The sequence below is a fragment of the Amaranthus tricolor genome, chromosome 10, assembly GCF_026212465.1.
Source record: "Amaranthus tricolor cultivar Red isolate AtriRed21 chromosome 10, ASM2621246v1, whole genome shotgun sequence".
NCBI lineage: Eukaryota > Viridiplantae > Streptophyta > Magnoliopsida > Caryophyllales > Amaranthaceae > Amaranthus > Amaranthus tricolor.
This window is the reverse complement of record NC_080056.1, coordinates 15,294,587-15,438,765: the sequence shown is the minus strand read 5'-3', so window position 1 is coordinate 15,438,765 and position 144,179 is coordinate 15,294,587. Positions and strand designations below refer to the sequence as shown.

General features: G+C 34.1%; 4 protein-coding genes, 1 long non-coding RNA gene, 1 other non-coding gene and 2 pseudogenes across 11 annotated transcripts in view; 3 read left to right on the top strand and 5 right to left on the bottom strand.

Annotated features, from left to right (window-relative positions):
• LOC130825166 (SKP1-like protein 21) overlaps positions 1-10,661 on the bottom strand; it is a 14,042-nt gene extending 3,381 nt beyond the window's left edge. The window contains exons 1-7 of one of the 3 annotated variants that reach the window (XM_057690248.1): positions 10,408-10,661; positions 6,969-7,044; positions 5,830-6,123; positions 2,120-2,341; positions 1,780-1,971; positions 1,589-1,699; positions 784-862 (exon numbers count right to left, since the gene is read on the bottom strand). In XM_057690248.1, coding sequence (XP_057546231.1) covers positions 784-862; positions 1,589-1,699; positions 1,780-1,971; positions 2,120-2,341; positions 5,830-5,838 — 613 coding nt within the window. In that variant the 5' untranslated portion in view covers positions 5,839-6,123; positions 6,969-7,044; positions 10,408-10,661. The remainder of the gene's footprint in view (positions 1-783; positions 863-1,588; positions 1,700-1,779; positions 1,972-2,119; positions 2,342-5,829; positions 6,124-6,968; positions 7,045-10,407) is intronic. The other 2 variants (XM_057690247.1, XM_057690249.1) reach the window with 2 other exon arrangements.
• An 18,256-nt stretch (positions 10,662-28,917) lies between these two features.
• Positions 28,918-29,563, top strand: LOC130824889 (uncharacterized; annotated as a pseudogene).
• Positions 29,564-56,588: 27,025 nt separating this feature from the next.
• Positions 56,589-62,761, bottom strand: LOC130824888 (uncharacterized). The gene is made up of 7 exons (XM_057689908.1): positions 62,698-62,761; positions 61,374-61,625; positions 57,445-57,653; positions 57,247-57,304; positions 57,133-57,201; positions 56,833-57,042; positions 56,589-56,725 (listed from the first exon to the last, which is right to left on the bottom strand). Exons 1-7 carry the CDS (start codon positions 62,759-62,761, stop codon positions 56,589-56,591), a joined length of 999 nt encoding a protein of 332 aa, XP_057545891.1.
• An 8,305-nt stretch (positions 62,762-71,066) lies between these two features.
• LOC130825749 (uncharacterized) lies at positions 71,067-73,797 on the bottom strand. Its single transcript, XR_009046945.1, has 4 exons — positions 73,449-73,797; positions 73,160-73,325; positions 72,319-72,388; positions 71,067-71,896 (listed from the first exon to the last, which is right to left on the bottom strand). It is a non-coding gene; the product is annotated as an uncharacterized LOC130825749 (long non-coding RNA).
• A 3,266-nt stretch (positions 73,798-77,063) lies between these two features.
• Positions 77,064-109,021, top strand: LOC130824887 (short-chain dehydrogenase TIC 32, chloroplastic-like; annotated as a pseudogene).
• On the bottom strand, positions 78,724-78,839 carry LOC130826372 (U5 spliceosomal RNA). The gene has a single exon (XR_009047076.1). It is a non-coding gene; the product is annotated as a U5 spliceosomal RNA (small nuclear RNA).
• Positions 109,022-112,738: 3,717 nt separating the features above from the next.
• On the top strand, positions 112,739-122,178 carry LOC130825705 (short-chain dehydrogenase TIC 32, chloroplastic-like). Its single transcript, XM_057691069.1, has 8 exons — positions 112,739-113,097; positions 118,909-119,140; positions 119,385-119,464; positions 119,727-119,880; positions 120,620-120,698; positions 121,079-121,163; positions 121,288-121,334; positions 121,689-122,178. Exons 1-8 carry the CDS (start codon positions 112,992-112,994, stop codon positions 121,848-121,850), a joined length of 945 nt encoding a protein of 314 aa, XP_057547052.1. The 5' UTR covers positions 112,739-112,991; the 3' UTR covers positions 121,851-122,178.
• A 2,474-nt stretch (positions 122,179-124,652) lies between these two features.
• LOC130825373 (mitogen-activated protein kinase kinase kinase YODA-like) lies at positions 124,653-134,678 on the bottom strand. 4 transcript variants are annotated; one of them, XM_057690556.1, is made up of 13 exons: positions 134,259-134,678; positions 131,293-131,394; positions 130,476-131,198; positions 129,557-130,300; positions 129,373-129,460; positions 128,810-128,872; positions 128,404-128,564; positions 127,772-127,847; positions 127,561-127,620; positions 127,374-127,481; positions 126,327-126,563; positions 125,965-126,056; positions 124,653-125,835 (listed from the first exon to the last, which is right to left on the bottom strand). In XM_057690556.1, exons 3-13 carry the CDS (start codon positions 131,036-131,038, stop codon positions 125,334-125,336), a joined length of 2,694 nt encoding a protein of 897 aa, XP_057546539.1. In that variant the 5' UTR covers positions 131,039-131,198; positions 131,293-131,394; positions 134,259-134,678; the 3' UTR covers positions 124,653-125,333. The 4 variants fall into 4 exon arrangements, with proteins under 4 accessions (XP_057546539.1, XP_057546537.1, XP_057546538.1 ...); XM_057690554.1 differs by having other exon boundaries at positions 129,557-130,375; positions 134,259-134,665; XM_057690555.1 differs by lacking the exon at positions 131,293-131,394.
• Positions 134,679-144,179: the final 9,501 nt, after the last annotated feature.

Here is a 144,179-nt window from a genome sequence, read left to right as displayed (position 1 = left end):
ATCTAAGATGTTTGCTCACTAAATGGACACAACAATCAGTATTAATGAAATCAAATGAATTCAAATGATCTCAGCCCAATCCCCAAGATAATTCTAGAGCTCATACATCAAGTGAAAACCACAATCATATGATACAGATTACAGTGTCATAATATCGACACCAAGGACACAGTAGTCGAGTAGAATAAAAGGTACTTCGATATGAAGCATCATTTTAATACACATGCCTGGTTCACTTTTATATTTTGAGGTACTTGCACCATCACCCTAGTCCTTAAGAAACTGCCACAACTATTTAAGATCAATACGTAGGCTCCAAGGCCTAGGAAATACAACCAGAACACAGCAATGCCAAAGCCTTAATATCACCGATATGGGGTTATTGAATATTAGAAACCCCTCTTGACAATTTGGATAGTGCATCTAATGAAAAAAATGTGATGATAGGCAATCGCTTATATTGCACACATGCTTAACCATTAAAATTTCCAAACTTGACTTGTCAAACCTGTTGAGTTCCTTCAATGATAGTTTTGGTACATACAACACAAAAAACCATGGTAGGGTAAAACTAAAGTGGGACAAAAGAAAAATATGAGACACACCTGAAGATAGAGTTTTATAGTGTGTCAAAGTAATACACCAACGCTCCCCCTCCACCTCAACACTCACACATATAGATAACAATATATATTATGGCTCAGATTTTTAAGGCTTCTTACCGATTGATAGAGCCATGGAGCATGTCAAATAAGTACTAAAGAAACAAAAGTTCATAAGTACCTTTCTCTCCACCATTTATAAAGGACAAGAGATCATCAACAGATCGTTCATCAACGTGCTCTTCACCAACTTCTATATTCTGGAATACAAAAACAAAAAACATCAATACACAAATATCTTAACTAAAACTAATACAAAGATTTATTTAGTGCAAAATTCATTTTCAATGCCAATGCCAAAATGCAAGCAGATTCAACAAAAAAGTAGGTTCTAACTTCTAATCATCAATAAAATGGCAACACAGACACCCAATTTTTGGTATCAGTGTCAACTTCCATTTTGTCTTTCCTAAGTGTTGTTATAAACACCAATGGGAACTATTAGATACACCATGGATGCAAGCCATCTACAACTAACCCCCATAAGACTGGAATTCAGCTGGGCACAAGTAGATACATGAAATTCCAATTGCAAAACAAAAAATATATTCCACATTTAAGTAACAAATACAAATTATAATATATTCATCTAAATCTAAAGAGCACAAAAAACAATTGTCATACACATATAGCATCATCTCCATCATCCAAAAGAATTGGACTCTCCAAGGGATCAATTTGAATTGTGCATCAAGATAGACTACTTGAAATATACATCATATTGCCTTAAAAAAAACATAAGGTAGTTTGGTACCTCAATAGGCGGAAGCACAAAAGTTGCATCGAGGCAATGATATGTTAAGGTCACTCTATTGTGTTACTCATTATAAGTTTGTACATGAAGCGCCTACTTAACCTACCATATCAGCATCTCAAAAAACAATAACTGAAACTTGTGAAAAAATAAACGTAGCAATATCAAGCACCTTCTTTTGTTCTCGTTCTTTCAATTCCTTTCTCTTTCTAGCATATAACCGATTCAGTAGTCGAATGCGAGGATCATCTGTCACATTTTTTAAAGGCTCCAACTTCTCTTCCTGTCAGAATGAAAACCTTACGTGAACATGATTGGTGCCACATCATTTACACACCAATTTCGCTACCAACAAAAAATAACCTCTGTGAGATCATCAGGCAAATTGAATATCTCACGTATCTCCTCTGGAGTCTTTCCTTCAATTATTCGAGCTAGTGTACGGCTTGTCAGATCAACCAAGGGTTTTAACTGAAGGCTATCAGCAGCCGATGTTAACTCACACAACTTTTTAGTATCTAATCGGATAAACTTATCATCAAATGCCTTCCGCTCCTAGGCCAGACAAAGATGAGAATATGTTTAAGTAAAAACTTGAGTATGGAACCTTAGATGTTCTTCAATTATAACCACTAGTTAAATTAAATTTAATAAAAAAAAAAAACAAAGATAAGAAGAAATTATATTAAGCAATAAAACAAACCTTAATAGAATGACCAGGCACTTGATGAAATCGACAATAGTCCAGAATTAAACCCAGGGTAGCCGGATTAACCCGCTCTGGAAGTACTATAGCATTTAATTTAGAAGATCCCATGCTTTTATGAAGTATTTCTCGGCATATAATAGGACAAAACATTGCAACCTCCTCTTCTACTTGTTGAATTGAGCCATCAGCAGTTTGAAGCCAAACATAAGACTTCATCTGCAAAAAGGATAGTCAAAATAAACTCAAGAGCGCACAAAAGAGTCTAATAATGCACGACTTCCTTGCTAATTTCAAAGGAACAATTTAGTATAAGTAGGGCAAAATCGAAAAAAAGCAGGGTCGTTGATCCCTCAAGCTTCATCAAAGTTAGCTTTGACCGATGATTACATTGCAAAATATCAACTGCCTCGACACATTCTAAAGCTTTCAAGGTAAACCATCCTTCACCATAACAGGGGTTGTGCAGCCGCTTAATGATCGCAACAGCATCCAAGCACTAGCAGTATGCTTATGACCAAGTCCCGAACAATACTAGATCTTGTCCAGGCCAAAATTAAATGTAAATTTACAGCCAAAATTTTGTTTTAGCAACATTTTCTACTTCAATAAAGTCAAAACTTCATATCAATTTTGAATCAAAATCCACGTATCGAAGTAGAAAATTGAAACAAAGAAGAAGGCAGAATTGACCCCGACCCAAGCCAAAGCAATTGGCCTTACCCACAGCTAATAAACTGGTGAAAAACATGGAAGTCGAGCCAGAGTTATCCCCACACTAAGTCAGGCAAGAGCGGGCCAGGTCATCATCTCATTTGTATTGTCAGGTTTTTCTACTTTTCTACCTTAATATAAGTTTAAAATATTAGTTACTGTTAAGAAACATCACATTCGTTTGTCATTTGACAACGTAAATGGACTTGTCCCCCACATACAACTGGAACAATCAATAATCTACATGGATCCCACAATAATTCTCAGGATTTCCTAAAATGTAAACGCCGATTAATGATTCCACCTTCTTTAAATATTTTTAAAATCTCTCCAATTACTATAACCTCGTTTTTCTCAACTAATTCCTACTTCCCCACCTTTCTACACATTTTCAATTTCTAATTCTACATGTACCATAATTTGCAATTTTTAGTCAAAAGACGCTCCATATCCCGTAACTTTATTCACCCTTAATAATAGTACCAAACAGTCAAACACTATTGTGAAATGCAATACTAGATTAGGGAATAAGGAAAATTAATAAGCCACAAAGAGGATGTCTCCCATGAAAAATGAGGTTTTAACAAGTTCTTAGACTGTCATGTAATTCACCAACCAAAATTTTCAAACAAATTAGCTCTATTAATCAAATAGCCAAAAAGATTTCTACAATTTTATGCCTCAATCCTTTTTCAAACTTCGTACAAGCCTTGAGCACAAATGTTTTTCACTAATTTGTATCCTTACTACCACCAATAATAACATCATCCTGACCCAAAGTGTAGTGCAGCGACAAATATATAAATTATAACACTCCTAAGTTTCTGCTTTAAGCACATCCTTATCTTTTATAAAATCATTATGTTACCCTTTGAAAAGGAAACTCTAGATGCAACTGTATCCAAACAGTGTATAACTGCAATTTGTAAGAATTCTACACTAAAAAAGATCTACATAAAGCAACCAACATATTTCATCTACTTTAAATTTAATCTGCATCCGAAGGACCTAGAATTCCTCTCAATCAAGAGTAAATTCTTTGACTTACGTCCCAAGACACCAACTTTACTATAACCTGAACTCCAACTTCCCAGAAGAAGAGAAATGTCACCATCATACTTGATAGGTGTTTCTTATACTAGACGATATGCAAGCATAATCATAATCTAAAAGGACCATAAGAAAATTTTAAAACCCACCTAAAGACAAAATTTTAAGCTTTCTTAAATAAGCTTCCATGCACTATATCTGTGAAAAGTTTGAACAAGCCTTTAAAACCATCTTTCAGCATCATAACACTCTTCTTACACGCACTTCTTTTTGAGGAAACTCCCATACCCTCCATCCCTTTAGATCTTCAATTGCATCAAGAAGAATTCATATAATCGAACCTTGTTCTAGCTTACAACACAAAGCAACTAGCATATGTCACATATATATCGCTTGCCAAAAGTCAAAGCAAAGTATCACACAGCAACGGAGAAATCATTAGCTATTGTGCAAGCCTAATCATGATGCAGAGGGCTTCAATTTTTCATGAACGGATCCAAAAACATACAATCAAAACCAAATTAACGATAAACTATTTTAGTTCATGGTTCCAATTTTCACCATTCCCTCCAAAACTCAAGGGAAACATTTTGGTTAAATAGTTCATCAAATTGAACAGGGAACATAGTAGACATACCACATAAAGATTAATTCAAATGCTCAAACAAATAAGCAGAAGACTTTAGAGTATGGGTTTCCCAAAGCCCAAACAAAGAAAACTTATCAGCTTGGAATTTGAAAGACAAATGCATTTGCATCCGCAATTTTTCTCACCTCCAAACTTCTTATTCTATGGATGTTGCATGATTACAAAGTAGTTATACTTAAAAATAACTATAGGATATAGTGCAAAAATGCAGTAACGGTCGCGGTTGGGGTGACGGACACGGTAATACCATAAGGAAAGATGCAATTATCATATCACCAAATATGGCTAAAACATGATATATCGCTTGAAATGGCAGGCTTTTTAAACCTTTACTACGCAGGGTAATATTGATTCGGTAATTTGAAAACCTTCATATGTTATATATTCCAATGACACTAATACCCACCGACCAAGATGTGAAAATGTGAGTCGCGAAATCTTACCAATTCAAGCCAAGTACACACAAACACAAACCACGTCTTTTCTGTGAAAGATAATTGAACTAAGGGATTATTAATACAAAGATAAAATTATCCACTTAAAGAAATACTCCTAATAATCAAATATATTTGAATGATCAACATTAGCGAGACAAACCTAAGAATTCGGAACATCTCCATCTCTAAACCGACAGAATAAAGTACTTTGAGGTAGGTATTTAGAGAGAAATAAATTTGGGATATAACAAAAGAAAAAAGAGAAAAATGTAGTGTTCCAATAATCAAATATTCAATGGAGAATTTTAGTGGGAAACAAGGAAATTATTGTGTCATAGTGCAAAAATATATTAACGGTTGCGATCACAATAACGGGAGTAATGCGGTTATCATAAAGCTAAAGTTAGGTCGAAAGCATAAGATATCCCTCGAAGGGGCCCAAAACGCACCAGTTATATACTTTTACAACGCAAGAAATGTCAGTTAGTCTTTTCCGAAAACTTTTACAATGCGGAGAATGCAACACGATGTGGCATTATATTATGGAAACCACCATGTCAATAATAAGACCGCATGAAAAATTTGTCATTAAGTTTAAGTGACATGAAACATTAGGTGGGGTCTAACACTTAGGGATTTCATTTTCCATTAAATAGTGAACCCCACCAAAGGTTTTCTCTATATCAAACTTAATGGAAAATATGACCCCTTTGGTCAAATGTTAGTGGTTTAAAAGAATATGTGATATATATTGGTTGTGTAAAAAATTCTATTATACTAAGAAAGTTAAGACTTATTTCATTTAATATTTGAAATGCTTAATGAACTTCATTATAAATAATAAAACAAAAAAGTACCTGGAGCATTATGCATTTTGCAGTTTAACTTTCTCCAATCTTATCATATCTTTAAGGAACTCAAGTGAAGCAAATTAATCTCCTTCAATTGTGTGGTTGCATTTGCTAATTGATTCTCGACTCGACACTTTCTTATTTTATTGACCTACTATTGTAAAAGTACAATATATCCAAGAGAATCTAACTCAAGAATAAACATCAGATGGGCTTGTTTTTTTGAGATATGTTGAATAGCTTATTATAAGGAAAAATGAAGTTGAGAAAATGCTTAAGTGTCGATATGTCAACCTCCACCTGGGAAACATAGCTTTTATTACTAACCCTCTAAGGGAACAACATTGCAATATTAAAAAGATACACATAAAAAACCTTCAAGGGTCAAGCTTAAAAAATAGATAGATTTGGCCATATCCCTAATAGGGTGGAGTATCACTCGGCTTCGCAATGTAAGATGGAAGGCGAAGAACAAATAAAGCGATGCAAAAATCCACGTCATCACGATATCAAATGCCAATAGCATGTGAGTTATGGTCTAGCTATTTTAGCAACCTTATGTAAGGTCGGAGTTCTAATAAAATTATCTTCAACAGTATATATATACCAAAAAAAAGCATAGTAAAAGAAAGAAAGGGATTTATTCCTAGTAATTTCTAGATTAAGCAAGATTTTGAATTCATACTTTCTTAATATGTCCCCTTAAGCAAACAAATATTTAGCATCACTTATCATGACATTAATGCATAATATACAAATTATTAATTTTATGTTCTAGCTGAAGTTTAGTTTTACAAAAAAATAAAGATAGCTCTCTTTGACGTACATATGGTAAGTAAAGATGCCCTTTTAGCACCATGACAAAAGTATCAAGATCACAAACTGTCGTAGTCGTACTCCCTCCGTACCAAAATATATGAAATGAAGTTATTCCCAAAATAATTACAACAAACATTTTTTCTTATTTTTCGGCCTCAATCAATGCCATTTTTTCCTATCTAATTAAACAGTTTCACTATCTTAGCCATGTGCATTTTTCTAGTGTTACTCTTAAAGATGATATTATAAGTTTAAGTATCTCCAATGTATATTATTAAAAACCAATATATAAATGATGGAACTGAGAGACAAGCTATAAGGCATACCTCTGGTTTAACCACTGCCATTGAGCCTTCTAGCATTAGCTTATACCTCTATACGTTGCTTGATGAAGAAGCCAGCCTTTTATAATTGAGAGAGGGTTAATTGGAAAGATCACGATAATCCATAGTAATGGAATAAAATATTAATTAATGTAAATTGGTGAAATGATGATATAGTTGTCTAAAATTGTTCAAGATTTATCCATTATGTCAATCAATCTTGTACAAGAAAAGGACATGAACATTATACTTAATAGATTACTCTTGAAAGCACTACAAGCCGGACAAAAGGTTTCATATGTGCATGAACAGGTCTTTGGATGCTAAAAGATAATAACTGAGTGTATTAAGGCTTAACTATATGCATTTCATCTTATTGGCCCCTTTTGCCAACCCTTAATGACAATAATACTTAATTGGAGCTTCCAACCCTTGTTCCTTACACCAATAAGATCTATTAAATAAAGTTGGCATACAAATCTTACATTTCAAGTACTAAGATCACTTACCTAATCATTAAAAGTTCACAAAATTAATATTTCCTAAGATGTTGTGAATATTACATCCCATATCATACACAATGGCATTTATTTACAACCACTTTACAATCATTATCTCCAACAAAAAAGAAGATACATAAACTAATATTTTCATGTTGCATTTAGATTTTATACTAAACAAAGATTTAACGAGGTGATATACAAATACATTGTTCCAAGCTCATCATCAAGTTCTTATGCCTCATGCAAGCAACTATATATATTATATAACTAATGAGATGTGCCCAACATTTAATAAGATACGTTACACGTCAAGACTTGTAGCAAGATAACATAGATGGTGAAGACAATAAATATCCAAACATATAAATCGTTAAAATAATGGTGAAGGAAAAGTGACTACTCCCTACGTTCCTTTTTGTTTGTCCACTTTACTTTTTGCACGCATTTCAAAGCAAATTTTGAGCCTCGATATCTCTTAGTACGCATTATAAAAATAGTAAAAATTATATATTAAAATTCTTTGAATCAAGACGAAAATCTAACAAAATCCCACATGAATATATTTTATCTTCAATATAAACTTCAAAAATAAAATTTAAATTTCTCTCTCCTAAAATGGAAAAACTTAAAGTGGGCAAACAAAAAGGAACCGAGGGAGTATAAAAATATGTAACACCAAATATCAACAAACACATGGACAATTATCATATAACTCAATGTTATCGGATATTGATGATTGCATAAAAAATTCAACCCTGTATTCTTTTGCTAGCGTTTAATCTAAATTATATATTAATAATGAACATACACTCAAAATATAATTTGCATCTCGACTCCGTCAAGAAAACCAAATTGAGCACACGAACACCAATGCAATGCTCATATTATGTTCAGATTCACACTAATTTGGCTCTTATTTGAGTATTTTCACTTTAAAACTCCAAATTCACTCAAGTTCATAAGTTGATATGGGAAGCAATGATGGAAGCTTTGGATCTTAGAAATGTCTAGATCAACAAAACAAAATTTTCATTATTATTGTTACTAATAACAATATGTCAATTTCAAGTCCGACAAAGAGCAACCATGAATTTGGCACACAATCCATGATGCTACATCTTCATTTTACATATTTTTCACTTCAATTTTAATTCCTTATGTGACCTAATATTATTTTGTTCATTTTTTTGATAAATTGGTTTATACATTTCAAATTTTCACATTGTTTAGCACACTAATTTCTCATTTCATCTCGGTCTGAACTCCTGTTTCTACCAGCCCTCATTTCAACGTCGATCTGCTTCTCTCTTCTTTCACTCTATCTCTATTTCTCGGCGGCAATTTTCTCTCTCTAGATTTTATCCGCATGCTTATTTTTGCTTATCGTCTCTCACTGTCTTTTCAAAGGTATGTTTTTATCTTTTTTACTTATATATTGACTTACTTTACTTATTCATTATTAGAACTTTTTTGGTTTATTTTTTGTTTTGAGTTTTAGATGAGTTTACACCAAAGTCTGTTGATTTATTTATTTATTTTTAATTAGTTTGAGCTGCTTGATTGTGTGTCATTTGGTAAGTTGTTGGTCTCCATTGTTGTGCTGATGAAATGAAGTTATCTTTTGTATGTTGATGCTGTTAGAGGAAATGCTTTATCTTTAAAGATTCTAAAACAATGAATGAAAAAGATTGCAAAATAAAATAATTAACACACCAAGAATTCGAAGGTCGGAATATCCTAATATCATATTGATATTAGACTATAAAACCCCACCAAAAGAAATGAAGACAATTTATTGATTAGAGTTATTGATTACAATGTACTAATCCAACTCTAACTATGGAGAATGAAAATCTATAAATTTTACAAAGGAAAATTGAAAACCCCAAATTTCACCCCAAGAACCCTAATTTGTGGCTCTCTCTAACTAGATTAATCTCACTTTTTGAGGATTAGAAGATTATTACAAGTGTTTTTCTTACAATTATGTAGTAAGGGAGTATATATAAGAGTAAGGACAATTAAACAGAACCAAAGACTCTTGCCCGAAACAGAAACCAAAAACAGAATGCAACAAAAACCCGCACACTTGCTTGACTCAGACGATTCGACTCAGCTAGAGTCAACTCACTCGAGTGGGTCGAGCAGCCAGCAGCTTGGTCGAGTTCACTCCTTCGAGTGGGAACCAAAAACAGAATGCAACAAAAACCTGCACACTCTCTTGACTCAGACTAGTCGACTCAGCTAGAGTCAACTCGCTCGAGTGAGTCGAGCAGCCAGCAGCTTGGTTGAGTTCATATTTTGAAAATGTAATGTACTACACTTGATTTCAATGATTTAACTCATGATGATAATGATTTTTAATCACATTTGTTACATTCCTCAAGGTTTGAAGTGACAAAGAATAAAAACAAAGCAATTAGTAGCTAAGACATCTCATAACACTAATTTTTTATGACTTAGCCACATTACACAACTTGGGACAACAATTGAATAAGCTAACCATGGCCAATAAACATCAACAATGTACCCACAATTAACAAATTCTTCAACAACGACAATCAACCACCAAACCAACAACAATAATCATATCCATCACCATAAACATAATAAAATTAACATTTAACGACTATTAAAAATGACTAACAACCCTAGCTATTTTTAATTATCAATAGCACTATTATTAATTAACACATATCAAAAGCTTTTATAAAGCTGTCCAAATACTACAATATCACCAAAATACATAAAAGTTGTACATATGATCTTTATCTTCATCCCTAATATAAACCCTAACTTATTTAAGTTCAATTCACCCTTCTAACACTTACCCATAGCAATTTTTATTAAGATTTAATTATTATAAACTAAATTAACAATAGCATTCATAGATTAAATGTAATTAAATTCTAATTTACAATGGATAAGGAGTAGCTCACAAAGATGAGGAAGAGGGGAGAAGAAGGCGCGTAGGCAGGGGATCCTGGCGGCTGCTGGCGGCGTGGGACTAACTGCGGCAGCCGACGACTAACTGCGGCAGCCGACGGCTGGCTGCGTGTGGTCTGGCGGGTGCTGGTTGAATAGCTTATCTTGGTGAGAAAATGAGGTTAACGAAGAAGAAAGAGAGCAAGAGGGAGGTTGAGGAAATCAGATTCTTTTGAGGGTGAGGGAAAATGTGGGTATTTTGTTTCTGTTTGATAGTGAGGGAGATATATGAGGGAGAAAAATTAAAACCTTAACTATATTTTACTTGGTATTTCATCTCCAAGACCTAACAAAATTAATCATAACTCATAACTTTATTTTACTTTAATAAAATGTACATAATTTTTATTAAATAATAGCGTATAAGTGACCATTTGTCATTTGAATATTTTTATTGCTTATCAATGTTTGATATTGGCTTACATGGAAAATAAAGTTGATTAACATGTCATTTTTAGCCTCTTAAAAATTAATTCATCTAAGTAACTTATCTTTTTTAAAGACAAAATAAACACAATGGTTATGGCTTAAATTAAAATTAGGTAAATTATTAATTCAAATTTATTACATACCGTAAATTTACCTTCTTTATAAACTAAATAATTACTTACCGTTTATTTATCATATTTATAAGCTAAATAATTTGAATATCTTAATATAACATATACTAAAAAGAATATAAAATGCCAAATGTCTTCATTTTAAGACTATTGTTATTTGAATTTTTTTGATTGGTTATGAATGTTTAATATTGGCTTATAATTGCAATAATTGCTTAATAGTTATCATCCATACTCAAGACTACAACTATGAACATATCATTTGTTAATTCACAACCCTATCCGTAACAAAATATATAACATATACTAAAAATATACAAAATGCCAAATGTCTTTATTTTAAGACACTTGTTATTAGAATTTTTTTGTTTGGTTATGATTGTTTGATATTGGCTTATACATAACACATAATTGCATCAATTGCTTAATAGTTATGATCCATACTCAAGACTACAACTATGAACATGTCATTTGTTAAGTTACAACCCTATCCATAACAAAATCATAGATAATAATCGCAAAGATCGTACGCATAAGCATGTAAACTACATGTGCAATAATAATAATCAATTTGCATGACCATGAAAAATGCACCTGACCCAAGTCTACCCCATACTCTCATAATAGTTTAACTACAAAAAGGATCATTAAAGAAAACACAAAGAGTTAAAATAGGAACCACTGGATCTTGCTACCACTTTTAACACCCTGAATTTCCGACCTCTTATACAAAACCATAATCGCGTATGACAGAAGGAAATTCGTGTGTTATATTAAAATAAAACAAAACAAGATAATAATCTTTTGAAAAAAAAAGAAATGAGTGAAAAATTACGTCAACATCTCCCCCAAAAATAGAGTTGTGATGAAAATGGAAACATAACAAAATAAACAAAATAACCTAAGGCACCTTTAGTCTTAAGAATATCATACAACGGCAAAACGATTCGTTGTGGAGTTCTTTAATCATCAATTCAAAAATGGATCGTGGTTTCAGTGTTAGCGCTTGAGTTTTGAAAACAATAAAAAGACTTTGAATTCATGCAAACCATAAACTACGCAGCGAAATTATAATATTACAAATGAGGTCACAACGCCTCATACCAAAAGCTTAAAATTATATAATTACCATTAACCTAATCTAGTGTAAAATAAATTAACCTTAATAATTTATAATTTTATGAGATTAGTTATTATTAAGATATTATTAACTTATTTTAGTAATTAGAGACCGTGAACATAATTAAATAAATTATAGAAATTAATAAAATGACCTTAGAATCATTAAAAATAATAAATACAATATTCTGGTTGCTTTATTTATTTTACTTGAATGAGTTGAATTAAGTCTTTAAAAACATGTTAGTAAATTTCTTGAAATTGCATTGGATTTTAAGTAAGTTGTGGAAGATACTTTTTTATTCTTTGTAGTGATGCCCCAATATAGTACAAGTATACTCGGTGTTTTTGATTTTATGATTTTATGATTAATTTATCTCAAATAATAGTTTTATGACATGTTTGATAGACACTAGTGTTATATACTCATCCTATTTGCTAATACTATGCTTTTGTGTGTTTTTTTATGCTTTTTTTTTAGAGTAAAACCCCATGCCACCTCAAAGAAGAATTGTAGAGGAGAAGTCAGGATTGGACTTGCTTTGGAGTACAACTCCATTATCTTAATTAAGTTCTTAAGTTAGCTTTTATGAATTTGAGAAATATTTTTAGACATCTTAGAAAGATTTGAATTATTTAAAGTTGCATTGTAAGTTTGGACTCGTGAACTTTAGTTCAATTTTGTTGTAATTTTAATTTATTTTGAGATAGTTAAGACTTTCATTATTTTGCTTTAGTTTTGGTTTAATTATTTTACTTGGACATTGGTTTAAATTTTAAGTAACCCCTTAATTGTGCTTAAAAAAAATGAGCTTTCGTATGATTAATACTAAATTTCAGTTAGTCTTTACCTTTATAGTTTCGGTGCTGTTACAAAGACCCTCTCCTTAAACCAATTTAAGACTAGACTTATCCAAGACCCGACCAATTAGACAACGCAAAATCAAATTTAGGTTTGTTCTAAACTAGTTTCTGTATTTTTTGCACTCAATTTATACTTATATACAACTCATAGACCCATTTGTACTAGTGAAACCTTTGAAATGTAAAAAAATTTATGTATGAAAAATTAAATAGAGACTCATCAGACCTGGCGGGTCGAGTTTGTGCTTATAATTTTCATATCTTAAGGTTCCGAGTCCGGTTATGGGTCCACCAAAAATTTACTGGTCTAGGTTCGAGTCCAATTGGACCAAACCCAAACCCGGCCCATGACCATCACTACCGTTAAATCTTTTAGCATATACAAAAGATAATGTACACTTGATATCATCTATGATGCACTTGGTTGCGATACTTTTAGGTTTGGATTGTCTACAAAAAGCTCCATAATCCTTTCACGCTAGATTTGGTAAACTAGAGTAACAAAGGCAGCTCCAAAAATCTTCTTGATTAAGCATATTTCATGTTCTTTATAAGCTTACAAATCTATATAAAATTTCAAGGGCTTACTATATTTACCCAAGCAAAGACACAGTGCAAAACCTATTAATTACTCACAATCAAAGAAAGTTAGTGGATACGTCTAATGTTAGTAGTCATCACTCACATAGCCAAGACCTGATAATTTATCTTTTATTCTTAGAGCATGAAACATGAGCCAAATTTCTATAATACTACGATTAGAAATACGACTTTCAAATTCTTTAACCAATAAGGCCGGTATGAGGATTTTTTGGCTACTATACTGGATGTGAAGAGCTAAAATATTAGTGGTTTCGTTAATTTTCAAATTGTACAGAAATTGAAGAGTTTGAAGAAGATTCTTAAGCAAAAATTCAGAAAATCTATGTCTAAGAAGCGATTGAGATGGCAGACCATAAACTATTTGAGATTCATAATACTGTGCATCAGACCCCTAAAGATGTTCTTCTTTACAAGATTATTAATCAACGACGTTCTGACAATAGTACTAACCTCTTATATTTAGATGATAGGATTACTAGTGGTCGAAATAAGATAACTACGACTTCTAAAAATTTCATCTGTAGGATCATTTGTTCCAAGTTGCATAATTGGAAATGTTAAAAAATGACAGTGGTTGATGTTGATCCACCTTAAAGCATCTTTCAGCTTATTCTTCTCTACCAAGGAGACTATGGAAGCTATGTGGAGTATTCATGAAGATAAAGACCTCTTACCCTAATGCCTAGTGGATTCCCTCCCATATCTTGTTGTAATGTTATTTATAAGTTGGATTTAGTGCTTGGTAATTTCATTAGTCCCTCCCAAATAACATTCGTAGCTGGTAGAAGCATTCTTCATAATGTCTTATTGTGTCAAGATATCGTGAAGCATTATAGGTGGACCAATTGTTATCCTAGTTGTCTTCTCAAGATAGATCTTGGAAAGAATATGATAAAATGGATTGACATTTCCTTAAGGATCTATGTTGTGCGACAGCGGAAGCAAAGGCGATGAACAACAATGAAACAACAAGAAATTCAATGCAAACAACAAGAAAATGACACAAGAAATTAACGTGGTCCACTATCAACGTGATAGCTACGTCCACGGCACCGAGAACAAACAATTTCACTATGATCGCGAAAAATACAAGATGAATTACAATCACGCTCACAAATTACGATGACTCTCTTGTGATCTTTCTTTCAATTTGTGAATCATACCGCCCTATGCTAACAAGGAGATGTATCTATAATAGAACAACTTGAATGACGGTTTTAGGGCCTAAGTAACCACAAATAACCGATCACAAATCAAGGTAACCGTCCCAAAAAACGGTTCCCGTGAAAAGAAACTTCAATTGCGCGACCCGCGTAAAATTACTCGAGCCGCGAAGCTGGACCAGAGGCGACTCCACGCCCCGCGGAGATCATGCTGTCTTGCTCCGCGCCCCGCGGACTCCTTTCTGACCCACAATTCATCTTCTTTTAAATGGTGTTTGCCATGTTTGATTCACCATTATTAACAATCTCCACCTTGACGAAAACTCGTATTCAGCAAACGAACTCATCAATACATAGTGAACATATCTCAAGCCAAAACCCCGATGTAAAGCTCATGCATAAACCGTACATCCCGATAAGTCCTCAACTAGGAACTTATACCGACAAGTCTTCAACCAAGACCTATCACATACTTGCCACCAAGTATAACAACTCATAACGCTCCACCTGCATTACATGCCTCGGGCAAGCTCCACCTTAAGGCCAACATGCCTACAACAGGAGCTTCCCAACACCGCCCCTAAGGGCCTACTACATCACATAGTAATCAATATTTAGTAAGTCCAAGCAATGTTTAAACTTACTAAATGGAACAGACTTAGTAAAGAAATCAGCTGGGTTGTCAGCGGTCCCGATCTTCTTTACCTTTACTCTCTTGTCAGTACGCAAGAAATGATACCTGACGTCAATGTGCTTGGTCCGATCATGGTGTACTTGGTCTTTAGCTAAGCAAATGGCACTTAGACTATCACAATACACCGTAGCAAAATCCTGTGCAATACCCAGTTCACCTACAAGGCCTTTAAGCCATATAGACTCCTTAGCTGCAGAAGTTAAAGCCATGTACTCAGCTCAGTAGTAGACAACGTAACCGAAGACTGCAATGTAGACTTCCAACTCACCACAGAACCACCCAAAGTAAACACATATCCGGTCACCGACCTCCTAGTATCCACATCAGCTGCATAATCAGAATCACTATATCCAGTTACCAAACACTCCTTACCATTTCCATACACAAGACCAATATCAGCTGTTCCTCTCAAATAGCGAAAAATCCTTTTCACCCCCTGCCAGTGCTCTTTCCCAGGTCGAGCCATGAACCTACTCACAACACTGATAGCGTGCGCAATATCCGGCCTAGTGCAGACCATAGCATACATCAAACAGCCAACAACGTTGGCATAAGGAACTCTAGACATATACGCCAACTCTTCCTCAGTTTGAGGTGACATAGACAAAGACAGTTTGCAGCTCACAGATGTTGGTGTACTTATAGGCTTCGATTTCTCCATCCCAAAACGAGACAAAATCCTTTCGATGTAACTTTTCTGAGTCAAGAAAAGCTTACCTCTAGCCCGATCCCTATAGATCTCCATACCCAAAATCTTCTTAGCTGGACCCAAATCTTTCATGTCAAATTCCGAGTTAAGCAACTCTTTAAGCCTAGCAATGTCCGATTTATTCTTTGTGGCAACAAGCATGTCATCAACATATAATATCAAATAGATCATGGAATCGTCATCCAGCTTACTATGATACACACAGCAATCATACGAATTCCTATCAAAACCATGCGAAACCATAAAAGAATCAAACGTCTTGTACCACTGCCGAGGGGATTGCTTAAGTCCATACAACGACTTTAGCAATCTGCATGCATAGTGCTCTTTCCCTGGAATCTCAAATCCCTCGGGCTGCTTCATCAAAATCTCCTCCTCCAAATCGCCATGAAGGAAAGCCGTCTTAACATCCAGCTGCTCCAACTAAAGGTCATAATGTGCTACAATTGACAATAGCACACGAATAGAAGTATGTCGAACCACCGGTGAGAATATCTCCACAAATTCAACCCCTTCTACCTGACTGAACCCCTTTGCAACTAGCCTAGCCTTAAAACGAACTTTCTCAGATTCAGATGACCCTTCTTTCTTCTTGAAGATCCACTTACACCCTACAAGTTTTCTCCCCTCTAGTACTTTCACAAGTTCCCACACTCTGTTCTTGTAAAGAGATTGCATCTCTTCACCCATTGCAGCAAGCCATTGCGCAGACTCACTACAACTAATTGCTTGTTTATACGTGGCAGGTTTATATGACTCTACATCATCAGCTACACCCAATGCATAACCTGTCAAATTCTCAACAAAGCAATTCCTTCCTTCCATCTCTTCAATCAACCTAACAGGCTTCTTGATAACTCGTCTAGGTCTCTCAAGAATGGTGTCAGATTGACTAGATGACCCCTAATTAGACTGCTCCACCTCCTTCCCAGAGTTAGGAAAAGATGGGACAACCTCAGGTTCAGGAGTACTCGGCACTGGAACCTCAGCATCATCATCAATAAATTGCACTCGAGGTAAATCAGCAATGGATGACTGATGTACCTCAAGCACCCCATCTGTCTGTAGTATGTTCTCCCTTTCCTTCCCCACATTAGAAGACTCCGAGCTCTTCTTGGAACACATGGTGTTTTCATCAAAAGTGACATCCTTGCTAAGAATGACTCGACGCTCCGAAGGTGAATAGATCCTAAACCCCTTCACACCATCGCCGTACCCAACAAAACACCCCATCTTGGCTCGTGGATCGAGCTTACCCTCACTAACATGATAATAAGCAACACAACCAAAGATCTTCAAATTAGAGAAACTAGGCAACTTTCCACTCCAGATCTCAAACGAGATTTTGAAGTCAATTCCCGAATGAGGACCCCTATTGATGATATAACAAGCTGTCATCACAGCTTCACTCCAATACCTCCTCCTAAGCCCTGCATTAAAGAGCATGCATCGAAATCTCTCAAGCAGTGTCTGATTAACCCGCTCTGCAACACCGTTCTGCTGTGGTGTCATTCTGACGGTATGATGCCGACCAATACCCTCATCTGCACAGAACTGATTAAACTCCTCTTTGCAAAACTCTAGCCCATTGTCTGTTCGTAGCTTCTTGATCTTCCTACCCTGTCGATTCTCCACCAAAGCTTTCCATTTCTTAAAAGCTTTGAAGGCCTCATCCTTTGACTTAAGCAACCTAAGCCATGTATATCGGGATTTGTCATCTACAAATGACACAAAATAGCGGAAACCTTCCATACCTTCGACCCTAGATGGACCCCAGCAATCTGAATGGACATAATCGAGCACTTCATCAGTAATGTGAGCACCCTTGCTGAACTTTGACCTGTGTTTCTTTCCAAACACGCAGTGCTCACAAAATTCAAGGTTGGAAACCTTGATCCCGGATAGTAGACCCCTCTTAGACAAAAGCTGCATCCCCTTCTCCCCCATATGACCGAGCCTCATGTGCCAAATCTTGGTCATCTCCTGGTGAGATACTGATGCGCAAACCGCAGAACTAGACAGTGTGACACCCTCAAAGACATAGAGGGTGTTCCTCTTGATACCCTTAAGTACCAACTCCGAACCTCGATAAATGGACAACTCCCCATCTGAAAACGCTCCATTGTACCCCAAATCATCCAAGGCACCCAATGAAATCAGCTTCTTCCCCAAAGTAGGGACATGCCGCACCCTAGTCAATGTCAACTTTCGCCCATCACTAGTCCTCAATCTCATGGATCCAATACCCGTAACCTTACAAGGTGTGTTGTTACCTACAATAACATTACCCCCATTGCAAGGCTCATACGTGTCAAACCAATCTCGACGTGGACTCATATGGAACGAACACCCCGAATCTAGAACCCAATCACCAGAAAGATCCCCAGACTTAGCCGAACTCACTAATGCCAAGTCTTCCTCCGAATTGTAGTTCTCCTTCGGTTTTACTTCAACTACAGCAGCTTGGGACTTGCCCTTCCTCACCGGCCAATTAGCCCTGAAGTGACCCGGTTCTTTACAGTAATAACAGGTTTTCCCCGCAGTCTTTTCAGATCCCTCATTGCCGTTTTCAGCACCCGACCCAATATTGTTGCCCTTGTTAACCCCCTTCTTCTTTTTAGACTTCCTGGACTTAACAAACAACCCACTGCCACTATCCCCGTTATCACCTATAGCCTTTTGACGAAGTTCCCTAGTATGAAGTGCTGCCTTCACTTCTTCTAGGGTCAGGGAGTCTTTACCAACAACAAACGACTCCACAAAATTCTCATAGCTAGATAGTAGAGACACTAGTAAAATCAACGCAGCATCCTCATCATCTACTTTAACATCTAAGTTACGCAAATCTAGTAAAATAGAGTTAAGTTTTTCAAGATGTTCCCGTAAGGGAGTACCTAACTGCATTCGGAGGCTGAACAACTGCTGCTTCAGTAATAATTTGTTGGTCAGCGACTTAGTCATATACAATGACTCCAAATTCATCCAAAGTTCCGCCGCTGTAGCCTGATCAGCGACCTCCGTGATGATATGATCATCCAGACTTAGCAAAATGGTAGAATGATCCTTTTCCTCCATTACTGCTAATTGTGAGTCAGTTAATCCATCATTCGACCCCGCAGTGGTACTCCATAAAGCCAATGGACGCCAGATTTGCTGCTGTTTCAACTGAGCCTTCATCTTGATTTGCCATCGCCCGAAGCTATTTTTCCCGGTAAATTTCTCAATTCTTATTGTCGAATCTCCGGCCATTGTTTCACTCAAAAACTCTCCAAGGAATTAAAACCTAAGCTCTTGATGCCAATTGTTGTGCGACAACGGAAGCAAAGACGATGAACAACAATGAAACAACAAGAAATTCAATGCAAACAACAAGAAAATGACACAAGAAATTAACGTGGTTCACTATCAACGTGATAGCTACGTCCACCGGCACCGAGAACAAACAATTTCACTATGATCGCGAAGAATACAAGATGAATTACAATCACGCTCACAAATTACGATGGTTCTCTTGTGATCTCGCTTTCAATTTGTGAATCATACCGCCCTATGCTAACAAGGAGATGTATTTATAATAGAACAACTTGAAAGACGGTTTTAGGGCCTAAGTAACCACAAATAACCGATTACAAATCAAGGTAACTGTCCCAAAAAACGGTTCCCGTGAAAAGAAACTTCAATTGCGCGACCCGCGTAAAATTACGCAAGCCGCAAAGCTGGACCAGAGGCGACTCCACGCCCCGCGGAGTTCTCCGCGTCCCGCAGAGATCATGTTGTCTTGCTCCGCGCCCTGCGGACTCCTTTCTGACCCACAATTCATCTTCTTCTAAATGGTGTTTGCTATGTTTGAGTCACCATTATTAACAATCTATTTATTACTCTCAGCTTTCCCATTCGCTTTGTTAAAATTATTTACTCTAGCATTTCCTCTGCTCAGTTCTAACAGATGTTGTATGATTGCCCCACAGAGTTGATTTGTACTTCCAGAGGAGTCAGATTAGAAGACTATTGAATTATATAACATATCTTGGGGCTTTAACTATAAGCTTACTTTTTTGGTTGAATTAGTTCCTTAACATGGTACTAGAAGCTAGCGTGACAAGAGGTCATATATTCAAATCTCAATCACCCCTCCTTTAAAGTGGAATATTTAACATCAAGTATGAGGAGGAACTATAGTAATGTTGGTGTTGAATTTTAGTGGCATAATCGTGTCTACCAATAAACGTTTTCAATCTCATACGGTGATTAAGACTGATGCTTTAAATTGGTTAATGTAATATATATATTTGTTAGTTCTAAGCCCAACGTCTTATGCTTGTAGTGGGACCTTAAGAATCAGTTGAGTGTAAAATTTGTAGTCAACCTATTAGCCTTAGTTAAACACTTTATTTATATTTTGATGAATTATATACTATAAGGGTCCCCTGTCATTGATTTTGATTTTTGTAAGCATCCAACTCTCATCATAATGAATATAGTATTTCATGTTTGTTGAGTGATAATGACCTTTAAATCACTTATTGTTATCAAAAAAAAAATATCTAGTTGAGGTGGTTCTTTGGATAAAATATGGGTGATTTTTTTTTTCCTTCTTAAAAACACATGATTTGAGTATCAAAGGAGAAAAAAATTATTATTTGCAAGTCCTTTGAGTTTTGTATTTCGTTGAGATATGGTATATTATTCATACATAAGTCGGTAACTTTATATTAAAGTGGATAGTTAAAGAATAATCATCATAAACAAATTTGCGTGTTAAGGGCCTAAGGATTGATTCGAGGGAGCACTATTGAGTTAAGACCGATAATTTTGTCTTATTAAATACTTATATGGAGTGATGAATGTTTTAGTCGGATGACAATACGAAGAAGAGTCGTGACAGTTTTAACATGTTAGCTAGATAGAATGATATTTGAAATTAAAAAGGAATCAGTGATACTATAATTTGTTTTCTCATGGCCTTCTGGGCAGTTAAAAGACATAAGGATAAAATAATCTAATGATGAGGTGGAATGAGCGTCTTTGTACACATAAGATACAATTAAATGTTTTAAGTATTTTAGAGTATCTCATTGATCACCAATTTAATAGTCCTACATTGAAATGATAAGACTTAGATGAGATTCTAAATGAAGCTGACTTTACATGGGTTACTGTTTTAATAATGATTGATGTGATATAAATTAAGTTTGGAGAGTAACTAAAGGTAATGTGGTCCTAATAAAAGTCAAGAGGTGTTTTAAAATCTAAACATTGAAGAAACGACAATGAGTATGCGAATAGTTATAATTTGAGAGATGAATCGAGATAATGGATTATGTCTTAAATGATTATTATACAAAATCATTATTATGCGATAAATAGAGTTAAATAATATTAGCACTTGTGTTAAGAAGAGTTATAATTTGATGTTACTAAATCATTGGATCGTAATAAGCATTTGATGAAAAGTGTTTTGAAATTTTGACGTGTTTTAATACAAACGATTATTTTATAGTTGTTAGTTCTAAGTCTCGCATCTTAGGTCGAAGGGTGATTGAATCCCACTTGTTTGTGAAGGAATAATTGTAATGCATAATCTCAAGTGTTGGGTTATTTTGTTAGCTTTGTGTTGTTGTACTTTAGTATAGTGTTAGGATTGTTAATGTAACAGTCATATGGTTGCGATAACAGTGTTATAGTTAGTTAAAGGTAGTCTTGTGATGGAAATGTTATGGTGTAGATTGGATATTGGAAATTGTGGTGATGTAGGTGTGTTCATCAGTTATTTTTCATCTTGCATTTTTTATGTATACATAAAATGTCATCTTTGTTGATCATCACTATTATTATTACCCTATTAGTACCATTAGTACCATCGTTATACGTGTACATGATGCATTACTTTAGTCATATATTAGCTCGTGATCTTAATTGACATAAATTATATACTTTCAACATATCTAGTCGTATGGTAAGTAAATAGCTGAAAAGTGTTGGTGACCTTTGACATTGCCCTTTATGATTCTAAATCATCCTCATATTGTCGTAATTAGAATTTTATATTATGATGGATAAAGGATGTTATTATTGAATAATTACGATATGTGTATTAGTATCATGGCTGTGAACGCATAATTATTAACTATAGTAACTTGCTAAAATGTGGTATATATAATTGGATTATGTACTTGAAACATGTATTATGTTATGAGTTATTAATTTGAGTTGTTAATCTACTAATCAAATTAGGATGTATGATTTAATATGTTATAAAATGATTTGATCATATATGATTAATGAAAAGAGCATTTCATGTTAAGTAAAAGATTAGGATTATGTTATGATAAGTAAAGTTAGCGGTGAATCGATTTGGGAGTTGATAACCAACCAGTTTTGTAAGATTCATGTATCCTTAGGTCTAGGGTCTAATTGTAATACAAGTTAAGTGTCGAGCAACTTCGTGCACTTTACTTTTAGGACCTTGTTGTTTTGATATTTTATCCCCATTTATAGTTCTAATTATAATAGTTAAACCTTTCGTACATTACAAGATTATCACAAAGTACAACCTTAGGTGGTCACGTAGAAGTGAAAAAGTTGTTTGAAGAATTACATTAGATAACAGGACATTTCATGTTGTTACGAGCTCAAGTGATACAATTTTTATAAGCGACATGTGCTAGATCCTTTACTTTTGTAAACATTGAGGAGAGTTGTCTTACTAAGAGAACATATTGAGATCTAGATACTAAGGTGTGTTGTACTGAGATTCGAGATATTAAATAATTAGAGTTCCATGGTCTAACCACACTATCCCTGCCTATGTTTTGAGGTTAGTGAGTTACGGGGTCGTAACTAAGTTTTAAGGGGGGTAGAATGCGATAGAATTTCGCACGTTTACACACATTTTCTCCTGCGCTTTCACGCATTTTTGCGTCTATGATAACAACCTATTACAAACTTACATGCTTTTGATTGATTGTTTGAACCAATTTTTATGATATCAACATGCTTTTGATTGATTGTTTGAATTAATTGGTGTGATATTTACATGCTTTTCATTAGTTGTTTAAGCCAATTTAGATGATTATAAATACTCGAAATGAGATATGTATGAATATTCTGATAGATTGAGTATCCTTTTGTTAATAGTGTCAATAAAGTCACGATCCTTGAGTCAATTTTGGAGCTTAAAATAGTTAAAACACCTTCTTGAATTATTAGAAATACAAGTTTTCATGAATTGTACTCTTGTTACTCTAGTTTCGGGGACAAAACTCCTTTTAAGGGGGGTAGTCTGTAACACCCCGAGATTTTCTGATGTCATTAATTAATATTTTAATAATTTTTGGAGATTTTATAATTATGTTAAATTAATTTAGAAGTAGTTTTAATAAACTCCTTTCATATACGAATTTAAATATTTACATATATTTATATTAAAAATACAATTACAATTTCTAAATAAAGAGGTTCGAATAAAAATTATTATTTTATTAAAATGTGTGAGCATACGGAGGTGAGTTCTTAGTTAGGCCTCGCAAGAAGATGTATATAAATAAGTAAATAAGAATAATAAAAAGGATGGGCTAGGGTTTTAAGTGAGATAACCCTTCCCTCACCTTGCAAAACCCCACTGCCATCCCTTTCTCTTCTCTCTTTCTCTCACTCCCTCACTGTGAGCAAGAGCAGCCGGAAGCCACCCCATGAGCAGCCACAAGCACAGCTGCGCCTCTTCTCCTCCTCCAAAAGCAGTAACCGACTCCTCCCCGTTCTCCACAAGTAGCAGGCGGTAGCAACCGGCCTTGCTCCACCACCTGGCAGCAGCACCTGTTGCTTTGTGTGCCCCAAACAGCAGCAAGCTGCTGTGATGCACCCCCCCGAGCCCACGCAGCTTCCTCCACCACCTTTGTGCTCCACACCACCACAACCACCACCTACACCCTCACCCATTTATAGTTCCCCTTTGTGAGCCATCTCTTCTTTTCTCTAATTTATTTTCTAGCTTTGAATTGGAGTTTTATTAAGTGTATTGAGTTTGATGTTGGTTGTGTTAATTTCATTGAATCTTTTTGTGGGTAAGAATTTGTTTGATGAATTGAACATGTTTAGACTTAGGGTTTGAAGTTTGATTTAAAATTATGGGTGATGTGTTGGTTTTGTATTAGTTTCTTTGAATCTTAGTATCGGTACTAATTAAATATGTTATCTTTGAACACGAAATGACTAGGATTTGGATTTAGAAATGAAATCACTAATGATGTGTGTTTTATGCTACATTTTGGGTGGTGTGATGATTAATTAATAACCTTAAAAGTTGTTTTGAAACTTAGTCGATTGATTGTTGTTGTGATAATTAGTAATGGTGATGATTGTAGCTGATTTGAAAGTGATTTTGGTTGTTAAATTGGGAATAACAGTTGCTAATTGTTATGGTTCAATTGTTGCGAATTACAAGTACCCTTATTAGGTTGTTATGGAAGTCATAATGCATAATGTTAGTAAGCCAAGAGCATAATGTCAACTCATCGTCGATGGTTGCTAAAGTTACTTGTCGTGTTTTGATTATAATTCTTTCTAGCTGTGGAGAATGTGACAAATGATTTCGCGATTCGATAACTCTAAAATTTGCCTTATGGTTGTATAAGTGTTATATTAAAATTGTAAGGCTTAGATGTGATTAGTTATTTATGGGTAACACGAAACGATATACTCATAATTTGTTGATAAAAAGGAACGATTCACATATGCTTTTAGTTTTAAATTAATGGGAAGACTTATGTTGTGTTGAGTTAATTTTTGACTTGTATTGAATGAATTGTGTGTGTGCTAGAGTAATCGAAAACTCATGTTGAATGGGTGATAGTGGTTACTTGGGCATTTAGTTTGGTATGGCAAAATAGTTAAGGGAACATATTAGTTCTACTCATAACTTATATAGGTGCCTATTTCGTAAGAGGAAAGTAGAGCCTTAGTTGGGTGATTTTGTGACTTTTGATCGTGCAGTGACGCTTACAGGTACGTACACGTTGTAACGAACCCTTATATACAATTTTCTTTAAGACATTATTGTTTATTGTGATAATATGCATTGTATCGAAACTATGAGATACTACTGAATACACTTTATACGAAAAGCTATCGACTATGAAATCCTTGCACTTAGAATAGCTATAGAGAATGAGAGTGTTAGTAGGAGGCGGGCACCATCCCCTTATTTATCTAAGAATTGGATTATGCCTTACTTGGAGTTAGAATGACTCCTTTATAGGTGAATTTCATATTTTGTTGAGTGGCTCAGTGGGTTTTGGTGTGCTGCTATCCCAGGGTGCTCATTAATAGTCGAAAGTGGAAGTTATTCCCATCTGATAAAGTATTAGATTATGATTAGCTGGCGTGACTCAACTGGATTATGTCCGGTTGATTTAGTAGTCCCCTAGGTGAGGTCCGATGGGACCACCGTAAGGGGGGTATGAGCATGCTTGGGTCATTGGGCGCCGGGTGGCCGATACTGCCCCTTGACCGAGGTGTTACCATACGGGCCTTGCAAACCCCAATGTGGTGGCCTGGTTTAGTACCCTAGTGTGTTAGCTTTTCCCAAAGGTAGGACCCGAAAGGGTCAACTGGAGGGGGCATGAGCTCATACTTTGCCATGGACGCCGGGTGGCCGATAGCGCCCTTGGCCGTGTCACTATGCCAGGAAGCAGAGAAAAGATCCACTGATAGAAAGTTATTCAGTGATAAAAAGTTTATTCATTGATCGAAAGTTATTTAATGATAGAAGGTTCATTCTTTGGTAGAAAGCTTACATATTGACAGAACGTTTACTCATTGATAGAACATTTACTTATTGATAGAATAGCTTATGCTAGTGAGAAGTGTGCCTAAGTTAAGTTACCTCAAGGGTATTACAGACTATGATCACACTTACCTTAAGATAGACAAGCTCTATAAGGTCATGTGTTAGGTATTCTGTTAATGCCTTGGTCGAGTTGATACTATACGTGTTTTGCAAGAGTTTATGTTTGAAAAGAGGAGCATGAAGACCTGCATTCTACCCAAGAACACATGGTTCAGGTTCGAAAGCACGTAATGAAATTAAGAAGTATAAATGGCCGATAAACGGTTACTATATGTGCCTGCGTCTTATGAAATAATCTTATGTTGTTTCATAGTATAATGTTATCTAGTAGTTGGCCTTATTATATTTGATGCTAGTTATTGACATGTACGTGTTTGTGTTTATGTTTGATTGTTGATGACTTTCTATGATTGTCCTGCTATGAAACATTGGCCTTTGGTCTAATGTCGAGCAGCAAGAGGATTATAGACAGGCGTAGCAGGTATTGGAGCTTCTTTTGCATTGCATTGCATTGAGGGAGAGCGATGAGGGCGAAGCATAACCTGTGTCATACCGCCATCTTTCGATTTTGTAGCTCTTGTTATCTTTTGTAAACTTTGGTTGTATATGTTTTGTTATGAGGCCTTGTGTCCTCCCTTGTATATTTGTATTTCCGCTGCGTAGTTTATAACTCTGTATGGTTTTAAGAAGTTAAGTCTTTTTAAAACGCAAACGTCGACACTGGAACCACGATCCATGCTTGGCATGTATTTGAGAAGTCAGCGACGAATCATTCCGCCGTGGTGTGAGATTTTAAAGGCAATGATGCCTTAGATTAGTTTAATGTTTTTATTTTGTTAATTGCTCTATCACATGTTCAATTTTTAGAAGAGATGCTGCCAAAATTTCCACTCATCTTTTTAAAGTTAATATTTAACGTTTATCTAAATTCTTTTCCTTTTCTTTTATGTAGCACCCGAATTTCCTCCCGTCCTTTACGGTTTTGGTTTCTTTAAGGGGTCGGAAATTCAGGGGTGTTACAATAGTATTACAAACTAAATCTCAATGTTAAACTTTCTTCCATTAAGTTAAACAAAGTAATCACTCATGTTCTCAAATGTCTAATTTGAAGCAAACATATGGAGAAATAGCCTTAACTTAAAACCACACTTGGGATCTTGTCCCTTCTTTTGACTCTCAAAATCTCATTGGATGCAAGTGGGTCTTTAGAATTTAAAAAGATCATCGTCTTAAACTCATTCAATATAAAGGTAGACTTATAGTTAGAGGCTTCCACTCATGTGGAAGTCATAGTGAAATATGTAACTTTGTTATCAAATGTGTCACCGTTCACTTAATCCTCTTTATTTCCCAAACTAAAGAATGGTCTTGACACGATTAGATTTTATCATGCTATTTTGCAAGACATTTTGATAGATAATGTTTTTTCCACCTTAAACACCTTGATTTGAAACGTGCACCTTAACCATGGTACAATGAACTTCAACAACACCTTCTAAGCATGAAATTTAAATTCAATCTTTAACTCTTCTCTCTTTATTTTCCAAGATAAGGAAGTATTCTATGTTCTTATTTATGTTGATGATATTATCATCATTGAAGGCAATGATGATCGTTAAACATTTTATACATCACCAACCTCATCACTCGCTTATCTCTTAGGGATCTTGGTCCCCAACCTACTTTTGAGGTGTAGATGTTAATATTCGCTCAAAAGGTCTCTTTCTTATAAATAAAAACAATACATTTAGGACCTTCATGCCAAAGACAACATGGAAAACCCGAAACCAATAGCAACGCCCTCTCCAACCCAACAAGCTCCACAAGCATTCAAGGAAAACCCTTTAAAACCTAATATATCAAACCTTTACATGGAAGCCTTTACACTATGTTTGGATAGCAATTTAGGAAAGAAAAGAAAGAAAAGGAAGGAGAAGGGAGGGAAGAAAATGCAAGGGAAAAGAAATGAAAGGGAAAAAACTCTTGTTTGTCTAGGAGGGAAGAGAAGGAAAAGGAAAGGAAAGGAAAGGAAAGGAAAGGAAAATAAGAGTTTTCCCTTCAAATATATCCAACTTTGGAAAGATTGATACCTAACAAAAAATACATCCATTAAATCCCTTCAGATCCCTACCCTCCCATTTGTTTTTATCAAAATAAGGGATCCCTCATCCCTCCAAATCCCTCCCCTTCCTTTCCCTCCATTTCCTTCCATCCATACATACTCTTAATATCTTAGCCTCACGCGCCCAAAAATCTCCTTCACTATTAACAAGCTACCAAAATATATGCACTTTTTGCATCATAATCATCTTTAAATCCTTTATCGACTTCTCCGTCTTCTCAATGGCACTTTAAGAATGAGTGTCATCATGCGAACTCAACGATCTCCCCTCACATCTTCTCTAATGTCAATTAGGCTCGTCATCAGTATGATTACATCTCTTCTATTGCTTACATCAATCAACCTTGAAAGAATTCCCATAAGTTGGGCATCCTATAATTTAAAAACCTAACATATATCATTAATCGAAGCGGAGTACCGAGCTATAGCGGCAACAACAATAGAGCTTCTATAATCAAACAACATTCTTCAAGAATATTAGAATATAATAATATCATTTAGATATTATTTATTCTTATTATTTATTTTGTGTATATCTATATTTTTTAAATCTTGTTATTTATGTAATTAAAATATCTTGTAAATATTCTCAGTTTAAATCTTATGTATATCTTCCTATATATGATGAACGCAAGGCCCCAACAAAAGCAAGGCAAACATTCTTTCATGGTATCAAGAGATTAGATGTTTTTCCTCTCAAACCCTAGCTCCCTCTCTTCCACACTTTATTCCCATGGCACATCAATTTACTTAACTTTTGTCTTTTCTATTTTCTTGTTTTTTTTTTGAGAAATATCAATGGCTTCCTCCTCCAAATTTCACCCCACTGTAACAATTACTAATGTTAAGTCTCTTATTACCATTACTCTTGATCAAGATTCTCGTCAATATAATTCTTGGGTAACTCTCTTTAAAATTCATGCCCAAGTACATAATGTCATTAATCATATTATCCTCCGAAAGAAGAAAAATCAATTATATTAGCCTTGAAAACCAAAGCTAATGACCTGACGTTTGGATCCGTCTTGATGCCGTGGTCCTCCAACGGATACATAGCACTATTTCTTCCAATATCTTGAATTCAATTCTTATTGTTGGTGATACCGCCAAATGAGCATGGAACCAAATTGCTAACTTATTTTAAGATAATAAACATTCTAGAATCGTGCATCTTGAAAATCAATTCACTAGCACCATCGTTGAAGATTTTCTAAACACTCTAGCTTATTGCAATCGTCTCAAACATATAGCCGATCAAATGGCTAATGTTGATGCTCTTGTCAACAATACTAGACTAGTCATAAGAATGATCACTAGTTTAAGTAGTGGTTATCATCATTTTGTAACCCATATTCAACAACATGAACCTCTTCCTTCCTTTGAAATTGTTAGATCCAAACTAGCTCTTGAAGAAACCACCCTCAAATAAAGAAAAAAAATGTGAAAACGGAAACACCACCCTTATTACCCATACTCCTTCATTTCATGCTAGAGAAAACATATCTACTACTTCCCATCCAATAAAAATTTTTCACAAAACCAAAATCACCAAAATCACTCAAAACATAAGGGTGTGGTGGTCATGGTGATCAAATGGCCATGACCATGGTGGCCGGCAGCAACACCAAGGATACGGCGGGAGGCGTGGTGGTCATGGGGGCCCACAATAATATGGACAATAATGGGTTCATGGAAATACACTAGGGCCTTGAAAACAATGGAATTGGAGTAACTGACCGCCTTGGGTATCTCCTTCTAGCCCATATCCAACCTAACAAAACAATAAGTGGGTGATATCTCATAGTGGGCCACAAAATTTTGGTTCACCTCATAATAATGGACAAGACATAGTGGGATATCATCTACCAGAAGCATATATTTATGGACCAAGCCCAACCGACATCAATGTGGCTCTTAACACTCTAACCCTCAATCCACCAAATTGTTCTTAGTACATGAACATGGGTACGTCCTTTCAAGGTAATCTCGCATTGTATTTTAATTTGAGCAAGCCAAATGGTATAATCGTGGATAATGGTCATTCTATTCCTATTGTTTGTCTTGGCTCAACTACTTTATCCTGTCACGACCTTCCTTTTTACGCTAAGAAATGTTCCCTATGCTCCACAAATTAAAAAAAAGTTAATCTTTCTTAAAAAGTTTACTACGGATAACCAAGCCTCTATTTCTTTAGATCCTTTTGGTTTTTCTGTTAAGAATTTACAGACGGGGAGGGACCTCATGAGATGTAATAGCCAAGGGGAACTGTATTCTATCTCCAACATCAACACTCCATTAACTCAACCAAAATCTATTGTTGTAATATCTTCTTCTTTAAGGCATAATTGATTAGGACATCCCGACACTATTATTTTGGATTCTCTTAGAAAACGTAATTTCATTTTTGTAACAAAATTAAGGACGATTTGTTATACCTTCTTGTTCTTATGGCAAGCAAGTCTAATTACCCTTTTATCATGCAATAAATCTACTTTTTTTATTTTTGATATTCTTCATAGTGATGTATGGACTTCCCCTTACTTAGTACATTGAAAAATAAATACTAAGTCTTATATTTGGATAATTATTCAAAATTTTTATGGACTTTTCCTATTACAAATAAATCTCAAATATTCTCCATATTTAATCTTTTCTTGTCTTCATTAAAACACATTTTCATAAAGACAATCCCTATGAGTAAAAGGATTGGCTATAACAAACCTACGACCCTCAATAGGAAGGAAGAACCCTAAAATTAGAAAACTAGTTGAGGAAATTCAATGTATTGTAGGGCCCTGAAGAGTTGAGGGTGAGTCAAGCCGCTTTCAACCTCACTAAGGATGCAGATTATTTGGTGGGCTAATACCAAGGATGAGTAGTAAGAAGGGGAGTGAAGGACTTCTTGTACGAAAAGAGTTTAAGTAGGCCTTATGAGAAAAGTTTACCCACCCCATGTTCGCAAAGCAGTTTGCTTGTTTAGAGATAGGGAGTTTAACAGTAGATTAATATTACCTCAAATTCATAAAGTACCCAAAGTATTGTCTAGAAGATGTGCCGACGGAGGACAAAAAGATGCAACGATTCGAGCCGGGGTTTGTCATACGAGATAGGGAAACACATTGAAAATGACAGATATAATACCCTTGAAAGGATGTATAATAGGGTTTCCCAAGTGAGAACCTTCCTTAGTAAAGAGAAAGAAAGAGAGAAAACGGGGGCATGGGAGAAAAAGGAATGAGGTAAAGTTTCAAATTGTTGTTTCTCGGTCAAACTTCCGTCAAAGTGATAGGTTATATAAAGACGTACCCTTGAAAATTGGAAAAGTAGTTTTTTCCTTGTGACCTATATATATTAGACATGGAGGGCTTAGACGTAATTTGGGAATGGACTACTTAGGAAGTTATAAAGCTACTATTGAATATAAGGAGCAGAGAGTACGGTGAAAGGACCATTCGGAGAGGATGTGAGATATTTAAAAGTGCCCAAGTGGCGTGGATTGAACCCAGTGTCAACTTTGGCGTTACGAAAGTTGGTAAGGCAAAAGCGTCCTGTGTATTAGTGTCATATCAGCCAGGAGGAGAAGAAAGAACTAAACCCTGTTGATGTCGCTGTCGTGGATGAGTTCGTAGACATATTCCCTAAAGAAATTCCTTATGTGACACCTTAATGGGAGATCAATTTGACGATTGACTTGGTGTCAGGAACGAGACCAATTTCTAACGCCCCGTACCGCATGGCCCCAAAGGAGATGAAAGAACTAAAGTTTCATCTAGAAGAACTATTGGACAAAGGCTATATCCGATCAAGTGTTTCACTATGGGGCGTTTCGGTGTTTTTTGTAAGGAAGAAGGATGGTAGTTCGAGGCTATGTATTGACTATAGGGAGTTGAATAAGGTGACTGTCAAGAATATATACCCGTCGTCTCAAATTGACGTTCTATTCGACCAATTAAGGGGAGCTGGGATTACCATCACTTGAGAATTTCGGAGGGAGACATCCATAAAACGAATTTTAGGACACGATACAGACATTTCGAGTTCAGTGTGATGCCTTTTGGGATAACAAATGCCCCAACTGCTTTTATGTGTTTGATGAATCAAGTGTTTAGTGTTTTACTTGGATAAGTTTGTAGTGGTCTTTATAGATGAATATTGGTTTATTCCAAGGATCGGTCAGATCATTAGGGACATCTATGTTTGGTTCGACAAACTCTTCGAGAACACAAGTTGCATGAAAAGTTGTCGCAGTGTGAGTTCTGGTTGGAGAAAGTGTCGTTTTTGGAACGTTTTGTTTCTCAAGAGGGTGTTTCGGTAGATCTGACAAAAGTAGATGCGGTGTAAAGCTGGTCGTCACCAAAGAACGTCACAGAAGTGAGAAGTGTTGAGTTATGATTGATTTTGATGATAATAAACAAATGATGATTATCAAACTAATATGTGTGTTAAGCTGTGCATGAACAAGTTATAGGTTATGAATATGAAAGTTCCCAAGAACATCAATAACCTGAAGAGTTATTTTAAAGCATAAAACATAACAAATGAATAGTTTGTTTTTAAGAGATCGTACAGGAAAGATATCCGATCCGGAGTAGGATCGTTGATGATAGTACGTAAAGACTTGGTCAAGGAAGTTGTCATAATGTGTGATATCCCGGAAAAGCTAAAATCTGTTGAGGATGTTAAAGGGTAGACATGAGGTCTACTGTTCCCGACTAATAGTCTGCTATTTTCGTGTTGATAAGTCAGAGACAATGCAATGTTCCCAGAAATCAAGTCTAAAAGCTTAAAGTCACATTGAGAAATTCTGAAGAGAAGCTTCAGAGTCGAAGCCAATCACTAGAGACATGAAGATTCAAGTATGAGTGTACTCGGCTTCATGTAAGTACGATGAAACATAGAATATGTTAATGTACATGAAGGAACAAGAGTTTGTCCTGGAACAAGTCAGTTTAGGAATGAGTTAGTGTAGCAACATGTCAGTGTCCCTAACAGAACTAATATAAGTCAGTTTAGGAACACCCTAATGAATATATGGCTAACAGATCTACGTAAAATACAATAAGGTATAAAATGATAAAAATCAGTAATTTAATAATTTATTTATTATTAAAATGATTTTTTAAATACGAAGTTAAAAAGATAAAATTTGCTATAAATAGGCCACATTTTATTAAGAGGTTTTTATTTGAAATAATCAATTCCATTAAAAAACTGTCCCTTAAAAAGTGGAGTGAAAATAGGAGATTTTTACTTCATGTTAACAGGTTTTTGTTTGAAATAATCAACTCCTTTAGTAAAATAATTCCTTAAAAAATGGAGAGAAAATAGGAGAATTTTACTCCACTAGAGAAAACGCGTGTGACTTGTTTAATGGAGATATTTTAATTTTAGTTTGCTATTTTTCAGGAGAAAATATCTCATCTTTTTAATAGCTATTTTATCTAATTGTTTTATAAGAAAAAATATATCTCTTCAAATATGATTTTATTAAATATTTTTTTGGGATTAAAAGAATTTATATAAAAAAAAATTATATTTTACGGTGAAAAGATTTCTTTTAAAACAAAATTATGTTTTACGTAAATTAAAAAGTGGTTGTTGGAAAAGTAAAAGTCATAAACACCACCCTTAAATTTAGGAAGATGGGTGTTAAAGGGAATTAATTAACCGACATTATATTTCCACTTTCCTAAATATAAGGGTCATGGAAGTTATATAACTAATAGGAAGTAGTGGGAAGTTAACTTGCCGAAAATAGCTTTTCTCATCCCTATATAAAGACTTCCTTTAATCAATTAGAAAGAGAGTCTCCACAACTCCACCGTGGGGTATTCACTCCTCAAGAGTGTTTACTTCGTTAAAGGATGGGCTTCATAAATATTTAGTTTCACGTAATATTCTATATACATATTTGAAGTTTATTCCTAAAGTTCCTGTCATGTAACGGTATGTTCCATTTCACAAGTATATTAATATAATCTAAAGTTTCATTATACGTAAAGTTTTATGCTCATCCAACGATGAGTTTGTACTTCGAGAAAAGTGTAGAGAGTTTGAGTGAACTCTTGTAATTTGGAGAAGAGAGAGTTTGAGCGAACTCTTTTAATTTGGAGAAGAGGGATTTGAGTGAATCGACACAAGAAAGTTGAGAACTTAGAGTTAAGTTCAAGATGGCTGTGTCTCGTGATAGCTTGCTCGAAGCGAGAGACTGGGAACAAGGGGTTGTTCCTAGGGGCATTAAGTTTGAAGAGGAACTTAATAGGAGGCCAGTGACTCGTGATAACTTGAGTGAAGTTGAGAAAAGTGAGCTTCGTGAGAAACGAGAGAAAGAGAAAGAGAAAGAGAAAGAGAATTGTTGGCCTAGTTTTGTTTGTTTTATGTAATTATAACGAATTGCCTAAAACATAGTAAAGAATTTGAAATCCCGGGGGGTCGTGAATTTTCCTTCTATTTAGGCCTAGAAGGTTTCCACATAAAATATTGTGTTTCTTTCATTTATGCTTTACAAGTTCAAGTCTTTAATTCCGCAAAAGATTTGAATAACGCTATAACTAGCTCATACAACAATTCACCCCCCCTCCCCCTCTTTTAGTATCCATCCCAAAATAACAAGAACTTTCTTGGGTTTGGTTAGGTATTATCGTCGATTTGTTAAGGATTTTTCTCCTATTGCTCGACCTATGATTTCTTTGATGACGAAGGAGAAGAAATTTGAGTGGTCTGATGAGTCTGAACAAGCTTTCGTGACTTTAAAGAAATGGTTACTATGGCCCCTGTTCTTACTCTACCTGGCCCTAAGTTGGATTATTTGGTTTATAGCGATGCGTCAAAGAAGGGCTTGGGATGCGTGCTAATGGAAGATTTCAAGGTCATCACGTATGCTGTATGACAATTGGAAATGCATGAGATCAATTATTATAATCATGATTTGGAGTTGGTCTCTTCAAGTGTAAGATTTACACCGATCATCAGATTTTGAAATATCTCTATACCTAGAGTGACCTAAACATTTGGTAGCATTAGAGGTTGGAATTGATGACTCATTACGATCTCGAGTTCATCTACCATGAGGGGTGAGTCAATTTGGTTGTAGATGCTTTGCTCAGGAAATCTGGTCATTCATCGGTGGTTTTGAGAGGAATTGAGGAGTTAAAGCGGGATTTTTTCTAAGTTAAATTTGGAGGTCATTCGAAAAGGCGAGTTATAACATTGTCTGGGCGCCTTGGCTATACAACCCTCATTTTTTTTTTTCCGAAGAAATCCTGATTTCGCAGGATAAGGACCCTGAATTCGTGAAGTTAAAAGAGTAGGCTCGTGAGGGAAAAGCTGAGGGATTCGTTGTTCACGAGGATCGAGGTTTTAGGTTCAAGGGCCGGTGTTGTATGCCGATAGGGGAACCGACTTTGAAGGAGTGCATTTTTGATGTAGCTCATAATTCAGAGTTTTTTTCTTCGTCCTGGGGGAGATAAAATATATCAAGATCTCAAGCTTATGTTTTGGTGGTTGTGGACGATGAAGGATATCGCTGAGTAAGTTTAACGCTGTTTGACATGTTAAAAGGTTAAAAGTGAACACAAATGACTGAGTGGTTTAATTCAACATTTGGAGATTCCGATGTAGAATTGGGATGGTATATCAATGGACTTTGTTTTGGGGTTGCCTCAGACGAAGTCGAAAAATGATGCCTTGTGCGTAATAGTGAATCATTTGACAAAATCTGCACGTTTCATTCGCATTAACTACCGTTGGGAGATTGAACAATTGGCTTGTGTTTATGTTAAGTATGTTGTACGGTTCCACGGTGTGCCCCGTAAAATAATTTCTTACCGGGATACTCGTTATCTTTCACATTTCTAGATGACGTTACAGCAGGCTATAGGGACTACGTTGTTATATAGTACGTCGTTTCACCCGCAGACGAATTAGACAAACGGAGAGGAGAAATCAGATTTTAGAAGATATATCACGTGTTATTGCCATTGTAATAAGAGCAGCAATCTCGATACATAATTAACATATAATAATAATGTTTAATACAAACATATTGCGGAAGTCTCAAAATGCTGAATTGTTACAAACTTTAAATCATAAAAACTGAAACTGTTTAAAACAAAAGTAAAATATTACATCTAATAATAAATATTTTTTGCTCCAAATGAAAAAAATACATCAACATCAAGTCATCAATAAAGATGCAAAAAGCAGCTAAGTTCTCAATAAATAGTAATTGCTACGGCGCTGATTGGAACTTGAACTAAATCTTGCAAAATGCTGCCACCCATGATACGGATGACAGTTGATTGAATCGGTCAGTGCTTAACGCCGAGCATAACTTCCTATCCAGCTCAAAATATGGAAATTATACGCTACATTCACAAAATAATAATTTAAGTACAAACTTATAATTAATTGACACCATCGTATACTTTTACCATATTCTTTTTCTGTTACATACTTTTAAGTCATTAAGATACCATTCTCGATCCTGACAAAAGTACGTTACTGCCTGTAGAAATGCTAATAGATGATCGAATGCAACAAGGGGGGGTGAATTGTTGTGTATTATGTTTAAGATTTTTGCCTCTAATTTTTGTGGAAATATAATAAAATAAAACTTAAACTTAAAATGAAAATATCAAAGGAGACAAAGATTTTACGTGGAAACCTTCTTGGCCTAATAAGAAGGAAAAACCACGACCCCTCGGGATTTCAAAATTCTCACTATGTTTTAGGCAATCAATTACAATCACATAAAACAGTTTGCTTCACTTGAAGCTTCTCTATTCTAGGTCTACTTCTCTTTCTCTTCTCTTTCTCCTTCTCTTTCTCTTCTCACGCTTCTCTTGAAGCTTCTCTATTCCCCTAGACTTCTCTTAAGTCTAGTTACAATAAAACACACAAATACCCTTACAAGGCCAAATTCTCAAGAGGATAAAAATTAAATAATTGCTTTAAGAAAAATATAATAAATTAATTGGCATTAGATAGCTGAAAATATTTTTCTTAATTGATCTCCCTTTATGGACACTCTCGGATTCACATTCGGTTTAAGCATAGTTCATCCTATTTATAGTGGGAACAACCGGTAGTTACCTTAGACATACCTACCACTATCCTACACGTTCTCAAAAGAAAAAGATAGTGGAATGCCAAAAAAAAAAACGTCCGGCTATCATTTACTCAAAGAGGAAAACGGTTCCTTCAAGCTAAAAATAGCATAGGAGTTAAAACAAAAGATCCTATTTAAAAGGAGATCTCAATCTTTAAAAGAATAAGTCTTAGGCTATTTTTAGATAACCTAAAAATACTTTTGCCAACCAATTTATTAATTAATTAAGCAATTAGTTTAACTCTTAACCGTTACATCAACTTAAAAACAGAAAATAATTAATTCGCAATTTTCCAGTCGATGTTTTCTTCAGACCTGCGCCGTGGGAACAATGTACTGTCTCCATCTACAACTTCTGTCAGATTTTCAACTTTGGGAACAGTAGACCGTCTGTCTACCTTTAACATCCTAAGCGTTTATCTAACTTCTTGGATATTCTAAGACACGTACAACTTCCACAAACCAAGTCATAGGATTCATCAACGATTTCAACAAAATCGGATATTCACCTACAAAACAATCTCTAAAACATGTTTGTTTATTTAAAAGTGAAGTCATCATCAAAACCTAAGAGGCCAACACTGCCACTTATACAATTTGGTAATCTTAACACTTAAGTAAGTTCATTTGGTTAATACTATTAACCGTACCATGCATCATAGCATCAACACTAATCAAGTTTATCACTGATCAACAAGCACATCAATATGACACCTAATATATGTAAGGGTCTGGTTAGGTGAGGATTGTAGTCCTAAACCCTAACTTTGGTGGGAGTCGTCTTCCCTCCAATACAATTTATGCTCGAGCTATACAGGATAGGTAGCTAACCCCCTGTCTTACACCGCATTTTACGTGCCGGCCAACACGGGTGTCGGAGTTTTACATACCGGTCCATAATTCAACATTACCTTACTATCAGGGTAATTCAATCAATATTCATTCACACAAGTACATCACATTTTTATTACTGCAAGTTGAATTTGACTTTAACTTTGATCAACGTAGCTGATAACCTCTTTTATTTAATAAAATTCTTAATCATAACGTAAAATTAACCTTTATGTCTTTATACATTCATTATTATATTTTTACACATTAAATTTTATTTATAACTTTATTTTAAATAGTTCGCTAAATTCACACTAATAACTTAATATTCTATCAATAGTCTTCAAATTAATATTTTCCACAAGTAGCTGGTAAAATCTATTTTTCTTTAAATAAGTTCCTAAAATCAACATTTCCAACTTTACAATAAATAAAACTTTATTCTCTTAAAAAAAATCAAATATTTTAATTAAAATTCAAGTTAAAATTGCATCATTTGAATAAGTTTCCAAAATTCAACAAGTTTCCAAAATTCAACAAGTTTACCAAAAATAAATATTTCAAGTTTGAAAAAACAAGTAAACTTATTAGATTTGCAAAAACAACATTCTAGTTATAAAACAAATAAAACTTATATTCACAAAAATCAATATTTCTAGTTTTAAAACAAGTCAAACTTATAATTTTGACAAAAGTAAATATATTTAATTGTAAAACTTGTAATCTCACAAAATCCATATTTTACACATAGTTTGAGTAGCAAGTATACTAAAAATACTTTTACATCATCTTACATAAATTTTGGTCAAATAGTGAGCAAATAGAATATTTTGTACTAAATAGTGATTAAAAATTACTTTTATTATGAAATCTCATATATTCAAGAAAAACACTTTAATATTTAATAACTTATAAAAATTTCTCAAAAATATCTTTTTAAATTGTTATTTTATTATTATCACAATAATAGTTGTAATAATTTAAAATAGTAAATCAAACTCTCTCTTTTTTTATATATGATAGTGGTCGAATGGCCTATGAGTGTTTTGGGCCCTTTTCACATAAAAAGAATGACTTAATTTAATTTTTTTACTAAATTCTAGATTTAAATAATTAACATAACCACTTACAAAAATAAAAACTTTACGCAATAACTTAGAAATTTACTATAACCTAAAGAATAAACTTAATCTCAAAATAAAGTATAATAACAATTTTCTTAATATAACCATACTTAATAAAAAAAATAAGTTCATAAAATAACTTACTATCTTATAAACTAATTTGAAGGCTAACATAAACATATTAATAAATTTTTAACATAAAAATTCTTAAATATAATAACATTCCTAATGTAACACATAACTCATAAACATACTAACATTAGTTTATGACATGAATCATACTTAACATCACTAGAATATAATTAACATACCAAAAAAATATTTTTAGCATACACATACTTTGCATATTAGCATATTAGCATAATTTCATTAAACTAACTTCCTACTATAACATATTAGCATATTTCATACTTTGCATATTATAAAGTAAACATAACGTAACATTCCACAAAAAGAAGTAGGGTACGAAGTTATACCATACTAACACCAAGGATTAGTACTAAGTACTAATTAGGAAAATAATAAGAAATAAGATCCTCCAAGATAGATAATAATGCTCCAAAGATAATTAATCCAAACCTCCAAAATAATGATGATCTTCTAAGCTCCCAAAATAATTTAATCTAAACTCCAAAAATAATGATACATTAAGTACCCAAAGTAATAACCCAATAATGCTCCATAATGATGATGATTTAAGCTAAATAAAGAGTGTTCTAAGCTCCATGTTGTTGAATTTCTTCAACTAATAATAAAGGTATTAATGTAGTAAGATTTTAATGAAGAGAAAATATAAGAAAGAATGTTAGAAAGATTTGATGATGGTGGTGTAAGTAATCTCATTGCTAGGGGGGGGGGTTTATTTATAATGGGTTTGGGAAGCTTTGTAGTTCATTAGATTGTATGAAAAAGAGTGTTAGGAGTATAAAAGATGTGTAACTTGTGTAAGTGATTTAGAGTATGTAAGTGAATGTGTAAGAGTTTGGAGTGTGTAAGTGAATGTGTAAGAGTTGGAGTGTAGAAGAAGGTAAGCTTGTATAAGGAAATGGTGATAGCTTGTGTAAGTGATGAACATCATGGGTTACTATAGAAAGGATTTTGGTTCATTAAATTTTTGTTCTAGTTTGTATAAGTGAATATACTTTAAAATGATGGGTAAATTTGATCATGTAAATATGTAGTTTACTTAGAAAATTTTGCTTAAACTAAACTTAAAGTTAATAATAAAATATACGACTCATTTTTATGTATAAAATAATTAAATCAAAGTTACAAGATTAAAATAATAAGTAGTAATGTTAGTTTAAGGAAGAAAGTTAAAACGTAACGTTTTACAAAACCGTGAATATAATAATAAAATTTCACTTTTCGTACTATAAAATAATAAAATAATATTTTAGTGCTTATAAAAAGATTTTAAACAAAATAATATTTTAAATTTTAATATTTGAAAGAAATTAAAAAATAGGAAAAGGTTTAGGAATTAAAGATGGTTTGAAATGGATAATCAAAGGATTAGAGATTTGAATTGAAAATTCAAAATAATTAATCCGAAGTTTAAAATTAAGAATTTTCAGTTTGTTACAGCCATGGAGTGGCAAGGGTCGTGGGATGATAATTTAAATATCGTAGATTTTCCTTAGAACAATAGTTATCAGATGACAAATCAACTGGCTCCTTTTAAAGCGCTGTATGGGCGTCGTTACCATAGTCCGGTGTATTGGTATGATTTCACTGAAGGTGCTACTTTAGGACCAGATTTGTTACTCCAAATCACCGAACATGTGAAATTGATTAGGGATAGAATAAAAGAAACTTAAGACCGTCAAAAGTCTTATGCTGATTTGAAGCGCTGTCCAGAGAAGTTTGAAGTGGGGGATTGAGTGTTGTTAAGGGTCTCACTGATGCGTGGGTGATGTGCTCGTTTTTAGAGCACATTTATCTCCTCATTGTTGTGTCTAGTCTCCCGTTTTAGAATGCTTTTTACACACTTTACGCATGATTTTACCTTGCTCTTGTCTCCATGGTGTTTTGAGGTAATTTAAGGTTTTTTGGAGATTTCAAGGTATTTTACGTTGCGTACGAGACTTCGATGCTTTGATCGAAGATTAGACACGCATATGGAACCTTCTCCAAGCATCCCAAGTAACCCCCGAGATCCTCGCAAGGCTCAAAGACCTTCGGCATTTCAAAGATACATTCAGAGACGAAAATTAAGGCATTCAACAACCCATTCGGTCGAATGGATGCTAGCTCGGGCGAATGAAAGCCCCATTTGGTCGAATTGAGCTGGATTCGGGCGAATGGTTGATTGCTTCGAGCCAATAGACCTAAAACGTCAAGAAAACGTGCTCAGGCTTGCTGGAAACCCCGAATGGAGCCTCATTCAGTCGAATGGGTGCCCATTAAGGCGAATGGTCCTTCAATTCGGTCGAATGTACCCCCCAAACTTTGTATTTCTATTCCTTTACGAGCTGAACTTCGAGGGCTTTTAGGGATTTTTAACCCTTTTGTTCCTTAGCTTATAAATACCCCCTTGTATCTGAATAAATCCCATGCCTAGTTTGAGTGCCTTTGTGCCTCATTTTAGAACATCAACTCATTTAATGCTTTCTTTAGTTTTTTCCCTAGTATAGATTTGTAGTTCTTCATTTATGCTTTCATCTTCTTCCTTTATGTAAGTTTACATTCCCTTTATGCTTAAATGTCTGCCTTGTTTTCACTTATACTTTCCTCTATTGCTTTCCTAGTGTAGATTTATTGCTTTATTGTCTTTCAATTCCTTTAATGCTTTCTTTATTGTTTTCTTGCTTTCAATGCTTTCTTTATTCATTGCCTTTTTTTTTTATTATGTTAGAGTAGTTTCTTTAGGGGTTTTAGGTTAGAGAAACCCTAGTTTTGGTCTTGTCTTCAATGTTTAGGATTAGGTTTGAGGTTGATGATTGTTGTTGATAGATATTCGATTCGAATCTTGTTCTGCCACTCCTAGAGAGACATAGGGCGATTATAGGTCGTTCGTGTGGCTTATAGGGTCACCAACTTCCTCTCGATACCTAGAGTGTCTTGATTGATTATCGTTCGAACTCCCTTGACCTAGCTTATCTTTTGTTTCCATTAGACCATCCTAGGGTGGACGTAGTCTAGTCCCCGCTGGTCTTTCATTGTTGAGTTTCCCTTTTTTATTCTTGTTATTAGTTAAGTTCACCCACCAACCAACCTTCCATATAACCTTCCCACACCAAGTCTTTAGTCTAGCATCCCTTGTCCTTGTGGTTCGACCCCCGACTTACCATTACACTCGTTGTAGTAGTATTATGGTGATTATAAATATTGTTTGTACAACTTGGTTCTTAGTATTACGTGCTAGAAACTGGTTATCAAAATGGCGCCGTTGCCGAGGATAAGACGTTTGTTTAGATTTTGGTTTTGGTGTGCTTTGTGAATAACTTTTTTTTTTTGAAATTTTTGTTTTTCTTCATGGTTTGCTATTCCTTGCATTAATACGAGCATGGAGACTCTTTGTTAGATATGGGGATTCTCTCCCTCATGAGCATAATGTTGAACAATGGCAAATTTTCCTTGACCTTTGTGAGGGTTTAAATAGTGAGACTAAGGAAGTAGTGGATGATGTTTACTCAAGTGCACTCCTCGACCAAACCCGAATTCTGTGTCTAAATTTCTTTAGATGGTGGGCCAAGGACGACTTTAAGAAAGAATATCCAGCTTTCCCTCCTCTTATGGTTCCACTAGCATACCCTTTTATCGATTACACATATGGTGATACACCAATGGGGGATGAGTTGGAGAGAACGTGGAGTGTTAACCAATTGAAAAGGGTTTTTTAGGAGAGACTAGAGACCCATGACCACCTTGTGCACATGGCGTAAGACCATGACCTAGACTCCCCTTGCTCTGTTGCTTACTCCCCTCCATCTCTTGATGATCAACTTATGGGTGAGTTTTATGATGATATGTACAATTGGGAGGAGTTTACATTCCCCACACCCTTGCATCTTAACTCTTCCGTTCCTTGTGTGGATGCACCACCTATCGGTGAGGTTCTTGTTGAGGTGCCTTGTGCACTTCACCATGATGAACCCTCACATATGTGCATGATCATCTAGTTAGTGAACCCAATGACTTAGAGGTAGATATGCCCTCGATTGAGGAGTCTCAAGTCATACCCTTAGTGTGCCTTCTGTTGAGTCTCACCCTACACCTCTTAGTCCTTGTGAGATGCTTCCCATCACCCTCCATCACACTCAACTTGATGGTTATGATGCCTTGCCGCTTGCTTCCCTCCCCCTCCCTTTGTTCGCTCTATCTTTGGCTTTTCATCTCATTATGAAAAGTCGATCTTTGTTTTGTTTCTTCTTTTCTTCTTTCATCTCTCCCTCTTCCACTCCTCAACTTCTGCTGTTATGGGGAGTAAGTTTGACAAACTCCTCCGGAGTTTGACTCACTATATAGTGAGTCAGGTCTAGCTAAAGACCTTAAAGAAGTGCTTGTTGGGAGGCAACCCAATTGTAAATGTTAGTTTTTGTTTCATTTTTTTTCTCTTTCATTGCATTGCATTTTTGCTAGTTAGTGCTCACGTTTGGTTTGTAGTGTTGTTTTTTAGAACTTGTAGATTCAAACAACCATTAGCATTGACCCTCGACAAGGTTTGTTTGTGCTTGATTAGATGATGTTGACAGGGTCAATGCTAATGGTCCCGAGAGGGCGAGATAGAGGGGAAAGGAGGCTCGAAAGAGCAATGCATCAAAATTGAAGAACATAGCTTCATTCTGGCTTGGGGGAAGCAATCACCCTAGCCTCGCGCTTCTTGCCTCCACCTTTCTAAAGGAGCAGAGAGTTCTTTGCCCACTATGATGGTGGTGATGGTAGTGCTAGGAGTGAAAGCCCTCCTAGCCTAGGTATGACCTTCTTCCCTCTTTATTATTGACTAGTGTTTGTTTGTGTTGGGTATTGTGACAATCTTGTTGACCATTGGTTTAGACATTTCACCTTTTTCTTCTCTCCCCTTCTTTGCTAGGGTCTAGCAAAGGCTTGGCTTGGGGGAGAGTTGGTCAACACTATTGTCACCATTATCCATTTGTTTGTGCATTTAGTGTCATTTAGGTCTAGGTTAGTGCATATCATTTATTATTTTGTATATATTTTACATGTTCACCTTGCATTCTTGACATACTGTATATATTGCATATTCATGCTTTGTTTTTTTGTTTTCAATAAAAAATTTGAGTTCTGAAACTAGCATGCAAGCTTCTGGTGTGTACATATGTGGTCTTATGCATACTCGTATTTTCCTAGCCATGTGCCTGTTTTGGGACCAAGTAATTGACTTTTTTCCACCTGACTTAGGGGATCTGGGTTTTGCTTGATTGGTGGCTTCGATGACTACCTTTTGAGGCTCATTTCGACTAGCCTGTGAGGATTGAGCCTTTTTGGACTCCTTGCTAGTTCAATTCATTTTGAGTGCTAGTTAGGGGGTCTAAGTATTGTGTATGTTCTCCTCCAACATAGCTTGCTTTACATAGGGCCAGGGATGATAAAACTTTGTTAGATTTGAACTAAATAGCCAAATAGCCTACCATGGACGTAAATTGACTTTAGGTTGAGCCAAGTTCTTGTTTTTACCTTTTCTTTTGTAGCCACGCTATTTAAACTCCACATGAGCCAAATATTCCCTCTTTTGACCTAGAGGATAGCGTAGTGATGGTGGGGTTGGTGTGAGTTACATTGTGTTGTGGGCTTTTTGGTTAGTCCAGTGGTTGTTGGTTTATCATGACTCTATTCATTCCTTTGTTGCTCATATTATTTCTCCCTTTTCCTCTTGTGCTTCACATAGTGATTATCACATTTATATACATACACATTCATTGAGTGAGGAGACCTTCCTCTTGTTCTTCATATATATAATGGGTAATATTTGAGTGAGGAAATCTATACTTTTATTTGGGAGATGAGCTTGAAAACACAAATTGTGATGAAATTCAAAATTTTTCATGGTGTTTTATGATAGAGTTCATTTGTGCTTATTTGTGGTTTTTGGGTTGATATCATTATTGGATACGGTGTTTATTGGTTTTTTATGAGGTTTTTATGGTATCTTTAGTCTTGGGTCACTTGCTATCCTCTACTTTAGCGCCACATTCCCAAATGTATCACACCTTAAACCAAAGCCAACGTTACAACCCTTCATAAACCTATTCGAATTGGTCTGATCAGTTTGTTCTATGCTGGAGTGTAAATATGACACAATCCTCAAGATTCCCCTATTAGGTGTTTGATTCCCGACTCATTTTTAGTCGGATGATTATGAGCAAAACACGAACCATAATCAAACATACGAGCGTTATTGCACATTTCTCACATCTTTTGAGAAATAACCCGGGATGCGTAGACTTTTGACCTCTCTAGGTAGTGGGTGGCATGGCCAGTGTTGTAGCTAAACTAGCGATCTCGAGTCCGTGGAACTAGTTGTTTTTCTTGGTATTGCACTCTCATGAGACCATTGTACTTGCACACCCATGGTTAAGGAAGAGTATTGCACGTACACAGCTTGCGTTGTTCTGTCTTCCGCTCGCCTTGCATTGCATCGCATTTGATTCTTTTTTTTTCATAGTTTAAATGTTGCATATAGATTGCAGCCTTGCATTGCATGGCATTGGATTTGTGGGTTTCCTTCTAATAACCCTCACGAGACCTTACTCGTCCTCTATGGAAGACCTAGGGGTTTAAAAGGCTTTTCGTACGTGCTAAGTGCAACCGTGATTCCTACGAAAGTGAATCTTAGGTTTTATTGAATTTCGTAGTTTAGTTTTGCTTTTGCCCCGCGCTTTCATGTTGCCCTACAAGTTCTTTTGTTAGGGACTAGCACAGGTTTGGGTTGAGAGAGTTGATGTGCTCGTTTTTAGAGCACATTTATCTTCTCATTGTAGTGTCGAGTCTCGCGTTTTAGAATGCTTTTTATACACTTTACGCATGATTTTACCTTGCTCTTGTCTCCATGGTGTTTTGAGGTAATTTCAAGTATTTTCGGAGATTTCAAGGTATTTTACATTGCGTACGAGACTTCGATGCTTTGATCGAAGATTAGACACAAATATGGAACCTTCTCCAAGCACCCCAAGTCACCCCCGTGAGCCTCGTAAGGCTCAAAGACCTTCCGACATTTCAAAGATACATTCAGAGACGGAAATTAAGGCATTCAACAACCAATTCGGTTGAATGAAAGCCCCATTCGATCGAATGGAGTTGTATTCGGGTGAATGGTTGATTGCTTCGGGCGAATGGACCTAAAACTTCAAGGAAACGTGCTCAGACTTGCTGGAAACCCCGAATGGAGCCTCATTCGGTCGAATGGTCCTTCAATTCGGTTGAATGGACCCCCAGACTTCTTATTTCTATTCCATTGTGAGCTGAACTTCAAGGGCTTTTAGGACTTTTTAACCCTTTTGTTCCTTAGCTTATAAATACCCCCTTGTATCTGAATAAACCCCATGCCTAGTTTGAGTGCCTTTGTGCCTCATTTTAGAACATCAACTCCTTTAATGCTTTCTATAGTTTTTGCCCTAGTATTGATTTGTAGTTCTTCATTTATGCTTTCATCTTCTTCCTTTACGTAAGTTTACATTCTCTTTATGCTTAAATGTCTTCCTTGTTTTCATTTTATGCTTTCCTCTATTGCTTTCCTAGTGTAGATTTATTGGTTTATTTTCTTTCAATTCCTTTAATGCTTTCTTTATTGTTTTCTTGCTCTCGATGCTTTCTTTCTTCATTTCCTTTGTTTCTATTATGTTAGAGTAGTTTCTTTAGGGGTTTTAGGTTAGAGAAACCCTAGGTTTGGTCTTGTCTTCAATGTTTAGGATTAGGGTTGAGGTTGATGATTGTTGTTGATAGATATTCGATTCGAATCTTGTCCTGCCGCTCCTAGAAAGACATAGGGCGATTATAGGTCGTTCGTGTGGCTTATAGGGTCACCAACTTCCTCTTGATACCTAGAGTGTCTCGATTGATTATCGTTCGAACTCCCTTGACCTAGCTTATCTTTATTTCCAATAGTCCATCCTAGGGTGGACGTAGTCTAGTCCGGCTTGTCTTTCATTGTTGAGTTTCCCTTTTTTATTTTTGTTATTAGTTAAGTTCACCCGCCAACCAATCTTCCATATAACCTTCCCACACCAAGTCTTTAGTTTAGCATCCCTTGTCCTTGTGGTTCGACCCCCGACTTACCATTACACTCGTTGTAGTAGTGTTAGAGTGATTATAAATATTGTTTGTATAACTTGGTTCTTAGTATTAACGATGTGCTAGAAACCGGTTATCAGTGGGGTAGTTCGCTTTGATGCTCGAGGAAAGTTAAGCCATAGGTTGATTGGACCCTATGAGATTTTGGAACGTGTGGGTAAGATGGGTTATCAGTTAGCTCTTTCCAATTCATTGGAAAAAGTTCATGATGTTTTCCATGTCTCTCAGCTAAAGCGATATTTTACCGCGTCATCTCATGTTTTAGACTAAGAACCTTTAGAACTTGACGCAACTTTGTCTTATGTTGAACAACATGCTCGTATTTTAGATACTAAAGTCTGTAGTACTGAAAGAAAGGATATTACCATGGGTAAAGTTTTATGGGCAAATCATGAGCGTGAGGCGACTACATGGGAGACCGAAATCTCCATGCGTGAGATGTACCAACAACTGTTTCAGGTTAGTAAAGTTACGTGGATGTAACTTCCTTAAGAGGGTAGAAGGCGATAGGAATTTCTCGCGAACTAATAGATAAATCAATGTGTGTTGTCAGTTGACAGTGTGTTCAGTCTGTGTTGTGAATGGTTACTGTGTTGTCAATGCGTTTTATTATCAAAATTGTGAGGTACTTATGTCAATTACCTTATTCTGTGAAGTTTGTGCAAGTTATGAGGGCGTAACTTCTTTTAAGGGGGTAGTCTAAAAAATCCCGTTAAAATATTGATTAAATTTATGATTTAATAAATAATTAGTCGATTAAATAAATATTAGTACATACGTTTTAGTTATATTTTATTGTCATCATCGTTTATATGTTGTTGTGCGCGCGTTTCGTCGCGTAACAAGTTTATCGCGTAATGATTCAATTTCTTACAATTAACCGAGCAATTAATTAATTAAAATAAAAAAATAAAAAAAATTTATTAAACGCCAAAGTGGCCGGTTGTACTAGGTGAATGGAGGAGTCCATGTAACTCCTCTCTAAATGCATAGTTAATGGTAGTTAAGCTAGGCATTGATGTTGGGATTTACGGGCAATTACATTGACCTTTGAATGGTCATTTGAACACACAAAAATCAGAATTTTTTTCCTCATTCTTCATCTTGGCATTAAAAAATTTTGAGAAGAAATGGGAGGAAAAAAAGGGAAAAAAATTAAAGGTTGCTTTTGGGTGTTTGAGTTCTATTCCAAAGCCTTTAATCCTTAATTTGTAGGTCTTTATGAACTCCTAATTCTTTAAAAAAATTTAAATTTGTTAGAAGGAAATTTGTTCATGCCTTTATTTTATTTAGTTTTCACGAACCATAATTCTTTAACAAAATTTCAATTTCTTAGAAGAATATGTTCATACTTTTATTAATATGATATAATTTCTACAAATTCATATTCCTTTAATAAGATTTCAATTTGTTAGAAGGATTATGATTATGCTTTTATTTGTTGTAGATTTCATGAATTCACAATTCTTTAAAAAAATTTAAATTTGTTAGAAGAATTGTGTTTATACTTTTAATTGATATAGTTTTTATGAAATCATGATTCTTTAAAAAAATCTCAGTTTGTTAGAAGAATTATATGTATACTTTTATTTGATCTATTCATTATAATTCATAATTCTTTAGCAAAATTTCAATTTGTTAGAAGAATTATGCTCATGATTTTTAATTTATATATATAGGAAAAAGAATGGATAAGTGATGTGAATATGTTATTAAGAATGTTTATATTTTTATTTCAAGGTTGTGTATGGCGATGGAGTTTTTATATATATGTAAATATGCATATTTTTGTTTTGTGAAATTTGTTATAATTTTGGTTGATTTAACTATTTTGATTAAAGGGTGTTAACATGTGTTGTGGTGTTACGGTTTATGTGTTTCACCACAGCCCTTTGGGGTTTGAGTGCATATCATTCGTCGTTTCGCTCCCGATTAGATTAAAAGTCGTTTAAACGCCAAAATTAATTAAAAATGTTAAATGGGCGTTAATAATTATGAAATTTGATACTCAACGTAATTGATACCTTCCGGACGCAATGGCAAAGTCAGATTTTCTGTTTGAATTTTCTAAACCGTCCAAATAGGGTTATAAAGTTACGAGTTTTTTTTTTTTAATTAAGAAACATTGGGTTTTATGATTTAATCATTTAGTATTAGAAGTATAGTGATGCATTGATAGCATAGGGTGAATTGGATGTGTCAACACATACTATTATGTGATTTTTTGTATGTGTGTTTGTGTTTTAGACCTTGGTTCATAAAAGGTTGAGATTTTGTACATAAGATGATTGCTTTGTGTTGGATTGTCGTGCTACTAAGGTACACGCTTAGACTATACTTTTGTAATTGGTTATGTAAAGTGATGTTGTATTCATTATATGATGTGATGTTGTATATCACTTGAGGCTAGACACCTCAAATAATTAGAAAGGAGTTTAACATATAACTTGAGGATGAGTGTGTTGTTACCCTAATTGGGTTGGTATAAATTAGATTTGGTATCCTTATAGAGTTAGAATTATTATTGGTTCCCATGGCAGTTGTAGATCTTACGGTCACCATGAGGGTATGCATACTGGACGGATAATAGGACGGACAATGTCTTAGGTCGGAGGTTGCCTTGGGGTTAGCTCTCCCATGTGTATTCCTCCAAACTTTGGTAATATTCTGGTGACCTGAACTGGACGGACAACGACATGAGATGAGAATTAAAAAGTCAAATATGACATATAGACTTATTTGAGCCTTTGCATGCTAGGATGAACTCATTGCTTATATGTAACCTATATAATGCACTATATGAAGTCTCTGACATGTAATGGTTTATGTTCTTTGGAACGTGTGATGATGTTGTCATTCTACAACTAGCAGGTTGGTTGCAGGTAGGGTTGGAAGAGTGAGAATAGGACAATAGAACCTATAATTGAGCTATCTGATGCATTATAACTATTATTATATGTTAATGAACTTTAAATTGTTTTTCTATCGCAAGTACGTTTATCTTTAGTGTAACACCCCGTAATTATCGGGTTTAAAAATAATATAATATATAATAAAATAAAATATAACAATATAAAATAAATAAGTAATATTAAATTATATTATTTTACATAATTAATTATAAGTAACAAAGTAGGTTAACTTTAACGGTAACGAGTTTTATCGCATGACGTTTTGTTTTGATTGTGATAATAACACAATAATTACTCAATTAATTAGTTTATAATTAAAAAAAAAATATAGAGATGGGAATGTGAAGGGGGGCTGCCGGTTTGGGGTATGGGAGGAGTTTTTGTAACTCCTCTCATAATGGTGTAATTAGGAGTGTTAATTGGTCCTTGAACTCCTTATTAATCCTAAGCATCAATGGTCTTCCTCACATTCCTCACATTACCTCACACTTTCAAAAAAAAATTCAGAAATTTTCCTCTTTTGTGCTTGGTTTCGGCAGCCTTAATAAAAAAAAAAATTGTTCAATTCAATCTTCAAATCAAAGGGTAAGTAAGTTGAGTTGTTAATTATAAATTTTATTTATAAGAAATTCTAGTATGAGATTATATAATATTTCTTTCAATATGATGAAATCCTATGACTTATTAGGAGGATTGAGTATTTTACATAAGTTTTCTTTTATAATCCTTTGATAAAATTAATTTGTTAAAAGGATTAAATCATATCTCTGTTATGCACAATTTTTCCTTGTTTTATATTCTTTAACAAAGTTTAAATTTGTTATAAGAATAAAGTTTATTCAAAGGTTAAAAATGTATTTATTTTATGGCTTATATTTCTCTAGCAAGATGTTAGTTTGTTAGAAGAAATTTTAGGTATTGTAGGTAGCCATGAGTTATAAATCCTTTAACAAAATTTGATTTGTTTAAAGGATTTGTCCTTATATATGTGTTTGATTCAAAAATGATAATATATGATTCTCTACAAAATTTTAATTTGATAAGAGAATCAAGTATTTAATTTAATTGTCATGGGTTATGAAACTTTAATTGCTTTTGAAGGATCTTGTGGATGAATATATTTTAAATTGTTAGTTTTGTGTTTTTGATGATGGTTTGGATTGTTGATGGGATTTTATGTATTGTTACATGTGTGGAAATATCAAGTAGATGGTGGGATATGAGATTTGGTTTTATTTGTTTTATTTTAGTAAAAGGTAAATTTGGTTTTTGTTAGGTATATTTTGATATGAGGATTTAAAAAGGATTAAATAATTGAAATAGAAAAAAAATATATATATAAATATAATAAAAATAATTTAAGCAGCGGGAATTTTCGGACAGCAGCTGCTGCCTCGGTAGTGGCGCCCCGATCCGAGTATCGGGTGTGTTTCGTTGCGGTTTTATTTAACCGATGCGTTTTTAAAACTCGTAAAACGCTTAAAATAATTAAAAATAGTAATCGAATGCTAGAAATTATGAAATTTGGTACCCAAGATAATTGATGCGTTCCGGACGCAGCGGTGAAGTCGGATTTTTAATTTGAATTTTCTAAACTGTCCGATTTGGCCATAAAAGTTTCTGGTCAGAATGGAAATTTTGGAGCGATCATGAATTGGATGAAAACATTCGAAATTATCAAGTCTTTGTGATATTTTAGTAGTATGGAGTGGATTGTTTGTGTAAACCCGTTATTAAACGTGGTCGTTTTGTGTGTTTGTTAATTAGGACCTCGATTCATAAGAGGGTGAAATTCTTGTCGTGCTTAAACGTCGTTTGGATTTGCTGTGCTTAAAGGTACACGCTTAGACCATACTGTTTATATGGTTGTGCAAGTAATGTTGTTTTATTCCTAATCAAGGCATTGTAATCACATAAGGATTAGACACCTCAAATAATATGGAATGATTATGTGGAAATTGAGAATTTATGGATATGATACCCAATAGGGTTAACAAATAAATTGGAAATTATCAACTATTTTTCCCATGGCATTCAGGGATCTTTTATGGTCACCATGGGGGTATGCATACTTAACCTTTGGCGACCCGAACAGGACGGGCAACGTCTTAGGTAGGTGGTTGCCTTGGGATTAGCTCTCCTAAGTGTATTCCACCAAAACAAATTGGAAATATGACTTGTACGACCCACACATGTCGGGCAACGTTACAAGGTTGGAAATAATGAACAAAGATTACATAATAGAGCCTTTGCATGCTAGGGTAAACACAATGCTTGTACTCAACCTGTTTTAATATATGTATGATGTCTCTGACGTGTATTGGTTGTTCTTTGGAACCTTCAACGTGTTATCATACGACGTGCAGCAGGTTAATTGCAGGAGGGGGCTGGAGTGAGGATTCAGCTTAGAACCCGTATCTATCAAGTCTAGACTTACCTTGTAATGAGACTAGATAATCCAGTTTATGTAACTGAAGTTTATGATGTTTTTTTTTTCTTTTATCACGTTCAATTTAACTTTTGTCTAGAGGCCGGAGGGCTCTCGAGTTGTAAGTAAAGACTTCCGCTGGTTTATTTTATTTGTTTGGCACGGTTTTACCTTGTGGACCATGTTCCTTTACCGGTGGGACGTTGACGATCCGAGTAAAGATGGGTTTCTTGCGTCCGTGAATGAACCGGAATCATGTTTTCACATGATTTCTTTCCGGGTCATTTAAACCGGGCCGTTACATTTAGACATTAAATAATTTTGATGAGGCCAGAAGGTTCTCGTGTTATAAATTTTTGAGACTTCCGTTGAATAGTTATTATCGTTGTCCTTTATTTATTTTTTTTATCACTAGAACGTCGTTGGTCCTAGAATATGGTTTAACTTGAATGTCCGACGTGTAACCCGAAATTCATATTTACATGTGAATATCTTGTTCACTTTAACTCGGACTGTTACATAATTAGCTACGACTAAATGCATGTGGGAGAAAAAAATGATTTGCATGTGGCAAAATAATATAATTAGCATTAGGATCTCCCGTGGCAAAAAGAATTTATGCCACAATCATTATTTCCCGTGGCAACAATCTAGCCACGACCACTTGTGCCATGGTAGTCTTTAGCTTGAATTCTTGTGGAAGCGCAGCATAGCCACGAGAAATTTTTACTTGTGCGTTGTGCCACCATTGCAACTGTGGCACAAGTGATGATTTGTAGTAGTGAATAATCATTTATAAATATAAAATTCATTTCATATATATCAAAAGTATAAACTTGATGATTTATTATATCCAATCATGGTGATATACACTATAAAACGTTTGCAAGTCAACCTATAATGCTTTTGAACTACCGAAGATAACCAATCCCGAAACACATCATTGTTATAAATCTGATTTGAAAAGTAAGGGTCAACAAATAACAATTATGTCCCCAATTAAAACAAATTGATATGATGCCTATGATAAAACAACTAGTAATTATTTTTTCATATGTATATAAACATACATCAATTAAATAACGAACTATCAACTTAATCGACATTTACTTGATAGAACTCCATAACCAACTCCAAAAAAATAAAGTGCGAATCGGATTTGTTTCTGGAAAAACCAAACTAATTATACAGTGATGACAACTCAAGCCAGATTAATACTCTACTCGAACTTCAACCGGTATGAACTAGTGTGAACCCGATAACACGAGTAACCATTGTTAAATCGACCAAAATAAGACCCGATGTGACATGCAACCGAAAATTAAATGATTTAAAATCGGACCGAATCGAATAGATACCTCTAATTGTGATTTAGTTTAAGAACTAGATAGTGCCCGTGTGATGCATGGCTTAATTAAATTTTCCGACATATTTGTATCATTTAAGAAATTAAAAATTTTAAGAAATAAATTTTACATTGTAGTTATACATCATTTCAGTCTGAATAGTTGTATACATTACACACATTGTATGATTTGTATCACACTTTGCAATGTGCACGCAGATGATTGTGAAAATTTAGTTCATGACAAATAAATCACAACAAAAGACAAAAAATTTGATTATATATTTAATATAATTATATTTACACTTTGATTTGTTTATTTTGAATAAAAGAGTAAATGGTACATACATTGTAATACCCAGATTTAGTTTGAAAAACAATTGATAGACTACTCATATCAACAAGGTGCACCTTCTTTTCATGGGAGCCCATTTGCTAAGAACTCCACAGTTAAGCGCGCTTGGTGGGGAGAAATCTTAGGATGGGTGACCTCCTAGGAAGTTTTCTGGGGCGCGCACGAGTGAGGCCAAAGTGCGCTGGAAAGAGTTGTGTTGGTCTGTATGGCCAGTCTACATTCTCCATGAGTAGTCACCGGCGGTCCGAGGGGCCAGGGTGTTACATACATGAAGTATACAATACATGACTATGAGTATTTTTAATAAAAAAAAATTACCAGTTTTTGCTATCAAAAATAAATATTACAATAATTTGAATATAAAGTATTACAACTATTAATAACACACTTTAAAATCAAATTTAACATTAAAATATGTAAGGTAGCGTTTGGGAACCAATAATTGAATTGAAAACTTAGAATTCAATTTTGAATTTCTAACTTTTGAATTTCAATTTCAAATTTACTGTTTGGAAAATCTTAGAATTTATAAGTCCATAATTAAAAATCATAAATTTGTTTGGAATCATTGAGATTTTCAATTTCTAAGTTTCAAATTCTAACATTGTTTAGCAAAAATGAAGAATTACAATTCCTGAATTCAATAGTAACATTTAATCAAACATAATGGTTCAAAACCTTTTTTTGAAAAATATAGTCAATACTACTCTAAACACATCCAAATTGTCTATAAAAGCAAAAATAAAATCTGAAAAAAACTACTCAAGAGTTATGACATAGTAACACCCAATCTAATTTCTTATTTTCTGGTAGTCCCTTTAACATAACAAACTCTTCTGTCCTTCAAAAACAGCTTTGTTGCCTTCAAGACTTCATGTCGATCTAGTACGGCAACCTCTGAAACAACATCATAAACCTCTTTGGAATCGGGCTTAGGTGGAAGTTTGTTTGATTGTAGATAGTGTTAAACGAATCTATAAATCTAGAAATAGCATCCATGATAGAATCTTTCTTTGAACTCTTGATAGATGATGCAGAGTTTGCCTCAGATGCGCTGCAAGTTTCATTTTCTTTCTCTATAGCTGCCACAGATTCTTCATGTTGCTCAGCTTCTTGACTCGTAGCTCTATCCATGGCAAATAGTGTGCATATTTCATCCCAATGATCAATATTCTTATTTATATAAGCAGAAGCCACGGGATTTATCTATTTAAAAAAATTACTAGATAAATATTATAAAGATCAAAAATACAAGTTATTTGTACTTCTATTTATTTACTATAAAAAGTATCACAAGCACTGAAAATAATATAAAAACAAAAGGTCGAAAATAATACAAAAGGCAAAGACAAGACTGAAAATAAGGTGGAGAATTTTAATAGATGATTATATGAAATTGAAATTAATTAAGAACATTACTAGCAAATATTTAGATGAAGTCAACTTATGAGATTGTACCTACAATAGGCACTCCATTCCTCGTGGTCTTCAATTGGGATAACAAGCATTTTCTTATCATTATCCCACTTAAACATGGTGTAAGTGCGAATATCTGTGATAATTGAATGATGTTTCTTCCATACTTTGATTTGATTCTAAACATGTTCGGTGGTAGCCAATAAACCCAATTAGTTACTTAGGTTATCAGCAACAGCTTGATATGCTTGTGGTTTGAATTCTCCGTCGCCCTTATTTCCTTCACAGATTTGCTCAAATAAAGTGGAGATAAGTATAGCATCCATTTGTTGGTTCCAAGTAAGATAAGATCGTTTTGGTTGTTTTTGTGGTACCATTGGCTATTTTTCGGATCTCTTCATCATGAATGCTAAAAGTATGTCTCAGCAAAGGCAATCAACATTAACAAGCACGTCCTCAACAATATAAAGACAAATACAGAATATTCAGTGAAACGATTACATATGAACAATTACAAGTAGCAGTGCAAATAATGAGGCCATATGATTTTAAACAAGTCTTCATGTACCCAACAAAACAACCTACTTTAAAGACTTCCAATCTAGCTTAATATTTACAAGCATTTAAGACATTGAGGTCAAATATCTCCTAACTAAAATCTCAAGTAGCATGTGATCTTCGCTATTGATATTCTTCAAATATCTTTTGAGCAAGATTATCTCTAAACACTTTCCACTCATTACTTGATTGCGTACTAAAAATGTAATCATCTTCTACATCTTCTTTATCAATTGTCTCTATATTTAGTAAATCTTCATCTAACTCATTAATAAGACTTGTTTTATCCATAATTTCACCCTCAAAAAGTTATGAAGAATAAAACAAGCGTTAATAATTCTAATTTGAGTCTTTTTCTCAAAAAAACTTGGATCTCTAAGTATACTCCATCGCTTTTTCAATAACCCAAAAGCCCTTTCAATTGTGTTTCGAGCTGAAGAATGTTGTAAATTAAAAAGCTCTTTGTAATTTGTTGGAATGGTGCCTCTCCACAAATTCAAATGGTACCTCGTACCTCTATAAGGAGCTAGATAACCTTCAGCATTAGCAAATCTCAAATCCACAAGAAAATACTTATCTGCATTATATAATTATTATACATATATTAGCATTTCATTTTACATTTGGTGTAAATTATTTGGTTGTTGTTACACATATAAAGTCTTACTTCTAGGAATCTTCAAACCATTAGGCCTTTGGAGAGCATCACGTAGAACGCGTGGATCCAAAGCAGAACCTTCTCAACCAGGCAAATCGTAAGTAAAATGAAGATTTGAATCACATGCAGCTAAAACATTGGTGCTAATGTCCCCCTTTCTATCTCGATAGTGAGCTTGAACCTTAATAGGCACAGTCATTTTAATATGAGTCCCATCGAGAGCTCCAACAACACCTTAATATGGTTTATGCTAGTTAATACTATAAATTAAACCTCCTAAGAAAGTAAAGACATCGATTTATTTTTAAAACTATAACTTACCTCAAACCTATTCCACTTTGTATCCTTTATGTAATTACTCTGGTTATTACATTGTTTTATATAATACTTTCCAAGCTTGAGTAGTGCTTTAAGGAATACATGAAATTGTCGACTGATAGTCTCTCCAAAATGAGCAAAGGTTGCTTGTATTGTTCTATTTTTTAAATCATGTGCAAGAACATGAAGAAACATTGCAACAATTTCTTTCACTGTAACATATAGTCACTAAACCACCCTTGGATTGTAAAATATTGCACAATTTCTCAAAACAATGTTTGTCTAAACGTAATTGCTCCCTACATATTCTATCATATCCATCCAAATTGTTTGTCTATTCATATGTTCTTGTTGATTCCATGTTATTACTTTTACTCCATACCTCAAATCAAACCAAGCCACAACAAAAATCATTGTAATAGCCCTATTTTTTAAGTCTCTTTCGATCTTAGCTTAAACAGCTTTAAGTATGGATTAGTGATAGTAACCAATTTAGTTATTTATCTGAATGTACCAAATATAATACGGGTTTAAATTTTTTTAAAAAACTGTTAACTTTGTATATTACTAAGTCTTGTTTTGTTTATTGTTATATTATCATACTAAAGAAAAGTTTTCCAATATACTTAGTTTTATTAAAGTTTATTTGATTTACTAAAATAATATTAATTTCCTTCTAAACTTGGTTGATTTGATAAACACATCAATTTGGTTCTTATGATAAAACTTTATAGTATTTGCAAATAATTTCATAAACTATATTCTATGTGATTTAATCAAAGTAGTAATATTTGAATATAAAGAAAAAAAATTTATCTATTTAGAATATATTATGAAAAAAGGCTTTTATAATGATATTATAGTTCTTTGGTATTCCAAAACAAGTTTTGGTTATGGTTTTATATTATTTTCAAACAAAAGTATACTTTTTCCTAAAAACAAGTATTTCAGAATTTTTCTCAAAACTATTATCCTACTTATAAAATTATTTAAAAATAGTAAATGAGTATATTTTGACCTCGTCTTTTACCACTTCATCCCCATGCATGTTATTGAAGATACCAAACCATTAGATTGAGGTAGCTTAAGGTATAATGAAAGAAAATAGTGTAGATTTATACAAAGGTCAGGCTGAATGGCAGTTTAGCAGGGTCTGAAAGATACCCTAATTTACCTAAGCTATACCCTATGTAATTGAGTGCTACAACTTGAAAACTTCCTATAACACTCTAAGATTTCTATAGATACCTTATACGCCCTTATATCCCTCCAGAAATGAGAGATCCATCCCTATCTTTCTACCCCTTCATCTCAACAGTTTTTGGCAGCTTATATACCTTCAACAAATCATCCTTTTTCTTCCAAATTCTCTTAATAAGTGCCTCATATTTTTATATTATAATATGTTAGACATCCAAAGCTTTACATTGATATCTCACACGCACATATACAAGCTCTATAAGTCCCTCATCCTCAAGCAAACATTCACAATATGTTGTTCTATTTTTGGTCAGCTGTATACATGGACACAATTTGAAGTGTTTACCCATCTTTCTCTTCATGAATGTATAAATAAACCTTATAGTGATCTTATACACAAAATTCCTCACAATTTAGACCCAAGAATTGCATCAATTGGAGCATGAAATGTTATGTTTTGCCCTCAAAGATTTTGGACAACTAAGAGTAAGCTAATTTCAAACACCTTCTATTTTGTGGATTTTTGACCATCTTGTACTCATTTTAACACTATAGTTTGTTCTTAAGAAATATGGGTGTTGGAGTCGTGAGCAATTAGACACTTGAATCATTGGATTTGGAGTTTGGAGCTAGAAGTTATGAGCATTTTAGTAAGACATGCCGCAAATGGACTTATGATGGTGAGAGATTTTGACTTTAAGTTGAATGTGGAATTTTTAATTGGAGTTACAGATTAAGATAGAAAAAGTTTTATCATTTCCTAAACCAAAATCATCAACTTTTGTAAGGTTCTAGTATTATTATTTTGGGAGTTTGGATTATTACTCTTGAAACCTTGAAGATTATTCTTGGAGCTTATTTTCTCTTATTTTGGAGTTCTTATTTTTGATTATTTCTCTTGCATCCTTGGTGGCTCATGGTGCACACTTCTTAACCTTCTTACTATGTGACATTTACATTATATTTAGTTGAATATGTGAAAGATATGACAATATGTTAGATTGATTAAATTTTATCTTGCATGTTCACTTAAAGTAAGAATAACACATTTTTTTGTGTTAAAAGTAAAAAAATAAAGTGTTTACTATAAGTTTAAGTATATGCATGTAATAAATTGAAAACTTATGATATTTTTATATATATTAATGTTAGAATTGTTATTTATATGTTTATATTATAAGTTTTCAAGTATTGTGGTTAATATCCAAAATCGGTATTAAATTTATTTTTATTTAAATATATTATTGATGGATATATGTTTAATTATGTGTATTTTCACTTTATGTTCATGCATGTAAATGTTTTGAATTTCTATTATGTAAAAATGCATAAAAACGGTGTTTTGGGATGTTTTTGTGAAGTTCTTGTTGTGGATAAATTTGTGTGACCTTAGTAACTTTAGGAATATTTTTTATATGAACTCCAAAGTAGATAAAATTTTGAAAATCATTTAAGTTCACTTCCTTCAAGTTATTTCATTAAAATGGTTATTTATGAAATTTTAAGTAATGAAATATGTTCTACTATATAATAGGGGGTTATATATAATTTTAGTGGATAAAATAATTTATAAAATCATCTTATTACGTTTTCTACAAGTTTGGACCAGAATATTAACTTTTGGTATTTTTCTATGAATTTTCCTATGTGTTTTACTACTTACTGATAAAATGTAAAATGTTAAACTATAAAATAATTACTAAATGAAGTTATTTTGAGCTATAATTTTTATGAGACTCTTATATAGGCAGTAGGTTTATAATTTGATTATTGGAGAAGTTTATATGACCATCTATGGACCATTGTAAATTTTAAATAAAACGATAATTTTAAAAACAATAAAATATGAAACAAATACTAAATGGACTATTTTGGACTTAAAATTTTTATGAGAAACTCCCATATACAGTAGGTCATATAAGGACCCTTGGAAAAATTTTGCTTGGACCTTTGAAGACATTAATAATTTTATGTTGGTTTATCGGTAAATTGACCAAACAATTTAGTTAGAATCCATAGGCTTGTTTTTCTTTAACTTTATGGTCTAAAACTAACTTCATATAGCTTCTTGACCTCTAATATATCTTAGAATATTTTATTGGTTATTATGAATGTTTAATTAATTTACATGTTTAATTTATGGAAATTCCTTAATAAATATTATGAAATATTTTCCTTTAGTTTTATAAGTTTGTATAGTGTTGTAGATAAATTACATATCCTCTAGAACCTTGTTATAAATTATGAAATTTTATTTATTGATAATCTCTTAATTATTGAATTAGTAAATATGTTGACATTTCCCTAAAAGGACTAAGAGGATGTTGACTTGGAATTTAACTAGACTAGGGTCGACTTATAGCAATGTGAAATAGATAACACGGAGTTTTATTTGAACTTATGTGTACTTGGATGAATGACTCTGATAGTAAGGAAATGTCGAACCACGGACCGACATGTAATCCGGCGCCCGTGTTTCCCAGCACGTAGAAATGCGGGGTTAGACAGGGGGACTGAGAGAGTCCTATCAGCTCGAGCATAAAAATTGGTCGAATGACGGCTCTCATCGCAGTTAGAGTTTGGAATATGTTCCTCCTCTAGCCAAACCTTACATATATCAGAAAGTCATTATTATGTGTGTTGTGCAAATGTGATTATGGATCTAAGTAGATCCATTGGATGAACCTTATAGTTACCAAGTGTAGGTGACTGTAGTAAAGATATTTATTTACATTCATGTGATGAATGTGAAAAGTTGTTGAAAGTATTCGAGGACTGAAGATGAGAAATGAGAACCGAGGAACTTAAAATCAAGGATTGAAATGTACTTTGCATATCTTGTGAATATATTATGATTGTCATAGTATTACGTTGTTGAGGAGTTTGTACTTGCGTTAGGCGCTGATTCCGATTCAAACGGCTGTCATCCGTATCATGGATGACAGTATTTTTGCAGAAGGGTTTAGCTTCAAGATCGATCCAGGCTGAAATATTTATTTTCTTATCAAGGATTTAGCTGCACTTTATTTTACTTATTGGTGACTTTGTATTTATGCTTTTATTATGTTGAGAAAACAACATGTGTTATTCTCTCAATTGTAATATTTTAAACTTATGTTTTTAAACGATTTAAAATTTTAATGGATTTTAACAGTTTGAAATTTAAGACCTTCGCATTATTTATTGCAAACATAATTATCAGTGTGAATTATATACCGGAACCGCTGCGCTTGTTACAGTCATGAATAAACCTAACATTGTCATAAAAACTTTCTTATCTTTATTTACATTCTTACTTGCACGTTTTCTGGATTCTTGAATACTATGTTGATCAGGGATTTTTTGTCTTCTCACAAGAAAAAATATTTGTCACTTAGGAATAGGATACATAGTAGTATTTTGCAATTAATAAGTACTTACAAATTGTATAAATTATTATTAACATTAATAATCTTTGACACTTCTAGTAGAAGTATATGATTTAACTTTTAACCCCTTAATAATGTAAATAGAAGACGGACAAGATTCAATAATGAAGTGATGAAAAAATAAAGTTCATAAAATGACGAAACTTTCAAATTCGACATTACACAATTTATTTTTCAAAAAAAAAAAAACAAAACCCAAAAATCATTAAATACTACAAACACTCAATAATCATGATTGAAATTCTTAAATTACACTTAACAATGTTACATCAAATACAGACAAGATTAGACAAAAATGACAAAACAAAAATTCAACTTGTTTTAGATGAGATTGAACGGTGGGAGAAATTTCACTCAAATTCTTAGAAGCATCAAAATTCCAAGAAGTTAGTTTTCTGGAAATTTCTGTTTCTTTATTTATTGACCATAACAACATTGTTTAATTAGACTTTTCCGAATAACTCTAAAATCTAAACTGAAATTTAAGAATTTTATTCCAAAAATACCTCGAAAAATACTAAGTCAACAATGACGAAAAGAGTATAAAAACAGCAACAACTAATCGCCTACATTGGTGCTATCGTTACCGAGCTCGATAAAGAAATAGAAAGTAAAAGATGAAGCATACCTGAAAAGTAAGGATGAAAAGTTTTGGAGCAATGAACACCAACAACAATGGTGGATCGAGGCATATTGGATTGGAATTGGGAGAACACAACAATTAAAAAGAGAGTGAGAAAGTGAAAGATGAAAATAGGGTTTCTGAAAGTGGGAGATGCAGATTGGATTTGAAATGACAGGTCATGGGCCGTCATTTTACCATGGGCTATTTTAAAGAGTATTGGAATTAGATTGGAATTGGGCAAAATTTTAAAATTGAATTTTATGACCTCCCAAACAAGTAAACTGAGGCAATTCAGGATTTACAAATCAAATGTTCATTCCAAAACAAAGCATAAAGTTATTTTAAAAAGTTCAAACAAAAAATTAATTTGTTTATCATGTAAAGATAAGTGACTTACATAAAAATAGTCAATACATAAATCATATTAGAATTAAGCATTGCATTTAAGTAACCAATGGTATAAAATAAAACAATCCTATTAAAAATTATACTCCCTCCGTTCTTTTATGTTTTTTCACCTTACTATAACGGGTAGTTTCATATGTTTGTCCACTTTAGAATACTTTCCATTTTTGAAATTTTTTTTACCATTTTTACCCCTTAAAACCCCTCTTACCCCTTATTGTACCCAGTTTTATTGCTTTGGAATCTTAAAAATCTTTTAGGGCCTGTGTCACTCATTACTTCCCCTGATTACTTTCTCCTTCTCCCTCCCATTTTTGACGGTTCTCTCTCTCCTCAAACAACCATCTTCATGGTTCTTTACATTTCTCCCCCCCCCCCCCCCTTTTTCTTGATCATTTTTATTTCTATTTAACTGGACCAAAATACAAATCGTTTAATTCTCAATATTTTGAGGTTCGTTTTGTGATTTTTGGCAAAGTTTCGAAATTGCATACCCCTTGTTCCTCATCCGCCATTACCGTCTTCTTGAAGCTTTAATTTTTTGAGATGGAAAACGACGAATCTAAGAGTGATTCTTCAATTCCTTCATTTCTTTACGATGGTCTTTGTTAGTATGGTGAATTTTGTTCTTGTTCCTTTCATGGTCGTTCACATTCGTACTCAAATGAAATTTTGAGGTGGTCAAAAATAGATCTTGAAGCATATCACAAGTCTCTTGAAGATGATGCTAAATCTATGTATCATGAATCTCCACCTTCTTCTCCTTCTGTTGAAAGGGAACCTGATGCGTGTTCAAGGGTAGGAATTGTTGGGTGTAGTGCAAGGATGAAGATAAGACAATTATCTTGATTAAGGGAACACTCAAACACTCAGAAATCCAATGAACACACACACTGACTCACACAAACAACCAAGAAAGAGTTTCTTGTTTTTCTGATGATGGTGGACAGAGGCCTTTATCGTGCCTTATGACTGAAACAATGATAGGTACAATGCAAGGATTGTAAAGCCTTGATTGTAGGGTGCTTTTGAGAATCCAAATCACTCCGTAATTTGTCTCCTCTCCGGCCAAAGGTTGCTCCACAACCTTTGATGAAGTTTGCAAACAAACTTCAAAACTCAGAAAAATCCTTTTTCTGAAAAATACCTCAAGTGTATTGATATTCAAAAACAATCTTCAACGTGTCTTATTACAAAGAGAGCCCATGTATTTATAGGCTTTGAAATCTAAACTAGCCGTTACAAAGCAAACTAACTAATACACGTGGATAAATAAACAAACAGAATACAAAACAGAATGCTCAACACTTAGGCAAATTTCTGACTTTACAAGCTGGTGACTGGCCCTCCTTTAGCTTGTTCCACAGGTTTCTTGGTGCACCACTAGTGGTATTCTGGGCCCATGATGGCTTGGCCCATGTGATGAGATGCCATTCCACCCTTCTTCCCGGTCCAAGTACTTCCGGTCTGATCTCAGGCGGTTCACCAAGGTCAGCTGCTTGACAGATGGTTCTGTTCCCTTGCTATTAGTTTCTGTCTGTTCTGTTGGGGCCTGGTTGTTGTTCCTTGTGATGCTTTGGACTTCTTTGGCCTTTATACGTGTTCTTAGGCCCATCTTTGATTGCTGAGAAACATTCATGGAGGCTCCTTGTGTCCCATGTATGTTTGGCGTAGATGAACAGTTGGGAACATTGTCTTGTTCCTGATCCTCATTGTCATGGGCATTGTTCCTTGATGCATTTGCATCAACTCCTCCCTCTTGGAGAAGAATTGTCCCCAATTCTTGATCAGGTTCATGTAAAGTAAGATCTCCTATGTTAAAGATAGGAAAGACGTTGTACTCTGCAGGGAGTTGGATCTCAAAGGCATTGTTCCCAGTACTGTGTAGGGACCTATGGTTCTTGTTAATCCTCTGCTGATGTATAACAGTAGCTCTCTCAAAGATCCTTTGCATCTGCTTGTGTTCTTCCATCTTTTTTTCAGCATGTTGTCTAGCATTCCCATGTAGTCTGTAATGCAAGGAAAGAGTAATTAGTGATATAGGCATTGTAATACTCATTATATACATATATTCAACCCCTGTGTATATAATTTTGAAGTTTGGATCAGTATGATGTTTCCCCTTAATCATCTGGAATCCTAAAACCTTGGCATTTGGTTTAGCTAGTAAGTGTGCTTTCCTACTTAATGCAAGTGTCACCAAGTTTGATTTCCCATTTTTATTCTGAGCAACAAGGTTGAAATTTTGCATGAACTCAACCCTCTTAACATGCCTGGCATTAAGTCTACTCTGTTCCCAAATGTTGTCTAACAAGTTAACATTTCCAACATCTAAGCTGTTACCCTTCTTTCTAACCTTCTTGTTGAACAACCGAAATGCTTGCCCTTCTCGTCTATCTTCCTTAACTCTTACCTTCTTGTTCACCAAAGACTAATTACCTATTAGTTTCTGTGAAGACAGCGTGGACTTACTGCTTGTTGTTTTCTGTGGAGGCTCAGTTCTGTGAGGTGGCAGACCAGGGAGTAAGTCGTTGGGAAAAACATCCCTATGCTGGTCTAAAAGGTCCCTCCACTCAGGTGATATAGGTATAGCATCATGAACTTCCTTAGTGACCAAAAGGTATAGCTCTCCTCTCCCCTTAGTCTCCCTTTCACATGCTCTTCTGTTCATGGAATGAATAGGTGCTTTAGTGGGTTTAGTTGGAACAGCTCTGTGTGGAGGTAGAGGCACTAATTCATTCCTCTTCCCACTGTGCCTAAAGGTATAGGTGTTAGTGTAACCATCATGTATGGTTCTTTTGTCATCCTGCCATGGTTTTCCTAGCAGCATATGGCATGCATCCATGTCAAGCATATCACATAATACTTCATCAGTATAGGTGCCTAAAGTCGAGCTCACTAAACATTGCTTTCTCACAAACCCACTTGACTTATTGTCCAACCATTTTATCTTGTAGGGGTGTGGGTGAGGCTTGGTTTCTAAGTTCAGCTCATTCACCAAATATTTGCTTACACAGTTTGACTCACTACCACCATCTATGATTAAGTCACCTACTTCCCCTTGTTCCTCACACTTGGTTTGGAAGGTGTACTCCTTCTGATCTGAATTTTCCGACCTAGGTGTAGTGTGTGAGCTCCTTTTAATAGACAAATTATCCTGTTCTTTTTCAGGCAATATCCTCTCCAGGTCCTCTTCCTCTTCTCTCTCAGTATCCCCTTCAAACCTATTTCTATTCCCATTCTCACCCATTATGAAGGTACTATCATTATCACTCAGGTTAGGTGGATATATTTCTTTTTCCTGTCCATCCCTAGACACCAATATCTTCTTAGGCCTGGTGTCCTGTCTGATCTCATCCCATTCCCTCATGGTGAAGGCTCTAGCATTTGAACATTCCCTCTTGTAGTGTCCCCTCCCATTGCATTTTAAACAAACTATATCCTTTGGAGGTTGTTCTGTTCTCACAGGGCTGGTCCTCTGATTACTACCCTGTATATTCCTTGTGGGTGCAGCTATGGTGTTAACATTCTTAGTGGAATAAGTCTTGATGTTCCTACTCTGTGCAGCAATGGTTTTATTGGCATGTTTCTCAATCTCAATGGCATGAATCCCTGCTGTGTGCACTGTGAGGTTGGGTGTAAGCATCAGTTTATACCTAATGTCTCTCCTTAGTCCTGCTATGAACTTACTCACTAACAACTCCTCATCATCACTGGTTTTGCACAAAACAAAGAGTCTCTCCCATTTCTGAATATACTCTTGTACAGATTTGGTTCCTTGTGTGAGGGTGTTAAACTGCACCTGCAACTGTTGTTGATAAGTGGGGGGCACATATTTCCTTCTCATGTATTTCTTTAATTTTTCCCAAGTGTTGATTTTACCCCTTTGTTCCCTACGCCTCTGTTCCTGTACCCCTTCTAACCAAAAGGAAGCTGCCTTTGTCAAATTGATTTTAGCCAATTTGTACTGTTGGTGTGGTGGGGTTTCTTTGAATTCAAAGTATTGGTCCATTCTACCTTCCCAATCTAAGTAAGTGGTTGGGTCATAGGAATTTCCATCAAATTCAGGAATATCAATTTTCATTAGTCGATCTTCGTGATTTCGCAAATTAGGGTTTGGTGTTCTATCTATTTGATTGTGCCTAACCAGACCAGTCATCCCTCGCCTCATCTGACGCATGCTTTCCTCCATTATCCTACGCATACTCTCTTCCATTAGTCCTAATCTTTCCTCTATATCCATATTCAACAACCCGATAACAACAACAAAGATTACACAACAAATTTCCCAGAAAATTCGATTATCACAAAATCGCAATGCAAGAAAACAGAATTCAGTGCACTGTGTGTGTGTGTTGTGTCTGAAATGCGTGTAATTATTAAATTGATTGACAAAAATGAAAAGGTAATAGGAGGAATCACTCCCTGAATATTGTAATGGCAATGTTGATTGAATTCGTGAAAACTTCGTGGTAATCGCCCAGATTATCTTCTCTGCAACAACCCAGAACAGAATGACAACAGTTCTTGCATTCCCTTTTCTTATGTGACTTTGCCCAATTCGTGAAAATGGCTCTGATACCAATTTGATGCGTGTTCAAGGGTGGGAATTATTGGGTGTAGTGCAAGGATGAAGATAAGACAATTATCTTGATTAAGGGAACACTCAAACACTCAGAAATCCAATGAACACACACACTGACTCACACAAACAACCAAGAAAGAGTTTCTTGTTTTTCTGATGATGGTGGACAGAGGCCTTTATCGTGCCTTATGACTGAAACAATGATAGGTACAATGCAAGGATTGTAAAGCCTTGATTGTAGGGTGCTTTTGAGAATCCAAATCACTCCGTAATTTGTCTCCTCTCCGGCCAAAGGTTGCTCCACAACCTTTGATGAAGTTTGCAAACAAACTTCAAAACTCAGAAAAATCCTTTTTCTGAAAAATACCTCAAGTGTATTGATATTCAAAAACAATCTTCAACGTGTCTTATTACAAAGAGAGCCCATGTATTTATAGGCTTTGAAATCTAAACTAGCCGTTACAAAGCAAACTAACTAATACACGTGGATAAATAAACAAACAGAATACAAAACAGAATGCTCAACACTTAGGCAAATTTCTGACTTTACAAGCTGGTGACTGGCCCTCCTTTAGCTTGTTCCACAGGTTTCTTGGTGCACCACTAGTGGTATTCTGGGCCCATGATGGCTTGGCCCATGTGATGAGATGCCATTCCACCCTTCTTCCCGGTCCAAGTACTTCCGGTCTGATCTCAGGCGGTTCACCAAGGTCAGCTGCTTGACAGATGGTTCTGTTCCCTTGCTATTAGTTTCTGTCTGTTCTGTTGGGGCCTGGTTGTTGTTCCTTGTGATGCTTTGGACTTCTTTGGCCTTTATACGTGTTCTTAGGCCCATCTTTGATTGCTGAGAAACATTCATGGAGGCTTCTTGTGTCCCATGTATGTTTGGCGTAGATGAACAGTTGGGAACATTGTCTTGTTCCTGATCCTCATTGTCATGGGCATTGTTCCTTGATGCATTTGCATCAGAACCACCACCAATAATTGTTGAATGGATCTTTGACTCTCCATCTGAATTAAATCCCTCAATTCCACCTAATGAGAAACAAAATCAACTCGATTTGGTTGTCCCTGAAACTCCTAAAGATGTTATTGATTCTAGGGCTAAATTAAACCCTAAAAAACGTGTCTGATGATTGTAAGGTAGTTTTGTTTTTCGTTTTTTTAGAATTATACTTGACATTTTGGTGCTGGTTTTTGTGTTGCTGTTTGTTGCTGGTTTATGTTGATCTTTTATTTATGTTTGCTGAAATTTGTTGATGTTCTATTCTTTTGTTGATGTTCTTCTGGTTTATGTTTATGTTGACATTCTTCTGGTTTATGTTGATATTTTGGGGTTTTGTTTATATTGATGTTCTTCTGGTTTATGTTGATGTTCTAGGACTGTTTCTTCATGTTTTTTTTGTACAAGCCCCTGTGATGTCATTCTGTTGAGGACTATTGACCTCTTAATTTTGAAAAAATAACTTTAATTACTTGGTTGAGTAGCATTTGTTAAACCTAAACACATCACTTGATTTTTTAGCATGTTTAGTTGCTTCATTTGTTGATGAACAATTATAATCTGAGATGATTCATAACCATTATGATGAATCAGGGGGCTTTTTTTTTCTGAAATAATGTAAAATAATAAAGTGACTAAGCAAAACCATGCACATTAATCATTGATATGGATTGTGGTTGACACTTTTTTGCTCCTAAGTTTTAAAAGTCACATTTTTAATGATGATTTAAACAAAAACAAGCTGAGGGGCTGTGATTAAGATAATCATCCTTGAGTTTCTTCAATTGCTTCATCATATGCTTCATGAATGATCTGTGAAGTTTGTGCAGCATCCTCATTCTTGTACCTTCTTTTCAAAGTGTGGTTGTACGTAGTCATCACACCCCTTAACCTTTAGAATCTTATTTAAATGGTGTTGAAATGAGATCCACACATTAGTTAAGGTATTTGGATGTAACTCTCCGAATGCATCTTCAACTGATTTTATTAATTCTGTCATATTTTTGGGCATCTTTTTATGCAGTAGTGATTGTATGCTCCTAAAGAAACCCAAATTAAGAGTGTTACAATCCGGACTGTTTGGAGGTTGTTGTGTAAGAATGAATGTTAAACCATCTTGCCTATTGTGTTGTTGCCAAATCGGATCATTATTTGTGATATGACCCTTGCATTATCTTGTTGAATAAAAATAATGGAAGGACCATCATTTGGCCACTTTCTTAGTATAGCTGGAATGAGTTGTTATATAAGCATACTCCTACACACCTCTTGAGTAACTGACTTGGTTGGTTTAATCTCTATTGACCCTCTTGGTTGATTTTTTAAGTCTCTTTGTTCTGCCACCCTATTAATGAAAGGGAAATTTTCAAATTTTCCATCAAATGTACATTGGCCATATCGATTCCATCTAGGCCTTACAACTGCCCCTAAAAACACAGCCTTAGGTATGAATTTTGATGACTTCGCTGCCCTATACGGGATATTTTCTTTGTGTGCTAGATAGACTCTTAGTTTTATTTGGTTAAATAAAACCACTTCTCGTCTATATGAATAAAATCGTACATGGCATTGTAAATTGGATGTCTTTGAATGGTGTCCTCTTGGATAAGGCTCAAAATCCACTCCACCCTTCTTATTTTGTTGACGTCGGTTAAAACGAGGTGTAATGGATTTGAGTGTGCCTTTATCTCGCCTCTTTTTTATCAACTTCCAAATCGTTGACGGTGCTAAGTCTAAACATGTTGCCACATCTCTAATGCACGTACGATTGCCCATTGGTTTAGACTCAAGTATGTTTGGTGGTACCACCACTCTTTTTCTTCCACAGTTTTTGTATTTCGATTCTACAACGTATTGCTTGTTTGCTTCTTTGGTTTGAATTGCTCGTTTCCATAAATTTCTTATGTATCTATGATGATATCTGTATTTTTGAGCAATCCTTTTAAATGTCCCATGAGGAAGTGAGTCACTAACTTTTAGTGACAACATTTCTTGAAAAATAAGATGCCTTAACTCATTGCTGAGCATTGGCTTATGATGATCTTGTTGCTGTGACTGTTATTCCTCCATGTTCTGTGGTTCTTCTTCTAATTCTGAACTGGACTCTGGATGATATGTATTTGATCCAAAGTATCATGCCCCCTGTTCCTCATCCTCACTTCCTAAAGCCATTGGAAGGTAATGATGCACTGATTTTTTTTTGAAACTGTTAAGGTTGTATAGTGGTTACTATTATTGAAGATGATTCAAGATTTTGTGGACTGTTAAGGATTTTTGAACTGATATGTTTGGTGTACTATACAGCAGCTTATATAAGCTGATTTGGAATTTGTAAGGTCATTTTTTCAGATTATACTTGTAATCTATGATTAGCCTCAATTAAGTTCTTAATCCATGTAGTTGTAAATTGACCAATGTAAGGAGTTTGGAATGTTCATGTATGGCTGTATTGATTTTTAGAATGGATTAATTTCCCTCCTTTTTTGAGCATAACCCTCCAAGCTTTCCCAATTTGGAAAGTTCGGAAAGTTGGTTACTTTTCCTTCTTGTACGGTTTCCTCTCCTCATTATTAGATTAATAAAATCAATTTTTTTTATAGTTTTACTTTTGCTTAAATTTATTTTATCACTTATACTTCCAATATAATCATTACTTCACACTACAATCTAATTAAAATAATATTCACTTCAACCAAAGATTCAATTTTTCTTAATTTGTGTGAAAACCCCATAGTGGAAAAACATAAAAGATCGGAGGGAGTATTATCTTTTAACCATATCAAAATATCCAATACACTAATTAAATAATACTTATCTAATAAATAAAATTGTTAATATTTTATAAATACTAGAAAAAAAATGATTCTCTAATATTGTAACAACCCAACTTACCGTTGACTGAGTAAACAAGGTCATCACGAAGTTTACTTCTCAAGAAACTCAAGTCGCAATTTCAAAACTTGTGCAAATGAGTCTTTAATTCTAAAACATAGCTAAATCAGCTAATTCTGAATCCAAACATCTATCTAAATCATAAAGTAATCATACAAGTCACTCTATAAATCCAATTTAACCAGCACAACCAAGTCTAATATACATTAATTAGAAAACTCCTAATACAATAGAACACTTCTCACTTGCTCAGCTCAATATAACATCTCTGTAACTCTAATCATCACCGTTAACCATCGTTCCTGACCGATTCCAATCTGCAAACAAAGTAAAAGATGGAAACAACAGGGGGTCAGGTTTTAACTGAATGAGAAGTAACAATCCAAAACAACAAAACACAGTAATTCAAAATAGAAGTTTAAAAGCAACATCAGTTTTCTAGATCTATGTGCGCATAGGGAGTCCAGTTGAGAGGAACATCCATATCTCTAAGGCTATGTCACTCTCGGGTAAGGCTAGTTAATATTTGAATGATAATTCACCTCAAAATAGAGAGTAAGGGAGATTTTCTCTCTACTCCGTCAATGACCAGCTCGTGAGCCCAATCCATTGACCATATCAATATCAGCATAATCATTCATAACAAATTTGTCTCAACATTATAAAACTCACAGCTTTAATAAAACCATTTTCAAAATTGTATTATGGCCAAAACCTTTAAGGGACTGCTACTACTCACCAAAGATGCTTCAAGGAGCTAAGTCTGGTTCTCCGCGATCACTAGAAAGATTCGTCGATGATGTCGCCTCCTGAAGCACAACAAATCACAACATCACGAAAGAGCGTTCGATGCTAAACTACTAACCTACAACTTATTACATCTCATCCTAACACTGTAACTTAACCAAGCCTTTATTTTAGACTTCCAAACCATAAAAACTGATCATATTCTAACATAATCCAATCCATATGCCATAAAGAGGTTATAATCCAATACTCAAGAATTGTTCACATTCTCCTAAAGGTTTTCCAACAATCATCATCCTTTCTTTCTACCTATTTAACCACAAAATTGTTCATGTATACCTAAATCAATGATTTCAATAAGAGTTTCCTAATACATTCGAAAGCATCAAATCACCTATCAAAACACACATTTTATCCATTTCTTAGTTTCATAATCATACTAATCATTTATATCCAACAAGTCCAACATCCAAAAATCTGCTACTAATTATCACTTTGCCTAATTAAACACAAATGTCTACATTTAAACCAAGGTCAATAATCATCTAAAGAATCTAATAATCTCTTCAAGAATATCAACTAATCCAATATTTTATCAATAACCAATATTTCACAACGGAACTCATAATCTTGATATCCATAAAATTAATATCATCAACACAAGCCCATTTCTTTTATTATTATCAATCATTGTGGTAATGGTTCTTAAGGATAACATAGGAAAAGAAGAATAAAATAATCTAAGAAGAAAAGATGCAAAGATGCTTGCAAATTGATAATAAGATACATAAAACAATCATCAAAAGGGCAGAGAACATGAATTTATTTACTACCTCAATAAAAAGGCGGCAATTGAAACCCAAGGTAATGTCGCTCAGAAATCAGACTTGGGAAGAAGGTTCTGTGGTTTGCTTCCTTCGAAACTCACAAGAACAGGGAAGACTCAAGGCTGGTCACCAATGAATGGATGTTGCTTGTTGCTGTGTTTACAAGAATCAACTATTAGAGACAAACAAAAACGCCACTGTCATTATCTTGAACCAAGGACGAAGAAAGGAAGAAAAATATATGGTTTGAGCTGTTCAATTCGAAAATCAGAGTAAGAAGGAAAGATGAATAAACCTGTTGTTGCTTTATCCCTAATTCTAAAATCAGATGCTGAATAAGGGATCTTCGAAAATCAAGGGTGAAAATCAGATTGATTAGGGTTTGTTGCTTCGAAATCAGATGATGAAGATGGGGTTTGGGTTTTTTCCTTCAAAAATTGAAAACCAAGAAGACAAGAATGAGAGGCAAGGGTTTCGAATGGTTTGAGAAGAAAGGCAATTGTCGTTTCAATTCTTTAGGTTCATGAAATTAAGGCTTGAAAAGTTAGTGTTGATGAAGATGATGAATAGTGGAAAGCATAAAACTGATTTCTGATTTCCATTTATTTATTTATTTATTTTTTCTTTTACATGACTCATGGAAGGTTTCTTAATTGTTCCAAAGCCATCATTTATTCACAATTTCATTTAAATTTGGCCCAAATTAATTTATTCAACGCAACCCAAAATAATTTTCATTTTTAATATTTATTTTAAAATTCTTAAAAATTACATATACATTATATGATGTGACCTAAAAAAAATAAAATCAATTAATATGCATAATATTATAATCATAATTAGAAAGTAATATAATCAAAGATATAAATATTAATCATAAAAATTTTTGTTGAGATTGTGATACATAAACAATATTATATAATAGTTACTAATAGTTTTAATAATAGTTATAGATTCTGTTTAAAGAGATTAATCTACTGTCAATGTAATATTATTCTATTAAAGTCGTGTAATGAATGAATTAATATAAAAATTGAATAAGTCAATGAACTCGAAGATGGCATAATGATTGCTTTTAAAAACAAATTACTTTAACAAGATCATGATCAACTATTAATGTAGAAGTATCTCGGAAAAGGTTATCACTCACCATTTATTAAATGTGGGACAAAGTTGTACAAAGTTATTGATTTCTTGTAAAGTACACATTAAATTTTTTTATTGAATTTATTGATTATAAATATAAAAACATACTCTAATAAATTAAGTTTTGTTTATTGAACTTTAAAGTATAATTAATTCATATTCTATTATATTATCTAATAATTAATTTAATTATGTAAAATATATTTTCAGAAATAATCTCTTATAAATATTTAGTTTCATTTCATATATATAAGTATTATAAACTCGATGTTTTATTATATCAAATCATGGTCATATACTCTATAAATATTTACAAGTCCATTTATAATGCCTTTGAACTATACTGAAAATAAACAATCTCGAAACTCAACATTGTTATAAATTTGAATTGAAAAGTAAGTTTCAAAAAATAACAATTATGTCCCCCATTAATAAAAATTGATATGATGCCTCCGATAAAATAACTAGTAATTATTTTTTTCATATGTCAATAGGCATACATCAACAAAAAAAACAAACTAACTTAATCGATATTGACCTGATCGATAGAAGTCCATAACCAACTCTTAAAAAATAGTGTAAATCCGAAAACCGATCTAATTATACACTGATGAGAACTCGAGCCAGATTGACACTTGACTTGAACTTCAACCGGGTAACGAACTAGTGCGAACCCGATAACACGAATAATCACTATTAAATCGACCCGTAACTAACCTATCTAACTCGAGTATGACTCGACGTGACATGCAACTGAAAATTAAATGAATTAAAATTTGAACGAATAAAATAACATTCATTTAAAATCAATCCAATGTTCCAAAAGAACACCTCTAATCCTAATATATAGTTGTAATCAGATTTAAAAGAGATTAATCTATGTGTCAATATAATACTATTCTATTAAAGTCGTGTAATGAATGAATTAATATACAAATTGAATAAGTCAATTAACAAGATCATGATCAACTATTATATAGTAGTCTCTCGGAAGATCCAGTTGACCATTAGCTAGCTGCTTAATTAGTAGACCTAAACAATAGACACACAAAATGTGGTTTTTTTGAAGGAAAAATCCATCAGCAGAATACCTCGAGTATAACTAGAAACGAATAATTGATATCAATAATTCAACGGTTAATTTGTTTTATATGTCTTACCATGACATAAATCAATATAATTAGTTAATTTGCCTAATTAATCACTTTGAAATTGTAGGCGATCACTTTAACATACTAAATATACAATAATCAGTTCAATATAAATAATCATACCATGAAACCGTCTTATTTATGAATTTTTGATGATTCAAAATATATGTCTATTATCTCAAAACAAGCTCGAATCTAATTCAAAATATTTCATATTATTAAAGTAATCTTCGAATGATAACATATACTTTATTTACTTATCAAAATATACACTCAATTATTTTTAGTAAAACACATAATTTTGTTAATTAACCAAAGGTTAGTTTGATAGTTTGAATTATTTTGAGATAACAACAGTGTAAATTATTTTGAGACAATTAAAAACATGGTTTATCAATATCAATTTTTTCAATTATGGGATTACTTGGATTGAGAGTAAATATTTAAGGGGTAAAAAAAAGTCAAACTAATGTTAAAAATGTTAATTAGAAATGCAAATGAAGTTAATGAAAAAATTGTAGTAGAGGTAGAATGAGAGTAAATAAAAAAAAATGAATAAAAAAAAGGTTGATTAACCTCATTTGGAGGTAAAGAATTTCCCACCCTCCCTTAGAAATAAGGGAACTAATTGCTTTTTTATAAAATATTTCATTAACTTTTAATTAATTTTTCCACCTCTCTAAAAATCATATTTCTTTAATCATCTATCTAACTTACTTTATTTTCCCAATTTGACTTTGGAAGCGAGCCGGTAATATTGTTAAGAATCTAACAAGTATCTCATAATTGTTTTTTTATTGTTAGAAATTTCATTAAAGATAATCACAACAACATTTTTAAACAGTGTAAAAGTAAAAATATAGCAATATAAAAAGAAATGGAGGTGGTATATTTTATGAGATATTTGGTTTGATTAAAAATATTTCTTAGGAAAACACTTGACCATTGAAAATAATTGTTTAATGGAAACTAAATGATAATCAATTATTTTTCTTGTATTTGGTATGAAGTAAAACTATTAAGCCAAGAGCTTAAGATAATAAATATTGAGAATTTGAAATAATGAAATGGCATAGAATAGCCGAGGAAAATTGAGAAAATATATTTTCCCAAATATCCCTCAATTAAGTTTTATTATAAAGTGATTCAGTATATACTCAAATTTATTATTGGCTTTGTTTAGTGTATGACTTTTTTGTGAGTTTTTTGTTTGCCTTTAGCTTTTTAATTTGTTGAATAACTTTTAAATTTTTAGCTTGTTGAATACGCAATTAATAAAAAAAAATTTATGGTCATGAATGATTTTTAAGCTACCTAAAAAGGAATCTATTAAGCTTAAACAAGCGAATTAAAATTGGCCATAATCAAAATGTTGAATTCCCCATAAAATAGTGGACATAAATCTCATCTATTTAGAATAATATAAATATTTATACAAAAGATGTTATCATCATCAGCACTAAAAACTAATAATTAGTCAACTTCTCATGAGATTCAATTTTGATTTGATGATGTCATAATCAATTAAACTTATCACAAAGCAAGTTATAAAGACAATTTTCAGAATTAAAATTTAAATGAAAAATATAATAATATGTATACAAGCTAAGTCTATGAAGTGCAGGTGAATACAATTACAATGCTTAATAGTTCATTTATTAAATACTTTTATATTTCATTTGTCATCAAACTAGTATAGAACTCGTGAAATTACATATAAATATAAATTTTTAATTATTTATATTTTTTGCAGAAAATAAATATTGAAATTTTTTATGTAAAAGAGGATTTTAAATTTCTTTTAAATTTTTGTAAAGAAAATTTATTTTATTATCTTTAAAAAAATTTATCAGATTTAAAAATTAATGATTTTTTAATAAAGTTTTTTGATGTCATATAATTATTTACCTAATTTAACAAATCAATAAATATGCTAATAAATTATGGTCATTGTAAAAATTTTATTTTTTTGAATCAATATTATTTCCTAAATTAAATTGTCATCTAATTAATAAGCAACCAATAAGGTAATTACATTTGTTAGAGCTCTAATAAATTGGCATTCAGAATTTTCCAACTCTTTCATTATATTGTATCATATGATTGTATTGTATTATATATGATGGTTTTTTGATATGATATAATTTAGTTGAATAAAGTTTTACTATTTATTTCAATCAATTAATCAACTCAGTAGAAATATAATAATATATAATGTTATATAGTATAATAAAATAAACTTTATCTTTATCTAATTCAATAAATATAACAATTAACCAATTTGATTATTCTATATGACAAATATTTATGAGGATGGCACATGAAAATTTTCATTTCTTTTACTTAAAAAGGAGTAACTAAATAAAACAAGTTTCTAATTAATCCAAGTGAGAGTTGCAGGAGCGTCAAGTGGTGTGGAATTGGTGCTGAAACCACGCGAGTTCTTGTTTTAAGAGGTGTTCATGTTATCATGACAGTCAGGAACTTGGATGCTGGAAGACAAGTTAAAGATAGAATAGTCAAGGAAATTCCTTGTGCTAAGGTTGATATAATGGAGTGTTATTTGAGTTCAATGGCATCTGTTAGAAAATTTACATCAAACTTTAAGTCCTCTAATGTTCCCTTAAACCTTCTAATGTAAGTAGAGGTGTTCATTCGGTTGATCGGGTCGGTTTCGGACGGATGTTATTCGGTTCGGTTGCATTTCGGATCGGTTATTTTTCGGCTGTGTGTTGCAACGGGTCACACTCGGGTCAAGTCGGTTAGTCACGGTTCGGTTAGAGATCGGTTATTCAAGCTATCGGGTTAGCATCAGTTCGTTGTCGGTTGAAGTTCGTGTCGAGTGTCAATCGGTCTCGGGTTGTCATCGATTACTAATTGGTTCGGTTTTTTCGGGTACAGATCGGGTTCGAGCTTTATTTTTCGAGTAGTTATCGGTTACGGATAACTATTGATCGGGTCAATATCGAAATAAGTTAATAGTCAGGTTTTTAATTGATGTATGCTCATTTACTTACAAAAAATAATTACCGATTGTTTTATCAGATATAACAGATAGGGGTGTCAAACAGGTCGGGTTGGGTTATTTTCAGGTTCGGATCATATAAAAATGGGTCATAAAACATTAACCTGAACCTGACCCATTTAATTAATGGGTCAAAAATTGAAACCCCGACTTGATCTGTAGCAGATCGGATCAACCTGCTAATGTCCAATTTAACCTACTTTTTTTTAGGTCATTAAATTCATATATTTCAGGTCATTTGACCCATTTAACCTTAATTAAAGGCTTCCTCCAAAAATAAACGTATGCCACTTAATGCAGCGAGCACACGGTATTCTTTAGTAAAAGGCAAAAGAATAGTTCGCTTTGTGCTCACGGCGTGACTGCGTAAGTTGGTATGAGATCTGTGGAAGTGATTTAAAGGATTTTTCTTTTATTATTATCTTTCATAGCCGATGAGGGACAACTTCCTTTGTTATTGAAAGTCATCTTCAGCTGACAAATCCCACTGACAACTTCCTTTCTTATTGAAAGTCATCTTCAGCTGACAAATCCCTCAATACATGGTAATTGGTATTATCTTAGTTTTACGAAGTATTTGGCAAATATTGATCCGTCTTAAACTTAATAAATGGGTTAAACAGGTTTTTTCGGGTTTAAATATTCAACCTGAACCTAACCCATTTAATAAACAGATCAGGTCGGGTTGACCCATTTAATTAATTGCGTCAAAAATCTAAACCCAAACCCGCTAATTTCGAGTCGGTTTCTGATCAGGTTAGCAGGTCAGGACAGCTTTTGCCAGCCCTAATATTAGGCAGATCAATTTATTTCAATTAGTTTATATATATATATATATATATATATATATATATATATATATATATATATATATATATATATATATATATATATATATATATATATATATATATATATATATATATATATATATATATATATATATATATATATATATATATATATATATATATATATATATATATATATATATATATATATATATATTCTGTATGCAATCTCTTCTGTATAGAACTTGTGTTCTTCCTTTTTCCGTATTATTAGAAAACTGAAATTGGACTTAATTTGCTAAAATTAGGTGAAAATTTGATTCGGATTTATAACAGTTCGATTTACAATCGGTTCGGGTTTGTATCAGTTCGGGTTAAAAACAGTTCGATTAATAATCGATCGGGTTTGTATCAGTTCGGGTTAAAAACAGTTCGATTAATAATCGATCGGGTTTGTATCAGTTCGGGTTAAAAACAGTTCGATCTTAATCGGTTTTAGTCAGGTTACATTCGGTTACGTGCATAATTCGGGTCAGATTTGACTCGGGTCGATCACTGTTCAGTTCGGGTAACATCGGTTAAGGTTTATATGTCGGTTATAAAATTCGGTTGCAGTTCGATTTCGATTTTGCCCTTTTCGGTTATCAAACGGTTCGAGTGAAGTATCGGTTCGGGTAATTGCGGTTCGGTAAACCTAAAAAACTATCATTTTTTCGGGTCGGATAATTTTCGATTCCGGATCGGATTTTCGGGTCGGGTTTGTTTTGAACAGCTCTAAATGTAAGTAATTATAATATTTAATTTTGTTACATTACTTATACACTATGTTTGAATAATACTGTTGAAAAAATAAATAATGGTTTTTTTAAAAAAGAATGCAAAAGAAAGGAAAGAGAGGAAAAAGAAAAGAAGTCGAGAAGAAGAATTAAAATGCTTTTTTTTTAAATCTTTTCAATTTTGAAAAGATTTGTTTAGTTAAAAATGTGATGGACTTTCTCCCTCAAATTCCCCTTCCTCCAATATTCTTTCCTACATTCTCATATATTTTTCCTATTGTTAGCCAAATGAAGGAAATGCAATTTAATTCCTCATTTTCTTCTCAATTATTTCCCTCAATTTTCTCGTGTCCATACATAGTGTTAGAAAATGTTAGATCGTAACAATTAACATGACTAATTTTATCATATTTTTTACTTGTTTGCTCAAACTATTGGAATTTATAGTTTTACTGTATTTTTTCCGATTTAATTTAGTTGTTCCATTTTCTTTTGGGCACTATTAATTAATCACTTTTAATTATATTTTATTGTTAATTAAAAGCTAAAACATAGTCATTGAATACATTAATCTAATTAATATACAGATTAAAGTGGGTTTCTAGCAAAACACGATAATCAACTAATATAATTGAATACATTAATCTCCACATTTATGCTATTTAAATTTTAGTATTTACACTTTGATTATTAGAACACTAATTTCCTTGGTAATTTATTATGCTTTGATTTTGCAGCAACAATGCAGGCATATGTAGTGTTCCTTACACTCTTTCCCAAGACAACATAGAACTAAATTTTGCAACAAATCACTTGGGTAAATGATCAATTTTGATGCAACATATACCTTATTAGATATAACCTAATGGCTTATACTCGTATGCATTTGTAGGCCATTTCCTTTTAACATATCTACTGTTAGACGCTATGAAAAACACAACAAAACAAAGTGGTAAAGAAGGAAGGATTATTAACGTTTCATCAGAAGCTCATCCATATTCAACTCCTGCAGGAATTTCTTTTGATAAACTCAACCATCCATCATGGTATTATATGTTACCTTTAATACATACTTGTAGTATTACTACAAATTTATGTTGCTCCATACGTGTCTTTACATGTGTACTACATCATACGAATCGGTGAGAGTTTTTGAGTACAATATAGCATAATTATAGGGATAAAGTTGGTGAAGAATTTCATAACTAAGTTTAGAGTTTGAAATTACTTCTATCTTATTATTTTTTATCACAAATGTACGACGTGAGCCCTTACTTATAATAGAATAATTAAACAAAAAATATCTAGTATTAAAGATCTAAATAAACACTATTGAAAAATAGTTACTGAATTTTCCTAAAATAATACTACTTTCTAACACTCCCCCTCAAGTTGAGTGATAGAATCTTAAACACCCAACTTGCTTACAACTTCTTCAAACGTTTAAGATGCAAAAACTTTGTAAAATATAAGCTATTTGGCCTTTCAATATCACAAAAAGTAGAATGTTGGACATTCTGAAAGCTCTCAAGCTTAAGTAGTGTGTCACTCTTTTTTTTCCAGCTGTACTTTTTGTTTTATTTCTTTTGGTTTAGAAGGCTCCTCCTTGTATATATACCTCTAGTCTGGGTATTTTTCAATAATGAATAGAATGAGATAATTGCTCCTACCTTGTGCTCTTTTGATGATTATTCTTCCATGGCATTCTTCCAATTCTTCCAAGGAATTCTAACATGGTATCAGACGCCATTAAAGGTTTTATGATTTCTCCTTCTTCTATTCCGCCATTACTCTTTCAATTTTGATTCTTCTGCCTCAAATTTTTTTTCTGTTTTTCGATTCTTGAATTGCCCTTTGTTATTGATATCTCCATTGCATGTGTTCTTTACCTATTTCTATTCTTCGCGTTTTTGCTTCATTGATTCTTTTTCCTTACTCCTCCTTCTGTTCTTGATCTTCTTTCTTATCTGTCGTCCAAGTGTTTGTCAAAATGTCTGAACCAACACAAAATTCACCAAATCACAACAATCATACTCAACAAAATCAGGATCCTTGCACCATTTATGGAAGCCATTTTTACATCCATCCTTCTGATACTACCATTATTAAACTTGTTCCCGAACCCTTCAATGGGACTGGATTCATTGATTGGAAAAGATCTATTATGCTTTCCTTATCCCCTAAAAATAAACTTTGTTTCATTGATGGCTCCCTTCCTGAACCTCCTTTAAATCATATCAATTACGCCGCCTGACATAGATGTAATGACATGGTCAAGAATTGGTTACATTGTTCTTTAGTAAAAACCATTGCAAAAAGTGTATATTACTGCAAAACTGCTGCTGAAATATGGAATGATTTGGAAGAAAGATATGGTCAAGCTATAGCTTCACAGTTATATTCTTTACGGCAAAGTTTGTTGGATGTTGAACAAGAACCTGATGAGTCAGTTGCTGATTTTTATACCAAAATCAAAAGCATTTGGGATGAAATTGATATGCATGATCCTTTATCTGTATGTTCATGTAATGCCTGCACTTGCACTTCTAACAAGAACAATCTACGATCCCAACAGGCAAGAAGAGTCATGTTGTTCTTGATGAAATTAACCGATGATTTCAAACAAGTTAGAACTAATGTCCTAATGATACAACCTTTACCTCCTCTAAATCAAGTGTATAGAATGTATTTACAAGAAGAAAATCAAAAAGCTGTAACCAACGCTACTACAACCACCCAACTTGAACCTATGGCTTTTGCAGTTGATAGAAGACGGTTTACTGATCCTCATAAGTATGGCAGACACACTTACCTCACAAACAATTACAATACCCATTCAAATACTGCTGCAAATAAAATGATTGGGGCCAAGAGAAATTCTATATGGTTTTGTGATCACTACAAAATATCAGGCCATAACATTGAACGATGCTATAAGCTTCATGGATACCCCAACACATGGAATAGGGATAAGAAATCTGCCAATCTTTGTCACAATATTGTTGATTCTGATATGCAATCTCAAGCTGGTACCTCTGATATTCCTCCACCTATCAATCTTGATCAATACAATCAACTCATGAATCTTTTATCCAAGAATCAAAATTCTGAAAGCAATAATACTGAAACACCCATAATACAAGCAGGTACTTCTCCGATTCTTTTCTCTAGCTATAAATTTTGTATGATGAGCTCCATAAATCCTATTTGGATTTTGGATAGTGGCGCCACAGACCACATTTGCCATGATTTAAGTCTCTTTTCTTCCTATACTCCCTTACAATCCCATGCTCACACTATTACCATATCTGATGGTAGACAAATTGATATTAAACATATTGGTTCTGTTCTTTTACCAGGAAATATCACTTTGAGAAATGTTTTCCATGTTCCTAACTTTCACTATAATCTTATCTCCATACATAAATTGTGTCTTGACCTCCAATGTGACATCACTTTCACTGCTTCTTCTTATATGATCCAGGGCCCTCACTCGACCCTTCCTCAAGTTCTTGGTAATCTTCATCAAGGCCTCTACTGCACAACACATGAAATCCAGTCTTCCACCAATCAGCTACACACACCTGTTCCTAGCATCTCTTGTCATGCCATCCATGTCCCAAATGCAGATCTTGCTAAACTATGGCATCTCCGTCTAGGACAATTTCCTTTTTCTCAACTACAGACTGCTACCAAGAATATTGTTACTCTTCCATCTATAGAATGTATTTGTCAATTTTGTCCTATAGCAAGGCAAACTAGATCTTCTTTTCCCTTAGTACAATAAAAACAACTCAACCTTTTAAGCTTATTCATGTTGACATTTGGGGACCCTATAGAGTTCCTACATATACCAAATGTAATTTTTTTGTTACTATTGTAGATGATTACTCAAGACATACTTGGGTTCATTTCTTGAAATACAAATCTGATGCTATTTCAATTCTGAAAAATTTTATTGCTTATTCTTCCACGCAATTTCAATTAAATATTAAAACTGTAAGATGTGATAATGCAAAAGAACTCACAGAAGGTGCAATTTTGCAATATTACTTCACACAAGGAATTGTCTTACAAAAGACCTGTGCTGCTACTCCTCAACAAAATGGCATTGTTGAAAGAAAGCACAGACATCTCCTTGAAACTACACGGGCTTTATTCTTCCAATCCAAACTTCCTATTTCTTATTGGAATGAATGTGTTCTCACTGCCACTCATCTCATAAATAGAACCCCATTAAAGTCCATAAACAACATTAGTCCCTATGAAAAATTATATGGCAAATCACCTAGTCTACATCATTTGAGAGTTTTTGGTTGTCTTTGCTATGTCTCTACTTTGAAACAAAACAGATCCAAATTTGATCCCAAGGCTGACTCATGTGTTTTTATTGGGTATCCACCAAATCAAAAAGCCTATAAAGTCTTAAATCTCAACACTTTTAAAGTTCATATTACGAGAGATGTAACTTTCCATAAAAAACATTTTCCATTTCATTTCTCTCAATCTCCTTCAACTCCCTCTACATCTCTCTTTCAAATTTTTCTCCCTTCTACCACTACTAATTCTAGTTTCTTTGATCATGACGTACCTGACATTTTCAACAACATCAACAAACCAACACATAATACTCAAACCACAGACATCACTCCTATCTCCTCTCCTTCTGACCATTCAGACCCTCCTTCCACTTCAAATAATTCTTCTGACTCCAACATTGTAGACTTTTCAGACACTCTTCACACTACCCCTTCTCTTACTCCTGATGCTCCTGTCCTCAGAAGATCTCAGAGACACACTACCATTCCACAGCACTTAGATGATTTTATTTATTCTCTTCCTGGCCACTCAACTAACACCAGTACCCATTGGTGTCAACTAGCCTTTTACACACCTTCTCACTCTGTTCTTCTTGCTCACTTGAACATCCCCAAAGAACCTACCTGCTATAAAGAAGCAGCAAAGGATCCTAGGTGGGTGGCAGCCATGACAAAGGAACTACAGGCTTTAGCAAAAAATCACACCTGGGATGTTGTTTCCTTACCAACTGGAAAGAAACCAATTGCATGTAAATGGGTATACAAAACGAAACTCAATGCTGATGGTACTTTGGAGAGACTCAAAGCTCGCTTGGTAGCCATAGGATACACACAGAAATATGGCATAGATTATTCGGAAACATTCTCTCCCGTTGTCAAAATGTCAACAGTCCGGTGTATTTTAGCTATTGCTGCCAGCAAGGGTTGGAGTTTATACCAACTTGATGTGAACAATGCTTTTCTACATGGAGACTTGCACGAGGAAGTATACATGAAACTCCCCCCAGGTCAGCCTCATTTACCAGATCAAGTATGTAAACTGAGAAAGTCCCTTTATGGTCTAAAACAAGCCAGCAGACAATGGTTTTCCAAACTTGCTCATGAGTTTACACATCAAGGGTTCTTCCAATCACGAAATGATTACTCCTTGTTCATTAGAAAGAAAACATCTGGGGTCATCATTGCAGCAGTGTATGTAGATGATATAGTCCTTACTGGCACTGATCAGCTTGGTATCCACAACCTCAAGCATCGTTTACATCATGTTTTTAGTATCAAAGATCTGGGCTTACTTCATTACTTCCTTGGGTTTGAAGTTGGTTACACACCTGAGGGTATCTCTTTAATACAGCACAAATTTACAAAGGAAATCCTCACGGAGGCAAACATCACCACTACAAAAAGAACAACCACACCTTTACCCCTACATCTAAAGTTAAGTGCTACTGAAGGTCCTCTCTTTCATAATCCAACTCTTTATAGAAGTTTAGTTGGGAAGCTCAATTTTTTAACGAATACCAGATCAGATTTGGCTTATTCTGTGCAAACACTAAGCCAATTCTTACAAGCACCAAAGATCTCACACTTTTCTGCTCTACAACATGTTCTGCATTATGTCCACAATACCAACAGCCAAGGTATTCTCCTAAAAGCAAGTGACAAACATCTTCTTCAAGCCTTTAGTGACAGTGATTGGGGAGCTTGTATTGATACCAGACGCTCCATTACTGGGTATATCCTTTTACTAGGCAACTCTCCAATTAGTTGGAAAAGCAAGAAGCAGAGTACCATTTCAAGATCTTCAGCAGAAGCAGAATACAGAGCCATGAGTAGTGCTGCAGCTGAGGTAACATGGATTGTTAGACTTCTCGAGGAATTGGGTGTTGACAAACTAAAACCTGTCACCTTACACTGTGACAATCAAAGTGCATTGTTCATCGCCAAAAACCCAGTCTTTCATGAAAGAACCAAGCACATAGAACTCGATTGCCACTTCACAAGGGAAAAAGTCCACAAAGGTCTCTTACAACTAACATATTTACCTACTCGCAATCAATTGGCAGATGTTCTCACCAAAGCTCTTCCCTCTGCACAATTTCATACTCTTCTTACCAAGTTAGGCATGTTCTCCACCCTGCCTACCTTGAGGGGGGGGGGGGGGGGGGGGGGGGGGTGTTGGACATTCTGAAAGCTCTCAAGCTTAAGTAGTGTGTCACTCTTTTTTTTCCAGCTGTACTTTTTGTTTTATTTCTTTTGGTTTAGAAGGCTCTTCCTTGTATATATACCTCTAGCCTGGGTATTTTTCAATAATGAATAGAATGAGATAATTGCTCCTACCTTGTGCTCTTTTGATGATTGCTCTTCCATGGCATTCTTCCAATTCTTCCAAGGAATTCTAACATAGAATGATGACTATCCCTTCAAGATTTTCTTTTATACAATGTCGATCTACTTCAACATGTTTTATGCGGTCGTTGGACTAAATTTTCTAGAAATGCTCATAGCTACCTTGTTATCTTAATGTAGTTTTATTTTTAAAATTAGGAAATAACATAGATAAAATACTGTAAATGGAAAGACCAAAGACCGCCGATTTAAAAAATCCTATGGAGGGAAAAAATGCCATTGGAAATCGGCTGCCCACGGACAGGCCACTCAAAATCAAAAGCATAGGAGTGGACTATGCAATAAACACCAATTCGTTAAAAGCTTCACAGAGCCATTAAGCCTTGCAAGGCAAATCTCACCAAAATTTACCTAAGTACTAAGACATATCCTATATACACCTTCAACTACATACTAACTTTTTACTCTTCTAGCTATATAAAGTATACCTTAACAGCATCAACATGAGCATTCGAAATCTTAGTTCCACCTCTATTTTTAGCTACCACCTTGTATTTGATTTACTAGTTGATGACCCTTCAGTGGCGAAAGCATCAGCCTGCACCAATTGTCATATCTGCAACATGACTCACCCCATCAGCATGTTAACAAAGTGTAGTCCCATATCCATGTTCCTGATGGACCCCAACAATGTCTCATAGCTCTGTATGATTTTACACGCCAAAACTCTAGTAGTACTCACCCCACAAAATAGAATAGGAAGCCTATCAGCAGCACACTAAGGCTATTCATTCAAAAGTTTTGTAGCACATTTGGACCAGTAGTTAATCACTTTTTGCAAATTCATTTTGCACACAGAAACAGTAATAGCCAGCAGTATTGTTGCTCACTTCTATAGATGCACTTTTAACATAGGACAACAAATGGCAGCAGGAGAACACAAATAACAAACCTAACACCCATATATTTCAATTTTACCCCAAGTAGCAATTTAGAGGTGTAAAATTTTTTGAATTATGACATTCAAAGGTTAGTTTAGATTATTGTCTCCAGATTGTTTAAGAGGTCATGGGAATTTGAGAAGACATTTCCAAAAATTTGACCTACCAGGCTACCTAATCTTCACAATGTATATTACTCTTTTCAAATTAAGTGCAGAATTGTCAAATTCCGTTTTGTTCCTTTTAAACCACAAACTCTATATGACACAAACCATAGTGATGATCCATAGTTTTGCAAACTTTTGGTTTAACTGCAGTAATCCCTTCCATTCAACTATAAGTTGTCTCTAAATCTATTCCACATAAGGGGTACACTGCCTGGTTTACATCAATAATTCTCTTTTTATACAGTTGCTGACATGTTTTTAATTTGTCATACAAGCTAGCCAAAGGGTCATTTGAACTCTTGGTAGGGCTATATTACTCCATATAACTCTAATCACATCAAAATGCAGGAGGGCTTAGATTGAATAATAAATTTTTGATCTGAGGCTTATTATTGAGAAGCTTCCATCAGTCGACCATTTCTACACAACTGTGTCTTTTTTATTATCTGTTGGTTTAAAGTTCTCAATATATGTAGTTAGGTCTTGCAAGTGTGGTTCCTCCTGATCGAATAATCTTCTTCTCTACTCTAACTTCCTGATCCATGTCTCCTATTGCCATACCCCCATCTAGTTTATGTAATCTTCAGTACGTGATGAGATTGAGAAGAGTTTAGGGAAGATGTACCTCAGTGAGTTGGGGGCAGTATGGGAAAGTATATAATTTCATATATTTAGATTATTCTGTTTTCCCTTAATTAATGTATAGAATATTTAGTTTCCTAAATTAGTGACTAGTATTCATGTATATATTAGAGGATGATTTACTCATTGATTAATACAGAAAACCATTCCCAAAACCCTAATCTTTCGCAACTGTTTAATCTTCATGTTATCAGAGGCTTAGGGTTTAGATCCGTGAAGGATACATCATCTACCGTATCTTACCTATAATGGCTGAATCCACAGATGAACTGGTACAGAAAAAAATTATCTTCATGGAACAAATGGAACAAATGTTCCAGATGTTTCAAAAACTCAACAAAACAACCAGCCAAACAGAAAATCCAACCACAGTCTGAATCTCAGAAAAGCTAACGTACCACAAATACACAAAATGGTGCAAATTAATGCACGTAGCCGTTGGAGGTCGAGGGCGGCTTAGTCACATCACTGCCGCATCTCCACCACCAATAGACCCTGACTATGCTCAATGGGAACAGAGGGATACCATGCTCAAAGTTTATGGAAGGGAATTGAAAATCTCTTAGGTTGTGGCAAGGATGAACACCAGATCTTTGCTCTGAGTTCAAAAGCAACCACTTTAACACAGGCGAATGACACTATTGAAGTTTACTACGGTAAACTTAATGTCTTATGGAAGAAAATTGACCAGAGAATGCCAAATTCGATGGTGTGCTCAAAGGACATTACAGAATTCAACAAATAAATACAAAGGCAAAGACTCTACCAATTTCTCACTAGAATCAATGACAATCTAGACAAGGAAAGAAGGGACCTTCTCAATAATGATCCTTTACCAACGGTGGAGGCGGCCTACGCCACCATAAGACGGGAGATATCACACCGAAAAATAATGAATGGCGTCTCATCACTGGGAACGAGTCCCTCAGAGATTGGATCAGGGTTGGTCATGCGAAAGAAAAATCCCCATAGAAACCGAGATGAAGATGACTTGAGAAAACTCCGATGTACTCATTGTGGTGGCTCAAGGCATACTAAGGAGGGATGTTTCAAGCTTGTGGGATACCCCGACTGGTGGGACGATTTACAAAAGAGGAAAGCCGCCACCAAGGACCGGCAAGCCGGATCGACGACAAGGCCTACCTGACTACTGCCGAGCAACCATCATTATGTGATATATCAGGTAATGTGAAGGGCTGCAAGGGGGAAGAAGGAGAAACATAACCAGAAATCAAACGGACAGAGTAGTTGGAAACAACACAGAACAAAGAAGGGAGGAGAGAGAAAGAACCGCAGCACATGGGGAGGGAAATGGAAACCTCCTTCCTAAATCACTCATTTATACTTCCACTCAAACCTTACCTCACACAACTAAAACCCAATCCCACACACAACTGGGTGGATTTTTAAAAACAAAACCCTATTTTTTTTTAAATTTCAGCCCAAATAAAGAGCCCACAATCATTTCTGATCCAAACCACAAAATACCCACAAGCCTTCTTAGCCATAAAATAAACTCCCAATGGATATTTGATTGCGGGGCAACAGATATAATGACCTTTGATCCTCATGATCTTTTATCAACTCACCCCACCAACCGAACCCATATCCAGACAACCAATGGGGAATGTATACCGGTTGACCAAGCAGGGTCGGTCGATATTTCACCCTCTCTTCGATATAAATTATTGTATGTAAGCGAGTTAACCAAAGAAATGAATTGTACTGTGCTCCTAACCTCTGATAGTTGTATTGTGCAGGATCAGACATGGACGATTATTGGGAGTGGTACTGAACGAGATGGACTATACTATGTTGATGAGGTGATTCAAAATAGTAGTGCAATGCTTGCTCACGGATCTCCTGCTCACCAATTGTGGACTTGGCATCGTCGTTTAGGTCATTCGTCTCTAGGTTATTTAAAACGACTTTTTCCATCTCTTCATGATTGTACTGTGCCCCTAGATTGTGAAACTTGTTTATTGGCCAAGAGCCATAAACATTCTTATTTTTCCAGTAATACTCGAGCAAATAAACTGTTTGATTTAGTACATTCTAATGTATAGGGTCAGGCTCCAAACATTGATTCTCATGGTTTGCATATTTTGTGTTATTTGTTCATGATTGTAGTTGTATGTGCTAGGTTTATTTCTTGAAACACAAATCCGAAGTGTTTGATGTTTTTGTTAAATTTTATAACATGATTCTCACCGAATTCCATGCCAAACGTAAAATTCTTCGATCTGATAATGGTGGTGAATATATTTTTGTTGCTATAAAACACTTTTTTCTTGAACATGGTCTTTTTCACCAAACATCTTGTCCTGAAAATCCCCAACAAAATGGGGTTGCTGAACGAAAAAACCGTACCCTCCTTGAGATATCACGGGCTCTTATTGCTACTGCCACCTACATAACCAACCACCTCCCTACTAAATGCCTTCATTTCTAGGCTCCTCTTGCTGCCCTCAATACCTTTACCACTATTTCCTCTTCTTATTTTCTCTCTCCTCGCATATTTGGGTGTGTAGTGTATGTCCACCTTCCCTCTAGGGTACGAACCAAGTTTGAACCACAAGCAGTCAAGTGTGTGTTTCTTGGGTACGACATTACTCAAAAGGGCTATCGATGTTATGATCCCCTTCAGAACATACTTTATACCACCATGGACTGTGACTTCTTTGAACAGTTTTACTACTATACCCAGCCTCGATCTTAGGGGGAGAGTGTGAGTGAGGATCTTAGCTGGTTAATTCATCCCTTGGTTGACAGTCGAGATCCCAAAGACCAAGTAGGTACTAACACTGACAAGCCATTGAAGTTAGTCTATCTTCTTAGGCTAATTCAGTCCCAGAGCATCCAGTTGAACAAGAGGTAATACCAAATCCCCCTCCCTCTATTGATACATCTACTGATGATACTGTGCCAAGTGTTACTGTTCTCAGGAAATATGAACTGCCTCCCCGAAGTACAAGAGGAGTGCCCCCCAGAAGATATGATCCAGAATTTGAATCTCAGAAATCCCGATACCCCATTAGTAGACGAGACAATGAACAAGTATCACAAACAGCTATTGCCTTTAATACTGCTCTCTATTCCAGTTTTATTCCAAAAAACACTAAAGAAGCTCTCTGTGATCCGAAATTGAAGCAAGCCATGGATGAAGAGATCACGGCCCTCCAGTAAAATGAGACATGGGAAAGGTGTACATTACCGAACGACAAGAAAACTGTTGGGTGTAAGTGGGCTTTTTCAGTTAAGTATCATGATAATGGGACCATTGAGAGATATAAAGCATGTCTTGTCACAAAAGGGTATACTCAGACATATGGGATAGACTACTAGAAAACATTCTCACCTGTGGCCAAAATCGACACTATCCGAGTTCTCTTCTCTGTAGTAGCAAACAAAGATTGGCCTTTATATCAGTTTGATATGAAGAATGCCTTTCTACATGGGGAAATTGAAGAAGACGTTTATCTGAAGCCACCACCAGGTTTTTCAGATGAATATAACCAAGGTGAAGGGTGTAAACTCAAGAAAGCACTATATGGTTTGAAACAGTCTCCAAAAGCGTGGTTTGGAAGATTTACTACAGCTATGAAGAGATTTGGATACAGACAAAGTAACTCAGATCATACTCTGTTTCTCAGGAACAATGGAGACCAAATCACATGCCTCGTTATTTATGTTGATGATATGGTTATTACTGGGAACAATGCTCAAAAGATCGATAAGCTCAAGAGTCAATTATTCCAAGAATTTGAGATGAAAGATTTGGGACAATTGAAATACTTCCTTGGAATAGAGGTTTTAAGGTCAAAAAGGGGATATTTATCAATCAAAGGAAGTAAATCCTAGATCTCTTGTCAGAAGCAGGAATGATAGACTGTAAACCAGCAGAAACTCCTATGGTAACTAACCATGGTCTCCAAATTGTTGAAGGGGTAGAGATGGCAGATCAAAAATGTGATAGAAGGATGGTGGGAGAGCTGATCTATTTATCACACACAAGACCAGATATCGCCTATGCAGTAGGAGTTGTGAGTAAATTCATGCATCGACCTCAAGTGGAACTTATGGTGGCAGTCTTGAGGATCTTGAGATACTTGAAGGGAACAAGTAATAAAGGAATCCTGTATACAAGGAATGAAAACCTTAATCTTGTTGGTTACACAGATGCAGACTGGGCTGGTGATCGAGATGACAATAAATCCACTTACTTCACCCTTATAGAGGGAAATCTAGTTACTTGGAAAAGTAAGAAGCAGAATGTAGTCGCCTTATCAAGTGCTGAAGCTGAGTTTAGGGCAATAGCAAAGGGGGTCACGGAAATTCTATGGATTAGAAAGCTCTTAAGTGAGCTAAACTGCCATCAGACACAGACAAGTCTTCTATACTGTGATAATAAAGCAGCAATCAACATGTAACACCCCGATATTTTCCCGATAAATTCCCCGATATTTTTTTTCTCTCTAAATAATTTACTAGTAATATTATTTTATAAATATTTTATTATTATTATTTATGGGCTAAGTCATGAAATTTCAATCGTTTTTTTCTAAGTCCGAGCTCTTTCCTTAGCCCAACTTAGAATTATGTAATTCTTTGATTTAAATAAAAAGAATAAAAAAGGGGAAATTAGAAGGGTTTTTGGCAGACCCTATTGGTAGTATTAGGGGAGTTTTTAACTCCTTTAGGGCAAGTGGAAGATCATGCAATTATCTCAAATATTCAATCTTTCTTAATCATTTTCTTACCTCTTCATTTTTCTTAATCATTCCTAAGTTTTTCAAAAATAATTCTCTCTTTCCTTTCTTCCTAATATCACACTCCTATCATCAAAATTCTCCATCTTTTCGTGTTCTTCCATTGTCGCAAATACAATTCTAAATATAACTCTTAAATCTATATTTAATTCTTAGGTTATAATTTAAATTCTATGGTTATTATACATCTTTAGTTTATAATCTGTTGGACCTCTTGAGTTTTGATGATGACTACACTTTATTTAAGCAAATATGTTTTTAGAGATTGTGTGCAGGTCGATATCCGGTCGTGATAATGATCGTTGATAGTACCTATGATTTAGCTTATGAAAACGTACATGTCAAAAGATTTTAAAAGAAGTTAGGAGAAGCATATCGCTTGGGATGTAAAATGGAGACAGCAGGTCTACTGTTCCTAAGTTGGATGTTCTAGCTGAACTGAAGTCTGGAGACAGCGCACAGTTCCTAAGCTGAAGGTTGACTACGTTGACTGAAAATTCTGGTTATTATATTTTAATTATTATTTTTAGTTAATGTATTTAATAAAATTAATTTGTTGCAGTAGTAATTTATTAAATTAATTGGCAAATCGTTTTTCTTGGATAAAATGAATTAACGTCCTTATTTTACTAGATCCTTTATTTTAGGATCTATTTTTAGTAAATATTGGATTTACTAAAAATAGAATTAGTGGTTGTTGAATGGGTCTTAGCTATCATTCTAAACCGTCCTTATACCTACAAGTTAGCAAGTAACCATTTGTAATAAGCATAACCATTTCTATTTATAGCAAACACGTTCCAGCAATTAGTACTGGAACAGGAACAGCTATTGAAGAAACTGCTGCTTGAAGGGAACAGAAGACAGCGGTTATTTCTGTCTGTTTTGACTTAGTCAAATAACCGTATGGCTGCATTATCCACATTACTCCCATGATCATTTGATAATGGGATAATGGATTGGAATATTCCTTTTTATTAGGGATTTTAATCTTATAAATATGGGACTCGGTTATTCATAAAAACTCGCCTTAGTATGAGCCATTAAATCATACGTAATTTTGGGAGAATTTTTACAAGAAAATTTTGTTTTAAAAATGCCAATTAATTTATAATATTTTCTTGTGCAACTTATTGATTTTATTTTTAGAGAATTTTTATCCTTTTGTAAGGGTTTTTGAGAGAATTTGTAATTAGACTCGGGTGAGTCTAAGGGGGAAATTAGATAGCTTTTAGTGAAGCTAGAGAAGTGATTAGCTTTGAGTAAAGCTAAGGAGAAAGCTTCTAGTGAAGCTAGTGGTGAGAATTAGCTTTTAGTGAAGCTAAGTTTGTTGCTTTGAGTGAAGCAATTTAAGAGAGAAGAGTTGGCCTAGTTGATGCGCTTCGAGTGAAGTAAGATGTTTAATGTAATTGTAACGAGTTGCCTTAAACATAGTGGAGAATTTAGAAATCCCGAGGGGTCGTGGTTTTTCCTTCTATTTAGGCCTAGAAGGTTTCCACATAAAAATCGTTTGTCTCTTTTAATTATTTCGCTCTAAGTTTAAGCTTTATTTATTTTATTCAATTCCGCAAAAACAGGGCAAAAACGCTTAAACTAGTAACAACAACAATTCACCCCCCCCCCCCCCCCCTTGTTGCTGTTCCCGTTCCAATTGAGTCTACAATTGGTATCAGAGCCCTGTTCCCCGTAGATCAGGAAACCTTGAGGGCAGAATCCTGGTGTTCCCGAAAATGCCAATTATGAACGAGCGAATGGAAGAAGGGTATTCTACTCAAAGACCACCCATGTTCGATTGAAAATTCTATACATAATAGAAAAATAGGATGGAGATCTTTATCAAAGCGGAAAATTATCAAGTTTGGAGAGTAATCGAAATTGGAGATTTTGAGGTAACCACTACTAACTCCAACAATGAAATTGTTCTCAAACCCGCAATAGGTATATATTTCTAACTCATTTTATTTTCATCCATCCAAATTTAGTAAAAATAAATTAATAGAGTTGCTAAAGGAGACACAAGCTAAACTTGAAAATTGTAATGTTAAGTGTCTCCAATTAGAAAAGGAACTCAAGGTAAGCAAAGACCATGTCTCTTATATAAACACCTTTAGATACGATGTCAAAAACAGATTTTTCGGTTTGTTAGATCAAAACATAATTCTAAAGGAAAATATGGAGAGAATTAAAAAGGAAAATGTTATTCTTAATATTGAGTTGTCGCAATACAAATTATTAGGCTTGAATAAAGAATTGAATGGTGCATCTAAAGATTTGTGCAATGATTTTCAAAATTTAAAGTTGAATCTAGAACCTAACCGTAACAATAATGATAAACTTGAATTAAATTCAAGAGAAAAAGGGAAAATCAAAATTACTCCCAAATGGATTTAAGATGCCAAAAGTAAAAATTCAAAAGGCCTAAATTACTTTAAGAATAACAAGAACAAAAAGGCTTACGTTGATCTCCCTAGAGACAGAATCTGTTCCTTCGATGGAGGAACTGGCCATTTGAAGGACCAGTGCACCAAAAAGGAACAGTACACTGTCTCCAACAGAAACTATGTCGATAACATTCAGAATAAGAAAAATGATTCTTGTAAAATCGACAAGGAACCCAAGACAGCATGGGTTCCTGTAACTAACAATTATTTTTTTTTCAGGTCCAAGTGAGGGGGAACAACTCATGGTATCTCGACAGTGGGTGTTCCAAGCACATGACGGGTGACAAATCTTAGTTTCTCTCACTTGAAGCCTATGATGGGGGAACAGTAACCTTCGGTGACAATAGGAAGGGTGAGATAATAGCCAAAGGAAAGGTTGGAAGGTCCTGTTCCCATGCCATTGATAATGTATTTTTGGTCGAGAATTTGAAACATAACTTACTTAGCATTTCTCAATTTTGTGATAAAAGTAACTCTGTAAACTTTACTTCTGAAAAATGCATTATTTCTAGGAATGACACAGGAGACACCATTCTTGAGGGAATCAGAAAAGGGAACACCTATGTGGTGGATCTGGACACTGTTCCCAGAAACAGTTTAACGTGTCTAAGTGTTATAGTAGACGACCCACTTCTTTGGCATAAGCATCTAGGTCATGCTAGTTATACATTGATTAATACATTAAGATCAAAAGACCTAGTTAGAGGACTGTCAGTTATAAAATTCCTTAAGGATGAAATTTGTGATCCTTGTGCCAAAGGAAAACAAGTTAGGTCATCTTTTAAACCAAAGAATGTTGTGACCACCTCTAAAACGCTTGAATTAATACATATGGATTTGTGTGGACCTATGAGAATACAAAGCCGTAGTCGCAAGAGATATGTGTTTGTTATTGTTGATGATTATAGTAGATTAACATGGACTTTATTTTTAGTTAGTAAAGATGAAGCCTTTAATGAGTTTGTTTCTTTCGCTAACAAAATACAAAAATCTACCAATAATCAAATTATTCACATAAGGTCAGATCATGGTAAAGAATTTGAAAATTCAAGCTTTATGAGTTATTGCAATGAACATGGAATAAGTCACAATTTTTCCGCCCTTATAACACCACAACAAAATGGTGTAGTAGAAAGGAAAAATAGAACTTTAGAAGAAATGGCTAGAACTATGTTAATTGCTAGTGGTTTACCTAGAAATTTTTGGGCCGAAATTGTTAATACTGCATGTTATATTTTGAATCGTGTATTAATAAGACCAATCACTTCAAAGACACCCTATGAATTGCTTAAAGGTGTTAAACCAAATATCTCCTATTTTCGTGTGTTTGGATGCAAATGTTTTGTACATGTTAATGGAAAACGAAATATAGGTAAATTTGATGAAAGAAGTGATGAAGCAGTATTTCATGGCTATTCATCTCAAAGTAAGGCATATAGAGTTTATAACAAAAGAACAATGAGTGTGGAAGAATCCGTTCACATAATTTTCGATGAAACTAACTTTTTGTCAAGTGAACAGGATACAAATAATTTTAAGATAGGTCTTGCAAATCTTGAGAATGATGAAGAAGAAATGAAAATGCAAGATCAAGGAATAGCAGGTGAACAACTGATCCCAGAAGAGGCAGAAAGGAACGATCTTGATCAGGAACTGCCGGTACTTCAGAACCAACAGACTGTTCCCAATACAGCTGTTTCCACAGAAGAGCAAAACGATCCAGTAGCTGAACAGAATGTCAATCAAGCTGATGAACCAGAACATGCTACTGTTCCCACAAGAGACTTTGTGCCCAAACCTTGGAGATATCAAAGTTATCATCCTCTTGATTTGATTATAAGTGATTTGAATAAAGGAACACAAACTAGATCTCAAATGAGAAACTTTTGCGCACACTTTGCGTTCCTATCATCACTCGAGCCCAAGAATCATGAAGAAGCTCTAAAGGATTCCGAATGGATCGTGGCCATGCAAGACGAATTAAATGAATTTGAAAGAAATAAAGTTTGGCAATTGGAACCCAACCCGAAACACAAAAGGGTAATTAGTTTGAAATGGGTATTTCGGAATAAACTAGATGAGCATGGAATAATTGTTAGAAACAAAGCAAGGCTCGTGGTCAAAGGATACAATCAACAAGAAGGTATTGATTATACTGAGACATTTGCTCCGGTAGCAAGGTTAGAGGGTATAAGAATCTTAATTTCTTTTGCTGCATTCATGAACTTTAAATTATATCAAATGGATGTGAAATGTGCTTTCTTAAATGGTTTTCTTGATGAAGAAGTTTTTGTTGAACAACCCCCAGGCTTTGAAAATACCTCTTGTCTTGATCATGTCTACAAGCTTGATAAAGCTCTTTATGGCTTGAAACAAGCTCCTAGACAATGGTATGAAAGACTATCAAAGTTTTTGATTCAAAATGACTTTGTAAGAGGCAAAATCGACAAAACCTTGTTCTTTAAGAATAAAGGTTCTAATATTTTGGTTGTTCAAATTTATGTTGATGATATTATTTTTGGTGCTACTAATGATTTATTATGTAAAGAATTTGCTAACCTTATGGGTACAGAATTTGAAATGAGCATGATGGGAGAACTAAATTTCTTTCTTGGTTTGCAAATTAAACAAACTGAAAATGGTATTTTTATTCATCAACAAAAATATATCAAAGAACTTCTTAAGAAATATGGACTAAATAATGCTAAAACCAATCATACACCTATGGCTACCAATGTTAGACTAGATGAAGACCTAAATGGGACTAATGTTGATCAAACTATGTATAGAGGCATGATAGGGTCTTTATTGTATCTAACTGCAAGTAGACCTGATATTTCCTTTAGTGTTGGTTTATGTGCTAGATTTCAATCAAATCCTAAAGAATCACATCTCACTGCAGTCAAACGAATTTTGAGATATTTGAAGGGAACAGACGACTTGTCCCTATTTTATCCTAAAAGTAATGTTTATGATTTAAAAGGTTTTAGTGATGCAGATTATGCAGGTGATCTAGTTAATAGAAAAAGTACTTCAGGTATGGTACAATTTCTTAGATCATGTTTAGTTTCATGGAATTCCAAGAAACAAAACACTGTTGCATTATCCACCGCCGAAGCTGAATACGTAGCAGCAGCAGCTTGCTGTTCCCAAATGCTTTGGATAAAGCAGCAGCTAAAAGATTTTGGTATTAAGATTGAATGTGTTCCTATTTATTGTGATAATACCAGTGCCATATGCATATCTAAAGATCCAGTGCATCATTCACGAGTAAAACACATCCACATTAGGCATCATTTTCTTAAGGATAATGTTGAAAATAATAATATTATTTTAAAGCATGTAAACACCAACGAGCAAATAGAAGATATCATGACTAAACCACTTCCAAGGGAACAACATGAAAAAATGAGATTGGAACTTGGCATGATCAAGCGGCATTGAAGTGAGTGACATATGTGATCCTTAAAGACAGAATGAAAATTGAAAAGGTCGATCAACCACAAAATCTTGATTGAAAAATCAATTATCGAAAGGATCAGGTACGCACCATTTAAAAAGTATATACTTGAATGCTCATATGATTGCTTGTTTGATTTGATCAGATTATGGTAGCATAAAATTTCCATTTATTTTTTATCTTCATAAAAAAAAAAAAAAAAAAAATTTACCCAGCAATTTCCATTAAAATAGCGAGAGTTAAATCATCATAGTTCTTCACTAAATTTGTCTGTTTCCATTTCACATTTTGTGTTCAAATGCGCGAATTAAATAAGGAACATGAATCACCTAAACACACGTCCCCTCACATTCATATTATACACTCTCACATGCCAAGCCCTAAACCCTTCATCCTCAAACGCAATCAACTCTAAATTCCAAAATCATCTTCATCTTCTCACATTTCCTGCAAAATCTCGCTCCATCAACTCATCAAATCACCATGAAAACCAATAGCCGTACACCCAAAATGAAACAACCCAAGCCTTTAAGAATTATCCACCCAACACCTTTATTAACTGCTCAAGAGTCATCTTCAAAAGAAGAGCAGGACACTCCTGGTGGCACTAAAAGGAAAGCAAGGAACAAGAGGAAAAGACCGACCACTTCAAAAATGATGGTTGGGTTTTGTTTTTTTTTAAAAAAAAGGGTGCTTGTTCGAGTTCTGTTAAAGAAGTTAAAATAGAGTTTAGCAGTCAGAAACTGGGAGAATGGCTAGGTGTGCCCGCAAATGGATTTGATGTTTATTATGTTGGATCAAAAATAACTTTCTTTGAAATAGATGAAAAGGATGTCTGGAAATTTTTAGGGATCACTGAAAAACGAGGGAAGGTCAGCCATAATGCACTATCCCTTTTACACAAATTGTTGTATAACATTGTATGTAGATTTGTTTTGCTGCGAAATTCCAAACGCAGTGAAGTAAGTCTGCGAGATGCAACCCTAATTTACTGCATGGCTAACAATATTAAAATCAATTTTCCCTCTTTGATGATCTCTCACTTAAGTGAATGCATTTCTAAAAGTTGTGTAATTGGATATGGAGGTTTGCTGACTTGGATTTTTAGGAAGATAGGTGTTCCACTTGAAGGACAAAACTATCCCATGGGTCCAAACAACAAAGTGGGTGTAAAATGTTTGAAAAATTTACATCTAAGATTAACTGAAAATGGGACCCTTGATAACATTTTTGAACAATCAGAGGACACCGATAAAAAAAAAAATTGAAGAAAATGTTAAGGAGGAGGAAGTAAATAAGGAGGAACAGGAGCCTGTTCCCTCTGCCACTGAGAAGGCAGAGGAGCATTCTGAGGAGGAACAGGAGGAAAATTCTTGTAAGGGGGAAGTTGAGAAGGAACCTGTGAAGGATGCTGTGGAGGAAGAAGAAGAAAAAGATGAGGAGAGTTCTTTACCTGGTTCAAACATTAGGAAAAGTCGTAGGCTAGCTTCCAAAGGAAAGAAACCTGTTGTTATTATTGATGATGACTCAGCCTCATACACAACAGCTGAACCAAGCCATCCTTCCTCACCTAAACCTGTCACACAGTCACCAATACAACCATCTTCACCACCACAGTCACCAATACAACCATCTTCACCACCACAGTCACCTATACCATCATCACCACCACCAGTACACACATCACAAAATCAAGGTTTAGGTGACACTACAATTCCTACAGCCCCTTTATCCTCCATACTACTAAAACTCACAGAATTGCAGACAAGCTTCCTTGTTTTTAAAGATGAAATTCGTGTTTCCTTAGCCTCACTAACTGACCAGATGACGCAAATGTTGGATACTGTAGAGGTGGAAACATAATATATAGATGATGAAGCTCCTGCGTCCTAATTCTTCTTGATACTTTTTAATATCTTCTTTTTGTTGCAACTATCACTTTCATTAAACAATCTTTTTATGTTTTTCAATTTGTACCAGCTGGGGTACTGCTTCATACTCTGGATCATATTTTCCTTTTATGCTACTAACTTTTGTCATTTTAATCATTGTTGATCATGTTTGCATTCATTGCTTATGCTATTTTAATATGTGCATCCTTATTCTCTCTTTGACTATAACTATATGTTTAGTGCTGTGGCTTGATTGCTCCATTTCTTTTTGAATGATGTCAAAAGGGGGAATATTTAGCACAAACTTAAATAATGCTTGAGTATGCTTAGTCTGATATACATTTATTCTGTTGAACATTAGGACTGTGGCTATGCTCTGATAGTCATGCTCTGATGCTCTGATGATTAATAAGTTTAGCTCTGATATACATACCGAGATACATACTTTGATTGTTATGATGTATATGCTCTGATGATTACTTGAATGTGATGATAAAAGTTCTTCCGATGTTTTGATTATGCTTAAGTTATTTTAAGTAATTCTAATTAATAGAGTAATTTGTTTTTAATGTATGCTTGGTAAATTATATTGTCACGAGTTAATTTACTAAGTAATGTAGAGTTGTTTTGATCTCTAACATACTCTTCAATATTGGTTTTACTCTATTTTGTTTAAGTTTGTTTAAAAAGTTTGTCATCATCAAAAAGGGGGAATTTGTTGGACCTCTTGAGTTTTGATGATGACTACACTTTATTTAAGCAAATATGTTTTTAGAGATTGTGTGTAGGTCGATATCCGGTCGTGATAATGATCGTTGATAGTACCTATGATTTAGCTTATGAAAACGTACATGTCAAAAGATTTCAAAAGAAGTTAGGAGAAGCATATCGCTTGGGATGTAAAATGGAGACAGCAGGTCTACTGTTCCTAAGTTGGATGTTCTAGCTGAACTGAAGTCTGGAGACAGCGCACAGTTCCTAAGCTGAAGGTTGACTACGTTGACTGAAAATTCTGGTTATTATATTTTAATTATTATTTTTAGTTAATGTATTTAATAAAATTAATTTGTTGCAGTAGTAATTTATTAAATTAATTGGCAAATCGTTTTTCTTGGATAAAATGAATTAACATCCTTATTTTACTAGATCCTTTATTTTAGGATCTATTTTTAGTAAATATTGGATTTACTAAAAATAGAATTAGTGGTTGTTGAATGGGTCTTAGCTATCATTCTAAACCGTCCTTATACCTACAAGTTAGCAAGTAACCATTTGTAATAAGCATAACCGTTTCTATTTATAGCAAACACGTTCCAGCAATTAGTACTGGAACAGGAACAGCTATTGAAGAAACTGCTGCTTGAAGGGAACAGAAGACAGCGGTTATTTCTGTCTGTTTTGACTTAGTCAAATAACCGTATGGCTGCATTATCCACATTACTCCCATGATCATTTGATAATGGGATAATGGATTGGAATATTCATTTTTATTAGGGATTTTAATCTTATAAATATGGGACTCGGTTATTCATAAAAACTCGCCTTAGTATGAGCCATTAAATCATACGTAATTTTGGGAGAATTTTTACAAGAAAATTTTGTTTTAAAAATGCCAATTAATTTATAATATTTTCTTGTGCAACTTATTGATTTTATTTTTAGAGAATTTTTATCCTTTTGTAAGGGTTTTTGAGAGAATTTGTAATTAGACTCGGGTGAGTCTAAGGGGGAAATTAGATAGCTTTTAGTGAAGCTAGAGAAGTGATTAGCTTTGAGTAAAGCTAAGGAGAAAGCTTCTAGTGAAGCTAGTGGTGAGAATTAGCTTTTAGTGAAGCTAAGTTTGTTGCTTTGAGTGAAGCAATTTAAGAGAGAAGAGTTGGCCTAGTTGATGCGCTTCGAGTGAAGTAAGATGTTTAATGTAATTGTAACGAGTTGCCTTAAACATAGTGGAGAATTTAGAAATCCCGAGGGGTCGTGGTTTTTCCTTCTATTTAGGCCTAGAAGGTTTCCACGTAAAAATCGTTTGTCTCTTTTAATTATTTCGCTCTAAGTTTAAGCTTTATTTATTTTATTCAATTCCGCAAAAACAGGGCAAAAACGCTTAAACTAGTAACAACAACAATTCACCCCCCCCTCTTGTTGCTGTTCCCGTTCCTAATTGAGTCTACATAATCTATGCTTAATCTATGACTAAAATTTTTATGTATGAATATGTGTTGCATTTTTTTTAATTTAATTTGATGTAAGGAGTTTTAGGGTTAGTAGTCATACATATATGTGAATGTAAGATTATTTTTGTGTGTAGGATGATAGTAAAATTCATAAATATATAAATATACATATAAAAATATAATATTTTATATTAGAGGGAAAAGAAAATTTTATATTGGTTAATATGTAGATTTATAATTTTGCTAGAGAATGTTTAGGAAAAAAAATCAATCAAGTGGTGATGATAAAAATATATATAAAAATTTGATGGGTTTAATTACAAGGATGGTTCATATGATTTAAATAAAATATCTTTATTGAAATTAGTGGAATTTATACTTTTGAAATTTATTTTGTTTGAGTTGAATTTGGTGAATCCCGTAGGTTTAGAAAAAGGACAACAAAAATGAGTTTTTCGGATACTTTTTGACTTAAAAATATGTTAAAAATACTTAAAATACATTAAAAATCATGAAAATTGGTACCCGGGGGTTTTGATGTCTTCCAAACACAACGTTGAAGTCGAAATTTCAGTTTAACAGTACTAGCATGATGTTCTGGAAAGATTATTAAATCTGAATTGTATGTGATGTTTGTGTTGTTATGCAGTGTATTGGGTGATCATGAATTTTTTGTAGAGTGGCTTGGTGTTAAATGTGTGTGTGTGTGTGTTTGATTGTGACTTGAGAAAATGTGAATGTATGCTTATTTCCATACGTATGATTGAATCATGTAGGAAATCGATTCGTGACGGGATGTTGATAAGTACGTTTAGGATTTGCTTTTGCTTCCTTAAGTTACGTACACGCATTAAAACTTTGTATATCGTGGATTGGTTGTTTTAAAGGAATAATAATAATTATATATTAAATAAAGTGTGAAGATGATGTTATGCTTTCTTAATTAAGAGATATGATTTCAATAACTTGATGAGTAGAGCTAGTATGACCTCACTAACTTTAAAGTAGACGTAGTATGATGTCGATTGGTGGAAAGATTTTTACTCACAATTTATGGGGACATCATGAGCCACCGGGGGGTATGCATACATAACCATAGGCACCGAAGTAAGGCGTGTTGTCTATGGTAGAGACTTGCTTAGGGGTTAGCTCCCCCTAATGTATTGTCTCACTCTTGAAGTTTGGGATTTGGTCCGACAGTATGGCCGGGAAAGTACGGCAGTATGGCTGACTAAATCAATGAATTATTTGCAATTTATTAAAAAGTAAATATTGAACTGTAGTCGACGTATGGTAGGTTGTTATTTTGCTTTATGTTATAATGTTAATGTTATAAGAGATGTTTTGCTGACGTGTACCTTTGATCTTAATGATCCTGCGATGATATTGTTTTCCTTTCGGGCTTAATAACTAGCAGTGAGTTAAGTTGCTGGCTGGGGAGTGAGGATTACACTTGAAGAATAAAACAGATAGAGTACGGAAGGATTATAATTTGGAACTTTATTAGCTTTTCAGAAATGGATTTGTTTAAGAGGCGACTTCGCACTCAAGATGTATTCCTTGGACATTTGGTTTCATATCTTTTATCTGCTACTAAGGCTATAACATCACTAAATAATCTACAATAACTCTAGTAGAACTCGATCTGCAAGTTTTAACTTTAAAAATTTCGCTTTCTCATGCTTTTATGACATCTTGGTTTGATTCGGGTCCTGCTTAGTTTTCTTTTAAAATATAAGATCTCTCTTTAACGATCCGAGTTTTTCCGGGATGTTACACAACATCTCCGAGAATTCGGTACAGCATGATCGCACGAAACACGTAGAGATTGACCGACATTTCATCAAAGAAAAACTGGAGAACAAGATCATCAGTCTTCCCTTTGTTAGATCGAAGGATCAACTAGCCGATATTCTCACGAAGGCTGTTGCATCAGAAGTCTTTAATAATACTTTATGCAAGTTAGGCATCGGTGATTCCACGACCTAACTTAAGGGGTAGTGTGGGAAAGTATATTATTTCGTATATTTACATTATTCTAGATTATTTTGTTTTCCCTTAATTAATGTATAGAATATTTAGTTTCCTAAATTAGTGACTAGTATTCATATATTTATTGGAGGATGATTTACTCATTGATTAATACATTAAACCATTCCCAAAACCCTAATCTTCCGCAACTGTTTAATCTTCAAGCAGGACTAAGGATCTTTCTAAAATGAAATGGACTCACCATTTCTTAATATGTTCTTCAATCCCTCTTCCATAATTTTCCTTACGTTATTGACCTCACTTTCATTCTTTATTAGTTGGGTACGACATCCCTTCTTTAATTTGATGTTGCCTAAGGTCTCGAAGGATGCCTCATTTCCTTTGATCATGTACACTGACATTAGGATTCTTTTCCACCATGTAGTATCTTCTTTTGAATATCTTCACCACCATTTGAAAAGTTATGACAAGCTTTTGTGCAAGATATTACCAACTCCAAGTCCCCATAATTCTTTTGGTAGTTTGATTTTTGACCACTTGATTGTATGGCAAGATTTTTTTTATCACTTGTGTATTCTCCCAAAAAGAATTTTCTTCGCAATGTTGCGATTTTTTTTTCAACTGCATTAGGCATCTTAAACATAACCATAAAGTAGATAGGTAAAACTGTTTAGTACACTCTTTATTAAAGTTATTCTCCCAGCTCTTAAGAGTGCTTTTGTTTCTAAGAAGAGAGTTACGTTTCAATTTTATCTATAATCGGTTTCCAAGATTTTTTGGCAGTTAAAAGGACTATATTAACTCCAAAAAACCTTTTTACAACCCAAGCTATAAAAAGGAGAAAAAAAACACCCCTAAACACGAGAGAAAGACACTAGCCAAACAACCTACCAACAAAGAAGGAAACCAAACAAGCCAATAGAAAAACAAGAGAAAAACAGAACCAAAAACTTAACAACTGAAGACCAAAACATAAATGAAAAAGATGGCAAGCTAGTGAAACTACAAGTCATGCCAAAAAGCCAATCCATCAAAGAAACTATAGCTCTTGACAACTACTCATCAAATCCATGTCAAACTTAGAAGCAAAAGCCCAAAGAAGAAGAGCAATAACGATAATCAACTCACCAAGAGACTAGGTTGGCTATCACAGTTACTAGCAGCTTCACTCCATACCTCTTTACCCTTAGACTTCTTTCACTTTTTCTGTATTTGAACGGGATACAATTAATTAATAACTAAATTAGAATTAATCTAATGTTTTGCTCTTAAGCAAAGGTAAATGCTGGGAATATGGGGATTTGTTCTTGCTGTCTAGCCAATCTTGTAGTAAGACCACTCATCAAAATGCCACTTATTACAACCTGCAATCAGCAAGGGTAAGGAGGATCCAAAATAGTTTTTCGGGGAGCTTCTCCGATGCCCAAATCAGTGTTTGTATAAGTTGATTGTTTAACAAGTCCCTTCCTAAGTGCACAGTGGCTTAAGCTTGGACAATGTTATTAGGGCTTTTATAGTGTGAGGCTTAAGTAATAGTTTTCAATAAACAAGGGTTTGTTTTATCACAAATTCTTGTATGAGGCAGTCTCACCATGAGACGTGCCTCATACTTGGATTAAATAACCCAACAATAGAAACTTTTAGCTTAATGGGCTTTTTGTATGGACTCGTCTCACGATGAGACAGTCTCATACAAGAGGGGTTGTTTTTTTATTCAATAAAAATGTTTATCAATGTTCAAATGAATCTCTTGAAGATGTATTGAATGTGTTTAATTCTCAATAAATGATGGAAGTAATTGCATAAATTGTTTGAAGATTAGTTTTCTTATATAATTGGTGTTATTTGGGGGTGTTTATAGCCTAATATTCGGTTGTCATACAATATCCCAAATAACCTTCTGTGGATGTCATTTAAAATCTCTAAAATAACGCCTAGTAGAGTCGGCTACAATTGTTGATGTGGCAGTTTTTTATTGTTCCCTTAGCGTTGCTTTAAATGCCCTAATCAGAATTTCCTCTCTAAGAACTAAAATGCGTCCCACATAAGAAAAGCAACCTCTTGGCCTTACCACTTGAGCGATCTATTATATTGTAGATGTACTCATTGGAGAGCTTTTTAATTAATGCATCGTCTTTATGTGTTTCTTTATTTTTCGTCTTTGCTAAGTAACTTAACTACCCTGAATCAGGTACTGATACAAACATCCTGAATTATCAACTAATATCCTTATTCCTGAATCATTAATAAATATTTTGTTCCTAAGTTATTATCCCTGATCTGAACACATACAATCACCATTCATCATTGAAGTTTATTTAATATATTGCAGCTAATGTGTAAGAAAATATATAGTCAAGTGAAATTTTGTTGAAATCATTTATTCACATAATTTCATAATATTAACCTTTTACAATTTTTATCATGTGAAAATTCAATATATAATTAAAATATCACATTAAATTGCATAAAAAATCAAACATAGCAATTTAATAAAACTTGTGACATAGTTTGCACTATGCAGGTAAGTTTGCACTATGCAGGTACAACTTTTCCTTGGCTTATTCTCACTCTAAACTATCTAACGTTTTTCATGCAAATGAGTTAGCAAGACTTTTAAAGGTAACAATTGTGGTTCAAATTTAAATCTCCAAGGAAAACCATATATGTTGTGCATTAGCTTCTTATTACCTTAATTTTTCTGGAAGATGGAGTTAATATCATGGCTAATTCTGTCCATCCTGGAGTAATATACACAAATATTTTCCGCTATGCTAAACTAGTTGATGGTAAGTGAAATTAGTTTTTAGCTATTCTAATGATATAGCAGTGTCTCGCTGAGACAATCTCAAATAAGGAGTCAATATTCTTATAATATATATTATATAGGCTATATAACCTAAGTATAAGACGTGTTTCTCAATGAGACCGTCTCATATAATAATTTGTGTTATTTTTCTCATTTTATTTATAAATTTATTTTATCTAAAATAAATTTATTTATATAAAATTTAATAAATTTTTTTTATTGAATTAACGTCATAATTTTAACTAAATATTACTTTTGTTAAGGTGAATAAATGTAAATCACTAGGTGCCTACCCCAAATTTCCATAAGTTTAGTTTGTTTTGAAATGGTATTGACTATTAAGGGCATCGACCTTTCCAAGATGAGGATATTGGTCTGCTTTTTTTCTCATCCTTTTCAAATTTTATCTTGGCCGGATTTATTGGGATAATAATAATGGTGATTAAGGAAATATTGATTAATCTATTATATGTTACAAATTCAATAGGTGTGTTTCATGTGCTTAGCAAGTTCATCCTAAAAGATGTTTCATAGGTTGGTTAATTTAAATCGCATAGACCAAAGTTAATGCAACAATCTTTTCTCTTTTGTTTGGGCTTAAATATGTTTTAATATGATTATAAAACATTTATGAAATATTTGAAGTAATTAATTTCAACTGAAAATGTTGATTGTAATTTGTAGGGTTTACATCCAGACGTGAGAGATGTAAGTGGCCAATATTTTAGTGATTGTACTTTATCTAAGCCATCAAACCAAGCTAAAGATGCCATTTTCATTTTTAATAAAATAGGTGTTATTTGTTTCACAATAATTATATAGATTTAAAATATTTTTCTACTAACTCAATTCTAGTCTAGCTCGTTTTGTAATTTACAAGTGACTATTTTATTTTATTATTATTTTTTTTTTATGTTTTTTGGTGATACTGATCTCTCATTTCGTAGGGCTTTCATTTCTTAGGGCTTTAATTAATTGTACACACCAATACATCTTAGGTAGATTATCAAAGGAGTATTTGATATCTTAAGTACGATCTTTTAAAATTCACACCAATAAATCAATATATTTTTATTGAGTTATTACAACTCCAAAACAACTACATAAAAATCAATAAATAAACTATCTTTATAATATAAAAATTAAGAAAAAAATTTAACATCCACAAATTTAATTTGCTCAAATCCAACATACATAGAATTGATCAAATAATAACAAAAGTTACAAAAAATTTTCCATATCTAAAGGGTAAGCTAAATTCTTGAATTTGGAAGACAATTTCCCCCTCATTTTTTACAACAAATTTTTTTTCCCGGTATTTGCTTGTATATCTATATTTCATTCATATAACAAATCTTCCCCTTTGTTCATTATTTCCCTTCTTCAGAATTAAACAAATTTGACTTACATGCAATTTGCAAAAGCTTTTTCATGGAGAATCTACCATGGTTAAGAAATGGATATATATTTCTTGGAGATAGTAAAGAGCAGAGGAAAAAAGACGATGAAATTATAAGGTTTTTTCAAAATGTTTTGAATTTTGTGAGTATTTTTTTAAATAATTTATTAAATATATTATAAATTTTGCTCTCCTTTTTCAATGTGTTTATTTATGCCAGCGATTTTGGATCCGTCAAGTTTCAATATTTTTTCAATAATATTCCCAAATTTGGATAAACAAGGTTGATTATGTTCGATGTTTGATATAAATAGAAAGATTTTATATCGGAACAACAAATAGAACAACCTAAAATGACAAATGAAAACTACTTAATGAAACAAAGGAAGTATAATTTAACACACACTAACGTATTGAGATAATTTTAAACTAGTATAGAAACCAGAACAACGCACAAATATCTAAATATTGACATCTATAAAAAAATTATCTTTAGTCCGAGAAAAATAATATTCAACTTCGAATTCAATTACATAGTCGAGTCCGATTCAGATATAGACCGGAGTTGGACATCATAAAAAATCTGATACTCTGATCCAATTTCGACTCTGATCCGACTCCGACTTGACTCGACCCCCGCCTCGGAATAAAATATAACTATAATACTCAAAGTTTCAAATTCAATGTTTTGGGTTTCATTACTTGAAAATTAAAAGAGAGATTAGGTGAATTATAACCAAGGTTGTTAAAAGCATATATTTAACTCGAAACTAACTCTCAAAATCCGATCGTAGAATTGAATTTTTTAAGAATTATGCAAAAATGTGAAGTTGTAATTGCTTATATATATTCTTTAACCATTTGTATTTTAAAGAACACTTAAAACTCATTTGATATTTAAAAACTTTGTTATTATTCAAAAAAGGGTAATGATATTTACAGCCGTTAGGATGTATATAAAAAATAACAAATTATCTATATTATCAATAATTTTAACTTTTCAAGAGAATTTTATCAATTGGAAAACAATTAATATTTTATATAATTATTTTAACTTCCCAAGAAAGAATAAATGGTAAACTAATAAAATATAATTAAATTCTTATTTTTCAAAGTAAAAACAATATCATATTACATAAATAAGATACAAGATTCTTTCTTACAGCCTTTTAGGCTATATACATCATTTTCCTTAAAATATACATACTTATTTGTTTTTTTTTTCCATTTTTAATATGAACCGACAAACATAAAAAGATATACACTAATTAATAATTTAGTATAACAAACACACCAAGTAGATATAGTAACAATGATCCTTGTTAATTAAGCAGTGCCAAGTAGAGTGGTCTTATAATTATTGGAATAATGCAAATACAAATAAAACAAACCGATTTGTATTTCCTTTGTGTGGATGACAATGGAACTCTTTGCTTTGTAGATCCCCAAAATGGACACCATGAAGATAAGGTTGCGACAATTAATGTCACTCGGAAACTCAATATTTGTTGGAGACGTTCATACACTTTCCTATTGTGATATTTCTTATACAAAGGTGCTTGGGATGATGATGAAATTCACAATGAGATACAACATACACAACAATATACTAGCACAAGGACATTGCAAAAGTAAAGACAAGTGTGGTAAATGGATAATTAACTTATGATAATGTATATAGAGTTAATAACTCTCTTTATACACTACATGCAAAAGAGAAGCATGAAAATGTATGTTCATAGATGAATTCTGAAAATGTATTTACGAATGATGGGCTTAATAGGTGGAATGCCCTTTGCACACTCCCTCTACTTATAGAGTAAAGTGTCAACCAATGCCTTCTTATGAAACAAGTGTGTTTCATCAAACAAAGCCTATGAACCTAAAGGTTGATTCACCAAAGCTTATCAATGAATTAATGTAGTGATTCATCATTACTAACCACCACAAGTAGTTAAGATACATTATTGATGATTGAAAACAAACAGCACTAACAAAATTACCTAACAAAACCGCAAAAACAAGACAGAGGACAGGCGACGAGTCGCTGCTTTCCCACTGTTTTTTAATTTGCATTTTATTTATTAGGCATATTTTTGACTTGCTATATATTGCATATTGTCCCACCACTATACTTAGTATATAATATATATAATCTCGGTCTTTATATACTCTAAATGTTCAACAATAATAGTTTTAACAAAGCCAAATTATATTGTACTCCCTCCTATTCATCTTAGTTGTCCCATTTACTTTTGGAATACAATTCATCTATCACTCTTAAATTGTATTTTATTATTAATGTATAAGTTAAAACATAGTCATATGAGATGCTGTTTGATTCGTTTTAATGTAAAGTTTATTAATATCAACTTTTTATAATTAAATATATCAAGGATTGAATAAGTGCATTGGATGGAGTGCATAAAGTAAATGAGACACTTAAGATCCACACAAATTCTTGTATGAGATGGTCTCACCTTGAGACATGTTTCATACTTGGGTTAAATGGCCTAATAATAGAAACTTTTAGCTTATGGGCTTTCTGTTTTGAGGTTGTTTCACCATAAGACGGTCTCATACAAGATAGGCTAGAAGATGAATAGGAAGGAGTAACATTTTTTAAGCCCTAACAATTATGAACACCAATTCAATCATTTATAAGTCAGTAACACCAAATGTAATCAATCCTCAACTAGTATCAAGATAAAAAAAATAGCTCTAAAATAGCAAGAATTTTCATTAGAAAGCTAAGAGTCCTAACTCTCAAGTGGTTATTCATAACATAGTTATATTATGGTCAAGAGGCTCAATTTAATCATTAGAAAGTAAAAAAAGTGGAAATCAGTGTTGAAGGATAACGTTGATCGGGTGGGCTAAGGCTTAATTTAGCATTTTTCTGGAGAGTCTTTAAAATTGTGTAGAATCGGTAGAATCGTATGATTTTATTTGCGATTCTACAATTCTATACAATTCCAATGATTTTAATTGCAAATCTAGAATTTTAAGGACACATTTTCTTTGTTAAGATGTATTTGAAAGGCTACTCAATTAGTTTTTTATGCTTTTAATTTATTAGTATATTATCAATAAGAATAAAAGTTTGATACTAATCCGAACTCCGTCACAGGTTTGAGAGTCCGAGTCGGAACAAAGTCCGAGTTGGAGTAGGCATAATCCGAATCCGTGTGGAGGTGGATTGAAAAATAAAATCCAAATTTTATCCGAAGCAAAATTAGTGGGTGGATAACTCAAGCCGAGTGCGACCCATTGCCATCCCTAATAATAGATAGTTCAATATTATTTTTAACAATTTTTTTCTAAAATAAAAAGTAAAAAATGATGGTAACATGACCTAACTAAAAATATAGAGATGGTTCGTTGCGACGTCAGATTGATAGCCTCACAAATCATAACAGTCAATCTTTAGGTAGGAAAGGATGATCAACTAATAGGAAAAGTAATCAAAACATTCAACTCTAATCATCTTCTACTAACAAACTACTTTTTGTTCCACTACCTTTACTTAACTGTCATCTGCTTCACTGTCACTCATAAGGAGAGGACAAAGGAGGAAGACAAAAAGAGAGGAAAGAAAAAAATGTGGTTGTTCGGAAGAAAAGGGCCATCTGGGTTTTCTAGATCTTCAACGGCTGAAGAAGTTACTCATGGAATTGATGGTTCGGGTCTTACTGCCATTGTTACAGGTCTATTTCTGTAATTTTTTTTTTTTTATCAAGGTTGCATTTTATTTGTGCTGATATTTACAAATTTTTTGTTGATGGGTAAATTTGTTTTCTTGTTTTACTTGATGGGTATGTTTAAATTTTTGCATTAGAGCTGGATATGAATTGTGGGTATTTTCAGTCTTACTATGGATAAACTGCTAATGGATTCAACTTGAGGGTAAGTTTATTTATTTGTAAAATTGATCACAATTCAAGTTTCAAATGAGGATTTGTAGTGCGATTTCTTTGAATGGAAATATAATATAGCTTATTTTGTTTATTATTTCATTTTCCTCGTATGCATAAATAAAGCGTTGGTTCTTTGCATTTGATTGGTAGGTGGTACAACAACGATGCCAAAACTTTCGTTAAAAAGATACTGCTCTGTTTCTCATTTTGCACCACTTTATATCTTAATTTGTCTTATTTATTTTTCACCCTTTCTTTTTTTTGTTTTTGGCTATGGTCCACCGTCCTTTTAATCTCATCCAAATCTTTACCACTGATTTTTATCCTTCGTTTGTGAGAACGACGATGTATTAGAGTTCGAACAATGTGTTTCAAACTCCAATATTGCCAAGATCGAGTGTATGAAGTTTTAGTGACAAACAAATTACGCTATCAACGATATCGATGTTTATAGGAGAAAATAATGCAATAAAATGACACAAAGATTTAACGAGGTTCACCAAACTATGGCTACGTCCTCCGGTGTGTAGTATCTCTTATATTATCAAAAGGAGTTCAAAGAACTCTCAAATATGGAGAATTACAATAGAGAAGAGATATAGGCTAGTGTTTGGCTTGGGGTGTATTTTGTGAATGTATTCACCACTTACAAAGTGAATGAGAGCTCTTATTTATAGGACTAGGTACATAAATGTCATTAGCTCACTAAATACAGAATTAATATTGAATAATGAATGACATGAAACTTCTCCAAGAACTTGAAAGGTCGAAAACAGCATCTTAGGCACACCAGAGAAACCGCTCGACCGGATCAGAGAGCTCGCTCGGTCGAGCGAGTAACAACAACATTCTGGAGCATTCTGTCTGACCGCTCGACCCAACCTGGAGTTCGCTCGGTCGAGCGAGCTGGTCGAGCGGCTCTTCAGATACTTCTGACAGTATTGCTCGACTTTACATTGTAGAGCATCTTGAATCAACCTTTCCACTTCTTCATTAAGTCCCATAACTCCCACACTTCATTACCTTATTAATCCATACTTAATCACCATCATAAACCACAATAATCAACTTAATACACCAATATTAACACATTCATGGGATTCCATCCCAAAGGTCACACATGAATGCACCTTAACAAATGTGCACTCAAGTCACACCAATCACAACAATCTCCACCTTGACTTGAGTTCACCCAAGTCAATGGAATTCTCTAATTCACTCCAAACATAACATAACAACTTACACAACATCATACTCAAAAAACAAAAACAACACATGTGCACAAACATAGCACATGCACTAAACATGCCCTCAAAGGGCTCACAAGAGTATGAATTTTAATTACCAATCAAGTCCATACATCCCATGGACTCATTAGGATATGTTGGAATTATTCTCAAACTGTCGTTAAAAGAAGTATCAATATTATTTTCATGCTCGGTTGAAGTAGTGGACACACAAGCCGAACTGATTAAGGTTGAACCCAAAAGCATATACAAGCCATCATTAATGGATCCTTTCAAGAACAAATTAGGACCCTTGCCAACCTTCAAAACTCCACCTTCACCAATGCACCTATAACCTTCTTTATCCAGAATACTAAGGGAAATTATGTTTTTATTCATACCTGGAACATGAAGGACTCCGGTCAACGTTCTTACAACACCATCAAACATGATAATTTTAACATCTCCAATACCAACTATCGGACAACTAGCCTCATTGCCCATAGTGACTTTTCTTCCATCAACCTTTTGATAAGTTGAGAAGAACCTAGAGTTAAAAGTTATGTGTCTCGAACATCCCGAATCCAAAATCCAAGAATCATCACCACCCTTATATTCACTAGTAACGACAAGAGCACCAACATCATATAGTTCATCATCTACAACATAGGTAGCTTCGGCGGAGCTATCTTTTGCGGATTTGCTTTCACCGGATTGTTTGGCTTTTAATTTCCAACAATCTTTCTTGAGGTGGCCTTTCCTCTTACAAAAGTTGCAAGTCATGCTCCTTTTATTCCTACCCGATTCCTTAACAAACAAAGCATCATTGGGAACTCTAGACTCCTTTTGAGCAAATTGAGAATCAATAAGATCCTTTTGTATCAAGGCCTTTCTAACATCCTCACTACTCAAAGTGTCTCTTCCATATAACAAAGTTTCTCTAAAATGCTTATATGAGGGCGGTAGTGAAACTAACAATAGAATAGCCAAATCCTCATCATCCACTTTTACATCAATATTTTGCAAATCCATAACTATTGAGTAAAATTCATCAAGGTGCGGTTTCATCGGCTTCTCTTCATGCAATTTGAGATCATACAAACGACTCTTTAACAAAAGTCGATTGGTAACACTCTTTTCCATATAGAGTGATTCCAATTTTTCCCATATGCCTTTTGAAGTTTCCTCCTTTACAACTTCTCTCAAAACTTCATTAGAGAGACAAAGTTGTATGGCGGATAGAGCCTTCGCATCCATTTCTTCCCACTTAGCCTCACTTATGCCTTCGGGTTTCTTCTCCACACCATCTAGTGCTTTATGCACTCCATTTTGTATCAAAATTGCTTTCATTTTGACTTGCCATAAGCCAAAGTTCACACTCCTATCAAACTTCTCAATATCAAGTTTCATTGTAGCCATGTCGCACCAATACAACCTCTAAAACACGATAACAACAACTTGGCTCTGATACCAATTGAGAACGACGATGTATTAGAGTTCGAACAATGTGTTTCAAACTCCAATATTGCCAAGATCGAGTGTATGAAGTTTTAGTGACAAACAAATTACGCTATCAACGATATCGATGTTTATAGGAGAAAATAATGCAATAAAATGACACAAAGATTTAACGAGGTTCACCAAACTATGGCTACGTCCTCCGGTGTGTAGTATCTCTTATATTATCAAAAGGAGTTCAAAGAACTCTCAAATATGGAGAATTACAATAGAGAAGAGATATAGGCTAGTGTTTGGCTTGGGGTGTATTTTGTGGATGTATTCACCACTTACAAAGTGAATGAGAGCTCTTATTTATAGGACTAGGTACATAAATGTCATTAGCTCACTAAATACAGAATTAATATTGAATAATGAATGACATGAAACTTCTCCAAGAACTTGAAAGGTCGAAAACAGCATCTTAGGCACACCAGAGAAACCGCTCGACCAGATCAGAGAGCTCGCTCGGTCGAGCGGCTCGGTCGAGCGAGTAACAACAACATTCTGGAGCATTCTGTCTGACCGCTCGACCCAACCTGGAGCTCGCTCGGTCGAGCGAGCTGGTCGAGCGGCTCTTCAGATACTTCTGACAGTATTGCTCGACTTTACATTGTAGAGCATCTTGAATCAACCTTTCCACTTCTTCATTAAGTCCCATAACTCCCACACTTCATTACCTTATTAATCCATACTTAATCACCATCATAAACCACAATAATCAACTTAATACACCAACATTAACACATTCATGGGATTCCATCCCAAAGGTCACACATGAATGCACCTTAACAAATGTGCACTCAAGTCACACCAATCACAACAGTTTGTTTTTTGTCTCATCCTCAAACTCAAATCCCTTTCCACTAAATTTCACCCATTTTGCTCTTGGTGCAAAATGACAAAAGGTATATATGATTGGCTACATGAACATGGATATTCTAAAGATCATACCTTGTTTTGTTGGAGGTGAATCTAGATTTGGGTTTGTCTATGCCTTCCATAGCCCTAATCATATAATTAAAAACCTTATTAATGTTAGAATTGTGTAACATATAAAACGAAAAATGTGGTGAGTATGAGTGATGGTGACCTTGACAAATGGTGAGGAAGTTGAGGTTGAAACCAATAGAGAAGTGCATTTGGAGATTCTAAATGATTTTGTCTGTAGGCTTTGGGGTGTGACATCCATATTGAATATTGTCTGTAGTGCATCTGGAGGAAGCCGACATCGCAATGTGGCTGGTGCAAGGTGCAAGTCATCAAGAAGGGCGACACGTGGATGATTAACATCATGATGGATGGCGTGTAAGAATGCAAAGGAGAGAATTTGGTCTTGAGGAAGAGGTTATATGCCAAGTACCAACACATCTAGAAGAGTACTTGGACAAGCAAAAAGAGAATGTTGAAGTGCTTGAATGAGCATACAAGTGTTTAGGTGACCTTGTGTAGGTCTGATTTAGGTATCATCTGATGATCGTGGCAATGCTCAGGCAAGCAAATTCCACAAAGGTTGGCATAATGCGAGCATGACCAAGTTCTAGGACGAGCATTCATATGATCGGGTGAGTTGCTTGCACGTAAAAGTTTGGAGAGCGAGATATTGATGCTTTGCTGATGGGCAAAGGGGTTTCGTAGACGCTTGCTCGGTTAGTTTCCGTTGCATGCTCAGATGAGTGGAGGTCTTGCTCGGACGAGCACTTACTTTACTTGGACAAGAAAGTTTCATTAGAACTTTGTGCTTTATGTTAAGCACGGGTTTTGACTTTGTGTATTCGAGGAATGATTATTTTGTTCTTTGAGGGCTTTAAGAATGCCTCTTGAAGCTAGAGAAAGTGTTGTGAAGTGTGTGGAATGTGCTTATGTCATCTCCAAGAGAAGCTCTAGAGAGAGAGAGAGTGAACAACCGTTAAAGAAGGGAGTTTAAGAGTGAGGGTAGCTGAAAAGAGGTCATTGTGAAGGAAGTGCAAACACTAGAGAGTTAGAGAGAGATATAAGAATGTTTTGTAATCCATTTTGTAAGCAAGCACTATTGGAAGTGTGCGAATTTGTAAGTTAACACTTACGAGTTTTTTAAGTCAATTTTATATTTATGTTGTAATTGTGTATAATAAAAGAAATACAAATCATTCTTTGATTTAGGTGATATCAAAGATACTAATAAAACTCAATTCTTTGCTCTGTTCTTGTCATTTGCTTAAGAATTCCTTGCTTGCTTACGTGTTGGTGCAAGTCTGTTCCTCTCAACCTTCTAACCTTGTGTCTCCTTCATTTGATTTCACAACTAATATGTTATCGTTGCAATTTGAACGGTTGTCCACTTCTATATACTTTCTATACAGCAGTAGATAAACATTAATTTCATTCTTTACTTGGGTGAGCAGGTTATAAGAAATTTTAATCTTGTAGTGTATAACTTGTCAGCATGGTGGGTAAGGGAACTCGATAAGAGAACAAATTTTTTAAGCTGGTACCGAGAATAAAAATCGATCTTCCATTTTTTTTTTTTGTAGCTTCAAGTTAAAGTGGGCATTACTGAAACTACCAAATCTATGAATTTACTAATTGCTGACTAAACTCTTATTTGTTGGAGCTTTATGGGTAGGATGGTTTTAAATATGTATGAGAAGATTAGAAGTTATAGTCCATTAGAGCTGTTGCTTTCTTTTATACTTATTGAACAGTGTTTTCTTTATGTAAACAAATTTATGGGGTTCAAAAAATTTTTAGCTCATGTACAAAGTTTTAGTTCTCTCCTTAGAGGGGGCACGAGTATGATCTGTTCGCTACCATCCTCCCTCTGGATCTAGACTTGATGGGATACTGGGTTAATGACTATGACTCTGACAAAGGTTTACTTAATTTTACTATGAAACAGGAGCATCAAGTGGCATTGGTGCTGAAACCTCACGTGTCCTTGCATTACGTGGTGTACATGTTGTCATGGGTGTTAGGAATATGGAAGCTGGCAGAGAGGTCAAAAATAAAATAGTTCAGGAAATTCCTAGTGCTAAAGTTGATGCTATGGAGTTGGATTTGAGCTCAATGACGTCCGTAAGAAAATTCGCATCAGAGTATAATTCGTCCAAGCTTCCACTTAACCTTTTAATGTGAGAATCTACTGTCATGCATATCTTTTATTTTTGATTCCTTTATAAGCTTTCAACCTATCTTAGTTATATTAGCTAATGTTTTTTTTTCACTCTCTACGCCTCCTTATTTCTTCTGCTTCCCTATATAGGAGCGTGTTGGGTTGACTGGTAATGGTGTGTGTTCGACAACACGCAAGCTAGTTCTTATTATTCTTTCTGCGCCAACTCTTTTAGTGAACTCTAACTTGTGCTTCATTTAAAGTAACAATGCAGGAGTGATGGCCACACCTTTTAAGCTCTCTAAAGACAATATCGAGCTTCAGTTTGCAACAAACCACTTAGGTACGCTGAAGTGAAAAGTCGACAGTTATCTTTTAGTTGACTAGGCATTTTTGTGGCTTTATCTTGTTCCACATTACTAATTTCTCTTCTGTGGGGACGACTGTTTCTTACAGGATTGTTTGCACCTTCTGAATCAGTTTTATCCCTCTTTATTCTGTTACTGATGCTTAGCTGTTGGATTTTGATGAGAGTAACATATACAATCAGCAAATCATTTTAGCAGCATTCTTGCAGACCTCTGAACCTTTTATACCTTTTACAGGTCATTTTCTTCTTACACATCTTCTGTTGGATACCATGAAGAGAACAGCGTGTGAAAGTGGTAAAGAGGGAAGGATCGTAAATGTGTCATCAGAAGCTCACCGATTTGCGTATTCTGAAGGAGTTCGCTTTGATAAACTCAACGATCCATCAGGGTAATTTGTTAATCCCAGACATTGGAACCTGTTGATTTGCTTATCTTTACTATGGGTGAGGGGATGAGTTGCCCAATCAATTAATAATATATAATCTTTTTATTCAGATAAATTGTTAAGAAAAATATACATTAATCAAGACAAATACTCTTCGTCAATAAAAGTGAAATACTCACAATCTGTTGTTGGGTTAATTTAAAATTGTAGTGAAATAATGTTGTTGGGATAAAATTCTTCGTCTTGTTCATAAAAACCTACTGTTGGTAAAATGTGAGCAGGGTATTCGAACCCTGCATTCCGAAACTTAAAAATCTCGTCAAACACCAACTTAGCCAGCCTGCAACACTTGTATATTGAGCGTAATATAATTTATACAAAAGCTCAGTGATGTGAGCCCTTGCCAGTCCCTAACCATGTGCAGCCTCTGTATGGGACAACAAACTGTAAATCAGCAACTAGTCTCTGGATATTTTCCATTGACATAGTGTCTGCCTTTCTGGGAGGTCCAATTATATGGTCTTTACCCATCAAAGTTTTTCAGATTATCCTTGACTCAAGAGGAATACATAACTTTTGTGTAGGAAATGTATTTCTGCTGATGCAAAAATTCAAACAACACGAACACAGGTTCCCTATCACGTAGGGATTGGGATACCTTGGTGTATACACGTGATCATTTTATACATGTTTACCAGTATCGATTTTCATACTTCATGAGTTATTTTCATGGCTTGTGCAGGTACAGCAGTTGGCGTGCATATGGCCAATCAAAGCTTGCTAACATTTTGCATGCTAATGAGCTGACTAAGCGTTTCAAGGTATTGTTTTGTCCTTTTTAGGATATAATTTTCGGTAAAAACCTACGTCTCTCGTTGTTCTTGTTTCTTGGTGGAGAGATTGATTGTAGACTTGATCATAAAAAGCAATAAAAAGTAACTCCTCTTTTTGTTGCCTTGAAGATTTGTCAATCAATTAAACCCTCGTCATTCGTTTGGATTTCAGAGTCCAATACCATACAGGCTTTGTAATTAAATTTGAAATCATCAAACTTAGCTTAGAGTTGCATAAATAGTCTCTAATTCTGAGAATGCCTCGCTAAACTCAATCAAGTTCTCCTTCTGCTGCTTTTTTTCGTAGAAGGAGTAAGTTTTATGTAATGTGATCTAAGGGAACCACTGATTTTTCATTCTTTAATCAGGAGGACGGTGTTCAAATAACAGCAAATTCTCTTCATCCAGGGGCAATTAATACAAACCTCTTCCGCTATAATAGCTGGATGGACGGTGTGTTCTCAATAATGGCATTTTATCTTGTTGCGTTTTCAAGTGTTAAATCGTCGTGAAAATACTAGGATGTAACAAGTACTATATGGATACTAAATACTAATTATGGTAGTTTATTTGACAGGTATGACTAAAAAAGTTGGCAAGTTTGTCCTGAAAAGTGTCCCACAGGTAAGTGTTAGCTTGTACATTGTATTCACACCTGAATTTGTTCCATACAACCTACTAGTCGACTAGTGAATAAATGGCTGGGCAAATGAGGCTCGCCCCACCGAAAGCCGATTATGGTTGATCCAAATGAATGCTACGAATCAACAAGGTGACCCCTGACCCAAGACAACACAACCCAAAATCACCCCATGTGTAACCCAATCCAATGACATGAATTGCCCATATGTACAGCTTACTACTTACTAGCTACTACTCGAGTGATAATTACTGAATAGTAATAGTTGTCTCCATTTTTGTTCTCGTAAAAGAGAAGAGAAAAAAGGTCTATTTCTAATGTCGAGCTGATTACCGCAGGGAGCTGCAACAACTTGTTATGTTGCTATGCATCCACAGTTGAAGCAAATCAGTGGTGAATATTTCAGTGACTGTAACGTTGCCAAGCCTACCTCACAAGCTCGAGATGCTTCTTTGGCTGAAAGACTCTGGGAGTTTAGCATGAATCTGATCAAGACTTGATGATTTTTCTTTGCTATACATGATCTTTGATCAAAACATACAAACAACACCAGGGAAATTGTGTGCTCATTGAAGCTTGATGAACGAGTTGAGCTTGTGATATTTAGATTTCCTACATGTTGAAGACTACTCATTTCCTGCTATGAACAGAATTGTTTTAGTTGAGATGTACGAGTTAGCTCAAATTCCCTGGGGAATGGGATTGTAATGCACTCAAAGCCTGCAATAATATTTCCTTGTCCGTTCGAATAAACAAAAAATTTGAAATGATGCATCCATGTATGCGACATATCTTGATCAGCAAATACTTTACTCCGTTGTCCCTTCGAATTTGTTGAATTGTGAATCTCTATATAAGAGACTTTTAACTACAATGGATTCAAATAGACAAAGGAGTACAAAAACTTTGCTCCGATTCGCTAATGCCATGTCTTTGCATTTGCTCAAACAATCTTGAACAATTCTCTTTCGTCTTTTCGTCAATATTTGCAGATCCTAAAACCTTTCTTATATTTTCATTTCGAATTATGTCCCTCAAAGTATGTCCACTCATCCATCAAAGCATTTGCATTTCCGCTACTTTCCTCTTTTTACTATGACCCTTTCTAAAAACATAACATTATGATCCATATAATAGCACTAGTCTAATGATCAATCGATAAAGCTTTCCCTTTAACTTTAAGGGCACACTTCAAACACATAATATTCCGGTAGTTGTTCTTCATTTTTTTTCCACGTACACTTGATGCAATGGGTCACATCTATTGGATGTCCCCATAAGGCCACAACTATAAAATATGGACCTAATATAATTGAAAAAACCATTTAAAGCATTTCTTTCTTTTCTAGCTTTATAGCATATGACCCTATCTTATTTGTGCTAAAGTTACACTCTGTATTTTGTCTTGCACCGACATGATTTGAAATCTCATTGACTTCAACTCTATTATGATATCTCCATCGTTCTAACTTAGCATTTTCCTTCGTGGTAAGTTTTCATCTTTGTCTAAGACTCTAAATCGGAAGTCATCTCCCATATTGCTTCTTTAACAACTTTCTCGGCAAAAACTTTAGCATTATACTCTTTTAATCTACACCATTCAATCCTAGGTCAGGGCAACCCCTCAGATTTTAAGGGCTCACGGTGAAACTCAAATTATGGGCCCTCATGATATATCTTTTCCATTTTATTTTATTTGCAACTTTACGATAAAAAATGTCATAATGAGATATAATTAAAAAAAAAAGAAGAGAGTATAAAACATTGCCTAAAAATTATGTATCTATAATATTGGATGTACACACTAATAAATATAAAATTAATGCAAATAAAATTAGTTAAATAAACACAAATAGCAAAGCAATATAAAAAAGAAAACAAATCGAAAATATAAAAAAAAATCATATATTTTTATGAGATTTATAAGTGTAGAAAAAGAAAACTCACAAAAATAATTAAAAAGTATTTATTAGGAAAATTAACTAATGTATAATGATTTAAAGTCCACTTAAATTTCGTGTATATCCAATTATGCAGACTATAATATAATTATTGCAATTACACATATTTAAAATCAATAAACATTGCATTTAACATAAGTAGTATGACCTAGCTCAATTGTTAATAGTCTTATCTTCCACACAATAGGTTTGTGGTCGAATCCTCTTAAAGACAAGTTATAATTTATTTAGTGGGCCCTGGGCGTAGGCCCGGCTTGCCCTTGTCTAGGGCCTGCCTTGTGTACTTCTTTGTCTTTCTTTACCTATGATTTTGCTTGAAAGAAAACATCAAGGATAAGAATTTTTTGTTGAATTACTACTCTCCTAGAATAAGATTATAGTTTAGGCAACTACCTCTATCTATCATGACTATCAAAAAGTAGTCAATTTGCATTGTGTATACTCAACTTCTAAAAGTCACAAGGTGACTATCTCGCTCTCTTTAAATCATGTGTTTTCAACCAACAAATTGTATGAGTGTAAAATCCTAAATGGACTCTTCTTTTGTATTCCTAGTTCCATAGCCAAACCCTTCATGAACGTTTTCGTAGGCACTGCGAATAACCCCTATGTGCCCATTTAAATCAGCTCCCATATAGAGTTTCTCAGTTATTGGTCTGTTTTACACCATATGATCAAGATCATTCTAAAATTTCTTTTTAATTGATTCCTCAATCTCGACTTGCAGGGCATAGACACTTATGATGTTCATTTCTTCACCATATACAACTTTCACTTTTATAATCGTATCGTTCGTTCATCTGCTACATCCTTAGATGTTCATTCATCCATAGTTACACTCACTCCATTAAGATTATAATTATATCCTGATCACATAATTTACATTCTTACCTTTCACATACTATCATGTTCGCCCTATCTCTAGCCTCTTACGTCTCTTGTAGATATAAAATGTTAGGTTTTCTCATTTTCATGATATCATTCGCTCTAACAACCTACTAGTCAAGCTACCAATGTTCTAAGATTTCATTAACCTAAGGCCTTTGATTTTCCTTAATCTCCTATGTTCAAACCCTATGTACCCTTACTCATTTGACAATAAACTCGAGCCGTGTCACATATTGTTTCTAGACAACATCCATATGAGTAATATCTCATCACATTTTAAAATAAAATATATTTGATATATATCTTTTAATCAATACATAATTGGCCTTGAGCATTTAGGCAAGAAAAAAGTAAAAGAGAACATGACAGATGCGATTTTTGGTTTCTCTCTTAATACATTAGTATAAATATAGTAGGAAGCAAAAAGAAAGTAAGAGAAAGAGAATGAAAAAAGGCTCCGAAAAGTGTTCGTTTCATCATATATCACATTATCACTGATGTCAAAGGTAAATTACAATCTAAATGAGTACATTTCTGTACTTAAATAGTGAATATACAGGAACAGGGTAACAATATTACTACATTATCTTAATATTATAGACAGTTGCATTGGATTAGGTATAAAACATTCCAAAGAGACTAAAATCTCTTGGGTAAGTTTCTAAAATGTGTGATAGCATGGTTGTATATCCAGATTAGGTTCCTGTACAACATGAACTACACCACTTAAAAAGATCTCAGCTTTGATATAACTCGTCTGAAATGACCTAGAAAAATGCAGGTCCATCCAAAACGTCAAACTTCTCTCCACAACTGCAGTGCATACCGTTTGTACAGCTGATTTTCAGATATCGGTTGAATTATGTTACGTCAGATAGAATAGTTCGGAGTTTGTAAAAGACATGGCAGCTAACTGTGTTGTGCATCAAAACCACTTCTCCATGTCCTATTTGAGCTGTTGAGACCCCAAGCTATGATGGTGCCACAAACACAACACTTTCCAGCATTTACAATGCGGCTGTAGATCAAGTGCCATAACTTGAGGCACTGTAAATTTCACTGTCTCATGACACGTCATTTTTCCTTTAATGTCCAACAACCAATGCAGTATGATTATCTAGTCAATGAAGGCGGCTAAAGACCATGGGTTTGACTAGGCAACGTTGAGCGGGGACTGAGTTCCACGGAAGGATTCAGCTTAACATGGTCCCGCAGGAGCTGCTGGGATACACGATCAGCCAATATTGTTCGTCCATTACATGGTCTTTCTCTTTCAACCTGCTTTATACGAATTTCGCTTTCAGAACTCACTAACGTCATTAAAGCACGGGGTCCAGAATGCACCTTAATTTTCGCATTATGATCATGGTAAGATGACCCGTTGAGAAAAACGTTGTTAGGGGATGTTGGCAAGGCTCCAAAACCATCTTGCGTATAAATTGACTGTTGTGAGAGATAAAATGGAATTGCACCCATACCACCAGTGAGGGGTGTAGACGAGCCAGATGTGGTTCGAGGGCTAGATATAGGAGAACGAGACATCATACCATTCAGATGCTGGGGTGACCTTTGATGTAAAATTGGACTACCGACTGGAGAAACAGGACAAGATATGTTCTGTGGGATGTGATAATCACTAAAAATACGAACATGAAATACGGTCAAAAGTCAGATATCAAACAAGAAAAACTCAAGACTACTTGCTCTAACTTGGCAAAAATTCCAACTGTATGAACAAAAGTGAAAGAAATAAACCAACAGAAACCTGGAGTGAGGCCGAGCTGGTGAAACTCTAGATGAATGAACAGCAAGTCTTTCAAAGTTCAAACCAGAAAGATTCCTCTCGACTGGAGTCCCCTGAATACATTCAAGGAAAGATGAAAATTAAGGTCATTGTAATACTTTGTGTGTAAAAGCAAACGAAATTCTCCGGCAGCCATATTAGTTATAAATATAATCCACTATCTCAAGTGGAAAGAATTCCCATCACAGATTGAAAAGTTGCAGGGCAATGCAGCTTGCCCCACATAACTGGGTACTGGGATTTTGATTGTTCGAGAAAATCTGAATAAGCAAAGCTGAAAACTGAAACGATAAGAATAAGCTAAATGAAGACATAGACAGTACCGAAGTCCTCATCCCATCCGTAACACCAGTGGTATCAGCAGGTTCAGGGCTTGGCAGAGGCCTCTCCAAAGGAGCAGCATTTTTAACAAATGGGTGCTCAAGTAATTCAGCTGCCGTGCGACGATGATGTGGATTTCGTTGCAAACATAACCTCACAAAATCTTTTCCTTCCTCAGAAAGATGATCAGGAATAGCAGGTAATTCTTTTCCATTACCTATCTTGAACATAGCGGCAACCTGCAAACATCAACATTACATCATCACCTTTACTTGGCAGTAGGTAAACAAACCCATGCTGTACTGAAGTTTCAACTGTACAAGGATCAAAAAACAGAACTGATTTAGAGACAACAATGTCACAATGAAATATGATAGGAAAAATACTTGGATCAACTAAACTTCAACAGAGAATGAAAACTAATACACATGAAATCTAAAATAAACCTTTACTGAAACAACCCAAGGGAATTCTGATGAGGGTACAACTTACAACAAATATGGAGTACGCAGAAGAGAATTAATTAAGAAGTTTTAGTCATGTTTATGCACATTAAGAACTCAAAGGATGTGCGAATGTAATCTTATGATAAAAAGTTTGGTTACAAAATATTATCTGTTCTTGAAGAACGATCCAGAAAGCCAGAACATGTCCTAGTCATAGAGGCTTTTATGTCAATAAATGCAGAAAATAAGAAAATAGAACCACCGTCAGAAGCAAGCTTATCACACTAATGTTTTAAGAAAAACAAAGCAATAATTGGGCATTTATGTACTTCAAATCACCTGTGGAAGTGTACATTGATTGTAATGGTTGTTTGAACAGAACGGAAATATTCTTAGCTTACACTCCTTACTATCCACTTCAAGTATCCCATTTGATTCGTAATTTTTACTTTCTCAAGGTAAATTTTATTAAGATGAACTTTTTATAATTTTTTTGTTATGCACAATTAGAGATATAATAAGGATTGAATTAGAAACAAATGGGATACTTAAAGTGGATACGAGGGAGGAAGAAAATTAAACTCTGGATAACAAGGCACTAACCCCTTCATATTGGCTCCATGGTGGTTTGGTTGTGGCCATTTCTAAAACAGTACAACCAAGGCTCCATATATCAACAGCAGGGTTGGAACCATGTGAACTTTTTATAACCTACAATTGAAAGAGACTGAGAATGCCGCAAGGGAAAACACAACTAAAGCCACAAGAAAAAAAAGATTCACATTCTTACCTCCGGTGCCATCCAATAAGGGCTTCCCTTCAATGACAATGGACACGAATGTCCTGTAACCTACAAGTATTATCATAAACCATCAAGGAGGGTTCCTTCAATCAACAATTGCATGAAAACAAGAGAAATCTATTTGCTTCGGATACAAACTAATATCAAACACATTTTTGGTCATAGGAAAAAGTATCTAGAAAGTAGATGAGCTGCTTACATGCTTTGCCATCCCAAAATCTGCCAGCTTAACACGTCCGTTAGGATCAACAAGTAGATTAGCGCCTTTTATATCCCTGCATAGAAAAGCTCTAAGAAAATTAAATCTATAATCTTCTCTGTGATGAAAATGATCAGCCTGCATTAAATAGTACTCTCTCCGAAACTTAAAGAAATTACCATTTGTTAGTTTGGGGTGTTCCATTTGTTGTTCCATAAAGCATTTTTCTATTTATGTCACAAATTATACACAAAAATAACCTTATTCATCATTATTTAATATTTTAATAATGCTTATAGTCCCCACATATTTTCCAATACCTTCATTTAACATTTTTATATTCTTTATGGTCCCCACTCTCCACATGTTTCCCACTAACTTTATAAAAATATTTTTTCTATTAGTTGTGGTTCCCATATATTTTCCACTAACTTTCTTTTAATATTTTTTTAATGTTTATTGTCCTCATTTTTCCTCCATAAAATTTATTATTCAATAAAATAATATATCCATAATCTAAAAGATTATATTTTTCTTAATTCCAATGAACATTTCTTGTGATAACTTCATTAAGGAACAGAGGGAGTAGTACCCTTGAAACAAAAATATAAAAAGCAGTTGACAATAGTCACCTATGAATAGTGTTTTTCCCATGGAGGAATGCAAGCCCAGAAAGTATTTGTTGGGTATAGATACGTATAGCAAGTTCACCAAGCTGTCCATACTCTTGAAGAAGCTTATAGATAGACCCACCAGACACATATTCCAAGTATATATAAAGTCTATCACCAACCTTCAAAATAAATGTAAAAAGTTATGTTTCAGTGAGTCAGAAGCAAAAAAGAAAAGAAAAGATTAATAGCGTCTGATTTTCTAAATTTTTCATTATAAACCTAAGACAGCTCGTGAAACATAAATCAGCATTAAAAGAATTTAGCGATCATCCACAACGAATTCCCGAATAAAGGGAGAATAATGGAGCACTTTAACTCCAATAGTATCCAAGAATCTAAATAATCCAAAGTAAATTAGACTTACAGTTTCTGAACCATAATACTGTACAATGTTTGGATGTCGTAGGCGGCTCAACAAAGAAATTTCCTGCACAAATGTAAAATATATTAACTTATAAAGATGCACACCAGGTTTGTTAGATGCACAGCATAAATTTAGAATGAATCAACCAATGCTAGCATACAGGTTATAGAAACACAGGGATCCACTTTGGTGGTAAATTTCAATACTTGACACATGACTAAAATAACAGGCTAGCTTCAGTTCACAGTAACACCAGGTCGTTTTTCACATAACTGTGCATTTTGTCATAGTTCCTATAAGATCAGGTTATAAATTTTGGCGCCATTAAGTGCATTAATAATGTGCCAGAGTGTCGAATTTCCTGCTCTAAAAGTTGGTTACCAATAAGTGCACCCCAGGTGCAAGAAGTTTTTATTGAGAATCTAACCAAAATTATTGGACACCCAATACAAAGCAAAATATTGCAAATGTACCACTAGACATTAAAGCTAAGGGGGAGAATAAAAAGAAAAATTGTCTCTTCCTTAAATGCAATGCAGCGAGACAATTAGAGAGACAATCACCGTTTGAAGCTGCTTAGCGCTTTCCTTGGACTTTGAATCATCAGAAAACAATGTAACCTCCTTCATCGCACACATTTCACCCGTTTCACTACGTCGATGATAAAAAGACCCAGTCAATAAATTGTCTCGGTTATTCTGTTCAAGTAGCCAGTCAATTAAACAGGAGCATTTAAAATATAATCACCTATTAAACCCAAGATAAACATGTCCAAAAGTTCCACTACCAAGCAATTTTCCCTTTTTCCACCTGGGGGTGGGGCTTGGAAGATTGTCCCCTCTCGCTGGGCTTCTCGGAACAGAGGGAGATGTGGCTGCTGAATTTCCATGAGAGAGCGGAGGAGGAGTGGGAATGACTACAGGAGGAAGAGGCAAACGATGACTCTGTTGTTTTCCGTCATCACCCCAGCTTGTATGCGTCTCAAAACCTGAGCCTGCAGCTCTAGGGTGAATAGGAGTAACAGCACCACTTTGAACTCTAGAGCTTGGCCCAGGACTCGTCATTCTTGGACTAGGTATTGGAGAATACTCTGGGCTACCTCTGCTTGGTTGTTGCCAAAATAGTTGTCCTGTTATATCCCCTCCCATAGAATTGTGACCAGAGTTGTGGCCAGAGCCTGGACTAGAGCCGTGACCAGATCCAAGTAAAGTCAGATCAGGATAAGGTTTACTAGCCCAGAAAGCAACATTCAGAACCTGCTCATTGTTAGGTGTTCTTAAAGGGCTTTTTGAGGGACTGGACATCGAGCTGTCAGGAGCACTGTAATAAGCACCGTATGCAGGAACCTGTAAATTTGGCACATGATTCCCCAAAGGTCTTCTTCTTGTAGAACCATTAATATTTTGATTACTCAACAGAATAGTCCCAGGTCTTGGAGCTTCTATAGATTCATTTTGGGCAGCTTTTGATGAATAATCCTTCAGCGTGACACTTGCAAAAAGAAATTTGAAGTTACTGATCAATTTAAAGTTGCAACTTGCATGCTCCCGGTTCTTCAAACAGGAACTTTGCATATTAAAAGAAAATGGAAAAGAAAGCAATAGCTATTAACAGAAGAACATTCATTATGAATATCAAAGAAGGGAACAAATGAATTTATCATTACCTAGGACTTCCAACAGCAGTTCTTGTCCCAATATCAAGATCAAATGCTTGAGGACTGCGCAGCCGGGACTCAGTAAGATCATCACTTTCTACAGAGATGTCGCTAGAAACAGAAGCGATGACCAAATCAATATCCAACTCTTGAGGTTCTGCCCTGCTCCTGATACAAGAAGGTCTAGGAAGGGGACGGAATATGGATGACTTGGATCTCTTTTCTATTCTCGGCTTTAACGGCAAACTGATTCCAGAATCAGTACGACTTACATTGGCAGGATGCAAGCCAGGAAGTGGAAGTGGCTGGGCATGAGGCCTTTCAGAGAAACTTTGACACCTCCCGACAAGCTTAGATTTCTTGGAGGGAGAAGGAGATCTAGATTCTGCCCTAGACTGAACACCCCTCTCCGAAATAGAGTCAATGCAATGCCTTCGAGATGCTCCTCCGCTACTATTTAACTTTACATTAGATGGGCTTCTGAATTTTTTTCGCAATGTATCAAGGATGGTCTCATCACTTGTTTTTTTCTTTGCTTCTTTAGATGATGACTTCCTCCACCATGAACGCATAGTCTTGTTTCAATTACTTCACTAGACCAAGTCAAAGGCAGATACATATAGGTTTTACATATGTTACCATAGTATGACAACAGCTATCAAACCGAGCAGCAGCCTAAAACTCCATAAACACTCCACCAAAGTGCATCGGCATCAATCGTACAAATATTAACTGGATTTGAGCACACAAAATAAACAATTTCAGAAGGAACTCACCTGAAGCTGAAATAAATATAGATGAAAAATGAAAGATAATGAATTTATACAGAGTTTCTTCGAAACTGAGGAATGATACACATTCTACAATAACCATGGACCATGCATTAAATTTAGGCCAGAAAATTCAAGAGCAAGCAAAGCACGTACACCTAAAACAAATAAATCTGTTATGTTAATAGAAAAGAAAATCATTACTGTAGAGAAAGAAATTTACAAATATTTACCTCAAAAAATTTCAAAATATTTAAATGTAAGGAAAGTGATGAAAAGAATGATTAAAAAAATAGTGATGTACCTAACACCCCTAAACTATCCAAAACATAGCTTCCTAGATAAGTTGCCCATACTTCATAGCTAATATTAGATACACTTCAATAAGATTCAGTGATAATATATGGTTAACACAATCTATTCAAATACCCAAAAAAAATCAGAAGTGCATTTCATAAATCTTTTTGCCACATATAACTCAAAACTTGTTCATCTATTCCATTCTCCAACAAGGGAAAAGCCACAAAACTGCTGCTCTCACAGAGACCCTTCAGTTCCACATGTAAACTCCTCAATATTTCCTTGCACCAATCTTTGCTAGTCTGAATCATTGATACATGACATGAGTAATGATTGTCCAAGTCATTGTAATCCCATCTTTAAGAATGATCTTAGGTCTCAACCCACAAGACTAAACTCAGCAAGAATTTTTCTCACCAAATGCCTCCGATTTAACCAGTGAGGTTCCGAACCCTACCTAACCACCCCAATAAAAAATATAAAATATAGCAACTACAATGTCAAAATCCTAATCCCAAAAGATAGTGTTGGCAACATGAACCATAGAAAAACTTCACCTCAAGAAATTGTGAACAGAAATCCCTTTTCCAACTATTTCTCCTTAGGACAAAAATAGCTGCAATCCACTAACATAGTCACATCCATTGCACATTAATGAACACCTCTTGTAGCTTACCAAAAACCCGAAAGACGGAGCAGGGAGGAGGCTTTTTCAAGTCTCTATTTGACCATATGTATATATTTAAAACTCCAAATCAATTAAATTCTTCCATTATCCATCACATCAAGATAAAAATCTCTCTCAACCCATCAAAATCCAAATAGACAGAGTGAACAACAAGCATTTTCAACTCTCCATCATGAATCATATTTATATGTTTCTATGAAACTTCAAACTTGATTAATTCCTTCCATTATCCATCACACCTCGATAAACACCTCTCGTAACCAACAAAAAACCTCGATAGATGGAACAGACAACTGTAAAGGTGTTCAAACCCAGCCCGACTCAATGGACCCCGCCCGAACTAAACTGTGTTTGACACGCATTTGTACCAAGAAAAAATCTCTTAAAATCTGACACTTCTCGAATCGAAGGCTAATTGAAACCAAAATAAACCAATTCATTATCAAAAAATCACAACTCAAATCAAACACACATTAATCCGATAATAGTAACATACCCACCTAAATTGACTAGTAACTGAAGTTAACCAGAACCGATACGAGCCAATCAATTACTCGAAAATAACCGATCAAAATTTGATAATTGGTTAAACAAACCAAATCCTCAACCATTCGAGATGAAACTGAACCAGTAATCCTCAACTATTCGAGATGAAACTGAACCAGTATGTTGATGGAACCATAGATAAACAAGAGTTTAAAAACAATGCTTGAATCAAAATTGGACAAACGCTAATTGTATTGCCTATAACCTAAATATATGTTTTGCAAATCTATAATGAGGAAAGTGACACTAACTAAGATTTCATAGTATTACAAATTAAAATACATCTTATTGAACTTAAACTAACTCAAGATTCAATCATTAAACTGTATAGAAATTGACCCGAATCAATATTTTTATCAATCATAATTGATTTCATCCAATTGAAGTTAACCCGTGATAGAATTTTCTCCGCATTCAAATTAACCCGCCACCAAAGATCAACGACCCAAAATGAATCTAACCATTCATATACCTAATTCAACCCTCGTTTCATGATCATTGTACATTTAACCGACCCTAAACCAATATCAACACGACTTAATTTGTAACTTAATAATATCTGAACAAAACAAGACCCAGACTAAACTGGAAGTGAAGCAAGTGAGAATATTAATTGTTCTAGAACCAACTCCAATTTCACCAGAAATGATTTTTATCGCCCAAAAACTTATTCGAACACGCATTAGGACACATTTAGGCAACAAGCCTTTTCAAGTCTTCGGCCAACTCGGCGTGGTAATTATAAGTACTTGTTAGAGGATAAATAAGTTTAAAATATTTTCAAAAAATTTCCTTGTTTGGTAACGTATCATTCGGTGGTGTTAGTTGTTTTTCGAACTGTGAAACATGTAGTGTTCTCAAATAAAAAGTAGTTCAAAATTTTCTCAACATTTTTCTCAAAAAGTTGTATCCCATGAACTGCAATACACATTACTTTTGCCGAACAATATTAATTTACACAATCCTACAGCTACAATTATTTAGATGGGTAACAACTACGTGCACCCAACAAGCTCTCCATATGATCATATGAATATGTTTCTATCCAACTCCAAATTAGATTGATTTCCTCGATTATCAAATTACCAAATTCTAAATTTAGCCAATAGTTCAACTTTGTCAACTCAATTGTCACAATTGTCATAATTGTCAACTCCAACAAAACAATCCTTTTACTATTTCTCAACATAGAACAAGTCATAACAGCAATTTCTAAAAATAGTTCATATAAATATTCCTTCAATCATTATATGGATCTCATCCTCCTAAAATGTCAAAAATTAATACCTAATTCTACTACTAGTCTACAACTTACCTTAATTTCCTAATCCAATAAAAATTAGCATACATAAATAAATACAAAAAACAAATTTAGCATAAAATTAGTATAATCTTATGATGAAACCATCAAATTACACCATTTTGTGGCCATCTAAAAACTAAAAAAAGCAGCAGATCCAAAATTAAATAACAATTATTAAAACTCACCTAAAATTATCAACACCAAATCTTCGGCTAAAAATCACGAATCTTTGTTTAAGACTTTTCTTCAACAAACACTAAAACTAACTGACTACAATAATAAAATCAAAACTGTAGCAAAAGTACCCGCCATTGAAGATTGAAGAAACCAAAATTAATAAATTATAATCAAGCAGTTGAATTACTTCATCTTAACAAAATAAACTGGAAATTCGGAAAAAAGGAAACCCTAATAACTTGGGATAAAAAAAAAAAAAGGAGAAAATAGTATTTAGAGATAGAAATAAAAGGTGGAGAAATGGAATTTGATTAGAGAGAAAGAAAATGGTTGTTGAGGTGTATAAGTGTGTCTTCTTGGTTTAGCAATGGAAATTGTGTCTTGTTTGAGCGTTCATTTTCCGCATATAGGAGTATTTGTTTCTCTTTTTTTCTTTGGGTTACTAAAAATATTAGTTAAATAAAAAAATCATTTATAAATTATAAATTAAACTGTAAGCTATTTATTAGTTTGGAGAAATTATGATGAAAAATATAATATTTTACTAATATTTCTGTAATAATACAAATTTTAGATTAATCATAAATATTTTTTAGTTTTTTATCATTTTTTTACTAGTATATTTTTGTTTGTTACAGTTACCGAATATTTTTGTGTAAGAGATTTTGTATACTTAAATTTTATAAGTGTTTTTTTGAAAACTAATATAGACCTAGTTTATGTATGTTTATATGATAAATATGTATAGGAAATTAATGTATGGAATGGAATGAAATTTTGGCTATAATATATGCTAAAAAAATAGTATCAATTCTATGAAAAATGGATAGTATGACAAAAGAAACAAGCTTTTCATTTTCATTACGTTGCAATTTTTTTATATCAACACATCAAGCAACTATCTAACTAAACATAAATAAGGACAAATCAGATAATATCCAAGTTACAAAAAGCACAAAACCTACTGCTTTTTGTGCGTTTATATGATTTTTTCAGCATAACTTTACTTTCCTTCAACTTTGCATTCTTAACCTTCAATTTCAGTATTTTTTCAATCAACATCGTATTATCCTCTTCTAAACAAGCAGACTTTCAGTTGAATAATCTGCAAGCTTCTTAAAAAAACAAATTTGTGCCTACAAATAGAAGTAAGTCATTAAACCCTAAATTGATTAAAGTTTGACTACAACTTAAATTAATTAAAGATCTAAAGATTGTGATCCTTGTTGGCCAAAATGCATATCCATATATAAAACTTTTTTCCAACCCTTGTTCCTTTTTTAGTAACATATAATTTAGCAGCAACACCATGATCTTATTGTGGAGTTCCTTTTGTAATTGAACTTCTAGATTGAGATGAAGATGAATGCGAATCGATGGATAAGGAATGAGTTTTCAATGGAGATGACGGAGGGAAAAAAGGGACAAAGAAAGAGAAAAAAATGTTAATGAAAGAGATATAAGGTAAATAAAATGAAGGTTTACTAGTTTTAATGGGTGAACAAAGAAATTAAACCGGGAAGATTGCCTTGAGGAGCAACAATTTTTTTGACATGTTGCTTCAAAATTAATCTGACCCGAAAATTAATTTGAAACCTGACCGAAAATACTGGGTTGAAACTCAAAAATTTGGATTCGAACTCGAAAAATGACCAAACCCGAGAAACGCATTAAAAATACGGGTCGGTTGGGTTAGGGTTGGATAAGATCCATTGAGTTGTGCAGCTGTTGAAAAAAAGGAACAAAACTTCTCCATTTGGGCGCACAAAAAAAAACTAAGGTTTCTTTATTTAATATGTTCATTACTTTTATACTCTTAATATTTAATTGTTGCATTATGTATGAGTCATTTGGATATCTTTTTTCTAGTACCATATATTTTTAACTTTTTAATATTTTTTTATGTTGAATTCTTATTATTTGATCGTCTATAAATTGTGTTGCTATTTTATTGTGATTTGGATTGATGATATAACAAATTTGATGATAAAATAAAAAATTATAACACCCAAATTTCCTAATTCGGGTGTTACAAAAATAATTCCACAAATTTTTTAGGTTAATCAAGAAAAAACAAAATGGTAGCTTGTTAGGTCAGTTTGATCTCGCCCGAAACCTAGAGTGATCCGACCTTAAACTGACCCAATCCAAAACTGAACCGACCTGAGCAATTGACCGTTTTCCCAGGTCTACTTCTAGTTATAAGCATGTAAGGGATGCTAGTGGGAAAATTACATCAAATTAGGGATTATTCGAGGTTAATCCAAAGTTCGTATTATTGTGTGGAATTTAATAAAATGCTCTATTATTCACGGTAATTTTTCCTATCAATTATAACCACAAGGTTTAATATTCATGAGTTATAACCACTATAAATTAAAAAGTGCAACAATTGTAACCATATCACAAGATTCTAGTCAAAGTTGTTTAAAATGATCTCTTTAGCTGATTTTTTAAACCTTTTGACTCCCCTTATTAAACAATTCAATTAATCCAACTCACTTAACCAAACTTAACCCATCTTTTGTCCATTACTTTCTCATCTTCCTTATTTCTTAAACCTTCAAGCTTCAATAATCTGAACTCTACTCTCCTCATTCTCTCTTCAATTTCATCAATCTCTTACCGCGTTTTTACCTTCTCAAACCAGAATCCTATATATTTTCTCAATCAAAATCTCAAATGCAATATTACAAGTAACATTTAGAGTTTGAATGCTTGCAATTTATGGGGGATCTAAGAAAAAATTAAAGAAGTGATGTCAAAAAAAAAAAAAATAAAATAAAATGCACTTCATGTGTATCAAACTCTAATCACTCATGTGGAAGATAATACACTGACCAACTCATCTACGATATATTTAAATACATTACTTAATTTGTTATTTGATTTATGTCAATAAACCTCAATGACTCCACGCTAAATTCGCTCATACCTGCAATCTATTTTGTATTATTATTGTGATACCTCAACATTGGTCTACTGTCCTTTATTGCTAATTCTCGCTCCTATTCAACCCATTAGTCCCATTTAGTTTTTCACATTTGCTAAGACAACATTCTAACCCTTAATATCTCTAATTGTTCATTTGTTCTTAATTAAAAATTATTGTCAAAAGTTAATATTAATAATCCTTGTATTGAGACGAATCAAACAAGGTTTTACATGACTATGTTTTACATATAGATTAAATAAGTTAATTATAAGGGAATTTTTGTATACATTTTCAATGTACTTTGTATTTTAATGTTGAGAGATAACATCAATATTTAATGGGATGCTTGAGTTGCACCATTTTCTTTGGTTTATCTTTGATAAAACTTCTATAATTGATGAAAGTTGTGTACTCTGATGTAGTTTATTCTGGTATTATGTAATAGTGAACAATTGAGAAAAATATTTCAATCACCATAACTTTTTATTTGATCAGTCATTTTAGAGTCAACGTTTATATTAGAAAAAATGGCTAATACTTAGGATTCATATTTTATACGCATAACTAAACTTTAAGGATTACATAGTTGATGAACAAGTAATAAGAAAATGAATATGAAGAACAAGAAGGAATAAATATCAATGTAAGTAGCATTTGCAATTGGGATTTTAAATGAGAAAAAATATTAAGACTTTGATTTGGAAGGAAAAAAATAAGGAGGGAGATTCATAGGATTGAAGAGAGAATGAAAAGAGGTAGAGTTGTTATTGTTAAAGCTTGAAAATTGAAGTAAGATTAGAGATGAGAAGGTGATAGGGAAAAGATGAGTTTACTTAGGTAAGTCGGTTGGTAAGTCGGTTGGGTTAATTGTGTTTATAAAATGTAAATAAGGGATGATAGTGAAAAAATCAGATGATATCGTTACAATTGCTGCACTTCTCGATTTATAGTGGTTATAACTCGTAAGTATTGAATTTGCAGCTATAATTACTAAATGACCTAAGGTAGTGTTTGGGAACGAGTATTTCATTTAGCGTTTGGGAAATATTAAAATTTTCAAATCCAAAAATTCAAATTCCAAAGGTTGTTTGGCAATCTTTGTAATTACAAATTATTGATCTCAAATTCTAACACTGTTTGTTAAATATATGCAATTGCAATTACAAAATTCAGTCATCCTTGCAAAATCACCTAATATATGAAGTACATGATAAGGTAAAATATAATACTCACCCTAAGAGATTGCCCATAATTGGCCCCACAAATTCATTCCTTTATAACTACTATTGAACTTTAAAATCTACCTAGAAAGACTAATAGATTATAGTACTACTAATGAACTAAAATTCCTAGAAAATTACTACGAGTGAAGACATAATATTACCCAATCCAACTTTTCATTTTCAGGTAAAGTCTTAAGCATTTCAAACTCTTCTATATTGTTCAAAAATCGCTTCACTGCCTTCAACACTTCCTGTCGATCAAGTCTAACAACTCTTGAAACAACATCGTAGACCTCTTTAGAATCAGACTTTGGAGGGTTTCTTGGTATCATATACTCCTTAAATGTTTCCGCAAAGCTAGTAACAGCATCAGCAAGACGATCCCTCTTTAATTTCTTGCTTGAAGACGCTCCCGAAGTTGCATATGAGATGTGGGCACCTTGATTTTCATTCTCCAAAGTAGCAGTTGACTAGTCCTGTTGCTCAGCACCATCACCAATCGCTCTATCCACTGACACTGTAACATTCCGGAAAAACTCGGATCATTAAAAGAGAGATTTTATATTTTAAAAGAAACTAAGCGGGACCCGAGTTAAACCAAGATGTCATAAAGGCATGAGAAAACGAAAATTTTTAAAGTTAAAACTTGCGGATCGAGTTCTACTAGAGTTATTGTAGATTATTTAGTGATGTTATAGTCTTAGCAGCGGACAAAAGATATGAAACCAAATGTCCAAGGAATACATCTCGAGAGCAAAGTCGCCTCTTAAACAAATTCATTCCTGAAAAGCTAATAAAGTTCAAAATTATAATCCTTTCGTAATCTATCTGTTTTATTCTTCAGGTGTAATCCTCACTCCCCAGCCTGCAACTTAACTCACTGCTAGTTATTAACCCCGAAAGGAAAACAACATAATCGCGGGATCGTTAAGATCAAAGGTACACGTCAGCAAAACATCTCTTATAACAATAAGATTATAACATAAAGCAAAATAACAACCTACCATACGTCGGCTACAATTCAATATTTACTTTTTAATAAATTTCAAATGATTCATTGAATTAGTCAGCCATACTGATGTACTTTCCCGGCCATATTGTCGGACCAAACCCCAAACTTCAAGAGTGAGACAATACATTACGGGGAGCTAACCCCTAAGCAAGTCCCTACCATAGGCAATACGCCTTACTTCGGTGCCTATGGTTAAGAATGCATACCCCCGTGGTGGCTCATAATGCCCCCATAAACCGCGAGTAAAAATCTTTCCACCAATCGACGTCATATTATGTCTACTTTAAAGTTAGCGAGCTCATACTACCTCTACTCATCAAGTTACTGAAATCATATCTCTTGATTAAGAAAGCATCACATCATCTTCATACTTTATTTAATATATTATTATTATTATTATTATTATTATTATTATTATTATTATTATTATTATTATTATTATTATTATTATTATTATTATTCCTTTAAAACAACCAATTCACGATGTACAAAGTTTTACTGCCTGTACGTACCTTAAGGAAGCAAAAGCAAATCCTAAACGTAGTTATCAACTTCCCGTCACGAATCGATTTCCTACATGATTCAATCGTACGTATGGGAATAAGCATACATTCACATTTTCTCAAGTCACAATCAAACACACACACACACATCTAACACCAAGCCGCTCTACAACAAATTCATGATCACCCAATACACTTCATAACAACACAAACATCACATACAATTCAAATTTAATAGTCTATCCTAAACAACACGCTAGTACTGTCAAACTAAAATTTCGACTTCACCGTTGTGTTTGGAAGACATCAAAATCCTCAAGTACCAATTTTCATGATTTTTAATGTACTCTAAGTATTTTTAACCTATTTTTAAGTCAAAAAGTGTACCAAAAACTCATTTTTTTGCCATTTTTCTAAACCTATGGGATTCACCAAATTCAACTTAAAAAAAATAAATTTCAAAAGTATAAATTCCACTAATTTCAATAAACATATTCTATTTAAATCATATGAACCATCCTTGTAATTAAACCCATCAAATGTTTATATATATTTTTATCATCACCACTTGATTGATTTTTTTTTTCCTAAAAATTCTCTAGCAAAAATTATAAATCTACATATTAACCAATATAAAAATTTTCTTTTCCCACTAATATAAAATATCATAGTTTGATATGTATATTTATATATTTATGAATTTTACTATCAAATTCACATATATGTATGACTAGTAACCCTAAAACTCCTTACATCAAATTAAATTAAAAAAATGCAGCACATACTTCATACATAAAAATTTTAGTCATAGATTATAAACTAAAGATGCATAATAACCATAGAATTTAAATTATAACCTAAGAATTAAACATAGATTTAAGAATTATACTTACAATTGTATTTGCAACAATGGAAGAACACTAAAAGATGGAGAATTTTGATGATAGGAGTGTGATATTAGGAAGAAAGAAAAGAGAGAATTTTTTTGAAAAACTTAGGAATGATTAAGAAAAATGAAGAGGTAAGAAAATGATTAAGGAAGATTGAATATTTGAGATAATTGCATGATCTTTCACTTGCCTTAAAGGAGTTACGAACGCCCCTAATACTATCAATAGGGTTGGCTAAATACCCTTCCAATTCCCCACCCCCCCGGGCTAAGGAAAGAGCTTGGACTTAAAAAAAAATGATTGAAATTGCATAACTTAGCCCAAAAATAATAATAATAATAATAATAATAATAATAATAATAATAATAATAATAATAATAATAATAATAATAATAATAATAATAATAATAATATTTATAAAATAATATTACTAGTAAATTATTTAGAGAGAAAAAAATATCGGGGAATTTATCGGGAAAATATCAGGGTGTTACAAACACCAAATCACAAATGTCATCCCAATTCTTAATCTTTTGTTCATATATGCCGAGGAATTCGGATTATCCTGCATAACATTGAAAAAGAAAGATGCAAACATTAATCATTCATAGTCGATCCATATAACACAACATTATCACGATAATTGACAGTTAATCTATTAAGCGCAAGAGCACAAAGTGTCCAACATAAGGATATAATCTCATTGTGTTTGCTTGACAATCAGAAAAAGCATACCTTACAATATTCGTTCCATTGGGCAAAATCATTCATACCAATCTCAAGCATCTTTTTCTCATCATTCCACGTAAACTTAGTGTAAGTTTGAATGTTGGTGATGATTGCGTGATGTTTCTTCCATACCTTAATCCTATTTTTGGCATGATCCATCATAATAAATTTGCCCAACTCAGTCCTTAACTTATCAACAACAGCTTGATAAGCTTCAAATTTGAAATCACCTTCACCTTTATTCCCCTCATTTATTAGGTCAATTAATGTTGAAGCGAGAATTGCTTCCATTTGGGGAGCCCAAATACGTAACCTCTCATTAATGTTGAGCTTAAACCAACTGTCTTTTCATTTGTTTGTTCATTATGATAGAGAAACTACAAAATGAGTCAAAAAGAGAAATGCATCCATTTGTTTGTTCCTTAACAGTATAGCAATATTTAATATTGAAGCAAGTTATAACAAGGTGGTTGTTACATTTTTCTATTACTTGCTTGTATGTGTTGTCTATCAAATTCTAACTGAATGGAAGATGTCTGTTTACAAATTTTCTGATCAGATTAGTGCGTAAATGTAAACCCTATAAAATCGGGAAAGAATTGAACAAAATTAACAGCAAAGACAGTTGAAATTTCAATAATCTGGAAAGTTTAAGCCACTACAGGGCACAACTAGCAGAAATGCAGCACATACAAATAAAGAAGCCTATAAAACTATTGTACTTAAGTACTACCATATTCAAAACTATTATGTAAAGCCTACAAAACCATCCTAAGCTTCAATCATACACAACAATGCTTTATATTATCTTCGATACCACATCTGATGGCTCCTAAAGTAGTTTAACGCTTCTTCAATCTCTCCCACTTTAATTGTTACTAGGTTGTGCCCTTCGCCTTTGGTAATCCGCAAATATTTTTCTTGCAAGCTCATCTCTAAAATTATTCCACTCGGGTGATGAACGCACAAGTGAAATGTAAGCTTCTTCCTCTTCTTCATCAATTCCGGTTACGTTTGATAATTCATTATCTACCTCATGTAATAAATCTCCTTCTTCCAGTTTCTCTTCCCTCAAGAAATTATGGAGTATAAAACAAGCATTTATAATTCTAACTTGAGTCATCTTTCCAAAAAAACTCGGATGTCTAAGAATACTCCAACATTTTTTCAATAACCCAAAGATTCTTTCAATTGTGTTTCGAGCCGAGGAATGCCTCAAGTTAAAAATCTCCTTATAATTTGTTGGAGTATTCCCTCGCTATAAATTTAAATGATACTGAATACCTTTATAAGGAGCTAAGAATCCTTCACCATTAGTAAATCCCAAATCAACAAGAAGAAATTTATTCCTAGGTATTTTTAGTCCATTAGGCCTCCGAAGAGCATCACGAAGGATGCGAGGATCTGAAGCCGATCCTTCCCAACCAGGTAAAACATACTTGAAGCAAAGATTTGAATCAGATGAAGCAAGGACATTTGTGCTTATATCCCCCTTTCTATCTCAATAGCGGGGTCGATCCTCAATAGGCACTGTCATTTTTATTGGGTCCCATCAAGGGCTCCAACAACACCCCTAAAGTACCTCCACTTAATGTCCTCAGAACAACCAGTATTGTGACTGACTAGTTTAATATAGTACATCCCTAGTTTTAATACGACTTCAAGTAGGATGTGAAACTAACGACTCATTGTCTCTCCTGAACGAGCGAGGATCCCTTGTACTACTCTATTTTTTAGATCATGGGTAAGAATATGAAGGAACTGCGACAATTTCTTTCACCGTTACATATCTAGTAGTCTTTAATCCTTCATTGATTTGCAAAATGTTACATAACTTTTCAAAGCAGTGTGTGTCAAAACGCAATTGATTGCGACATATCCTATCATTTTTCAAGTCTAACATCCAAAAGGCTCTCTTTTGAGCACGAAAAAACTTTCATCCAAGAGACATATTCTTCTTGAACCAAACACGAGGCCACAATAATTTAAGTTAGTCATGATGTTAAAACGCGATCACGGTTCCGGTTTCTTGTCCCATTTATTTTTTGTCACTATTTATTAATCACTTTTAATTTGTATTTTATTCTTAATCTATAAGTTAAAATATATTAAGAGTTAAAATGTTACCTCGACAAGTGTGAAAAAAATAGGACAAGTAAAATAAATAGAAGGGAGTATTATTATAAAAATAATCAAAAACATTCTTGAAGTATTAGGCGTGCAGCCACTACCAACATAATCACATGGGATTCTTATAGAAACAAGTAGAAAAGTTGATTCAATCAACTTTTTGCAAAGTACTATACCATCCTTTCTCATCTTTTTCTTATCTTCGCACCAAACTACCCATCTACTCCATTTTCAAGCACTCAAAGCTTCACGCCCTAACCTTACATCAGTATAATAGTTTCTCAATCATATTAGTAAGTAGTTTTTTAGTTATTTTTTCATTTTTATGGGTATTTTGGGGTAGAATTGTTGGTTTCAACATGATTTTGCCCTAAACAAATGCAAATTGCGACCGTCACAAGTGATAAGTCCGGTTCAAAAGGCCTATATCGTGTAGAAACGGGTTTCGAAATGGTATACTGCAAAATCGTTCCAACTTGCCCATTTTGAGTCAACTCGAGCGAGTTT

Coding starts and splice junctions, on each gene's coding strand:
- LOC130824888 (XM_057689908.1), bottom strand. CDS start 62,761: ATGCCTCGATCCACCATTGTTGTTGGTGTTCATTGCTCCAAAACTTTT. Junction 61,626..62,697: donor TTTTCATCCTTACTTTTCAG/GTATGCTTCATC, acceptor TAAATATTTCAG/CCTGGATCGATCTTGAAGCT. Junction 57,654..61,373: donor TTCACATTCATCACATGAAT/GTAAATAAATAT, acceptor TATATGTTACAG/TGAAAGAAATTGTTGCAATG.
- LOC130825705 (XM_057691069.1), top strand. CDS start 112,992: ATGTGGTTGTTCGGAAGAAAAGGGCCATCTGGGTTTTCTAGATCTTCA. Junction 119,465..119,726: donor GTTTGCAACAAACCACTTAG/GTACGCTGAAGT, acceptor TACCTTTTACAG/GTCATTTTCTTCTTACACAT. Junction 119,881..120,619: donor AAACTCAACGATCCATCAGG/GTAATTTGTTAA, acceptor TGGCTTGTGCAG/GTACAGCAGTTGGCGTGCAT.
- LOC130825373 (XM_057690554.1), bottom strand. CDS start 131,038: ATGCGTTCATGGTGGAGGAAGTCATCATCTAAAGAAGCAAAGAAAAAA. Junction 127,848..128,403: donor GGGAAAAACACTATTCATAG/GTGACTATTGTC, acceptor TTTTCTATGCAG/GGATATAAAAGGCGCTAATC. Junction 127,482..127,560: donor CTTATTGGATGGCACCGGAG/GTAAGAATGTGA, acceptor TTTCAATTGTAG/GTTATAAAAAGTTCACATGG.